Genomic DNA, 144179 nt, shown 5'->3' with positions numbered 1-144179 from the left:
AAGGTCAGGAAACATTGAAGGATCTGCAGAGGAACCACTGGGCAGATGCTGCAGTTCTGACCATGCCATGTGACTGATGAATGCTTTTGTTCTTGGGATTCCCTGGACTGGAAAGTCAGGGACAGTCTTATGGGGAGTTGTTTGTTGGAGCATGAAGAGGCCAAGTTGAAGCGAGAGACGTTTCTTGAGTCTTATGTTTCTGTGGACTAGTTTATTCTTAAGTATTCATGGCTCTCTGATGGTTAATTTTAGGTGTCAACTTGACTGTATTAAGGTATTCCTAGAAACCTGGCAGTGTATTATTTTGCATCAGGGGATTTGGGGGGTGGCTGCTAGCGTGTGAGTCTGAGTAGAGTAGGTGGGCAGGACCCACTACCCTCAAATATTGGTGGGCAACATCCAATCAGCTTAGGTCCTGGAGACAAACCCCAGAGCTGGAACATGCTCATCCCCTCCCTTGAACATCAGAACTCCAGGAATGACACTGGCAGCTCCATGCCTGAGTACTGAAGCTTTTGACCTTGAACTGAGAGTAATACCATTGGCTTTCCTGATTGAGGTCTTCAAATTTAGACTGAGCCATGCTACTGGAATCTCAGGATCTCCAGCCTAAACACAGCCAGTCATGGGACTTCTGAGCCACCATAATCATGTGAGCCACTTTCCTAATAAATCCCCTTTCATATTCTATATGCATCCTATTAGTTCTGCCTCCATAAAGAAATTTAATACAATCTCCTAGTGCTGTTCTTACAAGAGAAATGGAGGCAGTTCGGCAACTGACCACTTGTCTATTAGATTCTGGAAAAGGTACCAGAGATTCCAAGGCTAGTGTTCTTAACCTAGCTTTGTCATTTGCAAGCCTGGATAAGGCCCAAGATCTCTCTGTGTTTGTTTCCTTATCAATAAAGCAAGCAACTGAGACTGACCAATCTTTACAGTTTCTTCAAGATTCCAAATTCCATGAAAGAGAACTGAAATTTTAAATGATTTATACAAAATACAGTTAAAATTCTAAGATAAAATGCAATGGGAATGATGTACTATTTTGATTCTAAAAATCATTTTTGTGGGGCTGGCACTGTGGTGTAACAGGTTAAGCCACAGCCTGCGGTGCTGGTATCCCACATGGGTGCTGGTTCTAGTCCCAGCTACTCCACTTCTGATTCAGCTCCCTGCCCTGCGGATGTGCCTGGGAAAGCAGCAGAAAATGGCCCACCCATGTCGCTGGGACCCAGAGTCATTTTGGCCATTTGGGGAGTGAACCAGCAGATAGAAGATCTATCTCTCCTTCCCTTGTTGCCTGCCTTTCAAGTTAAAAAAAAATTTTTTTTAAATCACTTATAAATTCAAGGAATGAACTTGACTTTATTGTAATTTACGTAGAAATACTTGAGGACTTTAGTGAACAAACTGTAAATGTTAATGTAGTCCAGTTGAAGTATACATGGGATTTCAAACTGCATACTCATAATTTAGAATGATGGTTTAAGAAAAACACAAGAAAAATTTTTTAAATTGAATAAATAAAACAAAGCAAGGATATATTATTTTATATAATTTTGAACCCAAACCAGTCATTTCATGAGTCTCTCCTAATAAAAGACAAAGAGAAAATGTTATTTTTTAACATTTTCTTTTCTGTTTTATTTATTTGAAAGGCAGAGAGACAGAGATCTCCCATCCACGGATTTATTCCCCACATGCCCACAACATCTGGGTTGAAGCCAAGAACCAGGAAAATCATCCAGGTTTCTCACATGGGTAGTAGGGACCCAATTACTTGAGCCATTACCTGGCACCTCCCAGAGTGTACGTTAGCAGGAAGCTGAACGGGAAGCAGAGATGATCAAACCCAGGCACTGGGACATGGAACATGAGTGTTCCAGGCAACAGCTTAACTGCTGTGCCAAATGCCCACCCTCAGATTTGTGTTTTAGAACGATTGCCATGGTAGCTGAACAGATTTGATCAGATAAAGTCACTAAAGAAAGAACAGGAGGCTATTGCCAGGGCCTGAGAGGCTGAGGTCAGGGGCCAGGACTCAGGCATGTTGAGGGACTCAGAGATGTGAAGGAGAGCAGCCTGACTGAGAGATGTTTTGTAAGCCAGGGATGGAGAAAAGGAAGAACTGAGTGCCAGACTTCTGACTGAAAGATGTAAGAGTTGGCAGAGATGAAGGGAATGATTGATAGTAGAAAAAGAAGACAAAAGTGGGCCGGCGCTGTGGTGTAGCAGTTAAAGCCACCACCTAATGGTTCTGGCATCTTATATGGGTGCCGATTCAAGTCCCAGATGTTCAACTTCTGATCCAGCTCCCTGCTGTGCCCCAGGAGGGCACTGGAGGATGGCCCAAGTCCTTGGGCCCCTGCACCTGCGTGGGAGACCCAGAAGAAGCTCCCGGCTCCTGGCTTTGGATCTGCACAGCTCCGGCTGTTGCAGCCAATTGAGGAGTAACCAACAGATAAATGGAAGACGTCTCTCTCTCTCTGTCCCTTCTTCTCTCTGTGTAACTCCAACTTTCAAATAAATAAATAAATCTTTAAATTAATGTACTTTTGATCCAGCTTCCAACTAATGTACCTGGGGGGCAGCAGATGATAAAGCAAGTGCTTGAGTTCCTGCTACCCACGTGCAAGACCTGGATGGAGTTCCTGGCTCTTAGCTTTGGCTTGGCTTAGCCCTGGTGTTGTGGGCATTTGGAGAATGACCACAGGATAGAATATCTCCCTCTTTCCTTCTCCATCTTCTTCTCCCTCTCCCTCTCCCTCATTCTGCTTTTCTAATAAGCAAGCAAACAACCACAAAAAGACATAGACAAAATGTAAGTTCATATTACTATGAGAAAGATGTCAATACTACATGATTCCAACCATAGAATAGAAAATGCAAAACTATAGAGCCAAAAAAAATAATAATAATAATAGTGGCTGCCTAGAGTTAGGAGGGAGGGAGGACAGGATGAATAGATGGAGAAGAACATCTTAAGGACAGTGAAATTACTCTTTTTAAAATTACTTATTCATTTGAGAAAGAGAAGGAGACAGAGCTCCCATACCTTGGTTCACTGCCCAAATGCCTACAACAGCTGGATCTGGACCAGGTCAAAGCTGATAGGAGGAACTTAAACCAGGTTTGCCATGTAGGTGGGTGGGAACCCAAATAATGGAGCCATCACCTGCTTCCTTCCAGTATGGCATATGAATAGACAGATCGGTGTAACAGATTCAATGGTCCAAAATAGACACAAGTACTCACAAAAATTTTACTATGTGAAAACCTTAGATCTCAAATCACTGCAGAACCTACAGACTTTTTTTTTTTTAAAGTTTATTTTTATTTGAAAGGCAGAGGGACAGAGAGAGAAAGAGAGAGAGAGAGAGAGAGAACGCGAGAGATAAAAAGAGTGTTTCCATTTGCTGTTTCACTCCCCAGATGCCTACAATGGCTGGATCTGGGTCAAGCTGAAGCCATGAGTCCAGAACTTCATTCAGGTCTCCCATGTGAGTGACAGGCACCCAAGTACTTGAGCCATCATTTGATGCCTTCCAGGGTGCACATTAGGGTATGATAGGACAGGCAAATTTTTATTTATTTTTTTTTAATTTCAGAAGAAGTGACAAATTATTTATTTTTAAAGATTTATTTATTTATTTGAGAGGCAGAGTTACAGAGAGACAGACAGAGAGAGAGAGAGAGAGAGAGAGAGAGAATCTTCCATGTGCTGGTTCATTCCCCAAATGGCTGCAACGGCTGAAGCTGGGTCAATCCAACGCCAGGAGCCAGGAGCATCTTTAGGGTCTCTGACATGGGTGCAGGGACCCAAGCACTTAGGCCGTCTTCTACTGTTTTCTCAGGCCATTAGCATGGAGCTGGATTGGAAGTAGAACAGCTCAGCCAACACCCATATGGAATGGTGGCACCACAGGCAGAGGCTTAACCTACTATTCTACAGCGCCAGCCCACAAGGCAAATTTTTCTTACCCAGTGAAATGTCAGTGGAAGCTGGTACATTCTACCACAAATGAGAGTGGGGCTGCTTTATTGCAATTACATTCTGTTGCATTCCACACTACCCACACTGTCAAGACTTAGTTCTGTCTGAGTTGGCTATATTCTCCATGCAGGATTCTGTTTCACAAGTTCTTCACTGGTTGATTCTTTCTCAAGGTTCATGTCCCAGCATGAATATCATAATCACAGCCGCCTCCTTTGGCCACTGTGTCTGAATAAGGTACCACCCGACAGCTAACTCTCCATTATTTTATTTATTGGAATAAAAATGAATAGGTATGCTTCCAGGCTCTGGATAAGGGAACCTCTGGATAAGTTTCCTTTGTGGCACCTGGCTCTTGTGATTATGTCTGTATTTGTCTGATCTGTTTCCCTGTCTAGTCTCCATGCCATGAAGGAGAGCCTGTATTCTGGGTTACAACTGGATCACCTGAGCCCCACATTGTGCTGGCACACATTAGTTGCTCAGTCAAGAAACACCGTAAACCTACTCAATGCTCACCACCACTCTTTTTGCCTCAGCAGCTTCTTCATTCAAATTTTAGTTGGTTGAGAAAGAGCTGTGAGAACTAAATCCCATGAGCTTTGGCTTAGATGGTTTTAAAATTGGGGGCCACATTTTTTTTTCTTTTGCCCCTCAGGAAGTTTTAGTGAATTGACCTATTTTGGAAATCGGGGCTTCTGAGGCAAGAGTGGTGTGCTATTGATTTTTTTTTTTTTAAAGGCAGTATCTATGGGAGTTTCTCTTAACATTTAAATTCCAGTAGTTTCATTAGGATATGTCTCTGGGCTGGCTGATCTGTATTACCTTTACCAAAAAAGTCATTAGAGGCCAGTGTTGGGGTGCAGGGATTTAAGCTGCTGCCTGTGATGCCAGAATCTCATATCAGAGCACCAGTTCAAGTCCCAACTGCTCTGCTTCTGATCCAGTTCCCTGCTAATGCAGCTGGGAAGGCAGCAGATGGTGATCTACATACTTAGAGCCCTCACACCCATGTAGTAGAGCCAGACGGTGTTTCTGGCTGGTGGCTTTAGCTTGTCCCAGACCTGGCTATTGTAGCAATTTGGGGAGTGAACCAGTGATTAAAAGATCTCTCTCTGTCTCTGCCTCTAAGACTGTCATGGGCCGGCGCTGTGGCATAGCAGGTAAGGCCACTGCCTGCAGTGCTGGCATCCCATATGGGCACCTGTTTGAGTCCTGGTTGCTCTAGTTCTGACCTAGCTCTCTGCTGTGGCCTGGGAAAGCAGTAGAAGATGGCTCAAGTCCTTGGGCCCCTGCACTCACATGGGAGACCCGGAAGAAGCTCCTGGCTCCTGGCTTCAGATTGGCCCAGCTCCACCTGTTGCAGCCATTTGGGGAGTGGACCATGGGATGGAAGATCTCTCTCTCTCTTGGCCTCTGCCTCTGCTTCTCTGTAACTCTGCCTTTCAAATAAATAAACAAATCTTAAAAAAAAAAGAAAAACTCTGTCATTCTGCCTTTCAAATAAATCTTTTAAAAAATTCATTAAAGTATATCTTAATCTTTTCCCCTGATTTTTTAATTAAAAATTACATACTTGGAGAAAAATTTAAAGGATTGTACAAGAAACATGTGTACAGTGTTATCAGCTATTAGCATTTTGGCACATTTCCTTTTCCACTCTTTATACACATATATGTATACAATATGTGTACCTGTGTCTGCAGTATTCTATCAGTTAAGAATTTCCAGGGGCCGGCACCATGGCGTAGTGGGTAAAGCTGCCGCCTGCAGTGCTGGCATCCCATACAGGTGCTGGTTCCAGTCCTGGCTGTTCCTCTTCAGATCCAGCTCTCTGCTATGGCCTGGGAAAGCAGTAGAAGTTGGCCCAAATCCTTGGGCTCCTGCACCTGCATGGGAGACCCGGAAGAAGTTCCTGGCTCCTGGCTTCAGATAGACCCAGCTCCAGCTGTTGTGGTCAACTAGGGAGTGAACCAGTGGATGAAAGACCTCTCACTCTCTCTCTCTCTTTGCCTCTGCCTCTTTGAAACTCTGCCTTTCAAATAAATAAATAAAATTTTTTAAAGATTTTATTTATTTGACAGGTAGAGTTACAGTGAGAGAGAGAGAGAAAGGTCTTCCTTCCATTGGTTCGTTCCCCAGATGACTGCATGGCTGGAGCTGCACCAATCCGAAGCCAGGAGCCAGGTGCTTCTCCTGGTCTCCCATGTGGGTACAGGGCCCAAGGACTTGGGCCATCCTCCACTGCACTCCCTGGCCACAGCAGAGAGCTGGCCTGGAAGAGGGGCAACCAGGACTAGAACCGGCACCCATATGGGATGCCAGCGCCGAAGGTTGAGGATTAACCAAGTGTGACACAAAACCGGCCCCTAAATAAACAAATCTTAAAAAAAAAAAAAAAAATGGCCGGCGCCATGGCTCAATGGGCTAATCCTCCGCCTGCGGTGCTGGCATACCGGGCTCTAGTCCTGGTTGGGGTGCCGGATTCTGTCCCAGTTCCAGGCCAGCTCTCTGCTGTGACCTGGGAGTGCAGTGGAGGATGGCCCAAGTGCTTGGGCCCTGCACCCCATGGGAGACCAGGAGAAGCACCTGGCTCCTGTCTTCGGATCAGCGCGGTGCGCCGCGGCGGCCTTTGGAGGGTGAACCAAAAAAAAAAAAGAATCTCCAGAGATGGTGCAGTTGGTTAAGCAGTCACTTGTGACACCTGCATCTTGTATTAGAAGGCCAGTTGAAGTCCCAGCTGCTTTGCTTCCAATCCAGCTTCCTGCTAATGTGGCTAAGAAGGAAGTAGATGATAGCCCAAGTGCTTGGGCCCCTGCCACCCAGGGGAGGGGCCTGTATGGAGTTCCAGACTCCTGACTTTGCCCTGGACCAGACCCAGCTGTTGTGGCCATTTGGGGTGTGAACCAGTGGATGGAAGTGCTCTCTCTTCCTCTCTCTCTTCCGAGAGGAAGTATCTATAACCATACTACCATCTATTTGTGTCTCTATGTAGATAAAGTTATCTCAATCTATATCTATAGCTATATCTATAGATTTTTAAAAATATATTTATTTATTTATTTATTTATTTGAAAGGCAGAGTTACACAGAGAGAGAAGGAGAGGTCTTCCATCCACTGGTTCACTCCCTAGTTGACCACAACAGCTGGAGCTAGGCCTATCTGAAGCCAGGAGCCAGGAGCTTCCTTCGGGTCTCCCATGTGGGTGCAGGGGCCCAAGGACCTTGGCCATCTTCTACTGCTTTCCCAGGCTATATCAGAGAGCTGGATTGGAAGTGGAGCAGCTGGGACTCAAACCAGCACCCATATGGGATGCCGGCACTACAGGCGGTGGCTTTACCCACTACGCCACAGCGCTGGCCCCAATATATCTATAGATTTTTAAGTAAATTGCTTGTGTAATGTGGGAGCCAGCAGGATGGCAATTCAAGAAGCAACTGATGCTGCAATCTTGAGACAGGGTTTCTTCTTCCACAAAATCTGTTTTTGGGGGCAAGTATTGTGGTGCAGCAGGATAAGCTGCCACTTGATATGCCCACAAACCACAGTGAAGCCATTTTGAATCTTGGCCCCTTCTGCTTCCAATCCAGCTTCCTGCTTATGAGCCTAGGAAGGCAGTGGCTTATGGACAAAGTACTTGGGAACCTGTCAGCCAAATGGGAGACCAGGTTGGAGTTCCTAACTCCTGGATTTGGCCTGGTCCAATCCTGGCTGTTGGGGGCATTTGGGGAGTGACTGGGTGGATGTTTTCTTCGTCTCTCCCCATCTCTATCACACTGCCTTTAAAATAAATAATCTTTAAAAAAAGAAAGAAAACTTGTTTTTGCACTTTTTTAAAAAAAATTATTTGAAAGACAGAGTTTAGGGGTTAGGGAAAAACAGAGAGAAAAGGATCTTTTATCCACTGATTCACTCCCCAGATAGCTACAACAACCAAGGTTGAACCAGGCTTAGCCTACTATGCCATAGCTCCGGCCTCCACAAGAGAGATTTCTAGAGTGATGGTCATGTTCTATTTGTTGATCTTGGTAGTGGTTACACAATTATGACAGCTTCTAAAAATTTACTGAGCTGTGTACTTATGATTTAGTACTTTCCTATATGTATGTTATACTTCAATGAAAAAAAAAGTCCCACATTTTAAAAAGAAGACAATGAGACAAGAGTTTACTCTTTTCTGGGAATTGTCCTGACAACTAGAATTGGAATGAAGCCAAGGTCAGTTTTTTAAACAGGCTAACAAGGTTTAACACAGCAGAATGGTTTTTACAATGCTCCACACAGTCTAGGCAACAGGTATGAGAATTCAGACACTGATGACAGCTGGTGTGGAAATCAAGGGGCCGGATCCAGAAATATTATGGATGTGGCAGAATCAATAGGATTTGGTAACTGAAGGGACACAGGGGTGGGAGGAACCCAGGAGTTAAAGACGATTTCAAGCATACAAAACGAAGACAGTGAAAACACCAATTTTGTTGATTTTGATTTTTTAAAATAATATCACCTAACATTCAACCAACTTCTGGCTGCTTTTATTAGTAAACAAGAAAACTTTTAGTGGAAGGATATGGAGTATGGGTGGGTTCTGGAAAGGCTCACAGGATGGACATAAGCCTGGGGGAAGCTGCTGACAAACAGATGTGAGACAACACAGAGCAGCAGAAGTCACCGAAAGCACTGACCCCTGCTACCACCCTGTATGCAGTGTGACTTTGCTCATGTCTTTCTGCTATTGGCACAGACTCTTAATTCCAGACCTAACTGGCAGGCTCCGGTGAGAAGCTTTCACTTTGGGTACCAAAGGGCAGGGAGACCTCACCTCCTTGCTTTGGCTTTTGTCATAGGAATCAGAGTCCCACCTCCACCAAGAATCACAAATTGGAAGAGTCTCCCAAACCAAGAAGAGTATTCAGCTTCTTGATAGCAAAGAATATCCTACCTAATATCTGGTACAGTTCACTGCTTGTAGACTTGCACTTCTGAAAAATGAAAAAGACTCTTGTCTAAAATAATGCAATAATTCTTGTTGTAATAAAAAAAAATACTGGGGGGCTGGCACTGTGGCATAACAGGTAAAGCTGCCGCCTGCAGTGCCAGCATCCCATATGGGCGCTGGTTCGAATCTTGGCTGCTCCACTTCCGATCCAGCTCTCTGCTATGACCTGGGAAAGCAGCAGAAAATGGCTCAAGTCCTTGGGCCCCTGCACCCACATGGGAGACCCGGAAGAAGCTCCTGCCTCCTGGCGTTGGATTGGTGCAGTTCCAGCTGTTGCAGCTATCTGGGGAGTAAACCAGTGGATGTAAGACCTCTCTCTCTCTCTGCCTCTCCTTCTCTCTCTGTGTAACTCTGACTTTCAAATAAATTAATTAATTTTAAAAAATGCTCTGGAGTCGGCACTGTGGCGTAGTAGGTTAAACCTCTGCTTGTGGCACCAGCATCTCAAATGGGTACTGGTTCGTGTCCTGGCTGCTCCGCTTCTGATCCGGCTCCCTGCTAATAGCCTGGGAAAGCAATAGAGGATGGCCCAAGTGCTTGGGCCCCTGTGCTCATGTGGGAGGCCCGGATGAAGCTCCTGGCTCCTGGCTTTGGATCAGCCCAGCTCCAGCCATTGCGGTTATCTGGGGAGTGAACCATCAGATGGAAGACTTCTCTGTCTCCCCACCCCCACCCCATTACTCTGCCTCTCAAATAATATGTATATATTATGAATTATATATGTAATATATATATATAAACAAAAATAAATGCTTCCCAGGTGCATTAGCAGGGAGCTGGATTGGAAGTGGAGAAGCCAGGATTCGAACCGATGCCCACATGGGATGCCGGTGCAGCAGGCCAGGCTTTAACCTGCTACATCACAGCACTGGCCCCAAGAAATGCTTTTTTTTTTTTTTTTTTTTTTTTTTTGACAGGCAGAGTGGATAGTGAGAGAGAGAGACAGAGAGAAAGGTTTTCCTTTTTGCCATTGGTTCACCCTCCAATGGCCGCTGTGGTCGGCGCATCGTGCTGATCTGAAGCCAGGAGCCAGGTGCTTCTCCTGGTCTCCCATGCGGGTGCAGGGCCCAAGCACTTGGGCCATCCTCCACTGCCTTCCCGGGCCATAGCAGAGAGCTGGCCTGGAAGAGGGGCAACCGAGATAGAATCCGGCGCCCCAACCGGGACTAGAACCCGGTGTGCCGGTGCCGCAAGGCAGAGGATTAGCCTGTTAAGCCACGGCACTGGCCCAAGAAATGCTTTTTTTAAAAAAAAAAAAAGCACTGCTTTTCCTAAAGAGGAGCAACCCAATGTGTTGTCAACCATCATATTCAAAAACTAAGTGTGGTTCAGCAATTATATTGCTGCTTGGGACACCCACATCCCATATTACAGAGCCTGAGACTGAGCCTTCCCTCCCCTTCCAATCCAGCTTCCTGCTAATGTGCACCCTGGAAGCAGCAGAGGATGGTTCAAGTACTTGGGGCCTTGTCACCCACGTGGGAGACCCAGACTGAGTTCTGAACTCCCAGATTTAACCTGGTCCAGCATTGGCTTTTGGGGGCATTTGGGGAATGTATCAGTGGATGGGAGATTTGTGTCTTTGTCTCCATCTCTCTGCCTTTCAAATAAAGTAAAAAAAAAAAAAAATTCAAAAATTGTTTTTAAGGGGCCGGCGCCGTGGCTCACTTGGTTAATCCTCCACCTTGCAGTGCCAGCATCCCATATGGGCGCCGGGTTCTAGTCCTGGTTGTTCCTCTTCCAGTCCAGCTCTCTGCTGTGGCCCGGGAGGGCAGTGGAGGATGGACCAAGTGCTTGGGCCCTGCACCCGCATGGGAGACCAGGAAGAAGCACCTGGCTCCTGGCTTTGGATCGGTGCAGCGCCAGCCGTAGCAGCCATTTGGGGGTGAACCAACGGAAGGAAGACCTTTCTCTCTGTCTCTCTCTCTCTCATTATCTGTATCTCTACCTGTCAAATAAATTTAAAAAAATTCCGAAAACAAGTAAGGGATCTTTACAACGATCTCTGTTTCTTGTCTAGTTCTCTTGTGACCCCTTCAAGAGCTCATTATAAAGTCAAACCTCCATAAAGTCTAGATAAAGATGGTGGGAGAAAAGGGGATGAGGACCAAAGAGAAAGTTCTAGCATGTGTAAATTTCCACAGGGCACTGTAGGGAAGAGCATAGAAGGAGAGGCTGTGTTTTGTCATTTCTACAGCTGATCAGAAGGCTGAAGAAGGGTCCGATCTCCCCTGCCACCACCGTATCTCCTTTGTCTCCAGCCAGTTGGCTTCTGGCTGGAGTTCTTTATCTAGAGTGAGGACCTAAACTTTGGATTCCCAGTGATGCTGCCTTAGTGGGGCTGCAGTACTCCTCCATTAAATTCGATGCTGGATGAAGGGAGTCTCTGGGTTTCCATTTACATGCCTAGTCAGAACTGATGGCAGGTGGAAGTGAAGATTAACTTTTCCTACAGGGAAATTCCAGGTAAAGGAGTTCTTCTTCACTCCAAGAATATGGGAGCAAATTGAACTGTTGAGGAGAGTCATCAAGTGGTTGAGAAAATTCATTTTAATTTTTTTGGTTCCCACTCTTGTCTCAATCAATGTCCTCAATTTTACATGGCAAGTTCTGTTGACAAAACTGATACTTTAGTTCAGCAACTCCTTGGGTCAGTCTTCAGCTTCGGTTTTACTGTCAGAAAGCTGTCTGTGGCTCAAGAGCAGAGCCCTAGCAATTCCTGATGACTGGCTGCAATGATTCAGGGATTTGAGGTTGTCCCCTTTCTTTAATCTGTATAAACTCCACTGTTAATTCTTCATGTCCAGCATCTTAATGTGTTGCTTTTGAATTTTTATTTATTTATTTGAGAGAGAGAGAGGGAGGGAGAAAGGAGAGAGAGAGAGAGAGAGAGAGAGAGAGAGAGAGAGAGAGAGAGAGAAAGGAGAGAGAGAGAAAGGAGAGAGAGAGAGAGAAAGGAGAGAGGGAGAAAGGAGAGAGAGAGACCTATTTGCAGCTTCACACTCTAAATATGCGCAGTGGCTGGGCTGAAGTCAGGAGTTGGGAACACAATCTGGGTCTCCCAAGTGAGTGCAGGAACCCAATACTTGGCCCATCATAACCTCCTTTCAGGGTCTGCATTGGCAGGAAACTGGAGTCAAGAGCTGGAGCCAGGTATGGAACACTGGCACTATGGTATGGGTGTGCAGGCATCTTAACCATGAGGCCAAATGCCCACTCCCCCTCCCCCCTCCTGCTTTTTTAAAAAATTATTTTATTTATTTGAAAGACAGAATGACAGAAAGGGAAAGACAGTGAGAAATTGATCTTCCTTCTCGAGGTTCACTCCCCAAATGGCCCCAATGGCAGGGACTGGGCTAGGCTGAAGCCAGAAGCCAGGAAATGCATCTGGGTCTTGCATGTGGGTGGCAGGGTCTCAAGTACTGGCGCCATCTTCTGATGCTTCCTCAGATGCATTAGCAGGAAGCTGAATTGGAAGGGGAGCAGCTGAGACTCAAACCTCTGCTCTGATACAGGATATCAGCATTGCAGATGGTTGCCAAGCCTCCTATGCTGCAACACTGGTCCCTGTGCCTGTTTTATTGAAAGCACCCAAAGGCCTGCTCTCAGAAACAGATTCAATAATTATTCAATGCTCCTGAGCACTAGGATTTCAGGTTCCCATTAAAAAAAAAATTATTTATTTATTTGAGAAGCAGAGTCACAGAAAGGGAGAGGGAGAGACAGAAAGATCTTCCATCCACTGGTTCACTCCCCAAATGGCCGCAATGGGAGCTTCTTCTGGGACTCCCATGGGGGTTTAGGGGTGCAAGCACTTGGGCCATCTTCCACTGCCTTCCCAGGCTATAAGTGAGAGCTGGACTGGAAAAGGAGCAGCCGGGACACGAACTGGCACCCATGTGTGATGCTGGCACTGCAGACGGAGGTTTAGCTTACTATGCCACAGCGCTGGCCTCTCAAGTTCCCATTTATGAATAATTTGGGGATGCTGTTTCTTTGTCCGTGCTGGAGAAGGTAATCAAAATCAGATTCCCCAGCTTGTGTGAGGGTTTGTTGCCTACAATTTACCCTCACCATCAATTTCTTTTTCTTTTTCTAAGGATAATTTTATTTATTTGAAAGGCAGAGTTATAGAGAGAGAGAGGGGGAGATAGATGGACAGGGTTTTTTCATCTGCTTGTTCACTGCCCAAATGGCTGCAAGAGTCAGGGCTGGGCCAGACTGAAGCCAAGAGCCAGGAGCTTCCTCGGGGTCTCCCATGTGGATGCAGGGGCTTAAGGACTTGGGCCATCCTCCACTGCTTTCCCAGGGCATTAGCAGAGAGCTGGAAGAGAAGTGAGCAGCCAGGACTTGAACCGGTGCCCACATGGGATGCTGGTATTGTAGAAGGCAGCTTAACCTGTTATGCCACAATGCTGGAGCCACCATCAGTTTCTTTAAGAGTGATGGTTCTCAGTTGAAAGCAACTGAAATCATCTGGAACTTCCTAGGTGGTGAGGATAAGAAAATAATTGGGAGGATGTAGAGGGCTCCCTGGTTGTATTCCTTTGCCCCAGTAGTCGTTGGGAGGCAGGTATCAAGCCTCATTTTTAGCTTCTGTAGTAGGATGTTGGGACTCTACCTTCACCTATATTTAGATAATGGAGTTATTTCCTAAATTAAAGATGGAGATTTCTATGCTGGGCAGCTCAAACAAAAATATCTCACAAATGTTACCACATTTTCTCCCGCTTCTAGATTTCATAATTTTTTAGTTCACACTTTGGGGAGTTTTCTGAGACATCACATTGCAGATATTTTGTTCCTTTCCAGTATTATAACACATTTATCAAGTATTATCTATTTCAAAGGTAGAGCAACAGAAGGGGGTTGGGTGGAATCTTCCATCTGCTGATTCACTCCCCAAATGACCACAACTGCCATTTGGGCTAGGCTAGGCTGAAGTCGGGAGCCAAGAACCCCATCCTGGTCTTCTACATGGGTGGCAGGCGTCCAAGCACTTGGGCCATCCTCCACTGCCTTCCCAGACACATTAGCAGGAATCTGGGTCAGAAGCAGTGCAGCTGGGACTTGAGCCAGCACTGCAGTAAGAGATGCTAGTGTTACAATGGCCAGAGCTGGGCTGATCTGAAGCCAGGAGCCAGGAGCTTCTTCCAGGTCTCCTACGTGGGTGTAGAGGCCCAAGCAGAGGGTCATCCTCAGCTGCTTTCCTAGGTGCACTAGCAGGGAGCTGGATCAGAAGTGCAGCACCCAGGACTAGAACCAGGGCTCATATGGGATACTGGCACTGTAGGTAGAAGCTACTATGCTACAGCATGGGCCCCTATCAAATAATTTTTAAACATGTACTGATGATCCTAGTTTTATCCCTTTATAAATTTGTTTCAATAGGTTTTCGCAACTGAAACCATCCTCACTCTTTTAGAATAAACATCACTTAATTATGGTGTAGTATTCCTTGACTAGTTTGGATTTGATTTGCAAGTATTTTATTTAGGGTTGTTGCTTCTGTCCATGGATAGGCCTATAGGAGCTCTCTCTTTTTAGAGAGTGATTTGTTCCTTCAGAGTTGATATCAAGATTATATTAGCTTTAACCTGGACTTGGAATTTGTCATCTTTTACTATATGCTAGAACAGTTTGGGGTAGGGATCATGTTTTTCCAAGACTGAAAAAAAAAAAAAAAAGAAAAGAAAAGAAACATTCCAAGAATGTGGTCTCACATTTCCTTGGAATTAATCTCTCAACTACTTTACTTCCTTCCCTGGTTATTGGTCTTGCACGTTTGCTTTTGGGTTTTTTACAATTAGCATTTACCTTGAAAAAAATCACCCACTTAATTAAAACTTAGCATTTTTTGATATAGCATAAACAATGTTAAATTTTCTGTAGCATTTTACATTCCCATCAGCAAGGTATGACATTCTAGACTGCATTTGTTATTGCAGCTTTCCTAATAAGTACGAAGTGGTGCATGATTGAGGTCAATTGTCTATCTTCTCTGGAGAAGTTCATTCAAAGACTACTACATTTTCACAGAACATCAAGAATCTAGATCAGCAAACAGCCTGGAACTCAGCTTCCCTGCCTTCCAGTTCAGCATCCTGGGACTGATACCCCCAGTTGGGACAAGACAAATATTTTATTTCTGTGTTTATACATGGGTAATTAAGACATAAAAGACACAGCAAAGTGTAAGATCCCACCTTCACACACTGATAAGCTTGATTCAATTAAACATTTATTCAATGTTTGCTATATGCAAGGTGCTGTGTTGGGGACTGAAGGAAAGGAGAGAAAAATCACTCCAAAACCAAAGGATCCCTGCAATCCCATTCCTGCTTACAATCTAGTCTTTTTTTTTTTTTTTTGACAGGCAGAGTGGATAGTGAGAGAGAGAGAGACAGACAGAAAGGTCTTCCTTTTTGCCGTTGGTTCACCCTCCAATGGCCGCTGTGGCCGGCGCATCGTGCTGATCCGAAGCCAGGAGCCAGGTGCTTCTCCTGGTCTCCCATGCGGGTGCAGGGCCCAAGCACTTGGGCCATCCTCCACTGCCTTCCCGGGCATAGCAGAGAGCTGGCCTGGAAGAGGGGCAACCGGGATAGAATCCGGCGCCCCAACCGGGACTAGAACCTGGTGTGCCGGCGCCGCAAGGCGAGGATTAGCCTGTTGAGCCACGGCGCAGGCCTACAATCTAGTCTTTACAAGGTATCCAGGGGCTAGCTTTGTGGCACAGTGGGTTAAGCTGCTGCCTACAATGCCAGCACCCCATACTAGTGCCAGTTCAAGTCCTTGCTGCTTCACTTTTTTTTTTTTTTTTTTTTTTAACATTTATTTATTTACTTGAAAGGCAGAGTTACAGAGAGGCAGAGGCAGAGAGAAAGAGAGAGAGAGAGGTCTTCCATCTGCTGGTTCACTCCCCAGATGGCCCCAATGGTCAGAGCTGCGCCGATCTGAAGCCAGGAGCCAGGAGATTCTTCTGGGTCTCCCATGCAGGTGCAGGGGCCCAAAGACTTGGGCCATCTTACAGTGCTTTTCCAGGCCACAGCAGAGAGCTGAATTGGAAGTGGAGCAGCCAGGACTCAAACCTGTGTATGAGATGCTGGCACTGCAGGCGGCGGCTTTACCGGCTACACCACAGTGCTGGTCCCTGCTCCACTTCTGACCCAGCTCCCTGCTAGTGCACCTAAAAAAGCAGCGGAAAATGACCTAAGAGCTTGGGCTCCTCCCACCCATGTGGGAGACCATGATGGAGCGCCTGGCTCCTGGCTCAGACCTGGCAGTTATGGCTATTTGGGGGGTGAACCAGTGGATGGAAGATTTCCGATTCTCCCTTTCTCTCTGCAACTCTGCCTTTCAAATAAATAAATCTTAAAGAAAAGTTGTATTTGAAGATAAAACACATAATTTTAATTGTAGTTTCATAAACTTCTGGCCTTTTGTGACTCCTGGATGGCCATTCCACTAATGCGTGTAACTTCCTGGACCCAACTCTTCAGGGATAAGTAAGGTTCTCACTGGAGAGAACCTTCAGTAATGAAGGATCAAAATTGCCTTTCAATGTTATGTAGCAAAAACCAAAACCAACCAAACAAAAAATGCTAGGAGCAATGTATCAACCTGGTATCAGACATAAGACAGCAGTTTTACAAAACTCCTTTGAATTCCAAATGCACGCTGCTGCTGTTTCCTTTGAATAGGAAATGTATGGTGACTGCCTTAACAAAGGAAATGGAGTTAAGGTTTACCCTCTGAAATTAGGGTTTTCACAAAAATACCAGAAAGGAATATTTGAAGTCATGTTAAAAACAAAGCAATTTTTTTTTTTTAATATAAATTTGAGAGGTAGTGAGAGACACAGCAAGCAAACCCTCATCCACTGGCCCACTCTTCAAATACCTGCAATGATGGGTCTGGGTTAGACCAAAGCCTTGAGCCATGAACTTAATCCAGGTCTCCACTTAGTTGGCAGGAACCCAGCTGCTTGAGCAATCATTGCTACCTATCAGAGTTTGTGTTAGCAGGAAGCTGGAACTGGGAACCACAGCCAGGACTTGCACTCAGACTCTTGATATGGAATGAAGGTGTTTTAACCACTAGGCCCAACACCTGCCCTTGGCTAAGGACTTCCCAAGGTTAAGCTTGCAGCATTTTTTTTTTTTTTTTTTTAAATTTATCCATTTACCTGAAAGGTAGAGTTACAGAGACAGAGAGGGAGACAGGGACAATCCTCCAGCCAATGGTTCACTCCCCAAATGGTCACAATGGCCAGGCCAAAGCCCGGAGCTTCTTCCAGGTCTCCCATGTGGGTGCAGGGGCCCAAGCACTTAGGCTATCTTTCACTGCTTTTTCCAGGCAATTAGCACGGAGCTGGATTTGAAGTTGAGCAGCTGGGACTTGAACCCACATGAATGCCGGCTTTGCAGTCAGAGGCTTTACCTGCTACATCACAACGCCAGCCCCTTAAGCTTGCAGCTTTTAATTTGGTTCTGGGCTATTTGAGTCAGGTTACTGGCTACATGAGAAGGCTACTCTAATTCCTTGTTACTCACATGTATCATCTTCCTGCCAGGCACCTTGCTTCAGTAGGTTTTCATGCTGTAAGAACATTTAAAGAAAACCATCTAACACCACTGAGGCTGTTCTAAAGAACATTCTAAGTTCCCAAAGCAGATGGAGAAATGTTCTAAGCAATGAAGTCTACTAAGTAAGTCATTTGAAATCTTATACAGGTCTTCTTATGCACTATTGGCACATTAGTGCATTAACTACCTAAATGCCACAATCAATATGATATAATGCTTATTTCAATCAATATGACCTTTTCTCTGTGTTGTTCCCTACAATCTAAGCACCATGTTTGCTCTAATTATCTTGAACTACAATCTGGATCTAGAATCTCACTGCAAGTTAGCTCGTGACCTTGGACTATCATTTAAGTTTTGCCTTGCATCCTTGTTTAAGGTCAGAAGACAAAAGGGAACAGATTTGAACGGTAGCTGTTAAGAAACCAAAGAAACTTGTATATTCAAAAATTGGTGAATAATAGTAGAAAGACAAAACTTGCCTTTGATGGTCTGAAGAAAATCCATTTTCAATTCCAAATTATAGGTGAGCCTGATGCAGATTTTTGCAGTGTATTGTAGAGCACAGAAATGAAAGTATACTGACTCAAAAACACAGGGGCTGGTGCTGTGGCATAGTGGTTAAAGCTGCCGCCTGGCCTGAAGCACTGGCATCCCATGTGGGCGCTGGTTCAAGTCCTGGATGCTCCACTTCTGATCCAGCTCTCTGCTAATGCGACTGGGATAGCAGCAGCAGATGGCCCAAGTCCTTGGGCCCCTGCACGCATGTGAGAGACCTGGAAGCAGCTCCTGGCTCCTGGATTCAGACTGGTGCAGTACCAGCTGTTTGGGCCAACTGGGGAGTGAAACAGTGGATGGAAAACCTCTCTCTGCCTCTCCTTTTCTCTCATAAATCTTCCAAATAAAATAAATAAATCTTAAAAAAAAAAAAAAGGGTAAAATACAGTTGGTTGAGTCTGCATCAAAATTTAATATGGGGGCCAGCGCTGGGGTGTAATATGCTAAGTCTCCGCCTGCAGTGCCAGCATCCCATATAGGCATTGGTTCATGTCCTGACAGCTCCTCTTCCAATCCAACTCTCTGCTTATGGCCTGGGAAAGCAGTGGGAGACGGCCCAAGTGCTTGGGCCCCTACACCCACATAGAAGACCTGGAAGAAGTTCCCTGCTCTTGGCTTCAGATCAGCCCAGCTCTGGCCACTGCAGCCATTTGGGGAGTGAACCAGTGGATGGAAAACCTGTCTCCCCCTCTTCAAATAAGTAAATATTAAAAAAAAAATTAATATGCCTACAGTTACGGTCTTTCTGAGGTATGTAAAAAAAAAATTCTAACTGGATCTGGGCCAGTTGGTACAGGAGGCAAGATTAATCACAAGCTTTACTTTATGACATAAAGTTGGGTTCTAATGCAAAAGATTCAGACAATTCTAATTTAAAGTGACCAAATTTGACCTTTTCTAGTCCTAATCCATCATGCTTTTCTAAATGACACAATAGAGCCTATCACAAATTAAAAGTCTCAGCATATAAAATCTCTCTAGGCCAAATATATTTATATTAAAAGCAATTGCAGGGCCGGCACTCCGGCTTCTAGACCCGGTTGGGGTGCTGGTTCTGTCCCAGTTGCTCCTCTTCCAGTCCAGCTCTCTGCTGTGGCCTGGGAAGGCAGTGGAGGATGGCCCAAGTGCTTGGGCCCTGCACCTGCATGGGAGACCAGGAGGAAACACCTAGCTCCTGGTTTCAGATCGGTGCAGCATGTAGGCCATAGTGGCCATTTGGGGAGTGAACCAACAGAAGGAAGACCTTTCTCTCTGTCTCTCTCTCTCACTAACTCTGCCTGTCAAAAAAAAAAAAAAAAAAAAAAAAGCAACTGCAAACTAATTCTGATGTATCCATGTCCTATGTAACAGCATATAAAAATATAAAACTGACGTTAACAATTTGATGATTATGAACATGAGGTCTATCAAAACTTTGTGGGCGGCTGGCAATGTGCCACAGTAGGTTGTTAAGCCACTGCTTGGGGATGCTTGCATCCCATATTGGAGTGCCTGCTCAAGTCCTGGCTACTCCACTTCAGATACAGCTCACAAGCTAATGTGCCGGGAAACAGTAGATGATAGGTCAAATGCTTGAGTCCCTGCCACCCACATGAGACCCAGACAGAGTTCCTGGCTCCTGGCTTCACACTGGCCCAGTTCTGGCTGTTGCAGCCTTTGGAGAGTAAACCAGTTGATGGAAGACCTTTCTGTATCTCTGTCACTCTCCCTTCCAAATAAATAACTTAAAAAAAAAAAAAAAAAACCAAACTTTTCTTGGGGGTAGGAAAGAAAGCCAAACTAACTGAATATTCCACAGGGCATTCAGCTGCAGGGACATGAAGTAGTTAACAAAATCATACACATACCTAACTTAGAAAAACAAGTGCATGAAAGAAGAATGAACTTCAAGTTGATCTGACATTAAATATACTGTGTGTAAAATCATAGACAATAAATTTCCCTTTATATTAGCAACTACTTATAACCAGAACTAAACCTGGCTTTCTCCATACAGCAGACAATGAAAAAAAAAGATTCACAACTAACCTATTATATACAGTTTTGGATGCGTAATTTTATTATTCTTGCTAGTTCATAATTCTTTTAATCTGATCATCTATAATGTTACAATCTTTGGTTTAAGCAACATCACAAATGCAATCTTATTAAAACACCTGGTAGGATGCCCCCCACATATCATATGAAGAGTACCTGGATTTGATACCAGGCACTGCTCCTGACCCGAGACTCCTGCTAGTGAGGCAGCAATGACGACTGAGGTAATTGGATTCTGCCCACCCAATGTGGAGAACTGGATTGAGTTCCTGGCACCTGGTGTCAGCCTTGCCCTGTTGCAGGCATTTGGAGACTGAATCAGTGGATGGTGTACACTTTCTACTTTGCAAAAAGAAAAGAAAAAAAAAAAAAAAAAGGAACATAACCCTATGGATGTGAACCTCCTAACTCTATAGATGTGAAATGGATTTCTAGCGACTTGTTCAAGGTCACATGGCTAGCTGCCACAGGATTCTAGACTAACTTTCAAGCTAGTGCTCTAATATTCCAAAAATATTTCTAGGTTAAGTTTAAAATCAACAAACCACTAGGTATATTTAAGAATTTAACCTGAGCCCCTGCACCCATGTGAGAGACCTGGAAGAAGCTCCTGGCTCCTGATTGGCCCAGCTCTGGCCGTTGCAGTCAAATTGGGGAGTGAACCAGCAGATGGAAGACCTCTCTCTCTCTGCCTCTCCTCTCTCTGTGTAACTCTGACTTTCAAATAAATAAATCTTTATAAAAAAAAAAAAAGAGTTTAACTTGAAATGAATAAAGTCTTAGTGCAAATATGATTGGCTTGGAATCAAAAAAGATTTATATGTTGCAAATAAAATAATATACATAAAATGAGTGGCATCTTTTATACAGACCTTAAATGTTTTATCAGACTTAGATACAGCCAGTGAGAGGCTCAATTTAGCACTACTAAATCTGGAAACATTTAAGCTTTGTTAATATGTATGAATTAGATGAAATGTCCTCTACTTAAAAAGGAATTACTGGGGCCAGCGCTGTGGTGTAGTGGGTAACGCTGCATCTTCAGTGCCGGCATCCCACATGGGCACTGGTTCGAGACCAATCCAGCTCTCTGCTATAGCCTGGGAAAGCAACAGATGGCCCAAATTTTTGGGCCACTGCACCCATGTTGGATACCTGGAAGAAGCTCCTGGCTTCTGGCTTAGGATTGGTACAGCTCCAGCCATTGCGGCCATTTGGGGAGTGAACCAGTGGATGAAAGACCTCCTTCTTTCTGCCTCTGCCTCTCCCGCTCTCTGCAACTCTGCCTTTCAAATAATATAAAAAAAGAATTACTGAAGTTGAAGACTTAAATCTTATCAACAATTCTCTATTATTTCTCAAAATATTTGCATTTTTTCCAAAGAATTGACTAGCTTAGCAAAATGACTCATTCTAAGATGACATACCTAAGCATAGCAAGACATCGCAATGTATTTCTATGCTGGCATGAGCTGAATTTACTGCATATAATAAATTCAATTTCTCAGTACCAACAATATCTTCAAAAGTAGGGAGACTGTTAGCAACTGAGAAAAACTTCACGAAAAATAAGCAATCTAGAAAGCATAATCTAGACAGTACAAATACAAAATATTAAATGCATAAAAGATTTTATGGTAATATTTTCCATGCAGAAAGAAAAAATATCAGAGAGAGTTATACTTAACTTAAAAGTAAGCTAACTACAAAGTGTGAGAACACTGTTAAGGTTTCAATGACACATAAAAGAATTTTCTCAAAATCAGTAAAATAAAAATCCCTGCTATTCAATCACATGGCATGATTTTCTGAAGCAGGGTTTTGTGAATCTCCAGGAAAAGAGAAAATTAAGGCTAAAAAGATCAAACACCAAGTGTTCCATCCATACCTTTCAGTCAATAGTCTTTATTAACATGCAAGTACCATTTGCCGCAAGATATACAGGTTTACCTAGTCTGTTTCAGATTTTATTGTCTTAAACTTATGGTTACTTCTGGATCACACACATAAGTAACCAAAGCTAAGGTTTATTTCCAGCTATCACCTTCATTTTTGAAATCATTATGGTTTATAATTGGCGTTATTTGCCACCAAATAGCAGAATATAATTATTTAACTTGATACATAATCTTTCTATGCTAAAACATGTACCAGTATGCTCTACAATATGCAATTGATATTTAACTGCTTTCAATAAGCCAGATAGTGTGTTTATGTTTTCTAAGAGGAAAAATTACTTTTGTTTGTTGTTTTTGCAGTTTCCAGAAAACAGTCCATATTAAGCTAGTCTGGAAGAAATAAGCTCAAGACTTAAATTTATAGATCCTATAAAGGCAGCTGTGTTCTACTACTAAAATACAGACAATATTAAACCCAACTTCAGTGCTTATGTATCGATGCCTAAGCAAAGATGCTATGTCATGGTTTTTCACATGTTTTTTATCTGCTTAATATAAAAGCTGAATGATCTCCCTATGAGTTTGCTTTCAGTAGGAAACTCACTGATTATGGATATTATATTTATTGGGACATAATTTATAAATTAATAAGAAGATAAATCATGTACTATACCTAAGGATATTATATGATGTATACTACATCTCTCCATGTGTCTTTCATATTTTATAGCATTCGATTGGATGGAGGAAGACTGGAGTAGTTCAGAAGAGTCTTAACTTTTTAAGATTTGGATAAAGTTCATAATGAGTCTTTTAAAACACATTTAAACAATCAAAAGTGTAATCACAAGGGATTACGAAAGAAGAATAAAAATAACTGCAAAGGAAGATTTATAATCAATGAAAGTACAGTACTTTAGATTTCCCAAAATGCGCAATGCACAAGAACTCTAAGTCATGTAGTTTACTTGTTAACCATCTAGCTACAGTTGCATAGTTACTATTCCTAGTAACCTCCCCAAATTGCTTTTAAATAAAGTTCTCAAATTGTAGCAATAAACAAAGAGACAAAAGTACACTTAAACAATACTGCAGTTTATCAAAAGACACATAAGAAATTTCAACTCTTATATGAGTTATAAAAATCAATGTTTCGGCTAAGTTTATGTTACATTTTTATAATGCGTTATTTGCATAACCCTAGTAATGCTACTGGAGGCTGTAAGATCAGAATAGGTTTTTAAAAAAACACTAAAAACATAAAAATACTTAGCCCCATTATTTTACCTGCATGTTCATTTATGCCTAAAGTTCAGCATTAACTATATGATCATTGCTCTAATTTTAAAAGTCACATCCAAAGGATAAGGTAAAACCATCTATGAATTGGCATATCTGTTTATTTCTTTTTGTGAAAATGTCCTTAATTTGTTGATGTAGCAAACAAATTTCAATTCTGATTGCTATGCAAAAGAACAGAAGATAATCTGCTTTGCAATGAACTTCATAGTTCAATTGCATACAGGCAACATGCTATATATGAAAAAATTACTAACTGAACTACAGGTATTAAATACTGAAAAAGTTAACAGTTTATTATAATTTATTTTATTTAACAATCTAGGAAGTTCGCAGCCATCAGCAGTTCCAGTGCGATTTCAGGTGCAATTGGGAATTCGGGAATCTCGGTGGAGCTGTTAGTGTAGCGAACCTTGTAGGTAAAATACATGCATACTTTTGATAGCACATGTGAAGGGATCTCTCTAAAATTGACCTCATTGGTTTCGTTTTCAGCAAACTGACCTGGAAAACAAAAAGTTTGTGTATGTTATGAGCTGAAGTATGTCTTCCCACCAAATTCACATGTTGAAAGCTTTACTCCTAGTATCTTAGATTCTAACTTTATTTGGAGATAAGGTCTTTAATGAAGTATAGGCTAAAATGAAATCAATAGGTTGGCAACTCAATGTGATGAGTGTTCTTATAAGAAGAGACTGGGACCCAGACAAGCAGAGTGAAGATCATCTGAAGACAAGGGGAAAAGATGGTCATCTACAAGGCAAGAAGGTCTTAAGAAGAAAAAAGCCCTGCAAACACCTTAATCTTCAACTTCTACGCTTCACAACTGTGAGAAAATAAACTCCTGTTTAAGCCATTCAGCCTATGGTACTTTGTTATGGCAGCACTATCAAACTAATAAATGTTAAAAAAAAAAAAAAAAGTGGGAGGGCCGGGGGTGTGGCATTGCAGGTTAAGACTCTGCCTGTGGTGCCAGAATCCCATATGGGCACAGGTTCGAGTTCAGGCTGTTTCACTTCTGATTCTCCCTGCTAACGGCCTGGGAAAGCCATGGAAGACAGCCCAAGTGCTTGGGCCTTTGCATCCATGTGGGAGACCTAGAAGTGCCTGGCTCCTGTCTGGATGGGCTCAGCTCCGGCTGTTGTAGCCATTTGGGGAATGAACTAGCAGATGGAAGAACTCTCTCCCTCTATCTCTGATTCTTCCTCTCAAATAAACAAATAAATCTTCAAAAAAAAAAAAAAAAAGTAGCTTTAGTTTTAAAAAAATAAACCCTCTATTTAGCATCAAACACTATCTAAATCAGATTTCTTTTTCAAAAATTTCAATTCATTTATTTTATTTGAAAGGCAGACATACACAGAGGGAGAGATCTTCCCTCTGCTGGTTCACTCCCTCAATGCCTATAACAGCTGGGACTAGGCCAGGCCAAATCCAGATGCCCAGAACTCAATCTAGGTCTACCTTATGGGTGGCAGGAACCCAAGCTGAGTCATCACTTGCTGCCAGGATACACTTAGCAGGAAGCTGGAGCTGGGAGCAGAGACAGGACTTAAACTCAAATACTCCAATATGGCAAACAATTATACAAAGTGGCATCTTAACTGCTGTGAAAATGCCCACCCCATTTAACTCTGATTTTTTAGCATAAACAACATAAAAAAAAAAAAAAACAAAAAAAACAGAAGTAGCATTTCAGATTGATTCATCATGACTGAATTTTGAAATTACAATTCTCAGGACCAGTGCTGTGGAGCAGCTGGTTAAAGCCCTGGTCTGCAGTGCCAGCATCCCATGTGGACTCTGGTTCTAGTCCCGGCTGCTCCATTTCTGATCAAATTCACTACTAATGCACCTGGGAAAGCAGCAAAGGATGGCCCAAGTCCTTGGGCCCCTGCACCCACATGGGAGACTCAGAAGAAACTCCTAGCTCCTGGCTTCGGATCAGCTCAGCTGCAGGTCATTTGGGGAGTGAATAAGTGGACAGAAGATCTTTCTCTGTCTCTACCTTTCTATGTAACTCTTTCAAATAAATAAAATAAATCTTAAAAAAAAATTCCAATTCTCTCCCTGTGTAGCTTTCCCTTAATATCTGGGTGGCATGATTGTGGAAGGGTATACAGGTAGAAAAGGTAAATAATTTTTAAATAAGATTTAGTTCAGGGAACCAAGTCTTTATGGACCAAAGGAGTTCTGTACAATTTTGAATTGCCACGTAAAAGCAGAGTTGGGGTGTGGGAGTGTTTGGCGTAGTGGTTAAGATGTTAATTAAGATGTCTGTCCTCCACTGGAGTGCCTGAGTTCAATTCCTGGATCTGATTCCTAAATCCAGCTTTTTGCTAATGCAAATCTTGGGAAGCAGCAGTGATGGCCCACGTGATTGGGCCTGCCACTTACATGGGGGACCTCAATGGTGTTCCTAACTCCTGGCTTTGGCCCTGGCCACTGCAGGCCTTTGAGGAATGAACCTGTGGATAGTTTTTTTTTTAAAGACTTATTTATTTATTTATTTATTTATTTGAAATGCAGGGTTATAGAGAGGCAGAAGCAGAGGCAGAGAGAGAGAGTGCACGAGATCTTCCATCTGCTGGTTCACTCCCCAGAGGACCACAGCAGCTGGAGCTGTGCCAATCCAAAGCCAGGAGCCTGGAGCTTCTTTCGGGTCTCCCACATGACTGCAGGAGCCCAAGAATTGGGCCATCTCCCACTGCCTTCCCAGGCCATAGCAGAGAGCAGAGAGCAGCCGGGAGTCAAACTGGCACTCATATGGGATGCTGACACTGCAGGTGGTCGCTTTACCTGCTATGCCTCTGTGCTGGCCCCTGGATATTCTTTTTGAAAAGACATTTCCCTTTGCTTGGTAACGCTACGTAAACAATTTTCTCCAATCATTCCTCAAAATGCCTATAGTTCAGAAAGGTTGTATTATTTACCCTTTCCTCATAGAGACAAAATGCTTTTTTCCCTTTAAAGATTTATTTATTTGAAAGGCAGAGTTATAGGGAGGGAGAGGAGAGACAGAGATCTTCTATCCACTGGTTCACTTGCCAAACCACTGCATTGGCTGGGGCTGGGCCAGACTGAAGCCAGGAGCCAGGAGCTTCTTTTAGGTCTCTCACATGGGTAGAAGAGGCTCAAGAACATGTGCCATCTTCTGATGCTTTCCCAGGTGCATCAGTAGGGAGCTGGATTGGAAGTGGAATAGCCAATCTTGAACTGGCACCCACATGGGATGCTGGCACTGCAGGTGGCAGCTTAACCTCCTACACCACAGCGCCAACCCCCAAAATACATTTTTAGCAGTTGGGAACTAGCACAAAGACATTACACACCTAAACAGACTAAGAAAGTAGTATTTTGGAGGTTTTCTTTTTTTTTGACAGGCAGAGTGGACAGTGAGAGAGAGAGACAGAGAGGAAGGTCTTCCTTTGCTGTTGGTTCACCCTCCAATGGCCGCCACGGCCAGTGCGCTGCGGCTGGCGCGCCGCGCTGATCCGAAGCCAGGAGCCAGTGCTTCTCCTGGTCTCCCATGCAGGTGCAGGGCCCAAGGACTTGGGCCATCCTCCACTGCCTTCCCGGGTCATAGCAGAGAGCTGGCCTGGAAGAGGGGCAACCGGGATAGAATCCGGCGCCCCAACCGGGACTAGAACCCGGTGTGCCGGCGCCACAAGGCGGAGGATTAGCCTGTTGAGCCATGGCGCCGGCCATTTTAGAGGTTTTCTAATAACTATCCATTAGGTGAGGGTGAGGCAGGGATAAAGAAGGAGAATAGAATTCAGCAAACAATTCACAAAGAGGTAAATTTTGGTTTGCCAATAACTAAAATTCACATTCTTGAATATACTTGAATGTATGAAATATTACTAAGAGGTACTTATTAAGCCTTTCATAACAAACATGAGTAGTTTTTGTGGAGATGAAATTATTATAACATAAAATTAACCACTTTAAAGTGTACCATTCAGTAGCACTTAATATATTCACAAAATTGTACAACCACCCCTATACCTACTCATAAAACATTTTCATCACCCTGAAATAAAATTCTGTACCCATGAAGCAATTATTTCCCATTTTTCCTACTCTACCCCCCAGGCCTCTGGAAAACACCAATCTGCTTTGACATCCACTAGGATAGCTATAAGCAAACAAGACAGATAATAGCAAACACTGGCCAGAAGGTGTAATAAAAACTAGAACTCTAGTACTGTTCACAGGAATGTAAAATGATTTAGCTGCTGTGGAAGCAGCTGTTGGGTCCTCTCAAAGGTTAAACACTGAATTACTATAGAATGATATTCTACTCGTAAGTATATACCCAAGAGAACTAAAAACATACACTGATGTCTGCTAGGTGCTGGGGGTTGAGAATGAGTAGTGACAGCTTAATGGGCACAGGGTTTCTTGCTGAGGTGATAAAAATGTTTTGCAACTAATAGAGGTGAGGACTGTATACTTTAGTAGTTAATTCTATATTATGTGAAATCTACTTTATAAAAAAAAAAGTTAAGAATAGATTTTGGCAGGTGGTAACTTCATATCAAGTTAAGAATACCAATCAGTCTGAAGTTAAGAAGTTAACCATGGGAAATGATGGAGGCAAACAAGCCTTGCTATTACAAAATAAACAATTCAGTCTTATCAAAACTTAGAGGGTAGGGTGGCATTCTGGCATAGTAGATCAAGATGCTGCTAGGGATATCACATCCCATATCAGAGTGCCAGTTTAAGTCCTGGCTATTCTGCTTCCCATCCAGCTTCCTGCTAACATACCTAGGAAGACAGTGGATAGCTCAAGTACTAGAGTTCCTGCTACCCATTAGGAGTACCAGATAGAGTTCCTAGCTCCTGCCTTCAGCCTGGCCCAGCCCTGGCTGTTGCAGCCATTTGGGGAATGAACCAGCAGACAGATGATCTCTCTCTCTCTCTTTTTTTTTTTTTTTGACAGGCAGAGTGGATAGTGAGAGAGAGAGAGACAGAGAGGAAGGTCTTCCTTTGCTGTTGGTTCACCCTCCAATGGCCGCTGCGGCTGGTGTCGTGCTGATCCGAAGCCAGGAGCCAGGCGCTTCTCCTGGTCTCCCATGCAGGTGCAGGGCCCAAGGACTTGGGCCATCCTCCACTGCCTTCCCGGGCCATAGCAGAGAGCTGGCCTGGAAGAGGGGCAACCGGGATAAAATCCGGCGCCCCAACCGGGACTAGAACCCGGTGTGCTGGCGCCGCAAGGTGGAGGATTAGCCTGTTAAGCCATGGCGCTCTTTCAAATTAGTGAATAAATGGCAAAACAACAAACTTATTTATAGGGTAAATAACTGAAAACAAAATGGCAGGAACCAATTTTTTCCAATGTAAGATACCCATACTCATGCAATATTAAAAGAGTTACTCTCTTTAAATGTAATGTGTCATTTAATTCAACTTAAAAACACATTGATCAAACATTAAAAGATATGTGGGGAAAAAAAAAACACCTACACTCACCTGGGCCACTCAACATGGCTTTAATTGTTCCTGATGTTAGTGCATGTTCTCTTTTTACAATAAATTCATGACCATCAGAAGATATCAACTTGACATACATGGCATCAGGGCCTTCACAGCCACCATACGTTTTCTCCTCTCCATCTAAAAGTAAGTAGTGAAATGAGCTGAATCTTACTATGTATTAAACAGGTTCACCAAGGGTATTGTTTGAGAACCTCAAAGACCAGAAACAATCCTGGAGGGTAACAGTCACCAAATCTTTAAAGTCTTAAAATCATTTCATTATTATTCGCTAAACATTTTCCAAAGTCAGTATAATCTCTGGAAACAAAAATGCTACTTTAGATGAAAATTGACCTTTATTTTACAATAAGATATTAACAACTTTTTGTGATCAAAATGGCGTCACATTTAAATATGAAGACTGGGAGCTGGCACTGTGGCGTAGCAGGTTAAGCCTTTGCCTGGTCTGGGCCAGCCTGGCCATTATGGCCATTTGGGAAGTGAACCAGTAAGTGGCTGAAAGACCTTTCTCTCTCTCTCTCTTTTTAAAGACTTTACAAGAGGTAGAGTTATAGTCAGAGAGAGGGAGAGACAGGGAAAAAGGTCTTCCATCTACTGGTTTACTTCCCAAATGGCTGAAGTGGCCAGAGCTGGGCCGATCCAAAACCAGGAGCCAGGAGCTTTTTCTGGGTCTCCCATATGGGGGCAGGGGCCCAAGCACTTGGGCCATCTTCTAGTGCTTTCCCAGGCCATAGCAGAGAGCTGGATCAGAAGAGAAGCAGCCAGGACTAGAACCAGTGCCTAAATGGAATGCTGGCACTGCAGGCAGAGGCTTAGCCTACTGGGCCACAGCACTGGTCCCAGACCTTTCTCTCTGTCTCTCCCTCTCTCTCTCTGTAACTCTACCTCTCAAATAAAATCTTAACAATAAACCAACCAACCAACCAACCAACCAAAAAACTGAATCAAAATGTTTAAGTTGTATAATCATATCTGAAATACTTTTAGAAACACAATGCATTTATGAATGGATGTTTATATGCCAGCTTAGTTCAACTTCTTTTGACAAGCTCTGAATTCTGCAATTTAAGGCTTTTTTTACTTATCATTTTACTCTTAACCCAAATGACTATTTATTGCCCAAATGAAATTAGTGGATGACTGAAGTAATAAATACAGACAAAACATGCATGGGTGTTTAAAAATTCAAAGCAGGAGTGAGGAGACAAGACTCTACGGATGCTCCTCCTACTACCCAAGGCCACAGTGCTGCCTTTAGCCACAGAAGTCAGTGCCACACAAATTGTTTTTTGTGGGGGGAAGGGGAAGGGTTATATTTTTGTGTTATCTCCTTGTGATTTTTTTTCTCACATACATACTTCGATGTTTTTGTTACCATAACAGAATTTTAACTTTTATGGTCATTAACATAGGAAAGAAATTATCTTAAGAATTATTCTTGGGGCCGTCTCCATGGCGCAGTAGGTTAATCCTCTGCCTGCGGTGCCAGCATCCCATATGGGCGCCGGTTCTAGTTCCAGCTGCCCCTCTTCCAATCCAGCTCTCTGCTATGGCCTGGGAAAGCAGTAGAAGATATCCCAAGTCCTTGGGCCCCTGCACCCTCATGAGAGACCAGGAAGAAGCACCTGGGTTCAGATTGGCACAGCTCCAGCTGTTGCGGCCATCTGGGGAGTGAACCAATGGAAGAAGACCTTTCTCTCTGTCTCTCCCTCTCACTGTCTGTAACTCTGTCAAATAAATAAATAAATCTTAAAAAAAAAAAAAAAAGAATTATTCTTTGGGGCCGGCACTGTGGCATAGCGGGTTAAGACGCCTCCTGCAGTGCCAGCATCCCATGTGAGCGCTGGTTCAAGACCTGGCTGCTCCACTTCCCATCTAGCTACTATGGCCTGGGAAAGCATAGAGGATGGCCCAAGTCCTTGGGCCCCTGCACCCATGTGGGAGACCTGGAAGAAGCTCCTGGCTCCAGATCAGTGCAGCTCTGGCCATTGTGGCCAACTAGGAAGTGAACCAGCGGATAGAAGACCTCTCTCTCTCTCTCTGGTTAACTCTGACTTTCAAATAAAATAAATAAATCTTTTTTTTTTTTTAAAGAATTATTCTAAAACTTAAGGAACTTTCTCTTCTCTGCAAAGGAGAAGAGAAAGATTAAGCTTCAGTGCTGTTAAGCCAAAAACATCTATTTACTCATTTGTTAATAACTGATTCAGAAATTCCTAAAAGATTAACAAACATCAGAACCATCCATGGCTACCAAAAATATTTAATCTCAATCATATCATGAAGAAAAAAACAAGCTATATTTAAACTGAAGGTTAGAGATAATTTTTAAAATAACTGGCCTGGTCTCTTATAGAAAAAAAAAGTCATATGGCAAGTGTCTGTTGCTACTTGGGATTCCCTCATCCTGTATCAGTGTGCCTGTTCCAGGTCTGGCTGCACTGTGCTTCTGATCCCGCTTCCTGCTAAATAATGTGCCTGTGAGGCTGCAGATGCTGGCTGAAGTACCTGTGCTCCTGCCATCCATGTGGAAAACCTGGCTAGAGTTCTGGGCACCTGGCTCTGGCATGGCCTACTCCTGGTTGTTATGAGCATTTTGGGAAATCAGCCAGCAGAGGGAAAATCTCTCTTGCCCTTTTCCTCTGCCATTCTACCTTTCAAATAAAATGCACAAATGTTAAAGCAGAAATCATGAAAGAACTTCCTTCCTACTTCCAAATAAGCAGGTAACTGCTTAAAGGAGACTAAAGAGCTAAGTTTACATAATAAATACTCCTTGGTTGGATTCAGGGTCAAAACAAATGAAATCTATTAAAACTGGGAAATTCTGAACATGAACTATATTAGGAGATGCACGTATGCTGAAATATTTAAGTGTAAAGTGTGTCATTTGTGTGATTAAATCTTCAGCGATGCAAGAACTGTGTGTGCGCATGCACATAAATTACACATGGAAAGACAATGTGGCAGAATGTTAACAATCAGGTAAAAGTTATGACAGTATGTTTTTCTGGAAGTTTTCATAATAAAAAGTTGGGGACTCATGAAGATGTCAAATAGACTAAGCAATTCAAACATATGGATTTGTAGCAATTTTTATTTTTTGCAAACTAAACCATTTATATTTGTTTGCTGGGAATATTTCAAATACCTTAAGGTATAATTATTAGAATTACGACCTAGATTTGGCACAATATTTTTATTAAATTCTTTTTCAGAAACATATAGTAAACATAACCTGTGGACATAAACTAATTTTGGTCTACTCTGACCATACTTACTTGCATTTACTGCCTTTGAAGGCTGATCTTTAATTGAGAAGAAAAACCAAATTGTACTCATCAAAACACAAAATTACCTTTATATAACTTACCCATTATGTTCTTATGAAATTCTACTTTGCTTCCACAGAAACTTTAGTAGTTTCCTGAAAATATAATAGTACCATTATAAGATTAATGTTGCAACAGGCAAGTTTTCACCCATTGTTATTTAATATGGGGGGTGGTCTCAAAGAGTTTGTGGAGGGACAGGCGTTGTGACACAGGGATAAGGCGCTGCTTGGGATAACGACATCACATATCAGAGTGCCTGGGATCAAGTCTTCCCCTATTTTACAATCCAGTTTCTTGCCAACACACCTTGCTTTGGCCTAGCCTGGCCCAGCCCAGGATGTTGCAGCCATCTGTAGAGTGAACCAGCAGATGGAAGATCTCTACCTCTCTCAGTCACTCTGCCTTTCAAATAAATAAATACATCTTTAAAAATGAAGTATAAGATTTACCGTGGTGTAAAAAACTTCTGAAATCCTTAATTTTTGTAAAAATCTGCATTTCTCATGAATTTTTTATTTTTCTAAATTTATTTGAAAGGCAGAATGACATAGACAGATAGCTAGATCTGCTAGTTCACACCCAAAACATCCACAACAACCAGGACTGGGCCAGGTCAAAACCAGGTACACTGAAGCCCACCCTGGTCTCCCATGTAAGTACCTGGGCCATTTGCTGCTTCCTTGCCAGGTACATTAGCAGAAAACTGGATCAGAAGCAGAGCAGCTGGGACTTGAACCATTGTTCCAATGAGATGCTAGTGTTGCAAGCAGCAGTTAAACCCACTGTGTCACAACTCCAGTGCCCGTCATGAACTTTTTTTTTTTTTTTTAAGAATTATTTTATTTATTTGAAAGAGTTACAGAGAGAGGTAGAGCCAGAGAGAGAGGTCTTCCATTCTGCTGGTTCACTCCCCAAATGACTGCAATGGCCAGATCTGAGCTGATCTGAAGTTAGGAGCCAGGAGCTTCTTCCAAGTCTCCCATGCGGGTGCAGGGGCCCAAACACTTGGGCCATCTTCTACTGCTTTCCCAGGCCATAGTAGAGAGCTGGATCGGAAGAAGAGCAGCTGGGACTTGAATCGGCACCCAAATGGGATGCCAGCACTGCAGGCTAGGGTTTTAACCCACTGTGCCACAGCACCGGGACTCCCTCACGAACTTTTTCAAGACCCCTCATATGTCCTTGGTATTAAAGGACTTGTGGGGGCAGGCATTTAGCTTAGCAGTTAAGATGCCTGCATCCCATATTATTTAGCATGCCTATTTTGAATTATGACTCCACTCTTGGTTCCAGCTTCCTGCTAATGCACACCCTCACCAGAGGCAGCAAGTGATGGCTCAAGTGCTTGGGTCCCTGTCACCCATGTGGGAGACCAGACCTGGGTTCCTGGCTACCAGTTTCAGCATGGCAGGGCCCTTCTGTTGTAGGCATTTAGGAAGAACCAAGGGATGCAAGTTTTCTGTCTCTGCCTCACCAAAAAAAGTTCAAGGACTCCTCCTCCTTGTTATGTAAGAGCTTACTGTTTTAACAAACAAAAACACCAACTTCTACAAACTAAGTAAAGTGTACCACAATGCTGTGTTAGCTTGATCAGTTGGAATTTCTGGAGAAAGGCTATTTAAATCAGAAACATAACATATAACTATTTAAAACTGATTGGGGTTTTGAGGAAAAGGACAACAGTAACAGATCCTGGACAGGCATTTAGCGTGCTAGCTAAGATGCCCATGCCCCAATTGAAGTGCCTGAGTTTGATGCCTGGCTTCTATTTCTGACTCCAGCTTCCTGCTGGTGAGGACTCTGGGAGGTAGTTCAAGGAGTTGTGTTCCTGCCACCTATGTATGTGGAAGACCTGGACTGAATTGCCGGCTTCAGGTGCCTGGGAATCAGTGAATGGGAGCTCATTCTGTCTCTTTCTCCATCTCCACGCCCTGGCAATATCATAGGCAAAAAAGTGCAATACATTAAAATGCATGCGCGTGCACACACACACACACACAATCATAATGATCAAGAAAAAACTGCTACACTGAGATGTTATCAGGCACTGATCTTTTATTCTTTTTCTGGGTAATTCTATTGAAATTCCAAAGAAAACTATGGGTGTTGCTGTATATAAAGAATTTGGCCTTTTTCATGGTTTCTGGGAAGTGGTCTCTGAATTCTTGGAACTTCTCCATTGAAAATTGTATCTTTTTGTTACTTATGGTTGATTCAAAGTGGGCCTCCATAATAAGAGAACTTAGGATGGAAGACTTTGGGTGCCCTTTTATCAACATGACCTCCAGAGCTAGATAGAGGGGGCTGGAAGTTTGAGTCCAACTTTGTTAGTCATGATTCCATTTATGCTTACCTAATGGAAACCTAGTAAAAATCTTGGACACTGATGCTCAGGTGAACTTTCAGGATTGACAATATTCTATTTACTTTGCTACAGATCAACGTGTTGGATAGTGGATGTATCCTGACTCAACACGGTGATGACACAGGAAGTGCAGTATCCTGTATTTATTTACTAGATAGACACTAAGCAAATATTTGCTTGAATAAGGATAATAAGGTAAAGCAGCAAAGGACATGGAAGTAAAGCTTCCATGAGAATGCAAAAAGATAAGGTTTGCTCTGTACTTAGAAAAGTACACACAACTTTATAATTTTACGCTTTCATTCCTTCTACATACAGGCTACCAGAGTTCTAAAATATAACAATGAAAAGGTTAAAAATGTATATTTTGAGAAATCCTAAATTTACAAAATAAAACATGAATCCTTTTAGTAATTTGCTTTTAGTAATTTGTATTTTCACAACATACTATAGAATTTCTTCAAAGGATCTCATTCATACCAACACTCTTTTATGTCATTAACAGGAAAACAGCATATCCTAATTATTGTGTTCTCTAAAAAAACCTCTTCACTAATAGGTGTTGTGATACACTGGGTTAAGCTGCTGGTTGGGATGCCCACATCCCCTAGCTGAGTGTCAGCTTCAAACCAGGCTACTTTAGGCCGGCGCCGTGGCTCAACAGGCTAATCCTCCGCCTTACGGCGCCGGCACGCCGGGTTCTAGTCCCGGTTGGGGCGCCGGATTCTGTCCCGGTTGCCCCTCATCCAGGCCAGCTCTCTGCTATGACCCGGGAAGGCAGTGGAGGATGGCCCAAGTCCTTGGGCCCTGCACCTGCATGGGAGACCAGGAGAAGCACCTGGCTCCTGCCTTCAGATCAGTGCGGTGCGCCAGCCACAGCGGCCATTGGAGGGTGAACCAACGGCAAAAAGGAAGACCTTTCTCTCTGTCTCTCTCTCACTATCTACTCTGCCTGTCAAAAATAAGAAACAAACCAGGCTACTCTGCTTCTAATCCAGCTTCCTGCTAATGCACCTAGGAGGCAGCAGATGATGGCCCAAGTGCTTGGGTTCCTGCCACCCATGTGGGAAACCCAGATGAAGTTCCTGTCTCCTAATTTACCCTGCACTATTGCAGGTATTTGGGGAGTGAACCAGAGGATGGAAGATCTCTCTCTGCCTCTCCCTCTTATTTACTCTGCCATTCAAATAAATAAATACACCTAAAATTTTAAAGACAACCTATCTAATCTCTCAGCATAAAAAAAAAAAAAACAAATACAACATCAATGTATAAAGAGGCTGAATGGGGACCAGCATTATGGCATGGCAGGTTAAATTGCTGCCTGTGACTCTAGCATCCCAGAAAAGCCTTGAGTACCTAGCTACTATGCTCCTGATCCAGCTTCCTGCTAATGTGCCTGGGAAAGCAGTGGAATATGGCTCAAGCCTGTGCTGTGGCAATGTGTGTAAAGCCACTGCTTGCATCACTGGCATCCCATATGGGTGCCAGTTCAAGTCCTAGCTGTTCTACTTCTGATCCAGCTTCCTGCTAATATGCCTGGGAAAGCAACAAAGGATGGTCCAAGTCCTTGGGCCCTTGCATCCACATGGGAGACCCAGAAGAAGCTCTTGGCTTCGGATGGGCTCAGCTCTGGCTGTTGAGTCCATTTGGGGAGTGAACCAGTGGATGGAAGCTTTCTTTCTCTCTCTCTGCAATTATGTCTTTCAAATAAATAAATAAATCTTTAAAAAAAAAAAAAAGTATTTATTTAGGCCCCTTCTACTCATGCAGGAGACTGGGATGGAGTTCCTGGCTCCTGGTTTCCACCTGGCACAACCAGTTGTGGCCGTTTGGGGAGTGAACCAGCGGATGTAACATCGTTCTTATTTCCCCCCTCTCTTTCTGTAGCTCTGTCTTTATTTATTTATTTATTTATTTTTTGACAGGCAGAGTTAGATAGTGAGAGAGACAGAGAGAAAAGTCTTCCTTCTGTTGGTTCACCCCCCAAATGGCCGCTACGTCTGGCGCTGTGCCGATCCTAAGCCAGGTGCTTCCTCCTGGTCTCCCATGTGGGTGCAGGGCCCAAGCACTTGGGCCATCCTCCACTGCACTCCCGGGCCACAGCAGAGAGCTGGACTGGAAGAGGAGCAACCGGGACAGAATCCAGCACCCCAACCGGGACTAGAACCCGGGGTGCCGGCGCCGCAGGCGGAGGATTAGCCTAGTGAGCCGCGGCGCCAGCCCTGTAGCTCTCTTAGAGAAAAAAAAAAAAAAAAGGTTGAACCATGAAGAGAGATATTTAAAGTACCACTTTTAATGTGAGATAAAGGAAAGAAAAAGGGCAGCAGTGGCAGCGTGATATTATGGCTAACCATCTGAGGGCCAAACAAGTGGTAAACACTGCACTAAATGTCTTCCATATATTATCGTATTTAAAAATAGCTATTTTGGGGCCGGCATTGTGGTGTAGTTGGGTAAAGTCACTCCCAATGATGTTGGATCTCATATGGGTGCCAGTTTGTGTCCTGGCTGCTCCACTTCTGATCCAGCTCCAGGCTAACAGTTTAGGAAAAGCAACAGAAGATGGCCCAAGTCCTTGGGCTCCTGTTATCTGTGTGGGAGACCTGGAAGAAGCTCCTGGCTCCTGGTTTCAGCCTGGCCCAGCCCTGGCTGTTGTGGCCACCTGGGGAGTGAACCAGAAGATGAAAGATCTGGAATTCTGACTTTTTAAAATAAATAAATACTTAAAAATAAATAAAAATAGCCACGCTGCAGAAGAATTATTATTCCTACTTTAAAGATCAGTAAACATTGAAAGAGGCTAGCCAGCATGGTGGCACAGGCATCCCATATGGATGCCGGTTCTAGTCTCGGGTGCTCCACGTCCAATCCAGCTCTCCGCTATGGCCTGGGAAAGCAGAAGATGGCTCAAGTCCTTGGGCCCCTGCACCCATGTGGGAGAGTAGGAAGAAGCACCTGGCTCCTTGCTTTGGATCGGCTCAGATCCGGCTGTTGCAGCCATTTGGGGAGTGAACCAACGGAAGAAGACCTTTCTCTCTTACTGTATGTAACTCTGCCTCTCAAATAAATTAAACTTATTTCCCACTATTCCTGAAAGACACTGATAGATATCCTTAGAGAGTTCTCTAAAATTTAAAAATTGTACAATGTCATTTTACAGGGAGGGAGTTTGGCACAGCAGTTAAGAAACCGACACACCTGCATTCCATATTACAGTCCCTGGGTTTGCGTCTCGGCTCTGCTTCCAATCCAGGTTCCTGCTAATATGCACCCTGGAAGGCAGCAGGTGATGGCTCAAATATCTGGGTACCTGCCACTCCAGCGGGAGATCTGGACTACACTCTGGGCTGCTGGCCTAACCCAAGTAGTGTAGGCATTTGGGGGGGGGGTAGACCAGCAGATGGAAGATTGCTCTTTCTTCCAAATAACAATTTAAAAATAGTACTATATAATCTTTAATAATGATAGGTAATTAAAGATTTATCAAAGCCATTATTATTTCCTGTTAATACAGCTTTATAATCATTCTGTTAAAAAATGGGAAAAATGTTAGAAAAGCTTAAAGTACAAGAATTTCAAATGTCAACTTTTCTATCTGGAAAATCTCCAGAGTAAAACATCTAGGATGTTTACTTAGCCAGCAGTAGCTAAGCAACCATGCAAACTTACAGCTTCTCTACAAACTTAATCAACTCCACCATTTATACAACAGGGGCTGCGAAAGGGAGAGACCCACCACCAGGAACAAAGAGCAATCAACATCAAGAGTTAAAATTTCAGGGTCAGCATTGTGGTATAATGCGCAAAGCTGCCGCTTGCAACACCAGCATCCTGTATAGGCACAAGTTTCGTGTCCTAGCTGCTCCACTTCTGATTCAGCTCCCTGCTAATGGCCTGGGAAAATCAGTGGAAGATGGTCCGAGTTACTTGGGCCTCTTCCACCCAGGTGGGAGACCCAGATAAAGCTTCTGGCTCCTGACTTTGGCCTGGCCCAGTGCTTGCTGTTGTAGCCATCTGGAGAGTGAACCAGCAGATGGAAGATTTTTTTCTCTCTCTCCCTCTCTGTAACTCTTTTAAATAAATAACTAATTTTTTAAAGTTAAAAAAATGTCCTCTTTTTAGGAAGATGTGAAAAACATATGAAACCTAACCCATAAATCATCTAATAAGGTTAGGAGAGAAAAAAATCTCAGTTTGAATATATGAACATCTATTACATGACCAAGGTTGAGTTCAGGAAACATGAACTGGGCAGGTGAAAGCCAGTGGCCAGGCAGCAGTGAGTTCAGAGAGTCCTAGGCAGAAGAAACAGCATCAACAATGATCTGAGAACTCACTGTGTGCCATTAAGAGTATTACAGATCTGGGGGCAGGTGTTTGGCATAGTGTAAGATGCCACTTGGGACACTAGCATTCCCTAACAGAATACTTGGGTTTGAATCCCGACTCTGCTCCTCATTCTAGCTTTCTGCTAACACACACTCTGGGAAACAGAAGGTGATGGATCAAATGCTTGGCTATCTACCACCCATGCAGGAGACCAGGATTGAGTCTTGGGCTCTTGATTTTGGAGTGGCCCAGCTTCAGCTGCTGTAGGCATTTGGGGACTGAATCAGTAGGTAGGAGATCTAAGTTTCCTTGTCTTTCATATAAATTTAGAAAAAAAAAATAAGCATCATATATATATATATACACATTGCTACTTCCTTTTTTAAAAAGTAAAAACAAAAAAAGGGGGAAGAAACAAAATGTAAATGAGCCTAGGGGCCTGCTGTGAAATTCTTTTTTTAAAAAATCATTTAAAAATTTTTAATTATTTGAAAGATGGAGGGGCTGGGGTTGGGGTGAGGAGCAGGGGTGAGAGAGAGGCAAGAGAAAAGAATTCTTCCCATCTGAAGATTCACTTTTCAAATGTCTGCAGCAGCCTGGGGGTAGGTTAGGTAGGGGTCAAAGTCAGGCTCAGGGAACTCATCAGGTCTCAAACATGGGTGGCAGGGAACCAATAACTTGAGCCATCCCCTGCTGCCTCCCAGGGTATGCACTGTCAGGAAGTCAGAATCAGGAATAGAGCTGGAACTCAAATCCAGGCAATGTGTTGTGGGATATGGTGTACTAAGCGGCATCCTAATTGCTGTGACAAATGCCTGGCCTGCAATCAGTTTTTTGAATAACCCATATCTGATTTCAAATGTTGCCTTTATCTTATTCTCTCTCACACACACACTTTTTAAAATTTTTATATATTTGACATCTGCCATTCTATGAGTCTGCTGTGTATCCCGCTTCCCATGTTGGATCATTCTCTCCCTTTTTGATTCTATCAGTTAGTATTAGCAGACACTAGTTTGTGTGATCCCTTTGACTCTTAGACCTATCAGAGCCATCAATTGTGAACTGAAATTGATCACTTGGACTAGTGAGATGGCATTGGTACATGCCACCTTGATGGGATTGTATTGGAATCCCTTGGCACATTTCTATCTCCACCATTTGAGGCAAGTCCGATTGAGCATGTCCCAAATTGTACATCTCCTCTCTCTCTTTTTCCACTCTTAAATTTAACAGGGATCACTTTCAGTTAAAATTTAAACATCTAAGAATAATTGTGTGTTAATTACAGAGTTCAACCACTAGAACTAGAACAACAACAACAACAAATACTAAAAAGGATAAAGTATTACATCTAGAGGATACACAGCAGACTCATAGAATGGCAGATGTCCTAAACAACACTCTGGCCTCAGAATCAGCCCTTAAGGCATTCGGATCTGGCTGAAGAGCCCATGAGAGTATTGTAGGCATGGAAAGCCAAGATACCATGGAAAAGAAAAAAAGAAGAAGACCTAAGTGAAAGATCGCTGTGAGTGAGATCCCAGTGGAAAGAACGGGGCCATCAAAGAAGGAGGTACCTTTCTCTAAAGGGAGGAGAGAACTTTCACTTTGACAATGACCCTATCGGAATAAGACCAAAGTCAGCGAACTCTAAAGGCTTCCATAGCCCTGGCAACTCATGACTAGAGCCTAGGGAGATTACTGACGCCATGAACAGGAGTGTCAAATTGTTAAGTCAGCAGCAGGAGTCACTGTGTACTTACATCCCATGTGGGATATGTCCTTAATGTGTTGTCTAATGTGCAGTGATGCTATAACTAGTACTGAAACACTATTTTTACACTTTGTGTCTCTGTGTGGGTACAAACTGATGAGATCTTTACTAATTATATACTGAATCGATCTTCTGTATATAAAGAGAATTGGAAATGAAAAAAAAAAAACCTGGTGTTAAATTGGAAAAGGCATAGAAAATTAATTAATTTTTTAAAATAATATTATGTAGGATCTCTGACTTTAATGTGCTGTACACTGTTATTTAATGCTATAACTAGTACTCCAACTGTATTTGTTTCATTTCGTGTTGCTATATGGGGGCAAACTGTTGAAATCTTTACCTAATATATACTAAACTGATCTTCTGTATATAAAGAGAACTGGAAATGAATCTTGATGAGAATGGAAGGGGAGAGTGAGCGGGAAAGGGGAGGGTTGCGGGTGGGAGGGAAGTTATGGGAGGGGGGAAGCCATTGTAACCCATAAGCTGTACTTTGGAAATTTGTATTCATTAAATAAAAGTTTAATAAATGAAAAAAAATTTTTTATATATTTGTTTTTTTTTATTTTATTTTATTTTATTTTTTTTTTTATTTTTTGACAGGCAGAGTGGATAGTGAGAGAGAGAGACAGAGAGAAAGGTCTTCCTTTTTGCCGTTGGCTCACCCTCCAATGGCCGCTGCGGTAGGCGCGCTGCGGCCGGCGCACCGCGCTGTTCTGATGGCAGGAGCCAGGTGCTTATCCTGGTCTCCCATGGGGTGCAGGACCCAAGCACTTGGGCCATCCTCCACTGCACTCCCTGGCCACAGCAGAGAGCTGGCCTGGAAGAGGGGCAACCGGGACAGGATCGGTGCCCCGACCGGGACCAGAACCCGGTGTGCCGGCGCCTCAAGGCGGAGGATTAGCCTGTTAAGCCACGGCGCCGGCCTTTTTTATATATTTGAAAGGCAAAGTTAGAGAGAGACAGGGAGAAAGAGAGAGAGGCAGAGAGAGAGATATCTTCCATCACCCCTGTTTCACTATCTAAATGACCACAATGGCCGGGGCTTTGCCAGGTTGAAGCCAGAAGCCTAGAGATTCCTCCAAGTCTCCCACATGGATGCAGGGACCCAAGCACTTGGGCCATCCTCCACTGCCTTTCCAGGCGCATTATCAGGGAGCTAGATTGGCAGTGGAACAGCTAGGTCTTGAACCCACATCCATGTGATACTGGCATTGCAGTAGTGGCTTAACCCACTACACCACAACGCTGGTGTCATCTCATACTACATGTATTTCTAGACCATATTCTGCTTCATTGATTGGTTTATAGCTGATCAATATCTCCACTGCTTAAATTATAACAGTATGAGAAATATGAGTGATTAGCTAAGTCCCCTATTTTGTTCTTACACATTTCGTATTAGGTCTATTTTTAGTTACTTTATAGTTTCCATTATGAATGGGATCTATTTTCCTATTGGTTTTCTTGAAGACTCATTTATTTGAAAGGCAGATCGACAAAGAGGGAGAGGAAAAAGAGAAAAGGGGGAGGGTTGGGAGGGGAGAGAGAGAGAGAGAGATAGCTTTCATCTACCAGTTCAATCCTTAAATGGTGCAATGGTTAGGTCTGGCTTAAGCTGAAGTGAAGAGACAGGAACTCCATCCTGAGTCCTGCATTTAGATTCAATCAACTGTGGATCAAAAACATTAAAAAAGAGAAAATTGTGTCTGAACTGACCATATATACATCTTTTTCCTTGTCATTATTCTCTAAATAATATAATGTAACAACCATTTACATAGCACTTACATGGTGTGGGTACTGTAAGTACTCTAGAGAATCTGAAGTATACAATAAGGCATTTTATGAGGGTTTTCAAAAATTCATGGAAAATGCACATTAAAAATATTCATGTATTTCAATAAAATTCTTCACTATAATAATATATTTTACTTCATTGTTCCATGAAGGTTTTGAAGTACTTGCTCGTACCTGTGGATTTTGGTATCCACAGGGATGAGGGATGGTCCCAGAACCAATGTGCTGCAGGAACTGAGAGAGACCTTCAACCAGCAAAATGCAAATTCAAACTTTAAAAAGTTAATCAATTAGAGAATGAGCTAAATAAAAACATCAGACTTATGAAATATGAGGTAGTGAAAAAGAATAACTCTGTAAATGTAATAAAGCATGGAAAGATCACCAAAATAAACTTTTTTTTTTTTTTTTTTTTTTTTTTTTAAGGGCCAGTGCTGCGGTGGAATAGGTAAAGCTGGCATTCCATATATGCACTGGTTTGAGTCCTGGCTGCCTCACTTCTGATCCAGCTCCCTGCAAATGTGTCTGGGAAAGCAGCAAAAGATAGCCCAAGTACTTAGGCTCTGGCACCCATGTGGGAGACCCAGAGGAAACTCCTGGCTTCAGATCCACCCAGCTCTGGCCACTGGGGCCATTTGGGGAGTGAACTAGCAGATGGAAGATGTCTGTCTGTCTCTCCCTTTTTCAGTCTGTAACTCTGCCTTTCAAATAAATAAATAAGTCTTAAAAAAATAAAATGAAAGCACGTTATATTGGGACCAGCATTGTGGTACAGCAGGTCAATCTGCCACCCGAAGTGCCAGCACCCTCTTTGAGTGCTGATTTGAGTCCCATATCTCCATTTCTGATCCAGCTCCCTGCTAATACACCTGGGAAAGCAGCTAAGATGGCTGCAAGTGCTTGGGCCCTTGCATCCACATGAGAGACTTGAATGGAGTTCTGGGCTTCTGGTTTTGGCCTGGTGCAGCACCAGCAGTTGCAGCCATTTGGAGAGTGAATCAGGAGATGGAAGATTGATCCCCCTCCCAGTCCATAACTCTCCTTTTTCAAATAAATAAATAAAAGCTTTAAAGAAAAATTAAAGTAGGTTATAATGAGCCACAGTTTGATACTAGTTACACAAAATAGGGCATCTTACCTATTAATTTTATATTTTCTGAAGATAAATAAGCCAAAAATAATCTAATATCCAGGCCTATTTGGAGAGGAAAGTAGACTAGAGGCTTTGGCTTTGTAACACAAATTAACAGAATTAGGACACATTTCCATTTTTTGCTAAGACATCCAAATATCACCAGAATGTGTTAACACCACGGTTGAATTTATATCTTTCAGGAAGAGCTGAAATTGTCATGTCAGCCTATTCAACTCACAGCAGTCCTCTTGTATTTGACTCTTGCCTCAACATTCTTACTATCTTTAGCTAGTGGTCCTTCTTCCTTTTTAATCTCCACTGTGCAATTTAGTTTTCTTCACTATACATCGGAATGATTCACAGCTGCCTTATGTTGGGTAGACGCCCTAACCAGCTGTAAGTTTTCACAAGGTATGGAAGGGTTTTCTCTCTTTATGACCCACACAGCCAGCACAATGACAGTTACAGGGTAATGTTAACAAAGCAAAGCTTCTTACAATAATTTATCAAAATTACACATATCTAGTTAGCACATGCTGAGATTATGTTAGCCAGTGGCACAAGTCTGATTCAAATTTTATCTTACTGGAATTTATTAATTTAGTATTTTTAGACAATCATAATAGAAACTGTTCCTCTAGAATACATTGACTCAAATTTATTGAAATATTTTGCCTTATATTTAGAGAGAGGGAATGAAGAACACAGTCAAGGTGTTTTGTCTTTCACAATAAACTTAGCCAGTATAAATTCGAACTTTAAACTGATTTTTAATTTTAAAAGACTTTCGGGGAATAGTCATGCTTTATGATACTAGGACAGTTAAAACACCAGTCTCACAGTTATGCATCTACTATCATAAACTGTTAATAATGCATGCAAGTATATAAAATATGTATTCCTGTGTAAGATTACTGGAACTAATTTAGATATCTGAAAATGTTAATTACTTGAGAATGTCCTCAAATCTCCTAAGATTAAAACCTGCTTCCAAATCTCTCTGAATTTCAGAACAAGTTTTGTCTTCAGCAGCAGTGAGTGGGTCAAAGTGGGTTCTTTGCTTTTACTGAGATTCTATTTGGTTATTTAAAATAAAAGCACTGGTTTCAATTTTCTTCTTTAAAATTTTGATGTTCAACAACCTGAAAGGCAGAGCAACAGCAATGTATCTTTTATCTATTGGTTTATACACTCCCCAAATGTTCGCCAACAGCCAGGACTGGGCCAGAAGCTCATAACTCCTCAGGGCCCAAGTACTTGAGCCATCATCTTGCTGTCTCCCAGGATGCATCAGCAGGAAGCTGGGTATGAAGTAGAGTAGCAGGGACTCAAACAGGCGCTCTTGAATGGGATGTGGACATCACAAGTGGCAGCTTAATCTGCTAGTCCACAACACCCCCCTCCCCACCCCTGATCTCAATTTTCAGTCTTTCTGATGATTAACAATTAGCAACAGCTTGACTTGTCCCTAATGGTCAAACGTTTACTACTGAAATAACTCCTCTAAAAATACTGTTTCATCAGCAGAGCTTGATTTCTAGTAACAGACCCTCACAAATGCCAGTTCTGCGATCTGCTTGTGATAAGGGAGTTTAAAGAATTTTGATTAGGGGCTGGTGCTGTGGCACAGCAGGTTAACGCCCTGGCTCAACGTGCCGGCATCCCATATGGGCGGCTGTTTGAGTCCTGGCTGCTCTTCTTCCGATCCAGCTCTCTGCTATGGCCTGAAAAAACAGTGGAGGATAGCCCAAGTCCTTGGGCCCCTGTACCCGCGTGGGAGACCCAGAAGAAGCTCCTGGCTCCTGATTGGCGCAGCTCCAGCCATTGCAGCCAATTGGGGAGTGAACCATCAGATAGAAGACTCTCTCTCTCTCTGTGTAACTCTGACTTTAAAATAAAATAAATAAATAAAAATTTTTTTGAGTGAAGAAATGAGATTTAAGAACTACAAATAGGTGCCGATACTGTGGCAGAGCGGGTTAAAGCCCCAGCCCACAGCGCTGGCATCCCATATGGGTGCCGGTGTGAGTCCTGGCTGCTCCTCTTCCAATCCTGCTCTCTACAATGGCCTGGGAAAGCAGTGGAAGATGGCCTAAGTCCTTGGGCCCCTGCACCTGTGTGCGAGGCCCGCAGGAAGCTCCTGGCTCCTGATCAGCTCAGATCTGGCCATTGCAGTCATTTGGGGAGTGAACCAACAGAATGGAGATTTCTCTCTCACTCTACCTCTCTCTGTAACTCTTTCAAATAAATAAAATAATTCTAAAAAAAAAAAAAAAAAAAAAAACCAAAAAGCCTACAAATAACCAATGAGAAATAGGGTGGTGTGGATCACAACAATCACAGTTAAGATTAAATAGTCTGCATATACTGAGAATGATATTAAATAGTCTGCATATACTGAGAACTGCTATTTATGTTTTGGTGGTAACAATTGTTTCATATCAACTTATACATGCAAAATACAGTTAACCAGCCGGCACCGTGGCTCACTTGGCTAATCCTCCGCCTGTGATGCCGGCACCCCGGGTTCTAGTCCCGGTTGCTCCTCTTCCAGTCCAGCTCTCTGCTGTGGCCCAGGAGGGCAGTGGAGGATGGCCCAAGTGCTTGGGCTCCTGCATTTGCACGGGAGACTGGGAGGAAGCACCCGGCTCCTGGCTTCGGATCGGCGCATCGGTGGCTGTGGCGGCCATTAGGGAAGTGAACCAACGGAAGACCTTTCTCTCTGTCTCTCTCTGTCTATAACTCTACCTGTTAAATAAAAATAATAATAATAAAAAGAAAATACAGATAACTATAGTTTTCCTAATTCCTAATATTGGAAGAGTAGTTAGCAATCAAAGTATATGGCTAGAAAGTAAAATCTCTCCAACAATTAAAGCTGCAACAAGCGGATATCCATCCAGAAAGCAGAAACTTCAATATCAAAACACACCATGGCACAGCAATTAAGACACCGCTTGGGACACCAGCATCCCACATCTGAGTGCCTAGTGCTATCCTTGGCTGCTCCACTTCCGATCCAGCTTCCTGCTAATGCAAAGTCTGCAAGGAAGGGGTGATGGTTCAAATACCCCTTGAATTCTGAGCTCCAGCCTTTGGCCCGGCCCATCCCTGGCTGTTAGGAACATTTGGGGAGTAAACCAGCAGATGAAAGATCTTTATCTTTCAAACAAAATTAAAACAAATAAACAAAGATTAAATAAAACAAAACACCATGCAGCAGGGCAGGGATTTAACCTAATGGTTAAAGATACCAGTTAGGTGGGGCTGGTGCTGTGGCATGCAAGGTTAAAACCCCAGCCTGCAGTGCTGGCATCCCATATGCGTGCTGGTTCGAGTCCCAGATGCTCTACTTCCAAACCAGCTCCCTGCTAATGCACCTGGGAAAGCAGAGGAGGATGGCCCAAATCTTTGGGCACCTCCACCCATGCAGAAGACCCTTCTGGCTTCAGATCAGCTCAGTGGCCATTTGGGGAGTGAACCAACAGATGGAAGACTTTCTCCATTTGTCTCTAACTCTGCCTTTCAAATGAGTAAATAAAAATCTTTAAAAAAAAAAAAAAAAGATGCCAATTAGGGGGCTGGCATTGTGTCAAAGCAGCCAAAGACACTACCTGCAATAGTGGCATCCCATATGGGTGCCAGTTCATGTTTCAGTTGCCTCACACTTTCAATCCAGCTCCCTGCTAATGGCCTGGGAAAAGCAGCAGCAGATGGTTCAAGTGATTCGATTGAGTTCTGAGCTTTTCCATGTAGGAGATATGGAAAAAACTCCTGGCTCCTGGTTTGGCCTGGCCCAGCCCTGACTGTTGTGGGCATTCGGGGAGTGAACCAGCAGATGGAAGATCCACCCCTCCCCCATACTTTCTCTCTGTTTTTGAAAGGCAGCCAAACAAAAAAACAAAGAAAATGAAAGTCAAGCCACAAATTGGAAAAACAGTCACAAAAACAGGGGTCTTCAAAAGGTTGATGAAAAAATGCTGTTATGAAAAAGTTATGCATGGACTTCAAAATTCTTTGCACTGAAATAAACTTATTTTTAAAAACGTGTTTATTTGAGAGGCAGAGAGACAAAGACACAGCACAAATGCCCCCTACCCACTGGCTCCTCCCTTAATGTTTGCATAAGCAAGGACTGGACTGGGCTGGAGTCAGAGCCAGAGCCAGAGCCAGGACCTCAACCCATGTGAGTGGCAGGAACCCAACCACTCGACCCATTACTACTGCCTCCCAGGGTTTACATTAGCAAGAAGCTGGAGTTAGGAGCAGAGCTGGGTATTGAACCCACACACTCTGGCTCTGATGAATGTCTGGTGTCTCAAACACTAGGCCAAATGCCCACCTCTGAACTTACTTTTTAATGCCATTTTCCACAATTTTTCTAAAGTATCCTCATACATATCTGGTAAAGTAAATAAAACAAACAAACAAACAAACAAACCCACCCACAACTGATACTGGGCAAAAGAGGGATTGGTGTTTGGTATAGCAGTCCAAACTCTGGGATACTGACATCCATTCTGTATTGGAGTGCCTGCTTCAACTCCCAGCTCTGTTTCCAATTCAGTTTCCTGCTAATAAATACCCTGGGAAGGCAGCAGATGATGGCTTAAGTACTGCCACCCATGTGAGAGACCTGGATGGAATTCCTGTTTCCCAGTTTAGGCCTTGCCCAGCTGTGGCTATTATGGGCATTTAGGGATTGAACCACCAATAGATGGAAGATCTCTGTCTCTCTGCCTTTCAATTAAAATGAAAATAAAAATAAAATAAAGCTGGGTAAAGCATTGACTATACACAATAAGTGTACAATGTTATCAGTGAAATGCAAAAACCACAATGAAATACTACTGCACATTAACAGTATGTCTAAAATTAAAAAGACTATCATCATGAAATATTGCAGAGGATGTAGAGCAAATGAACTCCCACACATTGCTGATGGGAATGTAAATGGAACAGTCATTTTTGAAAATTATATGGCGGTTTCTCAAAACTTCTAGCTTTATGACCTGGTGGTGCCATTCCTAGGTACTTGTCCAAGAAATAGGAAATAATTTGTCCACAAAAATGCTCATAAAAGCTTTATTCACTAGTCAAAAGAAAAAGAACCTACATGTCCATCACAGGAGAATGATAATCGTGATATGTTCATACAGAGTATTAGTCACAGTAAAAAGGGATGATCTGCCACACACAATGTAAATGAATATAAAACACCTACTGTATTATTCCATTTATGTGAAATTACCGAATAGGCAAAACAACCTATGGTGGCAGGGCAGTCATTGCTTCTGAAGGAGAGGTCATAAGGAAGGAGCACGAGCAACTTTTTGGAATGATAAAAATGTTCACAGTCTTCCTACGCATTGGTCAAAACTAAATGGTACAATGAGTGTTTTACTATATGTAGGTTATACTTCACTTTTTAAAAATAAGGCCAATGTAGGAACTTTTTTTTTTTTGACAGAAAATGTAGGAACTTTTTAAAAAGTTCTTACTGACGGCTTTTTGAAGTTTAGATAATCTGACTTCAAAAATATCAAATCAGTGTAGTTTTGCAATTAACCTTTGAAAAGATTTAGTGATATTAAAATTAACCCCAATCCTCTGGATATGCAGATACTAACAGGGAACAAATAGGTTGGTTGTCCCAAAGAGAGCAAACATGAGGCTAGAGATCTGCAATGCAACAGCAAACTGAAGTGAAGAGGCACAAAAAGCATGTTGCTTTTGATCTGGATCTCCATGGACAGATGTGTTTTTATCAAGCTATACTGGAAAGACAAGGTGATTCAGGCAATGTAAACATTATGAGCCAAGTGAGACAGTTTGGGGACACACAAAGTAACTCACTGTTGCAGAAAACTCATTTACAAATTCACGTACTCAACAAATATTTACTAAGGGCTAGTATGCCAGGGTGCTGTCCTAGGCACTGGAGACATGGAGATGAAAGCTCAAGATTCATGGGACAAAAAACCAATAACAAAGTAATACGTGAGATGGAAGAAGTGCTACAGGGAAAAACAAAGGAGGGTAAGGTAAAGGTAATGGAGTAGGGAAGCATGATGAGGTTACTGTTTCATACAGAACAGTGAAGACAGGCCTCACTGAGACTTGACAGAGACCTGAAGAACGTCAGGGTGAGTCATGGTTATGTGGGCGAGAGCCTTTCAAGGAGGGAGAACAAGGAGACCAGTTTGGTCAGAAGAGTAAGTCAGACAGGAAAGGGAGAGAGGCAGAAGAAATTGGGCAGTTGGGGCATATCAAATAGGAGTATGATGGATATAGCACACAGGTTGGGACATGAATCAAGACATGGTCTTGGCTGCCTCATGTAATAACACCAGGGCAGGCATGTAATCCTCTGCTATTCCATCCTGTTTCATCTGTCCTACTGAACCATTTTCCTGCTGTTTTCTATCATTCCCAAATACTTTATTTCAGTCTTACTCAGAATGTCGTACTTAAAAGTAGTCTTATTTTTGTTGCTTAATTTGAAAGGCAGAGACAGAGATTTTTCATCTGCTGGCTAGTTCACTCCCAAATGCCTGCAACAGGCAGGACTGGGTGGAAGAGCCTCCAGGTCTCCCACGTGGGTGGCAGGGACTCAGTACTTGAGCCATCACCAGTTGGTCCCAGGATACAACACTAGCAGGAAGCTGGGATGAAAGCAGAATAGCAGGGACTCAAAGGAGGGAACCAGGCTCTCCCCATGGAGGATGTGCAAGACCCAAGCAGCAGCCTAACCTGCTATGCTGAAGGCAGACCCCTCATGCTTATAAGTAGTATACTTTAGAACCCTTCATTCCCCTTGGCTAATTTCTAGCTCGAGGAAATTTGTCCCTTTGGATGAAATTATCTAACCTCTTTGTGCCGAAGATTCCTCAACTATAAAATGGGAAGAATATAGGATTCACCTTACAGAGTTGTTTTGAAGAACAAGCTTATATATAAAGCACTGGTGCCTGGCACACAACAAACACATCAAAACACTAGCTATTATGTTTCTATGTCTGACAGAGGTTCATTCCCACAGGTATTATGGGCCTACCATGTGCCAAGCACTGTTCTAAATGCTTGACATAAATAACCCACCACCAACCTGGAACTTACCTTTTTAGTGGGGAGCAAAAAATTTTTTCTGTAAAGGGCCATGTAGTGAATATTTTATGCTTAAGTAGGCTATATGGTCTCTGTCACAACTATTTCAATTCTGTGAATGGAGAGCAAGAGCAGCTACTGACAAGATGTAAACAAATTAGTGTGGCTATGTTCTAAGAAAACTTACTTATGGGCATAGAAGTTTGAATTTCATAACTGGTAAAACATATTCTTCCTTTGAATTTTTGTTCAACCATTAAAAAATGTCAAAACTATTCCTGGCTGTGGCCGGAACAAAAACAGGTGGTGGGCTGACTTTGCTGGCCTGTGGTTGCTACTTGCTAACTCCATTCTAGCAGGTTCTCAATCTGCAGTCCCTCACAGAGATTCATAATTAAGAAGCAGTAAAATCCCAAACTCTTCAATATGCATGTATATTTTTGTGCACACGTACAGTTCAGAGTAAGGGGAATGAGAAGGTTCATAGCTTTCATCAAACTTCATAAGGGGTCTCTAACCATGAAGAAATTAAGAAATAGCTGGCCGGTGCCGCGGCTCACTAGGCTAATCCTCTGCCTGCAGCGCTGGCACACCGGGTTCTAGTCCTGGTTGGGGCGCAGGATTCTGCCCGGTTGCCCCTCTTCCAGGCCAGCTCTCTGCTGTGGCCCGGGAGTGCAGTGGAGCATGGCCCAAGTGCTTGGGCCCTACACCCCATGGGAGACCAGGAGAAGCACCTGGTTCCTGCCTTCGGATCAGCACGGTGCACCGGCCGTGGCGGCCATTGGAGAGTGAACCAACGGCAAAGGAAGACTTCTCTCTCTCTCTCACTGCCCACTCTGCTTGTCAAAAAATAAATAAAATAAAATAAAATAAGAAATAGCTCTGTTAAATTAATCTCAACAGCTACCTCATGTGTACTGAAACATCTTCACATCTGAATTTCTGCTCTGTTAGACATTTCTATCTTGAGACTCAGATGGATTAAATGTTAGGACTTGATTCCCACCTTCCAAATGAGGGAACTGGAATCAATTATGTCTAAAAGTCTCTCCAGCTCTATTTATCTGAAATTCATACTCCCCTACATCAGCTGCCTGGAACTCAACTTGACATCTTTACTAAGCAGTTACTCACATAAAACACAGAATTTCAGGGCTTCAGGGTACTGTAGGTTCCCATGAATTACTCTATCTCACCCTGAAAAACTGCTTGATCCCCCTATCATACAACATCTCCAAATTGCTTTCTTTCAGTTTAGAAAGTATAAGCAGATATTCCCAAAATATAATGTGCATCTAATCATAGATTCTGTATATCATAAAATAATAAAAAATAACCCTTGAATGGGTGGCCTAAAAGTAAATTCTAATCACTTCAACTGCCTGTCTTTGTACCTTCAGACTAAAAATACTTATACCTATATAGCATATACTGTCTATAATTTCAAAAGTTTAATAAAAACCATCCTTCCTATCCAAGATCAGCCTTTCCACCTAACCACTGAGTCTCATTCCCTCTTACCTAAGGTCTTTCTCTTGCCATGACATCCAGCCCCACACTGTAACATCCCCACCTCTTCCCTCCAACTACCACCCATGTTTCCTTAACCCACTCAGCTCAGACATTTGGTCTATTGGTCTGCTCAAGAGGCTCTTACTAAACTTCAACTACTTGGTCCCCTGGTCAATTTTTAAACTTCATTTAATTCTTAGCAGTATTTTACATATCTTACTACTCCCTCCTCCTTGAAACATTTTCTTCCTTAGTATTTCAAATGTCACTCTCCTGGCTTTTCTGCTTTTATCACAGTTGGCTCCTCTTCTGACTGAGTGACTGAGTGCTTCTAGTCATCTGCCCTCTTTTCCATTAACATTTTCTACTGATGTCTTCCAGGCAACAGGGTTAAGTACCATCTATAAGGGGCTTGCGCTGTGGTAGCGGGTTAAGCCACTGGCTGCAGTGTTCGCATCCCATATGGGTGCCAGTTTGTGTCCTGGCTACTCCGGTTCCAATCCAACTCCCTGCTAACATGCGTGGGAAAGCAGCAGAAGATGGCCCAAGTGCTTGGGTCCTTCTACCCACATGGGAGACCCCAGAAGAAGCTCCTGGCTTCAGCCTGTTCCAACTCCGGCCATTGCCGCCATTGTGGAGAATGAACCAGCAGATGGGAAGATCTCTCTCTGTCTCTCCCTCTCTCTCTAACTCTGCCTTCCTTTCAAGTAAATAAATAAATAAATCTGTTAAAACAATATGAAAAATATATCATCTATAAAATGATTCTCAGATTATCTCCCTACTCTGATTTCCAGACTGCCAGACATAGATACACTATTTGCCTAATGCAAATGCTCTCAGCTATCTTAGTAGTTATCAAACTTAGTGGGTCCCACACAGAACTTCTGATTTCTCTCTCAGAAACTGATGCTTGGAGCTGGCATTGTGGCAAAGCAGGTAAAGCCCCTGCCTGAGAGGCTGGTATCCCATATGAGCTGCTCCACTTCCAATCAGCTCTCCACTAATGTGCCTTGGAAAACAGTGGGAAGTGGCCCAAGTGCTTGGGGCCCTGCACCTACGTGGGAGACCCGGAAATAGCTCTTGGCTTCAGCCTGGCCCAGCCCTCACTATTGCAGCCATTTGGGGAATGAACCAGCAAATAAATCTTTAAAAAAAAAAAAAAAAAAAAAAAGAAACTGATACTCCTTCCCCAGTCTTTCCAATTTCAGTAAATTTCAGTACATGATATTTCTTTTCATGCAAGACAGTTGATTATTCAAAAAAATTTTCTTTTTTTGGTACCAGGGTGAAAGCAAGGCCCATCTGATGCCAGGTCCAAATTACATTCCAAATCAGACTGGTTCTAACTTCCAACGCTCCACCTCTAGTTTAGGCTACCACATCTATAGCCTCCTTACAAGTTGGTTTCCCAGCTTTCCTCCTAGCTGCTCTTTCCCACCCAGCAACCAACCATCTAACGCATAAATCAGATGTCACTCCCTAGAATAAGGACTACAAATGCTTCATCTTATCTACTTCCTGTACCACTTAGATCTTACCTCCCAGCACTCTTCTTTCACTGTGCTCCAGCCAGAATGGCCTTAAGATTCCTTGAGTAGGTCGAGTTCATGCCTAGTTCAAGGTTTCTCATCTGCTGTTTAAGCTAAAGTAATTCTTTTACATCATTCTTACCATTTAGCTCGCCAGGCAAAACATCAACCCCTCAGAGAGGTCATCCCTGATTATCCTATCAAAATTAGACACCCCCATCCCAGTTACTCCAACCCCCGAAGTTGCTATATTTTCTTCACACTTATCGCTGCATAAAACTGCATTTTCTTACTCAGATATCTTCTCTTTCCTTAAGTTCCACGGTGGGAGGGCTACAATAGTGCCTGGCACATAACAAATATTTATGGGGGGAGGGAGGGTTAAGCACTTGGCCTGGCAGTTAAAATGCCAGTTTAGGACACTCATATCCCTATCAGTGACTGAGTCGGATACTCCTCTGGGCATCCTGCTTCCCGCTAACACACTAGGAAGGCAGCAGTGAAGGCTCAAGTAACTGGGTTCCTGACATCCATGTGGGAGACCTGGGCTGAGTTCCTGGCTCCCACCTTCAGCTTGGCTCAGCCTCATCATTGTGGGCATCCGAAGGGGTAAACCGGCAGCCAGGAGCTCTGTCCTAATACTTAGTATATTCACTATCAGTTTTCTATTCACCAAGTCTTGATATTTCAGGCATCCCTGAATAAACTTATTTTACAATGGAAAAGCAGCTTAGCTGAAATACCTTAATGCATATGCATGTAAATTAAAGACTTTACTGATTATTTTCCGGTACTAAAAAAGCCAACTAGTAAAAAACAAAACAAAACAAAAAGCCACAAACAAAAAATCCAAGATATGCATTTTTGAAGACTTAATTCCTACTTCAAAACTACTGCCTACCTATATTACAACATTATTATCGTGTAACTGTCTCCAGCTTAAATATGTATGTACATGTATATGTGTTTTTTAATAGGAGTTATCATATAAACCTTATATTTAAAGAAAAAGAAGGTAATCATTTAAAAATTAAGAATCCCAAATCATTAGCAATAAACACAAACACCCCTGATGGCAGGAACCAGGGCTGTTTCCTTGCCATTTTATCTGCCGGATGAATAAACTCAAATGGGAGCCGCGATGTTACAACAATACGAACGGTATTATCGTATATATGAGGTCAGATTTATCATTCTAGGCCACTTCACAGAAAATGGAAAAAAAAAAAAAAAGCCTATCTGGGGATCAGAAAGCAGACCTGGTAGTTTGAAAGGGAGATTTTTTAAAGACTAACCGATTTTAGCTGGCTTCTACAATGAAAATAATACACAGCAGAAATGCTAGCACCAAATGAGACACAAACTGCACAGCTAAGGCTACTAAAGAGATTCCAGGACTCTGAGAAATCAACGGGGTATCTGACACAATCAGACATCATCTCCTTTCAGACAAGATTGGGAGACTGATGCACAAAAGCCCCAGGACACCAATTCGAGCAGAGATTGCCCAACAAGTTGCCCAGAAGGTAAACTTCTCCGGGTTCTGGGGGCTGAAAAGCGTGAATCTGAACTCACGTGAGAAAAGCAAAAAGGAAAAACGACAGGGTTGCCATGCTCCGAACGCCACCCTCCCCGCGCTCAGCCCAGAGAACACCCAGTCTCACCGGCTGCCGCCCATCCTTCCACCTCTTTCCAAACCCACCCGGGGACGCCAGGACAGGTCCCATCGCCCTCGTCTCCCCTCCCCCAAACAGGAGTTGGAGAGGCCCGGAGAGGTCGAGAGCTTCCGTCCCTTCCCCGCCCAGATGGGAGAGGGTGGGGAGTGGGATTTCGAGCGCGCCCAGTCCCAGCCTCGCTCGTCAGCCCGCGTGCCCGGAGCTCCGCTCCTACTCCAGCCCGAGACTCACTCAACAACCCCGCAGCCACCGCAGCCGCCGCAGCCAGGTCCCCGCGAACCGCCACAGCCCCTACTCAGGGCCGCCCCCCCACCCCCAGCGGCCTACCCCCGTGGGTTCCGGGGCAGTCTAAAGGATTACTTCCGTCAGGTCACAGCCGCTCTCCGCGACGCGCGGGAGATTAGTACCTGGTGGGTCTGTCGCCCACTTCCGTCCGGAGGAAGTGCGTAGCACTCCCTTTTTTCCTTCTTCCCCAATAACAGTCGCTCGCGTAAGAGCCGTCACTGGCGAATCTCAACCAATCCGATGCTAGGGCTTCTGGATTCCCAGCATGCAGTGCCGACCTGCTCCAATTTCTGCTGGGACGGAATCCTCCAAGAGGCGCTCTGGAGGCCGAGGTAGCACTGCATCCTGGGATTTGTAGTTTCTCTGGGGTTGTGGAGGGGACGTTTGTCGCCCCGAGGCAGCACTGCATCCTGGGGCTTGTAGTTTCTCGAGCTGTGTGTTAGAATTTTGAGGATGGTAAGAGGTTGTCCCTTCCTCGTGTTTGGGGGTCCAGCCAGAGGTGGAAGACTGCAAAGGAAATATTATAATGTGAGAGTGCGGCTTCTCTGCTAACAAAGCCGTGCTCTTTAAGAGGCGCCATTAGCCCTTTGTGAAAAGTGGCGAGGCATGCTGAAGAGCATCTCCGCTGCGCGCGCGGTCCGCTGGCCTCATTTCCTCCCTTCCCGGTAGCGTTCACTGTTTACTGAAAGCTGGCCACGCCCCCGCCGCCCCCCGGCTGGCTCCGCGCTGCGGGTTCTGCGCGCTCGCGGAAAGTCCGGGCGCCTGCCACCATTACTCTGCCGGGGCCATCCTGGGGGTTCGGGGCCTGCCTCCACCCTTCCCTACCGCCGCCCCCGCCTCCCTCTCTCGGGCCTTGCTTTCCTGTGGTTAGGTAGGCAGGCACCTTTCCAGGAAGGCTGATGCGGCTAAATAAAGTTCGCCCTCCACTGTTTTCGGGGAGAGTGGCATGAAGAGACTGCTAGGGCCAAGACACCCTTGCAGGTTGCGCAATCCACACCGTTGTGCAATGATGTCCACAAAAGGAAAATAGTTACAGACGACCCGAGGTCTGTAGAACTAATTAATGACTTTTGTCTGATAGGCTTTTTCTTAGTTGATGTGGTAGACAAAGCCTTTGCAAAAATCTTTTTTTTTTTTTTTTTCCTTTCTGTATGGTAGTTTAAATAGAGTTTGGTAGGGGAGGAGAGGCGTTGGGGTGCAGAAGACGAGGTTGTGGGACCATTTTCAATTTTCCCATTGTTATGGGTGAATGCTAGGGTTCTTGTCTTTGCACAAGAAGGAATTCAGGCGTGAGACAGAGTAGTGGAAAGTAAAATAGCAAGGTTTATTAGGCAGGGACACCTCACCAGACAGAATCTAAGAGAGAGTGCCCAGTCGCTCAGACTGGGAGAGAGCAGGGTTACATGGTTGAGTGCAGAGAGTACACCTGGCCAGGCCAGGTGGGCGGCTCAGTAGAGAGGCAGAGGGCTGAGCGTGCTGTCTGGTTGAGGCACGCGGAGGGCGGGGGCAGTGTTTAAGGGGATGGGTCTTTGTCTTCTCACATCTCCTCCTGAAACAAAAGACTTTCCCCCTGAAGTTATCAGACAGGGGGAAGCCTGGCTGGCGTCTCCCCGGTTAGGGGAAGGATGGGCAGGACCCTCTGGAGGATCAGGATCTGGAGCAGGATATTTGAAAGGGGCGGGGACCCCCACCTGGCAGGTTATCGGGTAGAAGGGGCAGGGCAGGATGCCAATACTGGGCTGCCCCAGAAACAAAGGGTATCGGGATGCCTTTGAGATGCATATGCTGGACCTAAATGTCTCCTTAGGCCTTTGTCACACACACATAAGCTCATATCTGACTTCCTACCTAACACCATCAGTTATATCTTTAAATGGAACCTTTTAGAAGGTATGCATGGGGAATGGAGGGTTATGTTTTTAAAACAACAACAGGATCATTCTTAAATCCCAGTGAAGTAGTTTATGGTCAACAGATGTCTTAAAATTATTGAATTGGAAAATCCATTTATCCATAAATAACAATCTCATGTAATCTTGTAGCACAGTTTTCAGAGTATTATACCATTTAACTATTTAGAAACTTGGAGAAGTAAACCAAACAAATGAGATTTCATCTGCTTATAGTATCTGTACGAAGAGATTTAGCTTGACAGAAGATGAAAAATCCCAGTTATCTCAAAACACTGAAGGAAAACATCCTTTATCTATAGGTCTATATATAGATCAGTAAAATAATGGATGATGGCTGTTGTTTGTAGTACAAATGGCTCTAAACTGAAGAGCTTAAAAATGTAAATCAAACATAAATTTAAGAACCAAGAAGTTGTTCACAGCAATCACAGGTTGGATAGACTTAATTTTGCAGTGTGTTGGTTGTTTTTAGGAAGTCGCATGCCGTATGTGTGGGATTCCCCCAAGTGATTTACAACATACATTTTATGACTGGAAACTTTTTGTGCAACACTGCAATAAACATTTTGATTAAAAAAAAAAAAAAAAAGCCAGTGCCAGCATTTAGCCTAGAGGTTAAGATGCCCACTGTGTCTCTCTGCTGCTCAAATAACACAATAAAATTAAATTATTCATAAAAAAAAAGTGTCTGGAGACTCCCTTCCCCCTAAAAGTGGGCAGTACCAGGAGCTGCCAAAGTGAGCGTGTTACACTATGAATTTGTTCCTCTTCTGTACAGATAACAAACCAAGTCATAGTTCTGAAATAGTGGCGGACGGAAGCGTCTCTAGTTAGATGTTCGCTCTTACAGACTCAGCTGAATATGCATTCTAAAGCCATTTTAAGGACACGTTTTCCTTGGGACTTCTGTAGTATTTTGTAAATTGGTATAGCTCAACTATACTACAATGTCTATTCGACCACATTTGTAGGGGTTTCCTCCATATATGAGGACGTTAGGGTCTTCCGTGCCAGGAACTAGAACCATTTCCTCAAAGGAAACAAGTTTCCAGGGGCTAGAAAATGACGTCCTCGATAACGCAGGATTTAATCCTGGCTTCTAGACTTGGTCCTTTCGCACTCTTACTTAGAGGACCAGGCTCCAGCAGCCGGGAGCCGCGCACAGGCCGGGCGTTTGCGCATCTCCCGGCCGCCGGGAACGAGCGTGGCGGGCCAGGTTGCAGGCCGGACGCACAGCCTGCGCACGCGCAAGCAGCCAATCAGGCCGGGCGGGCGCCTCGGGGGCGGGGCGTGCGCCGGGTGAGGCGTGAGTCCTTGCAGGCGGGAGGCTGTGCGCCGCTGGTTCGCGCGTGCAGCATGCTGCTTTTGGCTTTAGGCTCCTCGGGGGCCGCCGGACTGCGGCTCGGCGGGAGACGGACGGCCTTGTGGAGGGCCGCCGCGCTCCGAGGCCCCAAAGCGGCCGTCTGCCGGGCGGCCTCCACCGGCCGGCCCTCGGGGCTGGTTCGCGGCGGGAGCGTGGGGCTGCGGGGAGCCGCCTCCTTTCTCCGGAATCGCGAGCTGGCGCAGGTCGGCCGTCGCAGGGCTCGCAGGCCGGGGTTGCCGGGGAAGGGACGGGCGGAGGTCGGGCTTGCGGGGCTCCCCTCGCCCTCTCCGTGGCTCGAGTGCGTGGGGAGCCGTCCTCTGGGGGGTTTGCAGAAGCAGCAGGCCGAGGCCTTGGGGACCGCGGGGGGCCTGCCGTGGGAGTGTGGTTACTTTTCTGGGCGTTTTCAAGCACTTCACAGGTTGGCTCCAAGTCCAGCAGGTTTGTAATGACGACTTGGTTTAGTTCCTTTTGTACTCTTGGGCAGAAGCTCGGAAGGGCTCATTTGCAAAGAAATTGCGTGCGGTAAATGCAAATCACCGAAACAACTCAGATAACCTGGTTTGGAGTTCGCCTACCTGTTAGGGGACTCTATTCGTAGGCATTCCTTTGGTCCCTGGGAAAAAGAGTGGTGTGGACGTTAATCCTTTCCTTTGAATCTGAACAAATTGCCTCTCGGGTCTGTCTTGTAAAATGTCAGGATTGGCAGATCTGGGAGAAATGTCTGAAGTGGAAATTGGAACGTCATTAAATACCCACGTGGAGGAACTAAGCGTGTCTTTTACATTGTGGAGTGTGTGTGCTGTGAAATTCATTTTCAGGTGTTCAGGGACCTTGTGTGTTTCTGGAAATTTGATTTAGGATTTCAGGTAAAAATGTTTTGTTTGGGGGGAAACAAGGTATTTTCAAGGCCTTTAGGGAAAGTGTGGCTTTGTTTTTTAATAACAGCTACATTATACATATTTAAAACGGAGATCTTCCATCCACTGGTCCACTCCCCAAAGCTCAATCCAAGTCTCCGCCTGCGGGTGGCAAGGACCCAACCACTTGAACCTCACTTGCTGCCTCCCAGGGTGTGCACTCCCAGGAAGTCAGCACCAGAAGTAGAGCCAGGACTCGAACTCAGACACTTCAGTGTAGGATGTGAGCATCTCACGCAGGTGTCTTAATTGTAGTGCTAAATGCCTACCCCAAAATTTATTTTTTGAAAAGCTAATATTGAAATCAAATGAAAATTATATTCTCATTAAGAGTGGGATAGGAAAAAACTGTTCCACTAAACTCAGTTTTTACTTGTTCAACGTCACAGTAGACTTAAAAACCTGAATTGTGTTGCAAACCTGGCAAATCATAAGATGATTTATGTTTATGACTGGAATTAATGAAAGCCATTTTGGTAGCCACTTTGATGTCTTTGGCTCTGTCATTTGTTTAGCAGAATTCTTCACGTAACAAATTCTCATCATTTAAAAAAATAAAATATTAATATTTCACAGTTCTAAAATACAGTTCACTAGGTGCTCATTTGAAATTGGTCTGTGTTTCAATAGATACCTGTTTGTTGGGAAGGATGTGTTCGATGCTTACGTACACAGATTGACAACTCAGAAGATGGAAGACTGATTTATACTGGGAATCTGGCCCGGGCAGTATTTGGTGGGTAATTGAAAGTCAGAATATTGCCTTATTTTGCTTTTCATTGTAGGAAAGAGTATTGGCCTATGTTACCTATTGTATTAGCATCTCTTAATTGCAAGGCATAAGGAAAATAAGATTGTACAAATGTATATTTTATTCTTGAGGTCTGTTGAGATATAGAAATTGAGAACTTTGCATTTTTAAGAGATGTTAAAAATATTTGAAGGTTGTGTTATGACTGTGATTTTTAAAAAAGATTTATTTTAAAGGAAAAGTTACAGAGAGGCAGAGGTGTTGTGGGGGGGGGGGAGGGGTTCTTCCATCTGCTGATTCACTCCCCAAATGGCTGCAACGGCCAGAGCTGGACTGATCCAGAGGCAGGAGCCAGGAGCGTCTTCTGGGTCTCCTACTTCAGTGCAGGGGCTCAAGGCCTTGGGCCATCTTTCCTGCTTTCCCAGGTCATAGCAGAGAGCTGGATTGGAAGTGGAACAGCCAGTTCTCAAGTATGTGCCCATATGGGATGCGGCACTGCATTTAACTTTGGGGTTTAAATGCCTACATGAGATCCTGTTCAGTCCTTGACAGAAATTTTTAAATTTTTTTTTTTTTTTTTTGACAGGCAGAGTGGATAGTGAGAGAGAGAGACAGAGAGGAAGGTCTTCCTATTTGCCGTTGGTTCACTCTCTAATGGCCGCCACGGCCGGCACATCGTGCTAATCAGGAGCCAGGTGCTTCTCCTGGTCTCCCATGCAGGTGCAGGGCCCAAGGACTTGGGCCATCCTCCACTGCCTTCTGGGGCCATAGCAGAGAGCTGGCCTGGAAGAGGGGCAACCGGGATAGAATCCAGCGCCCCAACCGGGACTAGAACCTGGTGTGCCGGCGCCGCAAGGCGGAGGATTAGCCTGTTAAGCCACAGCGCTGGCCAGAAATTTTTAATTTTTTGCTTGATCTGTTAAGATTTTTATTTATATATTTGAGAGATAGAGTTACAGTCAAAGAGAGGGAAAGAGCTTTACCCTCCGTGCCACAGCGCCAGCCCCAATGACTTTGTGATATTATCTCTGGACATTCATACTTACGTTCTTTGGTCACCTCTCTTGGGGTATTTAATAACAAAGTAAAACAGAAAATGTATATTTGTATTTGAATGTGCAGAGGAGAAAACAGAGTGATATCTCTTAAGAATGTTTATCTTTGGGGAGTAGGATAGAGAAATGTATTATTCTGATCTTGATTTACTAAAATACTATCAAGGAGCAATTTAGAAGGAAATAAACTTTGCTTCAGTTTCTGATTTGGAGAGTTTGACTCCAACATTGGGTGGCCCTAAGGGTTTAGGTATCTGGTGAGGCTGGAAGACGGTGGAGGGATGATTACATGGCAAGTGAGGAAGCAGAGCGAGACGCAAGAAACACACTGGGCTTACATAGCCAGCCCTCTAACCCACTGCTGAGAACTCAAGACAAGCCCTCGTGGCTTGAAGACCTCTTGCCAAGGCTACCTCTCAGATGCCATAATTAGATCAACTGTTAACATAAGACTTTGGGGTTTAAACGCCTACATGAGATCCTGTTCAGTCTGTGACAGAAATTTTTAATTTTTTGCTTCATCTGTTTTTTTTTTTTTTTTTTTAAGATTTTTACTTATATATTTGAGAGAGAACAGTTACAGTCAGAGAGAGGGAAAGATGGAATGAAAGGTCTTCCATCTGCTGGTTCATTCCTCAAATGGCCACAATGGCCAGTGCTGGGCCGACACGGAGCAAGGAGCTACTTCTGGGTCTCCTACATGGGTGCAGGGGCCTAAGCACTTGGGCCATCTTCCACTGCTTTTCCAAGCCATAAGCAGGGAGCTGGATCGAAAGAGAAGCAGCTGGGACACAAACTGGCATGTATATGTGATGCTGGGCTGTAGGTTGGTGGCTTAGCCTATTACGCCATAGTGCTGGCCCCTATTTTTTTTTTTAAGATTTATTTATTTGGGGCCAGTGCTCTGGCACAGCAGGTTAGCACCCTGGCCTGAAGCGCCAGCATCCCATATGGGTGCCGGTTCTAGTCCTGGCTGTTCCTCTTCCGATCCAGCTCTCTGCTGTGGCCTGGGGTAGCAGTGGAAGATGGTCCAGGTCCTTGGGACCCTGCACCTGTGTAGGAGGCCGGGAGGAGGCCTCCCGGTTTTGGATCGGTGTAGCTCTGGCCATTGTGGCCATCTGGGGAGTGAGCCAGCAGATGGAAATCCTCTCTCTCTACCTCTCTTTAGCTCTGTCTTTCAAATGAATAAAATAAATCTTTAAAAAAAACAGAAATCACAAATATATTTTTAAAAAGATTTATTTATTTATTTGAAAGGCAGAGTTATACAGAGAGAGGAAGAGACAGAGAGAGAGAGAGAGAGAGAGAGAGATATCAACCTTCCATCTGCTGGTTCGCTCCTCAAATGGCTGCAACAGCCAGGGCTGGGCCAGCTGAAGCCAGGAGTCAGCAGCTTCTTTCAGATCTCCCACATGGGTGGAGAGGCCCATCTTCCACTGCTTTCCCAGGTCCATTAACAGGGACTGGATCAGAAGTGCAGCAGCCAGGTCTTGGACCAACACCCATGTAGGATGCAGGTGTTGTAGGTGGCAGCTTTATCTGCTGTGCCACAATGCTGGCCCCTGCTTCATCTTTTTCTAAATTTGACAGTTAAATTGAACACATAACGGTTCTTTTATAGTTAGAAAATATATAGATTATCTGTTTGCTCGGATCATCTTAGCATTTACAGCTGGTGTTTATTTAGTGCCTTTCCCAGATGGTAGAGTTATCAGGAAAAAGAAAAGACAGCATATTACAAAGCTGCGAGCTTCCAACAGTTTCCTTGGATCACAATTTAGTAGAGAGAAAGAAGAACTTGGTGTAGTATGTGATAGTTTACATTCCCGAAGGTTGTATTTTATTTTAATTATCTCCAAGTATAAGTTAAAATATCTGGAGGATTACTTTATAGCTGTGTATGACCACAAGTTTTCAACACTGATATTTGCATTTGTGTTTTTGTGGTTAAGTTGCCAAGTGATCATCTGAAATATACTCTGGAAATTCAAGGTCCCAAGTGTGTGGAATTACAGAGTGTTTAAAGTACAGTTATAGCTATTTTGAGCTTTTTAGGAATAAAGACTGATTATAGTCCATTGAGTGGGGTTCAGAAATTATTGGAAGAATTAATTTCAGATGTCCAGGAATTTCTTTGGAAATCATTGCACAGATAGGCCTTTGAGTCTGATGTCCTGTCTCAGGTCTGGGGTTCCTGGATTAATGCCATTAAGATGCATTTTAATAGTGATCTCCATGGTACCTTCTGTATGGCTACAGACACCATTTTTTCAAATAAAAGAAAGATTTACCAGTTTGTGTCTTGCACCCATTTGACTCCTTTCTGGAAAGGAAAGGAGAGGGGCTAATTTTGGTATGGGTAGAGTGTAATATGTATGACAAGGCATAGTTGTCCATAGTATTCTAAGTTCTAGAATTGTAACTTGCAGAGGAATTTAATATTTGAGTTCTTTAAATGTTATGATTAATAGAAAATCTATTAGGAATTAGTATTGATTTCTGTGTAGAAACTGAGAAGACGTTAGGATAGAGGTTGCTTAAAGATTCTTTGTACTACCAAGTGGTTTTTAATCTAATGACACTTGAAGGTCCTTTTAGTTGACAGTTCTTGTAAATTCAGCAACAAATAATTACCAGTGTTGTCCTAGCATTACTTGTGCATTGTGTCAGGGGTGTTGTTTAAAGATAATGCAGTCTGGTAGGAAAGAAAAAGTGAATACATAGTAATAATTGTGGTAAGTAATTATAGTATTAGAGAATAAATTTGAGATAAAGCAGATACGTCATTTTCCTTTTTTCCCCCCAGAAACCTTTTATTTAAGGCATACAAATTATATGTATTTCCTAAATACAACTTTATGAACTTAGTGATTCTTCTTACCATACTCAAATCTCCCACCTTTCTTCCTCCTCTTCTATTCCCATTCTTATTTTTTACTAAGATCTATTTTCAATTAATTTTATACACATAAGATTAACTCTATACTAAGTAATGAGTCTATGTCTCCCTTTAGATCCATTAACATTTCTTTAATTTTTTATTTATTTTTTAAAGACATTTTTTATTTGAAAGGCAGAGTTACAGATAGGCAGAGAGAGAGAGAGAGAGAGAGAATGAATGAATGAATGAATGAGAGTCTTCCATCCGTTGGGATACTCCCCAAGTGGCCGCAATAGCTGGAGCTGGGCTGATCTGAAGCCAGGAGCTTATTTGAGGTCTTCCATGTGGGTGCAGGTGTCCAAAGACTTGGGCTATCCTCTACTGTATTCCAGGGCATGACAGAGAACTGGATTGGAAGTAGAGCAGCCAGGATTCAAACCAGCCCCCATATGGGATGCCAGTATAGCAAGTGGCGGCTTTACCCACTACACCGCAGTGCCGGCCCCAGCATTTCTTTTAAATATCCAGATGCCCTGTAATAGGTACATATATGTTTATTGTAGTCACATCTTCCTGTTGAATTGATCCCTTAATCATTACATGGTGCCCTTCTTTGTCTGTTTTAACAGTTTTTGTGTTAAAGTATTTTGTCTGATATTAGGATGACTACACCAGCTCCTTTTAGTTTTCTGTTAGCGTGGGATATCTTTCCATCTTTTCACTTTCAGTCTATGTGTATCTTTGTTGGTGAGGTGTGTTTCTTGTAGGCAGCAAATAGATAGGTTTTGTTTTTTAATCCATTCAGGCAGTCTGTATCTTTTAACTGGAGAGTTGAGGCCAATTACATTCAAGATGACTATTGATAAGTAATGACTAGGCCCTGCAATTTTTCCATAAATTTTCCTATTATTTACTTTGGATTTCCTTTGTACTTTTACTGGGAGATTTTTCTGCCTTCACCTTCTTTCATAGTGATGACCATGTTTCTCTGTTTCTGTGTGTAGCACATCCTTAAGCATCTTTTTGTAAGGCTGGATAGGCAGTGACAAATTCTTTCAATTTCTGTTATGGAAGGTCTTTATTTCACCTTCATTCATAAATGAGAGTTTTGCAAGGTATTATATTCTGGGTTGACAGTTTTTTTCTCTTTAAGACTAGGAATACTCTTTATGTTTTACTGTGGAGAGTTTGACTACCATGTGTTGTGGTGAGATACTTTTCTGTTTATCTATTAGGAGTTCTATGTGTTTCCTGTACTTGGATGTCCCTTTCTTTCTTCATATTAGGGAAGTCTTCTGTGATTATTTCACTAAACAGGCCTTCCAATCCATTCTTTCTGCTTCTCCAGGAACTTGTTGGGTCATTTGAGTTATCCCATAAATCTCCAACACTGTTTTGTAGTTTTCTAATTTCTTCTTTTTTTCGGTCTGACTGTAAAATTTCCAGAGATTTGTCTTCTAACTTGGATAGTCTTTCTTCTGCCTCACCACATCTGTTGTCAGGGTCTATTTCTGCATTTTTTTATTTGATCTATTGAATTCTTCATTTCCAATATTTCATTTTGATTTCTCTTTAAAATATCAATTTCTTGGGAAAATTTTCATTCATGACATATGTGGATTTCTTTAATTTGTGGATTTATTTCTGATTACTTCTAAGTAATTCTACGATCAATTTTGTGAATTTTGTTTCTGGCATTTCTTCAATTTCTTCATCTTCACATTCTTGTACTGAACTGTTGTTATGTTCCTTTAGGGGCATCATCATGTTGTCTTCCTTATGCTTGTTTCTTGAGTTGCTATGTAAGTTTTTAGGTATTTGTGGAGTTCCTTTTTTTTTCTTCATTGTGATGGCTTTTGTCTTTGGACTATGCCTCTCTGAGTAGAGGAGTGTCTGCTCTTTCAGTGAATACTCTGAGGTGTATGCTGGGTGTGGCCAGGGAGCTCTGTTCGGTGTTCCAGGGTGAGGGGTGTGTGCAAGGCAACACCCATGCTGGGCATGGTGAATCTCTCTCTCTTTTTTTAATCAGAGGGGAGGTTAAATCTGTTCTGTTGGTGCAGTCTCTCGCTCACCCCCTCTCCTCCAAGGAGCCCAGCCTGGGTGCTAGCTGCAATAGGTACAATATTCATCCGTGCTGCTACAAGAAGCACACAAAAGACCTGTGCAGTCTTTGGTATGAGTACAGATCTCACTGCAATGACCCTCACCAGGGAATCAGGAAGCCCGAGTGTGTGGAGCCACCCACAGTGACTGCCCAAAGACCAAGCCACACCTTGTGCCCTCTCATGCAGCCACAGTGTTTTCCTAGTCCTAGCACATACGGCTGCCACAGTCATGAGCATCCAGCCCCCTGTCACTTCTCTCAGCCAGACTCGGCATCTCCTCTTGACTGGTTGCTGGCATGCAGACACAAGCTGTTGCAGCTGTTATATTTGTCCAAAATGGTGCCCCCTCCCTCTCGGATAGTTACAGGATGCTAGTGTTGGGTGGTAGGGGAGAGAAATGTGCCCCCTTTTTTCCCTCTAGATTGGCAGGTACACTGTCCCCCACAGGATTCCAAGCTGGACTCATGCCAGGCTCTTCCCGCAGCTTTATCGCCAGTGTCTTGGGCTGCTGCAGTCTGGTCTTCACCTCACTCCAGAGCTGGTGCTGAGATTCTCGGCTGCTGGGGTCCTGAGTTGTGTGAATATCTACAACCTCCATGTAGATCCACAGTGTCTCTCTCTAATTTGCAGGGAGTTTCCTCTGTAGTTTTCTCCCTAAACTCTTCCCTGAGATTGCACTCTCTTCCCTTTTTTTAAACTATCTTCCCCTAGATGAGAGCAGTAAGCTCCCTCTGTATTCCTCCATCTTTGAATTCCTGAGATACATCATTTTTCAGATTGGAGACAAAGAGAGTGATAGAACAGAAATTGTCCCATTAGGGTGGCATCTCACCAAGGTCTTTTAAGATGAGTGGAATTGGGACTGGCGTTGTGGCATAGCAGGCAAAGCTGCTGCCTGCAACGCTAGCAGCCCATGTAGGTGCCAGTTTGTGGCAACTCCACCCTGGATGTTGCAGCCATTTGGGGAATGAACCAGCAGATGGAAGACCTCTCTCTCTGTTTCTCCTTTTCTCTCTAACACTGAATTTCAAGTAAATAGATAAATATTTAAATTTTTTTTTTTAAAAGATGAGTGGTGGAATTTAAATTTGAAGAGATATGAAAGGAAGTCATCCCAGGCCTGGAAGTAGTTTGACCAAAGGCATGAAGAATAGAGAAGCCAGCCAGTGTTGTGGTGCGGTGCCAGCATCCCGTTTGGGTGCCAGTTTGAGTCCCAGCTGCTCCACTTCTGATCCAGCTCTCTGCCGATGCACCTGGAAGGCAGCAGCAGATAGCCTGGGTGCTTGGGCCCCTGCAACCATATGGGAGACCTGGAAGAAGCTCCAGGCTCCTGGCTTCAGCCTGTCCCAGCCTTGGCTGTTGTGGCCATTTGAGGAGTGAACCAACGGATGGAAGACCTCTCTCTGTCTCCTCTGTCTCTTCTCTATAGCTCTTTCATATAAATAAATCTTGGAAAAAAGAAACCAGGATATGTTTAGAAGTTACTTTCTTCCAGGCAAAGTAAAGCATGTTTGTGTTAGTTTGCTTGGGCTTCTGTAATAAATTACCACAAATTTGGTGAGTTAAAACAATAGAAAATTAGTTCCCACAGTTCTGGAGACTAGATGTGTAAATTAAGGGTCACCAGGGCCAGACTGCTTGCAGGCTTATAGGAAGGATTCTGCCATACGTCTTCTAGCTCTTGTGGCTCCTGGCAGGCCTTGGAATTCTTTAGTTACAGCTATGTAACTCCAGTCTGCCTCAGTCTCTAAGTGACCACTTGCATGTTTCTGATTGTCCTTGTCTGTCCTTATAAGGTCACAGTCATTGAATTTAGGTCCTATACTAATCCAGTATGATCTCATCTTGATCTTTAATTAAATTTGCAAAGACCCTATTTCCAAATTTGGTCATATTCTGAGGTTGTTAGTGGACATGAATTTTTGGGGGAACACTGACCCTCTACAATGTGACAAAGGCAAAAAAAAAAAAAAGAGGTATTTATTTTGGAAGGACTGAGGAGACATTTTTATACGAGGCAGTTTGGTTCTCAATGTATCCCATGAGTGTCAATGTCATGGCAACTTTATGTGGGAAGAGGGGAGAAGGAAATATTTTAAAATTACCAACAGAAGATAATTAAGCCTTCAGCTAGCAGCAACGTGTTAGAGTGCTTTGTTATATCTTTAGTAACAATATGTTGTCAAACTTGATTTTCCCAGTTTTGTTTAAAAAACAGTGTCTTTATATCTTTAATTACATGTTTCTTATAAGTGAAGTTTAGCCCCATTTTATCTGTTTAAAAGCTATGTGTGTTTTTGCTGTTAAAGTTGTTGATTTTCTCATATTCTACAAATGTTTAATATAGTGGGAATATTAACCCTTTGTGATATAAGTTGAAAATATTTTTACAGCTCATTTGTGTATGTACATTTTAAAAAATATATCCCCAATATCAGTTTCTCCCCTATTACATCTGTATTTTGAGACATAGTTAGAAAAGTTTTCCCATCCCAGATTATAAAGGAATTCATGGATATTTTCTTTTTATACCTCTATATTTTTAACTTTTACATTAAAAATTTTTAATGAGGTCCTTTAAAAAATTTATTTATTTATTGGAGAGTCAGCAACAGAGACAGACAGACAGTGGCATACAGATAGACAATCCAGCTTCCTGTGGATGGCAGGAACCCAAACATTTAAATCATTACTCCTGCCTCCCAAGGCCTGCAATAGCAGGAATGTGGAATTTGAAGCCAAACCCAGGCACTCGAACGTGGGGTGAAGATATTTAAACTGTTAGGCCAGATGCCTGCTCCTAATTTTTACATCTAAATCTTTGAAGTGCTTAGAATTCTTTTAGTGTATGGGATGAGTGTTAAACTGAATTTTATCTTTTACTGCTTGGCTATCCTGTTGTCGCAACACCACTTGAAAAATGTCCATGTTTTTTCCAGTGCTTTTGGTTAGATCTTTGTCCTAAACCAAATTTCTGTGTGTAATTGTCTTTATATCTGGATTTTCCATTTTGTTTCGTTGATCTTCTGTTTATCTGTGCACCAGTACCCTACTGTTTATTTTTTAAACTTTTTTTTTTTTTTGACAGCCAGAGTTAGATATATATAGAGAGAGACAGAGAGAAAGGTCTTCCTTTTCCGTTGGTTCACTCCCCAAATGGCCGCTGCGGCTGGCATGCTGCACCGATCAGAAGCCAGGAGCCAGGTGCTTCTTCCTGGTCTCCCATGTGGGTGCAGGGCACAAGCACTTGGGCCATCCTCTACTGCCTTCCTGGGCCACAGCAGAGAGCTGGCCTGGAAGAGGAGCAACCGGGACAGAATCCGGCGCCCCGACCAGGACTAGAACTCCGGGTACCGGTGCTGCAGGCAGAGGATTAGCCTAGTGAGCCACGACGCTGGCCTAAACATTTATTTATTTTATTTGAATGAGTTACAGAGAGAAAGGGAGACACGGGGTGGGGAAAGGTCTTCCATCCATTGGTTCATTCCCAAATTGGCTCAATGGATGGAGCTGAGCTGATCCAAAGCCAGGAACCAGGAGTTTCTTCGGATCTCTCATGTGAGTATAGAGGCCCAAAGACTTGGGCCATTTTCTGCTGCTTTCCCAGGCCATAGCAGAGAGCTGGATTAGAAGTGGAACTTGGGCTGGTGCCATGGCTCAATAGGCTAATCCTCCGCCTGCAGCGCCGGCATCCGGGTTCTAGTCCTGGTTGGGGCACTGGATTCTGTCCCGGTTGCCCCTCTTTCAGTCCAGCTCTCTGCTGTGGCCCAGGAGTGCAGTGGAGGATGGCCCAAGTGCTTGGGCCCTGTACCCACATGGGAGACCAGGAGAAGTACCTGGCTTCTGGCTTCGGATCAGCGCAGTGCGCTGGCTGCAGCGGCCATTTGGGGGGTGAACCAACGGTAAAAGGAAGACCTTTCTTTCTGTCTCTCTCTGTCCACTCTGCCTGTCAAAAAAAAAAAAAAAAGAAGAAGTGGAACTTGAACTGGCGCCCATATGGGATGTCGGCACTGCAAGTGACAGTCTTTTACCCGTTACGCCATAGCTCTAGCCTCACCATACTATTATTTTTTATTTATTTATTTATTTATTTATTTTGACAGGCAGAGTTAGACAGTGAGAGAGAGAGAGAGAGAGAAAGGTCTTCCTTTTCCGTTGGTTCACCCCCCAATGGCTGCTATGGCTGGCAAGCTGCGCTGATCCAAAGCCAGGAGCCAGGTGCTTCCTCCTGGTCTCCCATGCGGGTGCAGGGCCCAAGGACCTGGGCCATCCTCTACTGCACTCCCGGGTCACAGCAGAGAGCTGGACTGGAAGAGGAGCAACCAGGACAGAATCTGGAGCCCCGACTGGGACTAGAACCCGGGGTGCTGGTGCCACAGGCGGAGGATTAGCCTGTTGAGCCGCGACGCCAGCCTCACCATACTATTTTAATTATAGAATCCATTATGGTTTAGTACTCATACATATTTAAAGAGTTACCTCTCCCTAATGATATTTTTTTCCTTTTGTTTTTCCAAATGAACTTTATAATCACCTTGTTTAGGATCTCACCTTGTCTATTTTCCAAATATATGTTATTTTTAATTAGACTCACATTATTAAAATTATAAATTACAACTAAGCACAATTTACATTTTAAGTTTTTATTATTGTGGTGAAATATCCATAACATAAAATTTACCATTTTAAGCATTTTTAAGTGCACAGTTCAGAAATCACTTATTTTTAATTTTCCTAATGTGATAGATAAAAGATACCTCAAAGTTTTAATATTTTTATAGAAAGCTTTAACTTAATAAATATAATTTTCATAAGAACAACTTTTGGATTCTAGCAGTCACAGTTTTAATTTGAATGCCTTTACTTACTAAAATGTTGAATACCTTTCCACTGTGTTTCTTAACTACTGGTATTATTTTTTTGTTGATTTGCTGTTATAATTCTGGGTGTCTAGCCTGATAGAATTCCCCATATTTGAACATTTAAGGCTGTATATATGGAAGTGCTTGTTCACAGAGAATTTTGACAATCTACTGTCAAAGCAACTTCTGTAGTTTTGATAAGTACTAAATCTTTTATTGGGGATCTGAGGTAGAGATTGTATAACTCTAAAGCAGATTTGCTTCTTGGAGAAGGTACATTGGTAATGGAGTCTGGAGCCAAATGTTTCTGGGTTTGACTCCCAGGCCTGCCACTTGGTAGCTAGAGGATATTGCACAAGTGCTTCATTTTTCTAATTTCTTAAGTAGTAGTTATGATTTTACCCCTGTTACACATCTCCCTCATAGGGCTTTTCTGTAGATTTGATGAATAAAATATGTAAAATGTTTAAAACAGCATGGCCTGTAATAAGCACTGTATTTGTTCTCTGATTTTTGTTGAAGAAAGATGGAAGAATTAGTAGGATAGATTGATTGTTCTATAAAATGTAAAAGCAGTAATCCTCCAATTTTTCTTCCATTTTAGGTGTGAAATGTTTCTCTTACTCTACAAGTGTGATCAGTCTTGCATTTCTACCATACATTTTTGCACAAAATAATATGTTTGGAAGTCTGCCTTTGCAAGTCTTATTTTATGGCATCATAGGAAGCTTTACATTGATCACCCCAGCTCTGCTTCACTTTCTTACGAAAGGCTACGTTATTCGGTTATATCACAAGGCTGCAACAGACACTTACAAAGCCATTACTTACAGTGTTGTGCTTTCAGAAACAAGCACAGTGTTTCACCAGAGTGACGTGAGGATTCCAGACAGCACACATGTGTTTACCACATTTTATGCTAAAACAAAATCACTGTTAGTTAATCCAATGCTCTTTCCAAACCCTGAAGACTATGACCATCTAATGGGTTATGACAAACCATTCACTTTTGATATGGAAGAAGACAGTGAAAAAAAACAGCTTAAGGATGAGAAATGAGAGCCTGTCGTTTTTATTTGTACTTAAATGTGATTTATGTTTCAGTATGTAATAATAAAAATTGCCTTTACTTTTGTTTTCTGTTAGTAATTGTTAAAAATAATTTGTATTATCAGTTGTGGATTAATTTTCAGAGAATTACGTTTCTTTATAATAAAATAAGCTATATTTGAGAAATCAAACATAGTTTTATATCATTTGTGTTTAAAGAAAAGTGTGACTATATCTGTACAGGTTGGTATGTGTGTGGTTAATTGAAGAGCTATATAATAAATGTGATTGCCTATAAACTGTGTCAGATGCCAAAGGCAAATGGGAAAGTTACTTTTTCCTTTGTGTTTAGATTTTTCTAATTGTGTGAATATTGTTTTCAGACATTAAAAAGCATGCTGAAAAATTAAAAAATCTTGGGAATTAGTGTTTATTCTCTTTTGGTTCACAATACCTGGTATTTGCATCTCTGGCATGGTTCCCACAATAAGAATGTCCATAGTTAGCTATAAGGGAAATGTCTTAGGTGGCCCCATTTGTTCCTCCAAGTTAACTCTCCTCCCTTGGTGCACACTGTCAGAGTAGGACAATCATTGGCACTGAACAGATGGACAATGCCTTTTCTGAAATGGTGATTAAATGCAAGCATTATCAAGAATAGGCATTTTGGGATTTTCATGTCTAATTGTAATATAGAAGTTGATTCTTGAAAAAGATTTCTAGTGAGAAGCAAGAGGCCTCAAATCCTGCTGTTTAGGAGGCTGGCATTGTGGCATGACAGGTAAAGCCACCCCTACCTGTGATGCTGGCCTTCCATATGGGCCCTGGAGTCCTGGCTGCTGCACTTAGATCCAGCTCCCTGCTAATGGTATGGGAAAGCATCGGAAGGTGGCCCAAGTGCTTGGTCCCCTGCCACCCACGTGGGAGACTTGGATGAAGCTCCTGGTTGTTGTGGCCATCTTAGGAGAGAACCAGTGAATGGAAGCTCTCTTTCCTTCTCTTTCTGTAACTCTGACTTTCAAACTAAATAAACATATCTTTAAAATAAATCATGCTAATTATATTAGTGGATGTTTATTCAGTGTCTCAAGGGTGCTTGGAACTGTGCTACTTACCCATTACCGAACAAAACATCCAGTCTGTCAATGGAGCTGGCTAACATTGCCTCTGGCAGCCATAGTTGTAAATTTAATTCAGTCTCTTTGGCTTGCAGATTTAAGGGAGTTTGTGGGAAGCACTAGGAGCTTAGAGGAAGATATTCAAGTCAGGCTGGTACTAACTTACTCATTAGAGATAGCTTGAAGCAGGAAAACCAGCCTGAGACTTACATCAGCCAACCCAGAACTTGCCAGCTTGTTTGAGTGGTCTGTGCCTGCCTGCTTTCTGTCCTTTGTTGCAGGAGATATTGATTATGCCTGTTACCCTAGCAGTGAGTGAGATAATCTTTCTATAAAAAGTTACCCCCATGATCAGGTGTTCTTTATGGATAGATTAGACGGTAGAAACAAGGGGGAAAAAAAAATCACTAATTCCTCCTAGAACTATAGCATTTTAAAAGTTATTTTCCAACATGGCTTCTCTTCATAATTTGTTCTGAGTACAATGTAACTCTAAATGTCCCATACCCATGTGATCATTTTGTTGCCTGTGTAGTGGAGTGAAAAGCTTTGTTTTATTACTGATCTCTGAATAATTCAAAAGACCACTTGGTTGGTTAGGGGGAAAAGTGACTTTTCAAGGGTACTCACCAAGGAGTGAGAGCAGGACATTTTACAAAGGGTCAACATGCATGGGATGTGGTGCTGCTTCTAAGCAGAAACAGCTCAGGCCAAGGTGAGGAGAAATAGATATCTTCTCTTGCCTCTTCACTTCCCACATCCCAGGGGAGGCAATGATTCCCCAGCTGTCCAGAGGAGGGGCAGTGAATCTTTTTTTTTTTTTTTTTTTTTTACAGGCAGAGTGGACAGTGAGAGAGAGACAGAGAGAAAGGTCTTCCTTTGCCGTTGGTTCACCCTCCAGTGGCTGCTGCGGCCGGCGCACTGCGCCGATCCGAAGCCAGAAGCCAGGTGCTTCTCCTGGTCTCCCATGCGGGTGCAGGGCCCAAGCACTTGGGCCATCCTCCACTGCACTCCTGGGCCACAGCAGAGAGCTGGCCTGGAAGAGGGGCAACCAGGACAGAATCCGGCGCCCCGACAGGGACTAGAACCCGGTGTGCCGGCGCCGGTAGGCGGAGGATTAGCCTATTGAGCCACGGCACTGGCCAGTGAATCGGTTTTGTTTGAATCTTGAAAGGGGATGATCTACACTGACATCTGGGTTACCCTTTGGCCATAAATGCATCCTTGCAGTCCTTTTCCTTAATGTAAATTTTACTGTAGGGAAAGACTTCTACTTTTGGAAGCAAAATGAATGACAATTTTAGCTTGGGCATTGAAGTTGTAGTCTGCTTTCAGAACGTCTTACACTTGGGTTTTCTTTTCATTGAAAATTTCATCCATACAAAAGTAGAATCATACAGTGAACCTGCAAGGTATCATCTAGATTCAGCAATAACCAAAATGCCATGAATATTGTTTCTTTTTAAAGATTGGTTTATTTATGGGCACATTATTGTAGCACAGGGGGTTAAGCTGCCACCTGCAACACTTATGTCCCATATAGGTCCCGGTTCATGTCCTGGCTGCTTTGCTTCTGACGCAGCTCCCTGCTGTAAGCAGGGTAAGCAGCGGAGGTGGCCCAAGTCCTTGGTCCCCTGCACCCACATGGGGGTCTGAGTTGAGTTCAAGGCTCCAGGTTTCAGCTTGACACAGCGTGGCTGTTGTGGCCATTTGGGGAGTGAACCAGGGATGGAAGATCTCTTCGCCACCCCCTGCCCAAGTTTGCCTTTCAGATAAATACATAAATCTGAGTTATGTGTTTATTAGAAAGGCAAAGTATGTGAGAGACAAATCTTCCATCCGCTGGTTCACAAAATGCTGCAATGGCTGGAGTCTGGAAGTCCACGTGGGTGGCAGGGGTCCAGTCTGGGCCGTCATCTGCTGTTTTCCCAGGTACGTTAGCAGGGAGCTAGAACAGAGCAGAATAGCTGGAACTTTTAACTGCTTAACTCACTGTGGCACAACATTGGCCCCTGTTGCTCCTTCCTCTGCCCTCCTCCCTTCTTCTTTCCATCTTCCTCCCTCTCCCCCTTCCGCCTGCTCTTAGTTTTCATCTACTTCAAGGCAAAGACAGACTTCTATCTGCTGGTTCACTCCCGAAATGCCTATAACAGCTAGGGCTGGGTCAGGCCAAAGCCAGGATCCCAGGACTCCCTTGAGGTCTTCCACATGGGTGGCAAGGGCCCCAAGCACTTGCGCTACCACCTTCTACCTTCCAGGATGCATTAGCAGAAAGCTGGATTTGAAGTGGAGCTGCTGGGACTCAGGACTTGAGCCAGTACTCCAATGTGGGATGTGGCTCTCAAACTGCGGCTTAACCTGTTGAGCCATGACCCCAAAGTGTTTCATCTAGTCCCTGACCACTTGCTCTCTACCTCATTTGGAAGAAAATTCCAGCCATAATATTTCTTAAATATTTAATTCTGTAACTACAAGACAAGGATATCTTAAAAAAAAAAATTGCAAAACCATGATCCTATCTACAAAAAATTATCCTATCTACAAAATGAAAACCCCACAGCCTTAATGTTATCAAATATATCCTCTTTAAATTTCATATTGTTTCATAACTTTTCTCACATTTTGTTTGGATTGAAATCCAAATAAAGTTCATATCTTACACCAAGTGTTGCAGTCTTTTAAGACTCTTCTACGAGTCCGTTCATTTTTTTCACTCTTGTTCCCCTTGCAAATTATCCGTTGACGAAATTGGGTTATTTGTTCTTTAGGTTTTTTTCTTGGTCCAGGTTTCTGATTATATCCCTGAGGTGTATTTTAACATCTTTCTCTGCCTTTTGCATTTCCCATAAATTGGTAGTTGGATCTTGGAGCTTCAACAGGGTGAGGTTTGACTATTTGGATGACTTTATATGTTGGCCCTAGGATCATGGCTCAAAACAACAGTAAACATTATATTGCATAGTGCCTGGAGGTCTGGGGCTGGGGATGTTTAGCTGAATGTTCTAGCTCAGGTTCTGTTATGCGGTTGCAGTTAAGACATCAGCTGGTGCTGCTATTATCTGAAATTGGGCTAGGGCAGAAGGAATTGCTTTCTTTTCTTTTTTTGCCAGACAGAGTTAGACAGTGAGGGAGAGAGACAGAGAGAGAGTTATAGACAGTGAGAGAGAGAGAGACAGAGAGAAAGGTCTTCTTTCCGTTGGTTCACTCCCCTAATGGCCTCTATGGCCAGTGCTGTGCTGATCCAAAGCCAGCAGCCGGGTACTTCCTCCTGGTCTCCCATGCGGGTGCAGGGACCCAAGCACTTGGGCCATCCTCCGCTACCCTCCCAGGCCACAGCAGAGAGCTGGACTGGAAGAGGAGCAACCAAGACTAGTACCTGGCGCCCCAACCAGGACTGGAACCCAGGGTGCCAGTGCTGCAGGTGGAAAAGTAGCCAAGTGAGCCACGGCACAGGCCTGAGAAGGAATTGCTTTCAAGGTGGCTCACACATAGGACTGGTACTAGCTTCTTGGCAGTTTCTTGCCATATGGGTTTTTCTTTAGGGCTTGTTGCTTCCCCCAGAATAAGGATCTAAGAGAGCAAGGTGGAAGATCTGATGTCTTGTATGTGGAAGTCACACCCTGGTATTGTACAATACCCTATTGGTTTCACTGTCAAATTTATTTGGTATTCGGGGGAGTTCACAAGGATGTGTACACTAGGTAGGTAAGGCTCATTGTGGAAACTGGCTACCACCATGTTCTTTCATTGAGAGGTGCGCATAATGTCTTTTTGTCTCCCTCTTTGTGATATTAGCAACCATTAGAGCTTGGTGGCTAAGTCCAACTAGTTCATTAATGTTGCAAAATGATTACATTCTACTATCCCCCTTTTCATTTATTAATTGAAATACTCTAAAAATAGAGATAAGGGTTCAAGAAGGCAAGATAAACTTGGCCCTTTCCCCCTATTTAGTAACTCAGTAGTTCAGTTTATATAGAGAATTCAGGATAAATGCTAGATTCTTTTCCTTTATTTACCTGTTTTAAAAATAGAATTGGCTTCCTAGCATAATCTGATGATCATTAGACTTAAAAAATTTATGACCCCGTGGATTTAAATATATTTGATATATTTCAGTTTATTGCAGTTAAAATCTTAGTAAATCTGCACATGTTACCTTATATGGAAAAAGGGGTTTTGCAGATGTATTGAAATTAAGAATTTTGAGTTGGATTATTGTGGATTATCCAGCTGAGTTCAATGTAATCACAGGGTCCTTTCCAGAGAGAGGCAGGAGATCAGGAGAGAAGGTGCTGGGAAGGTGGAAGTGGAATGTAAGGACTGCAGGTCTAGAAGCTGAAAATATCAGGGAAAGAATTCTCCCCCAGAGTCTCTAGAAGGAAGCAGCTCCTCCTCCTTTAGTCCAGTGAAACTGATTTCAGATCCCTGATTTTCAAATTTGTAAGAGAATACATTTGTGTTGTTTCAAGCCACTAAATTTGTGCTAGGTTGTTATTGCTGCAATCGGAAACTAGTAAACACCCTTCTTTGGTCAGTGGATCCCTCTCCAAATTGGTAATCTAATAGGATAAGGTGTTCTGGTCTCATCTGGTACATTATCTGCCCCAGATCAGTAATCAACAATGGAATCCTAGTTTCTTTTAGTGGAAATGCTATTTTGAGATCATTGGGGGTATTCTTGTTTGCTTTTTTTTTTTTTTTAATCCTTTAAAACTTAGTTTTAAATTGTAAAAAGACAACATAAAATTTACCATCTTAACCAATTTTAAACATACATTTCAGTAGTGTTAACTATATTCACATTGTGCAACAGATCTCTACAGCTTTTTCAGCTTGCAGAACTGGAACTCAAACACACTGAACAATACCCCCTTTTCCCTCCCCTGGATTTGTGCTTATTTTTTTTTTTTCTTTTAAATGGAGAAGCAATAGTTTTATGATAAAACCTTTTACCAACATGATTGTTTTCTATTAAACGTGCAGATTTTTAGGCCACAATTCCTTGCCATTTTGGGCAGCTATCTCTAAATTGTTTCCTATAAAGAATTTCAAGTAGTAAAGTATCTAAAGGAATAACTTTTCTTAAAATGGAGTGAGTTTTTATATTAAAAACAGCTTTAGCTGGTATCAACTATCTGGGGTGGGGGGAGTCTGTTCTAGTCCCAGCTGTCCCATGACTGCAACCTGTTGCTCAACGGAGATAGTTTGTGTGACATCTTTCAGTTCAGATGTAGGTCCAGCTCTCTGGGCCCTGAGAATCTTGTATAAAGAACTTGTGGAAGATAACAGCAATTTACTTGTAAAAGAAGTGTATATGTCAAAGCTTAAAGGAGTTCTGTGGACTGGTTTTGTTACTACTGACTGGGAAGTGTTTTGCTTTGTTTTAAAACTCTGTTATTTGCCTCAAAAGTTGGAAAAGAGTACATCTTCAATCATTTCCTCTCTCCACAGGAAGTGCTAATATTTCACACAGAGCCACATGTGAAAAAGAGGAAACATTTGGAAGGGATCTCAGAAATCATGTGACTGATGACTCAGGTGAAAAAGAGTCTGATGACTAGTTACTGATCCTCTGTGCATTTTTAAAGTTTTGGACATATTGAATCATGTTCGCATTTATGGTTTTTTCTACCCTGATTTCTTCCATATTTACTGAACCTGGGAAGCAACACTGGGTCTGCAAATCTGCTGATGCAACTGTTTCATACACCTACTGTGGTAAGTAAACCGGCGACAAGGAGTCATTGTAACATCCACCATGTTGAGGGTCAGTTTCGGAAGGAACCTGCCCGCTGCTGTGTGGAGCACAGGAAATGTCTGTGTTGGAGCTGCAGCCGCTGCTGCAGCCAGCTTAGTTGCGGGGGTGTGGGGAGGAGCGACAGTCACTGCCGTGTGTGCGTCCTCTCCGCCGCTCAGAGAACCCCGGTGCCTCTCAACTGTGTGTGCTTGCCCTAAAAGTGCTTCTCTTCTTTGTAGCCAGCCGTCTCCTCCTTGAGCTCAACTTCCGGCTCTTCCCAGTTTCAGTGTAACTGCTTCCGAGCAGTTGCCTCAGCACCAAGACTTACTGGTTCTTCCTCCTGAGAAGATAGAAAGGGCCTGGATGCCTCCTGGAGTTGATGTCTGCTCCAAGCTCTGATGTTTGAGGCCTGTGGGAATCATCTTCCTAATTGGATGCTCTGTTGGGCTGTGTGATCCTGAGCAAAGTGTACAGCCCTTCTGTTTTCCAGTTATTTCCGCTGAAAAGTGGAAGTGATTTGAGAGCCTGTTTTATAAGGGTTGTTGTGGGGTAGCTTTTGGCAGAGGGTCATGTTGAAACACTAATACTGACTACTTTTAAAAAAATTAACAGTGCCCTAATGCTAACAACCAGGCCCATCTGTGTGTCCCTCCCCCAGCTTCTTGTTAACAGATGTACAGGGTCTGGAGGCACAGCCTCATAGCCTGAAAATGTCCTGGTTTGGTGCTTCCCACTGTGTTGCTCACCATGGGTTGGCTGCCATGTTTAGCCCACTAGCAGGCTCAGGAAGGTTTAAAAGGTTACTCCCCAAAGTACAGTCTCAGGAAGGTTTACTTTACTTCCCAAAGTACAAGTTCTTTGAGATTCTTTTGGAAGGAAAAAGAATCTATAGCCTGGCTGGTGCTGCGGCTCAGCAGGCTAATCCTCCGCCTTGCGGCACTGGCACACTGAGTTCTAGTCCCGGTCGGGGCACCGATCCTGTCCCGGTTGCCCCTCTTCCAGGCCAGCTCTCTGCTATGGCCTGGGAAGGCAGTGGAGGATGGCCCAAGTGCTTGGGCCCCTGCACCCCATGGGAGACCAGGAGAAGCACCTGGCTCCTGGTTTCGGATCAGCGCAGTGCGCCGGCCGCGGTGGCCATTGGAGGGTGAACCAATGGCAAAAAGGAAGACCTTTCTCTCTGTCTCTCTCTCTCATTGTCCACTTTGCCTGTCAAAAAAAAAATTTTTTTTTTCAATTTTATTCCATTTTTGGAGTGTGTATTGACTGTCTTGGGAAACACACTGGCAAATGCTAACGTAAAGTTGATTCTGAGGTGGAAGAACAAGATATGTGTAGGGCAGACCTTTGGCACATCAGTTAAGCCATTGGGACACCCATATCCTGTAATGGAAGGTCTGGTTTGAGTCCCAGCTTTGTTTGTGATTCCAGCTTCCTGCATATGTGCACTTTGGGAGACAGCAGGTGATGGCTCAAGTAGGTGGGTCCCTGAGACCTGTATGAGAGTCCCAGGTTGAGTTCCTGGCTTCTGTCTTCGACCTAGAGTTGTTGGCAGGCATAAGAGTAGGTAGGAGATCTCTGACTCTGTCTTTCTCTGTCTCTTTGCCCTTCAAATAAATTTTTAAAAATGTATTTAAAATATGAGAAAAAAAGGAACAAGATTTGTGACCGGTCATGTACTTGTGGCCTTTCTTCTATTGTGGATTGTTCTGAATTCCATCTCTACTTGTCTCCAAACTCTCTCCCTGCTACGAGATCACTCTGCAGTCCCCTCTTCTGGGAAGATGCCTCAGTCCACTTAGCCCCCGCTCCCATCTCCTCCATTTGGCTTTTTTTTTCCACATTGCATTTCTGCCAGTTGTCACATGGTGTTTATTGATGTAACATTTCATACTGTTTAGCTTTTAATCTTTCAGAAACAATAAACTGATTTGTTTTTTGATTTGGTTTTCTGAAGGAAAATCTTACCTCTTGCTCTCTAATGTTTCAAAACCCTATGGTCTGTCCTGCTACCCCCCTTAACAAAAAGACTGTTGGGAGCCAGTGTAGCACATATCTAAGCAGGACTCTGCCATCCCCACTACCACATCGCTCTCTCCCCTAACGGAGAAAACCCAGTGAGCCAAACAAAAATGGGTCACCTGTGGGGAGCACCGATTGCCCCAGCTATTTTTGTGAGGGTGTTGGTGACAACCACAACCTGATTCAGTCCCGGCTGTAAGGATGGTGTTCATGAAAAAGAAGAGGTGACTTTTCTTTTGGCCAAGGTCTTGGGCACACATGTTTATAGTACCTTAGTCACTTCAGGCTGCCGTAACACAAATTTATTCTCTCATATTTGTAGGGGCTGGAAATCCAACGCCAAGCTGTCAGCACAATTGGTTTCTCCTGGGCCCTTATCCTTGGCTTGCTAGAGAGGTTATGGTGTGAATGTTCTTTCCCAGACACATGTTGAAATGTAATTGCTGTTGTGATAGTATGAGGAGAGGACCTTTAACTGGTGAGTGGGGCATGAGGGCTATGATCTCATTGCGAGAGTGGGTTCCTTATAAGAGGATGAGTTTGGTGCCCTGCCTGTCCCTCTTGCCCTTCTGCTCTTCCATCATGGGATGATACAGCAAGAAAACCCTGGCCAGATTTGGCACCTGGACATGGAACTTTCTAACCTGTAGGACTGTGAGAAATAAAGTTACCCAGTCTCTGATATTTGTTACAGGCTAAGACATTTGCACATGGCCTTTCCTCAGTGTGCACACAGCTCTGGTGTCTCTGTGTCCGGATTTCCTCCTCTTATACGGATTAGGATCCACCCTAACAGCTCCATTTAACTTAAACACAACTTAAATGGCTCTGTCTCCAAATATAGTTATACTCCAGGGTACTGGGGTCAGTAATAATCTGTGAGGGAGCAAGAGTAGAAGCAGGAGAGCTGTTGGGAGGCTATCTGATGAGAAGGGATCAGATTCTGGAAGGAGTCTGAGATGGAACCAGTAGGATTTGCTATCTGATAGGATGACCCTCACTTCCAAGCATGTGTCCCTCCACTCAATACACGTCAACCTCTTTACCAGCCCTTCTATTGTACTTCTACTATTCTCTAAAATATCCTCATCCTTCGTCTGTTTCATGCAAGTCTTTTGAGGTCCACCAAAGTCTTATCTGTCCTAAAGTGCCTGTTGAATTGAGTTAAATCCAGTTAGTAAGTCTTTACTGGGGCTGGTGTTGTGGCACAATGGGTTAAGCTGCTGCCTATGATGCCAACATCCCCTGTATGAGCACTGGTTCGTGTCCTAGCTGCTCCACTTCTGATCCAGCTCCCTGCTAATGGCCTGGGGAAAACAGTGAAAGATGGCCCAAGAGTTTGTGTTCCTGCCACCCATGTGGGAGACCCAGATGAAGCTCCTGACTCTGCTTCAGCCTGGCCCAGCCCCGGCCATTGTGGCCATCTTGGGAGTGAGCCTGCAGATGGAAGATCTCTTTTTCTCTCTATCTCTCCCTCTCTCTCTCTAACTCTTTTAAATAAATAAATAAATCTTTTAAGAAGGAAATATTTATTGATTGCTTTTATTTAAAAGGCAGAGAGAGGGAGAGAGAGAGAAAGTGAAAGTGTGCCCATCTACTCATTCACTCCCCAAATTGATTGTAACAGCTTAGTCTGGGCCAGACCAAAGCCAGGAGCCCAAAACTCCACCCAAGTCTCCCACATGTGTGGCAAGGACCCAGCTACTAGGGACATTACCTCCTGCTTCCAAGGGTTCACATTAGCAGAAAGCTGGAATCAGGAGTGGAACTGGAATTTGAAGCCAGGCACACCAATATAGAATGTACGCATCCAAAGTGGCATTGTAAGTGCTACACCAAGCCCTTTCCCATCATCCAATCTGTGTTTTGATTGAAGAGCTTAATCTATTTGCATTTAAAGTAATTATTATTTTTTAAAAAATATTTATTTATTTGAAAGAGTTACACACAGAGAGAAGGGGATACAGAGGAGGAGGAGGAGGAGGAAGAGAGAGAGAGAGAGAGAGAGAGGTGATCCATCTGCTGGTTCACTCCCCAACTGCCTGCAATGGCCGGAGCTGCACTCACCTGGAGCCAGGAGCCAGGAGCTTCTTACCATCTCTCATGTGGGCCTTTGGCCCAAGGACTTGGGCCATCTTCTACTACTTTCCCAGGTCACAGCAGAGAGCTGGATCAGAAGTGGAGCAGCCAGGACTCAAACCAGAGTCTATGTGGGATACCGACACTTCAGGCAGCAGCTTTAACCATTAAGCCACAGCGCTGACCCCAAAAAGTAATGAGTTATAGGGAAGAATTTATCATTGCTATTTTGTTAGTTGTTTTGTCTTGTAGTTCTTTTGTCTATTCTCTCTTGCTGATTTCATTGATGTTTTGTTATTTTTTTTATGTGTGTATGTTGCTATGCTTTGATTGCTTTCTCTTTTTATTTTGTGTAGTTTTTATAGGTTTATTTATTTTTAAAAATTACTTTGGTGCTTACAAAAATATAACGGTCTCTTTTAAGCTCATAACAACATAAGTTCAAATACATACAAAAACTCTATCCTTAAACACCCCACCCCCAACTTTATGTTATTGTCATAATTTACAACTATTTGACCTATGCATCTTCTAATACATTTTGGGTTATAGTTATTTTTATACTTTTTTTTTTTTTGACAGGCAGAGTTAGACAGTGAGAGAGAGACAGAGAGAAAGGTCTTCCTTTGCCGTTGGTTCACCCCCCAAATGGCTGCTACGGCTGGCGCACTGCACCAATCCGAAGCCAGGAGCCAGGTGCTTCCTCCTGGTCTCCCATGCGGGTGCAGGGCCCAAGCACTTGGGCCATCCTCCACTGCCTTCCTGGGCCACAGCAGAGAGCTGGACTGGAAAAGGAGCAACCAGGACAGAACCGGTGCCCCAACCGGAACTAGAACCCAGGGTACTGGTGCCGCAGGCGGAGGATTCGCCTACTGAGCCGTGGCGCCAGCCTATTTTTATACTTTCTTATGATATTATGATATTGCTGTTTAGAATTCTTTTGTTTCAACTTGAAGAACTACACATAGCATTTATTGTAAAGCAACTCTAGTAGTTATGAAGTCCTTCAGCTTTTGTTTGCCTGGGGAAGTATTTATCTCTCTTTTCTTAACAAATTATTTATTTATTTGAAAGTCAGAGTTATGGAGAGAGAGGGAGAGACAGATAGAGATCTTCCATTCACTGGCTCACTTCCCAGATGGCTGCAACAGTCAAGGCTGAGCCAAGCTGACGACAGGAGCTTTTTCCAGTCTCCTGCAATGGGTAATGGACCCACATGCGTTAGCAGGGAGCTAGATGGGAAGTGGAGCAAACCGGACACAAACCAGCAGCCATATAGAATGCTGGCATGGCAGGTGGAGGCTTCACCCACTATGCTACAACATTGGCCCCTCTGTTCTTTTGTCCTTTTCTGTCCTTTTTTTTTTTTTTTTTTAAAGATTTATTTATTTATTGGAAAGGCAAAGATACAGAGAGAGAAAGAAAGATCAATGAGTCAATCTTCCATCTACTCCCTAAATGGCTGTGATGGTCTGGGTAGGGCCAACTCAAAGCCAGAAGCCAAGAGATTCTTCCAGGTCTCCTTTTGAGAGTGCAGGGGCCCAAGCACTTGGACCATCTTCTGCTGCTTTCCTAGGTGCATTAGCAGAGAGGTGGATTAGAAGTGGAGAAGCTGGACTTGAACCAGCACCTATATGGAATGCTGGCACTGCAGCCAGTGGCTTTACCTGCTATGCCACAGTACTGGCTCCTGTCTTTTGTTTTTAAAAGAGAGTTTTGTCAGATATCCTTGGTTGGCAATTGTTTTCTTTTGGTACATTGAATACATCATCCCACTCTCCTGTGGCCTGTAGGTTTCTTTCTTTCTTTCTTTTCTTTGAATTTGGATTTCTTTCTTCTTTCTTTTTTTTTTTTTAAGATTTATTTATTTATTTGAAAGTCAGAGTTACACAGAGAGAGGAGAGGCAGAGAGAGAGAGAGAGAGAGAGGGCTTCCATCCGCTGGTTCACTCCCCAGATGGCTGCAATGAATGCAGCTATGCTGATCTGAAGACAGGTCTTCCAGGTCTCCCAAGCAGGTGCAGGGGCCCAAGGACTTGGGCCATCTTCTGCTGCTTTCTTAGGCACATCACCAGCAAACTGGATTGGAAGTGGAGCAGCTGGTACTGGAACCAGCACCCATATGGGATGCTGGCGCTGCAGGCTGGGGCTTTAACCCACTGTGCCACAGCGCTGACCCCTAATTTTTTGTAGTTTTTCCTCTTTCTCTTCTGTGTCTTACACTCTTGCAGTGTGTTTAAGGAGCTGCTTGATAATGTCCCATACTTGCCCTACGTTTTCTTCATTCTTTCTTGTTACTCTTCTGACTGAAGAGTTACAAGAGTTTCCAGTTACCTGTCTCTGAATTTACTGATTCTTTCTTTTATCTAGTGCGATGTTGAATTCCACTAGTGATTTTTAAATTCAATTACCATGTTTTTAGCACCATGATTTCAGTTTGACACTTTTAAATGTTTTCTCTCCCTTTGTTCAAATTCTTACTTTATCCATGCATTGTTCTTTTGACCTTAGTGACCCTCTTTTTTTTTTTTTTTTTTTTGACAGGCAGAGTGGATAGTGAGAGAGAGAGAGAGAGACAGAGAGAAAGGTCTTCCTTTTTGCCGTTGGTTCACCCTCCAATGGCTACTGCTGCCGGCGCATTGCGCTGATCCAAAGCCAGGAGCCAGGTGCTTCTCCTGGTCTCCCATGAAGGTGCAGGGCCCAAGGACTTGGGCCATCCTCCACTGCCTTCCCGGGCCATAGCAGAGAGCTGGCCTGGAGGAGGGGCAACCGGGATAGAATCCGGCACCCTGACCAGGACTAGAACCCAATGTGCTGGCACCGCAAGGCGGAGGATTAGCCTGTTAAGCCACAGCGCCGGCCTTTTTTTTTTTTTTTTTTGAGTGACCCTCTTTTTAAACAAGATTTATTTGGGCTGGTGTTGTGGTGTAGTCATTAAAACCCCCTCCTGCAAAGCCGGCATTGCATATGGACTCTGGTTTTTGTCCTGGCTGTTCCAATTCCGATCCAGCTCCCTGCTAATGGCCTGGGAAAATAGCAGAGGATGACCCATCCTGCAGATGGAAGCTCTCTCTTTCTGTGTCTCCCTCTCTCTAGCTCTTTCAGATATTTGACTGGTAGAGTGACACACACACACACACACACTCACACTCACACACACTCACTCACAGGTCTTGAATCTCCTGATTCACTCTGCAAATGGCCACAATGGCTGGGGCTGACCCAGTCAGGAGCCAGGAACTCCATCCAGGTTTCCCACTTAGGTGGCAGGGGCCCAGGTACATGGACCATCTTCTGCTGTCTTCCCAGGCACTTTAACAGGGAAATGGATTGGAAGCAGAGTAACCAGGACTTGAACCAGCACTCTGATAGGGATGCTGGTGTCACAAGCAGCGGCCTAACCCACCATGCCACAACACTGGCCCCATTGCACATCTTTATGAGAGTTATTTTAAATTTTCTGTCAGGTAAATCATAGAATTCCATTTTCTTAGGATCACTTATGGAGATTTATCTTTTTTCTTTGCTTGGAATATCTCTCCCTGATTTCTCATTTTCCTTGATTTTATGTGTTGATGTCTTTGCATTAAACAAAAGAGGCATCTCTCTGTTGTCATGGATTGGTCTCATGGAGGAAAAGTTCTCCACCAGTTAGCCTGGCCAGATATTTTGGGAGCCTCCAACAACTCTTTCCCTCCCAAGGAGAATCAGGCAGCTGTAATATTTGTCTACTCATTTTTTACTGAGTTGGAATGGGAGAGTAAGCCATGGTATCTACCAGTCCAAGCAGCTATCTCCTCCTCCAGGCAGTTAACTATACCTGACCCGTCGGAACACCAGGACTGCTGAGACAATCACTGGGGTGTTAGGGTTCCCCAGAGAAGTTGAGATGGTGGACAAATGGATCAGCTCTTTCCCTCCCTAGCATAAGCTGAAAACTGGTATTTTACCTCTACTCACTCTGTGCCAAGCAGAGGGGAATACCAATGATGTCTGCTGCGCCATCATTCTTCCCTGGGTGGCTGCACTGTGCCACACCTGTCAGAGCTGTGAGATTGGTAAACTAGAAGTCAGCCCTCTGGCAACTCTATTGGAAAAGCTGGGGTGCTGAACATGCAAACCAATTTATTCCCTCCCCTGGGGGAAGTTGGGAGGTAGGAGATAGCTATCTGAACATGTTGTACTGTCCTGGGGTAAAAGTCTATGGAGAGGGGCAGAGTTGTGGTAAAGCCACCACCTGGCAAGACTGGAATTCCATATGGGCACAGCTGCTTCACTTCCTATCCAGCTCTCTGCTAATGGCCTCGGAAAGCAGTGGAAGATGGCGCAAGGGCTTGGGCCCCTGTATCCACGTGGGAGACCTGGATGAAGTTCTTGGCTCCTGGCTTCAGCCTGGCCCAGCCTTGGCCGTTGTGGCCTTCTGGGGGAGATGAAAGATTCTGTCTCTCTCTGGGGAGTGAACCAATGGATGAAAGATTCCCTCTCTCTCTTTCTGTCCTCTCTCAGTAGCTCTGACTTTCAAATAAATAAATCTTAAAAAAAAAAAAGTCTCTGGAGAGAGGGTGTCCCAAATTTCCCTGCCAGCTTGGATGAGTAATTTAGTGTTCTGCTGGGGTTCAGAAGCCTTTCAATTCGTTTCTGATGTTTCACAAGGGGAATTTGTCTGTAAATTTTATCTTTGTGGGTACAAAGGGAGTCCAGAGCCTCCCATTGTTCCCTGTTGCAGATGTTACTCCCCTGGAGAGAGATTTTTAACCATACTCAAGTTTTCCCAATGGCTTAATTTTAGTGCAAAGGGCATCTTTTGGGGACTGATATTCAGAATACTATACTTATTGGAAATGATGTATACTAATTTATTGACATTATCTTTATTTCATTTAGATAACATGGAAATCCCTATTTCAATTAATATTGAGCCCTGTATAACACTGAAGGGAACCCAAGGTTTATTGCATATTTTCTACATTCCAAGTAAGTCCAAATTTTTGTTTTTGTAGATCAATTAAAGGTTCAGGAAATAGCAATGATGAATAATTGTTTCTAAGTATATGTACATTAGTTATCTATTACTGTGTAACATCATCATAATCTTAGTGGCTTAACATGTTATACATTTGTTGTCTCGTAGTCTTTGTGGGTCAGTAGTCTGGGCCTAGCTTACCTGTGCTGTTTTAGGACCTCCCAGAAGGCTATAATCATGATATTGGCCAGGATTGGGATCCATTCTGAAGGCTGAACTAGGGAAAGATCTACTTCTAAGCTCATGTAGTTGCTAGCAGTGTTCAGTTTCTGATTAGCACAGGAGTGTTGACCTGCTCCATTTCCGGCCTGGGCCGGTTCATCCATCCTTAGGCAACTTGGTGGTCACCAGCTCCCGAGAAGTCACCACATTGCCGAACTTAGTGCAGACACCCTATCGGTTTAGCACTTGACAGCGCAGAACTCCTGGGCTCGAGTGAGCCTCCAGCTTCAGCCTCCCGAGCAGCTGGGACTATCGGCACGGTGTGCTCCACCGTGCCCAGCAGCGTTGAGTTCCTGAATCCTTCCTGTTGGCAGTCCGTCAGTTCCCGTCGCGAGGGCTTTTTCAGCATAGCTTCTTGCTTCGTCAGAGCCAGTAAGGGAAACAGTGAGAAAATAAAATGAACGTTATAACCATTAAGTAGCCTCATCATGAAAGAGACCTTTGTTGTATTCTGTCGGTTGGAAGCAAGTCACTGGGCCAGCCTACACTCATGGAGAAGGGACTACACAAAGACATGGGGGTAGAGATGGATACAACTTGAGATTTCCAACAGCCTCACAGGTATATCCTTCACCAATGATTACCTTTTCTGCTGATAAGTAAAGTTGGGTTTCCAATATTCCTAGATCTGTGTGTGAGCAAGCCAGAATAATTTTTTTTCCCTTGAAGATGAGCTTCCTAGGGAAAAATATGATAAAATGAAGAGGGCAATGTGTGTGTGTGTGTGTGTGTATTTTTCTATGACTCTACTTTTTATTAGCTTAATGAAAAACTAAAGGGAGCAGTGGTGGGTAACACTGGCTACATCTGAGTCTGTGAAAACAGAATGGTCAGCCAGCGTTTGTTTGTTGTGTGCAAGTCATGGGATCCCAGGAAACTTCAGTTCTCATCATCATCATCATCATCATCATCATCATCTACATTCTAGCTTAGATTTGGTGCTTGCTTTCTACTTTACAAAAATACTTTTACGTAAATAAGTTTAAAGGGCATTTCCCCTTGATTTTAGTATCCAGATTACAAAAAAAAAAAAAAAAAAAAAAAGCTAGCCGAGAATTCAGGAAAGATAGGCAGTGAAATTGTGTTTTACTTTTACCGAATCTAATTATTCAACCTGTATTTTGACACTTTGCCTCTGCATTCACTTATTCATTTAGAAAATACTCAGTAAATAGGCAGTTTGTTTCAAGTGTTGTGCCAGGCACTGTGAATTCATTGGTGAGACATTCCCTTGATCTTTAAGAATCTATCACTACAAAAGGAGACAAATGTGCAGATAATACAGTATGATGAATGAAATGATAGCAGGAAGACTTGGTGATAATCCAGAGCAAAGAATGATTAACTCTGTTACGTCTTCTTGGCCACTGGTAAAAGAAATAACCTAAATTTTTGCCTAAGACTCTACAATTTCTTTTTTTTTTTCCCTAAGATTTTGATCTCTGGTCCTGATATCTTTTGCCTTGGATGTTTGGCATAAGTAAGGTTTGCATTTAAAAAAATATCGTTTTCAAGTGCCTATTGCTCTTAGAAACAGGAAAAAGTTTGTGTTTTTCCAGGCCCAAATAACAAAACAATATGTCATCTCTTAGGGTTGTCTGAAAAGTAGTCAGCAAGAAGGAATTAGATGTTAGAGATTTTTTTTTTAATTTATTTATTTGAAAGTCAGTTACACACACACACACTCACATACACACACACACGGAAAGAGAGAGAGAGAGAGGTCTTCCATCTGCTGGTTCACTTTCCAGATGATTGCAACGGCCAAAACTGAGCTGATCCAAAGCTAGGAGCCAGGAATTACTTCCAGGTCTCCCACCCAAGGACTCAGGCCATCTTCTACTGCTTTCCCAGGCCACAGCAGAGAGCTGGATGGGAAGTGGAGCAGCCAGGTCTCGAACCAGTGCCCATATGGGATGCTGGCACTTGAGGCCTGGGCATCAACCAGCTGCACCACAGCGCTGGCCCGTGTTAGAGATTTTTGAGGGGAGATGAACAATACAGGGAGAGGAGACCAGAGAAGCCATGGAGAGTGTTCAGATTGAGATGCAGGTCTGATAGCTTTGCAAACCAAGAGGGAAGGAAGGAGGATCAGGGAGGATAATCATCAGACCAAACGCACGCCTGAGATGCATGGTCCATGGAAAGCCGCGGAGCAAGGACTGCCTGTCCTGAGAGTCCTGTGACAGCCAGGGCCCTGTGGTAGTTGGTCATTTTAGGGGCAGCCTGCAGGGTATGCCAGACAGATCTGAAGGCATGGCAGCTGCAGGCTGTCTGCTAACTACCCCCCTGACAACACTTTCTTTCGCAGGGAGATTTGCCACAAATTCACAGCCACCATAAACACGTTAATCATTCAGTAAATATGACAGATATAGTGAGTCAGTACCAAGAGAATTATTTGGCCATTTTTTGTATAGTGCCTTGCAATTATGACCTGAGTTTCCCTAGAATATACCATAATGTCAATCAGTATAAAGTATGGGCCATATATACAGAAATGAACCCTAATTTTTTATGGCTTTATTTTTACTTAAATTCAATAAAAGCTGTAAGTATAACTGAACCAAAAATAGGTTAGGAATAGAAATTATTATTTTAAGACTTCATAGCCTTGTTAATAAATTGTTTGTGTATTATTAACTAATTAACCAAAAATAAATAAATAATAAATCTAGGTCAGAAGCCTCCCTGAAGGTTATTTCTCAAAGTTGATGAACTCAAAAACAGCTCTCTTTGAGACCATGTGACGGCCACCATGCTTCTCATTTCTTACACCTACACATTTCACATTGGTATTCCCAACTCGAGGAATGACAGAAGTGCTTCCTCATCATTACTTTTGCTCATATGTCTAACACACTCACTGTCATTTCCAAGGCCAAAGAGCTTCTCAAGATATGAACCATTGAGACGTCCATGCAAGACTTCCTTACGTGCAGTAATTAGAGACTGGAATCTTGCTTTGTTCATGCAGAGATGGAACAAGATCCTTTGTCTTGCATTGTTACCAGACACCACAGTGTCTGATACAGTCTTGTGTCCCTGTTTCTCCAGAAATTCTTTGTGAAAGCAGCTTTTCAGTTTCGGCACACAGCCTGGTGTTGGGGAAGTTCTTCAAAGTTCTTCAAAGAAGTCTATGAAGTAGGCTTGGAATTGCTATTTGAAACAGATTCAGTGGTGGTCTTCTGCACATCTTGGCATGAAAGTAGAGATATGGGAACAAATTAGGGAGGAAATTTGCTGGTATTTCAGACCCAGAGTAATGAGAGTCTGTGTTAAGGCAGTGGTGATGGAGATGAAAGGGAGGCTAGTGAGATACAGTGGTACTGGAAAACTAGTGCTGACTTGGTAATGAAGATAAGGAAATCACTTTTTTGTCTTTGGGAAGGTAACTGAGCAGTTTTTTTTTTTTTTAAGATTTATTTTATTTATTTGAAAGGCAGAGTTACAGAGAGAGGAAGAGACAGAGAGAAAGGTCTTCTATCCACTGGTTTACTCTCCAAGTAGCTGAAACGGCTGGAGCTGCGCCCATCTGAAGCCAGGAGGTTCTTCTGGGTCTCCCACGTGGGTGCAGGGGCCCAAAGACTTGGGTCATCTTCTACTGCTATCCCAGGCCATAACAAAGAACTGGATTGGAAGAGGAGCAGCCGAGACTAGAACCGGTGCCCATATGGGATGCCGGCGCTTCAGGCCAGGGCTTTAACCCATTGCACCACAGCGTGAGCCCTGCAGATTTTGAGCTGAGAAGTTGTATGCATATTTGGGACAAGTGTTTAGGATAAAGGTCAAGAGTAAAGGTGATTTGGGAATTATCACCTTATGGGATACTTAAAGCCAGAGACAGGAACCCAAAGAAAGAGGAGATGAAATAGACTGAGGTGGAGTCAGAGGATGGAAGACCAGAAGAGAGTGGTGGCACCAACTCCAAAGAGAATTCTGAGGCTGGAGCTGGCAGTTCTGTTAAACACAGCCAAGTTCAAGTTCAAGATGGAGACGCTGTGGTAAGCATTTGGTCTAGCAGTTAAGATGACACTTGAGACACTCACTTCCTGGTTCAAGTCCCAGCTTCCTGCCAGGGCACACCCTGAGAGGCAGCAGATGATGGCTCAGGTACTTGGGTCCCTGTCACCCACATGGGAGACCCAAATTGAGTTCCAGCCTCTTGACTTTGGCCTGGTCTAGCCCTGGTTGTTACAGTCATTTATGGAGTGAACCAGTGGATGGGAGATCTGTCTATGTCTCTACCTCTCTTTCAAATAAATGAAAGAGAATTTTTAATGATTGATTTATTATTTGGAAGGCAGGGAAGTGGATCAGAAGCAGAGAAGCCAGGACTCAAACCAGTGCTCTGATACGGGATGCTGGCATTGCAGGTGGCAGCTTAACTCACTACATCACAATGCCCACCCCTGAAAATGAAAAAAAAATTATCTTTCAATTATGACAACAAGTCATGGTGCACTATGAGAAGCAATGAATTGATTGGCCCTTGTCCTGACTGTTGAGGAACAGCTTTATATTTTATTCTTTTTAGTATTGTCTTTTTCTACTTAATACCATTGGTTGAACTCTTTACTTAACACAGAATTATTCTTAGGTGCTTAAATGCAATTGAAAATTGATCCCTGTTAAAAGTAAGAGTGGGAATAAAAGAGGGAGGAGATATACAGCTTGGCACATGGTCCCTCAGACTTACCTCTAAAGGTAAAGCTAAAAACCTGCCATGGGACTCAAAATTCCATTAAGTTGGCAGGTACCAATGCCATCTTTCCATCTTTTTTTTTGACAGGCAGAGTGGACAGTGAGAGATAGAGACAGAGAGAAAGGTCTTCCTTTACTGTTGGTTCACCCTCCAATGGCCGCCGCGGCTGGCACGCTGCGGCCAGCACACCGTGCTGATCCGAAGCCAGAAGCCAGGTGCTTCTCCTGGTCTCCCATGCGGGTGCAGGGCTCCAAGACTTGGGCCATCCCCCACTGCACTCCCGGGCCACAGCAGAGAGCTGGACTGGAAGAGGAGCAACCAGGACAGAACCGGTGCCCTGATCGGGACTAGAACCGAGGGTGCCGGCGCCACAGGCAGAGGATTAGCCTATTGAGCCATGGCGCTGGCCCCAATGCCATCTTACTAGTTAAAGTGATCAGTTTAAGTTCATAACTGATCATGAAGATAGGATTAAGTGTCAAAGGGATCACGTAAATAAAACCAAATATCTGCTAATAATAATGGGGAGAATTAAAAAGGAGAGAAGGATCCAATATGGGAAGCAGGCCACACAGCAGACTCATAGAATGACAAATGCCCTAAACAGCACTCAGGCCTCAGAATCAGACCTCAAGGCATTCGGATCTGTCTAAAAAGCCCATGAGAGCCTTACAGGAATGGAAATCCAAGACACTGTGAGAAAAAAAGTTACCTATATACAAGATCTCTGAGTGAGATCCTGGTGAAAGAAGGGGCCATCAAAGAAGGAGGTAACTCTCTGAAGGGAGGAAAGAACTTTCACTTTGATTATGGCCTTGTCTAAATAATGTCAGAGTCTGTGGACTCAAGAGGCTTCTATAGCCTTGGCAGCTCATGACAAGAGCCACGGGTGATCACTGACATCATAAATAAGAGTGTCAATTGTTAAATCAACAACGGGAGTCACTGTGCACTTGCTCCCCATGTAGGATCTCTGTCCTTAATGTGTTGTACTATGAGAATTAACAGTAAAACCAGGCCGGTGCCGCAGTTCAATAGGCTAATCCTCCACCTGCGGCACCGGCACACCAGATTTTAGTCCCGGTCGGGGTGCTGGATTCTGTCCCTGTTGCCCCTCTTCCAGGCCAGCTCTCTGCTATGGCCCGGTAGTACAGTGGAGGATGGCCCAAGTCCTTGGGTCCTGCACCCGCATGGGAGACCAGGAGAAGCACCTGGCTCTTGGCTTCAGATCAGCGTGGTGTGCTGGCCGCAGCACGCCAGCCGCGGCAGCCATTGGAGGGTGAACCAACGGCAAAAAGGAAGACCTTTCTCTCTGTCTCTATTTCTCTCACTGTCCACTCTGCCTGTCAAAAAACAAAACAAAACAGTAAAACTAGTCTTCAAACAGTACTTTATACTTTGTGTGTCTGTGGGTGTAAACTGTTGAAATCTTTACTTAGTATAGAGTTGATCTTCTGTATATAAAGACAATTAAAAATGAATCTTAATGAAGAATGGGATGGGAGAGGGAGTAGGAGGTGGGATGGCAGTGGGGGTGGGAGGGCAGGTATGGGGGGGAAGAACTGCTATATTCCTAAAGCTGTACTTATGAAATGTATATTTATTAAATAAAATATTTCTGTTAAAAAAAGAAAAAAGTCTCAGTGACCTTATTAACAAAATATTTTCAGTGAGGTAGTGATCACAATAATTTCTTTCATTATAAAATGATTGTGCATCTTTTCCATTTGGGCCAGCTAAGTAATCTGGAAGAGTTCAGAAAATGCAATGTCTTGAAGTTTCCTTGTTAATTGATAATAGATCATGAGAGAATTTTTTAAAAAGCCATACATTTCATTTTTCATCAAAAGATTCAATTTTATTCTCCAAGAAATCTTCTATCAAAGCTAAAAATGTTGACGTGGGTTGATTGTCCTCACTTCCTTTATCTTCTTTTGAATTTTCTAGCAGAACTGTGACTACAATTGGAAATTTTATGTTTTCATTTGATAATTTTCTCAAGTTACAAATTTTCTTCTATTTTAGGCATAGCATACATAGTTGTTACTGTGAAACATTTTCTTTGATTGCAATCTACTGGACTTCTTGGAATTTCAGTTTTCTCATCTGCAGAACCAGGATAACAATACCTGCCTTATGGGTAGTTGTAATGATGAAATGAAAGTATTCAGAAAAAGCACAGGGCATATTTTAAGTTTATAACAAATATTTTTCTGTATAAATGGGTGTCTTCTTTGGGGGCCAATGAAATTTTTTTCTATTTAAGGGAGAGACATGAATCAATTATATTTTAATCTCTACATATCTTTCAACTCCATGGATTTGCCAAAGCGCAAAGAAGTTATCTGCAAAGGATCTGATGATGTGTATTCTTTCTGCAGAGCTCTGAAGGGAGGTAAGCATTCAGTGCCTGCTACTTTTGGAATAGAAAACAATTCTTTATAAGCAAGCTGTACAAATTAGATACACCAAAAACCTGAAGTTTTTTTTTTCTGATAATAATTCTTCATTTCCATCTAAACGTTTGCTTTTAGCAATTTACTTATTTTTTTTTTTTAAGATTATTCATTTGAAATAGTTACACAGAGAAAGAAGGAGAGGCAGAAAGAGAGAGAAAGAGAGAGAGTCTTCCATCTGCTTGTTCACTTCCCAATTGAAGGCAATGGCTGGAGCTTCGCTGATCCGAAGCTAAGATCCTGGAGCTTCCTCCCGGTCTCCCAAGCAGGGGCAGGGGCCTGAGGACTTGGGCCATCTTCTACTGCTTTCCCAGGCCAGAGCCGAAAGCTGGATTGGAAGTGGAGCAGCCAGGACACAAACTGGCACCCATATGGGATGTTGGCACTGCAGGCGGTGGCTTTACCTACTATGCCACAGTGCTGGCCCCACTTTAGCAGTTTATGCAACAGTTTACAATTATGTTTCTAAATTGTTATTAGCATAACAGTCACATAAGCACATTTGAAGGGATATTAAAATTTTTGCCTTTTTCCAATGAGTATTTTACATATTTACCTGTAGTTATGGATCTCTTTCTCTAAACATTATTTTTTTATTTTTCATAGAAGTTCACTGGCATTTTCTATATGACCACACAATGTTTTTTTCTTTTTTTGTTATTTTTTTAAAGGCAGAGATACAGAGAAAGAGGGATAGAGAGATAGCTTCCACATGCTGGTTCATTCCCCATATGGCCCCAACGGGGCTCGGACTGGGCCCGGCCAAAGCCAGGAGCCAGGAGCCTCAAATGGGTCCCACACGTAGGTACAGGGTCCCAAGCACCTGGGCCACCCTCTGCTGCTTTTCCCAGGTGCATTAGCAGGGAGCTGGATCAGAAGTGGAGCAGCTGGGACTTGAATTGGCACCCATGTGGGATGCCAGCACTGCAGGTGGAGGCTTAACCTTCTGTGCCACAGCACCGGCCCCTACAATGTTTTCTTTAATGTCATCCCTTCATCGTTTTCTGCCCTGGATTTTTTACAGAATCCAAATTCAGAGTTTAGGAACTGAAAGGTAACTTAATGCAAACTCACAAATTTTTCCTTAATAATTTAAAAAAATTATTTGTTTACTTGAAAGACAGAGTTAGAGAGAGAGATAGAGAGAGATTTTTCCATCTGCTAGTTCACTCCCCAAATGGCTGCAATGGCTGGAGATGAGCTGATCTGAAACCAGGAGCCAGGATATTCTTCTGGATCTCCCACACGAGTGTAGGGGCCCAAGCACTTGGGCCATCTTCCACTGCTTTCTCAGACCATAACAGAGAGCTGGATTGGAAGAGGAGCAGCCTGGTCTCAAACTGGTGCCCATGGGGGTTGCTTGTGACTTAGGAACAGACTTAACCTGCTGTGCCACAATGTTGGCCCTATTTTTTCCCTTTTTAAAAATTTGTTTATTCATTTCTTTGAATTGCTTCTACCTATAGTTTAGTAATCAGGGTATAACTATAATACAGTGAAACATTTTCCCTAATGGGTATGCCCTAGTATACTTAATCATCTTCCTATTGGACATTTATTTTCCTTTTTTCTATGTATTTTTACTATTATAAATAATATGATACAAATATACTTATATATAGTTTTTCCAATATTTTAGTTTTAAATATTATTCTATCTGGGAGAAGAGTTAAGGATAACTCCTAGAAAGATTTATGGCATTAAATGGTTTGCATGTTTGTGGTTTTATTTACATAATGCCAAATTACTTTTCTTGGGATTGTACTAGTTTATTATTATTATTATTTTAAATGAGATGAAGTGATTTTTTTAAAAGATTTATTTATTTATTTGAAAGTCAGAGTTACACAGAGAGAGGAGAGGCAGAGAGAGAGGTCTTCCATCCAGTGGTTCACTCCTCAATTGGCCATAATAGCCAGAGCTGCGCCGATCCAAAGCCAGGAGCCAGGAGCTTCTTCTGAGTCTCCTGTGCGGGTGCAGGGGCCGAAGAACTTGGACCATCTTCTACTGTTTCCCAGGCCACAGCAGAGAGCTGAATTGGAAGTGGAGCGCCCATATGGGATGCCAGCGCTTCAGGCCAGGGTGTTAACCCACTGTGCCACAGCGCCAGCCCCTAGTTTATTATTTTTAAAATATTTATTTGTATATTTATTGGAAAGGCAGAGTGATAGGGTTGGTGCAGGAGACACAGAGAGAGACAAACTGAGAGAGAAATCTTCCATCTACTGGCTCACTCCTCAGATGGCTGCAACAACTGGGGCTGGGCCAGGCAGAAGCCTAGCATCACAATGCTGCTCTAATAGACATTTTTTAAACTTAAAAATTCACTATTTATGTTTTGTTTATTTTTATGACAGATGTTGTCCAACAATATGACCTTGAGAGTGTTAGCTAACCTCTTGCAGCATCATTTTCCTTATCTGTAAAATGGAGAGAGTGAAGCCCTCTTACATGGGTAGTGAATGTGTGTAAAAAAGCTAACTATAGTGCTCAGATTAGGAATGTGGCTGTTTCTGGTTATATTTTAGTTTTTAAATATTATTTATTTATTTGAAAGGCACAGTTACAAAGTGGGGTGAGGAGGGGAGGTCCATCTTTTATCCGCTGGTTATTCCCCAAATGGCCACAAAGACCAGAGCTGGGCTAATATGAAGCCAGGAGCCAGGAGCTTCTTCTGGGTCTCCCATGTGGGTTCAGGGACCCAAGCAGTTGTGCCGTCTTCTGCCACTTTCCCAGGTACATTAGCAAGGAGCTAGATTGGAAGTAGAGTAGCCAGATGCCCATATGGGATGCAAGTGCTACAAGTGGCAGCTTTATCTGATATAGCACAGTTTTGGCCCCTGCTATTCTGCCTAAGGAGGCTGACACCTGTTCAGTAATGCATCCTGGATCATTTGGAGAACTAAAAAGAGAGCAGCCCTTGCCTCTTAAACCACACACTTTTCACTGTGCCATGCTTTTTCTTTGGGAAAAATACTCTTGGAAGATTATCATTAAAAAAAGTACATTTATTTTGTACAATTGTTTTACAGTTATATCACATAATCTCAGTGGGATTATGATTACCTTTTTACTAAATTTTCAAAGTTTACTTTCTTGAGATCTAAGATTTTTGTCAGACCCAGCCTGGTCTCTGCCTGCTTCTTCTCTTGCCATCTTTTCCTTCTACAAATATGCAGGGATATTTTAAAAAGTCCATGGAGGAGCCGGCACTGTGGTATAGCAGGTAAAGCTGCCCCTATAGTGCCAGAATCCCATATGGGTGCCAGTTTGAGTCCTGGCTGCTCCACTTTCAGTCCAGCTCTCTGCTGTGGCCTAGGAAAGCAGTGGAAGATGACCCAAGTCCTTGTACCCCTGTGCCTATGGGGGAGACCTGGCTTGTGGCTTCGGATTGGTGCAGCTCTGCTTGTTGCAGCCATCTGGAGAGTGAACTAACGGATAGAAGACCTCTCTCTCTCTCTCTTTGCCTCTGTGTAACTTTGCCTTTCAAATAAATAATTAAATCTTTACAAAGAAAAAAAAAAGGCTGTGGAAGGGGCCAGCATTGTGGTGTATTGTGTTAAGCCACAACCTGTGATGGCAGCATCCCATATGGGCACCTGTTCATGTCCCAGCTGCTCCACTTCTGATCCATCTCCATGCTAATGGCCTGCGAAAGCAGCAGAAGATGCCATAAGTGGTTGGGTCCCTGCTACCCACCTGGGAGACCCAAAAGAAACTTTTGACTCCTGGCTGTGGCTTGGCCCAGCCCTGGCTGTTGTGGTCATTTGGAGGAGTGAACCAGCAGATGGAAGATGTTTCTCTGTCTCTCCCTCTCTCTCTGTAGCTCTTCTGTTTAAATAAATAAATAGATAGATAAATAAGTCTTTAAAAAAAGTTTGTGGAAAATGGAATTATAAGATTATGCATATTTTCCATGCACCGTTTGAAAACCCCTTGGATTTTGAACCTTATTGGAGCAAATCATGATTTGGATTCTCATGATCTGAAGTTGGGTGGTAGGACCTTCCTCAGAATATCTCCCTGTCCTGGGGAAGGTCACCTCTGGAACAAAATTTACAATGAACTATAAACAGTGCTGATACAAGTACATGCTATTAATTTTAATTGTACATTTATCAACTAACTGTGGCAAGAAAACTCAAATAAGTCTTCCTAGAGTATTTTATTAGAGCCTGAATCCAAGAACGTCGGAGAGTGAGGTGGAAGAACATTCCCTGGAGAGGATATGGCGCAGGCAAACGTCTAGCCACGAAAGGGTGTGGTGTAATTGGAGAGCGGTTTTTGTAGCTGGAGCTGAAGTGCTTGTGGGGAACTGCTGCATTTGAGCCTAGAAAAGGGGGCAGAAGGAGCAAGGAAGTCACACGTAAAATATTGGCCTGTACCCTACCATCAGTTGGGAGGGAAGACCCACCGAGATTTCCATTTCTGCAGAAAACTAGTGTCCACATGGAAGGGGTGGAGATTGGCCGAGGCAGAAAACTTGGGTGGAAGAAGAGCAGCCAGATGGCGTTTGTGAACCCATGAGGGCTGAGCAAAGATGGTGGTCCCGGGAGCAGACAGATGGAGACAGAAGAAAGTGCACTGGAAACAAGAGCTGGCGGGACATTTCCAACTGATCTGATGTGGCAGGCAGGCAAAGATGAGGTAAACTCAAGCACCACTTCAGGGCTGGGGATGTGTGGAGCTGCTACTGGCCCAGGCAGTGCATACAAAGGAAGGGACTGATTTTAAAGAGCAAGATAACAACTTCTGGTCTATGTGTGTTTTGAGCTCAAGGTAATTTTGGAACATTCAAATAAACACGTCCATCTGGCAACTGCGTATGTGGGCCTAGAGCGGAGGACATTCTGATTTAAGAAGCATGGCTGTATCAAGAGACCCTTGAAGCCTGAGAGTCAAATTTGCAAGTACCATACATATCTAGTTTAAAAATAACTTTTGTTGCTGGTACAAAAATCATACATCTTTAGGATGTGATATTTAGAAAATATGCATGAGCAAAAATAAAAGTTAGCCATAATGTTACCACTTTTTTTGTTACCCCTTTTTATAAACACACACATATCTGTTCCTTGCAAAAACACATTTATTTATTTATTTTTTAGAGAAAGGTTTATTGTCAGGTGGGGAAAGCCCGACAGGCCCCGGGGAGAGAGGGCGAGAGGGTAAGAGAGAGGAGGAGAGCATAAGAGAGATCAAAAGAGCACGTGTTTGGAAACAGCTCCTGTTAAACCTTTGCTGGGGCAGGGAAGTAGGAGCAGCGAATCGCATTAGAGTGGTGGTTGGGCCAGGGGCCTTAGGACCAAAGCCTACTGTACATTGTGGCAATGGGGCCAGTGCCTAAGACGGCATCCAAGGCATAGATCGCACCACAGATAAGACTGCACCATTTTACTAACATTCCCCCTTTTTGAAAAACAAATTTATTAATAAGGAGATATTTCAAAGCATGCTTTTTTATTTTTTAAAATTTGACAGGTAGAGTTATAGACAGTGAGAGAGAGAGAGAGACAGAGAGAAAGGTCCTCCTGTTGGTTCACTCCCCAAATGGCCGCCACAGCTGGAGCTATGCTGATCTGAAGCCAGGAGCCAGGTGCTTCTTCCTGGTCTCCCATGTGGGTGCAGGGGCCCAAGCACTTGGGCCATCCTCCACTGCCCTCCCAGGCCACAGCAGAGAGCTGGACTGGAAGAGGAGCAACTGGGACTAGAACCCGGCGCTAATATGGGATGCCGGTGCCACAGGCAGAGGACCAGCCAAGTGAGCCTCAGTGCCGGCCTCCAAAGCATGCTTTTAAAAAAAGTTTTTAATTTATTTGAAAGGTAGTGACAGAGGGAGAGAGAAAGTGAGAAACAGAAAGAGAGAGAGAGAGAGAATGAAAGAGAGAGAGAGATCATCCATCCACTGTTCACTCCCCAAATGTGTACAACAGCCAGGGATGGGTCAGGCTGAAGCCAGGAGCCCTGAACTCAATCTGGGTGTCCCATGTGAGTGATAAGAGCCAAGTACTTAAGCAATCACCTGCTGCCTCCCAGGGTGTGCATTAACAGGAAGCTGGAATCAGAAGCAGAGCAGAGACTCCAGGCACTCTGATATGGGATGCGGGCACCTCAGGAAGCGTATAAGTCCCTATGCTAAATACATTCCCCATCTTAAACTTAACAAGTCTGTTAGACCTGTTGCCAGGATCTTATGAGGGCTGTGATGTAACAAAATACCACAAACTGGGTGGCTTAGAACAGCAGAGGTTTATAGTCTCATAGCTCTGGAGGACAGAGTGTGAAATCAAGGTGGCAGCATGGCCATGCTCCCTGGTCATGTGACTGTTCACCCACACACACTCCACCACCCCCACATGCCCAGCCAGTGGAGCTGCCTGATCTTGGATTTGAATCTCCAAACTGTGAGCTACGTAAATCTTTTCTCTTTGTAAGGTCAGTTTTCTCAAATATTTTGTGTAGTAACTGTTTCATGCCTGGGGACCTTCTCTTCTTTCCAAACTTTCTGACTCTGGCTTGTACTGGTTTCTTCTGATCAGTTCAAGGCCCCTTCTGGGTAAAACCATCAGATACAAACTGTGATTTCAATGATTCTGCCTTGGAGTTAACTACTCTGCTATTTTTATTTAAAACTGGTAAAGTACACTAAAAAGATCTAAATGAAGTAAAGAAATACAGTAAACATAACAAGAAAAATGAAATAAGATCATATTTGTGGTTAATGCTATCAGGAAACCAGCAGACTAATTAAACAGACCTTATTATTACTGCATTAAGTTCATAAAATACATAATATTTATATTAAAGTAATAGCTATCACTATGATAATATTAATTATTATCAGTATAATATTAACAATGGTATCATGTTAACATTACCATAACAATTATTATTCACAATATGGGAAAGGAGAAGGAATAACATTAAGTATTATAATAAGTAGAATGTGGTGTTAATAACATTAATGCTGTATCGCAGGCAATGCTCAGAGTACTTAACATGTATTCATGTAGCCCTTATAATAATCCTGTGATGTGGGTGTTATTACCTATCATCATTTTATTGAAACAAAGAGAAACCAAGTGATTTGCCCAAGCTTGCAAATGAGTAACTAGTACTGCCTTCCTCCTTAGTGAATCTCTTCCATTGTAGATTACATTTGTTTTTTATTTTTATTTTTATTTTTTATTTTTTGACAGGCAGAGTGGACAGTGAGAGAGAGAGACAGAGAGAAAGGTCTTCCTTTGCCGTTGGTTCACCCTCCAATGGCCGCCATGGCCGGCGCGCTGCGGCCGGCGTACCGCGCTGATCCGATGGCAGGAGCCAGGTGCTTCTCCTGGTCTCCCATGGGGTGCAGGGCCCAAGCACTTGGGCCATCCTCCACTGCACTCCCTGGCCACAGCAGAGAGCTGGCCTGGAAGAGGGGCAACCGGGACAGAATCCTGCGCCCCAACCAGGACTAGAACCCGGTGTGCCGGCGCCGCAAGGCAGAGGATTAGCCTAGTGAGCCGCGGCGCCAGCCCCATTGTAGATTACATTTGTAACGGTTTCTTTACCATTACAAAATCTGTCCCCAGCAGATTTCAGCTCTTTGAAGGAAGGGATATGTTGTACTATCCATTATCTCTCTAGCCCATAGGTTTGTAGTAGACTTTTTCTTTTCTTTCTTTTTTTTTTCTTTTTAAGATTTATTTATTTATTTGAAAGAGCTACAGAGAGAGAGGAGGAGAGGTAGAGACAGAGAGAGAGGTCTTCCATCCGCTGGTTCACTCCCCATTTGGCCGCAATGGCCGGAGCTATGCCAATCTGAAGCCAGGAGCCAGGAGCTTCCTCCAGGTCTCCTCTGTGGGTGTGGGGGCCCAAGGACTTGGGCCATCTTCCACTGCTTTCCTAGGCCATAGCAGAGAGCTGGACAGAAGTGGAGCAGCTAGGTCTTGAACCAGCGCCCATATGGGATCCCGGCGCTTCAGGCCAGGGCGTTAATGCGCTGCACCACAGTGCCAACCCCTGTAGTAGACTTTCAGTGAATATCTGTTGGACTATCATATTTTAGAATTGGATTGGCCTTGAATCACACATCATAAGATCATGTAGATAAGACTGCACTAAGTTCAAGAAAGAATGTGTTAGCACTCTCAATAAGGACACATTCAGAAGTAAATAAAGAAATGTTTATTTGTGAGAATAGAAATTTAAATGTAGGAGCTGGCATTGTGGTACAGCAGGTTAAGCCACCACCTGTGATACTGGCATTCCATGTGGGAGTGCTGGTTTGAGTTCTGGCTGCTTTGCTTCCAATCCAGCTTCCTGCTCTTGTGCCTAAGAAAGTAGTAGAAGATGGCCCAAGTGCTTGGACCCTTTCCACCCACGTGGGCATCCTGGATGGAGCGCCATGTTCCTGGCTTTGTCTGGCCCAGCCTGGGCCATTTTTTTTTTTTTTAGATTTATTATTTATTTGAAAGTCATAGTTACACAGAGAGAAAAGGAGAGGCAGACAGAGAGAGAGAGAGATCTTCCATCTGCTAGCTCACTCTCCAGATGGCCACAACAGCCAGAGCTGTGCTGATCTGAAGCCAGGAGCTGGGAGCTTCTTCCAGGTCTCCCGTGCGGGTGCAGGGGCCCAAGGACATGGGCTATCTTCCACTGCTTTCTGCCTGGGCCATTTTGAACACTTGGGGAGTGAACCAACGGATAGAAGATATCTTTGTCTCTGACTCTGTCTCTCTCTCAACACTCTGCCTTTCAAATAAATAAAATAAATCTTAAATAGAAAACACATGCAAATATAATCTATTCATTTACTATTAAGGAATGTCTTCAGCCAGTTCAGAGAACAATAATTACTTTAGTTTTGTATTTGTCTCTTATTAAAAGCAAGCATTTTTGGTTACTATTGCTTTGTTTGATATTCAAAGCATTTCTATTTTTCTATTCCTAGCTGCCTAAGTTCACTACTTTGTTGTTTCTGACTAGCTACTCTTCTTCCTGCACCATAGATTATGCAGGGTCAGGCCAATGGCTGTGCATGTGAATAGTGGCTAAACTATTTTTTTTTTTTTTTGACAGGCAGAGTGGACAGTGAGAGAGAGACAGAGAGAAAGGTCTTCCTTTGCCGTTGGTTCACCCTCCAATGGCCGCCGCGTTAGGCGCGCTGAGGCCGGCGCACCGCGCTGATCCAAAGGCAGGAGCCAGGTGCTTCTCCTGGTCTCCCATGGGGTGCAGGGCCCAAGCACTTGGGCCATCCTCCACTCCACTCCCTGGCCACAGCAGAGAGCTGGCCTGGAAGAGGGGCAACCGGGACAGGATCAGTGCCCCGACCGGGACTAGAACCCGGTGTGCCGGTGCCGCAAGGCGGAGGATTAGCCTAGTGAGCCACGGCGCCGGCCAATAGTGGCTAAACTCTTAGTCAGGCTTCTCAGGGGGTGTGATTGGAAGGACTTTCAGTATTCTGGCTGCCTCTGAAATGTCTCTTCCACTTTTAGGAAGATTCTTCTCTATTATACCTAGCTAAATGTGTAGCAATATCTCTGAAAGCTACAGTTTAAAATGCACATGTCCTTGTTTAACTTGGAATGAAGCATATTAGCACTAGCCTTTTCATCTTTCTTTAATTTTTTTTTGATGGGCAGAGTTAGACAGTGAGAGAGAGAAAGAGAGAAAAGTCTTCCTTTTTCCGTTGGTTCACCCCCCAAATGGCCACTATGGTCAGTATGCTTTGGCTGACGTGCTGCGCCGATCCAAAGCCAGGAGCCAAGTGCTTCCTCCTGGTCTCCCATGTGGGTGCAGGGCCCAAGCACTTGGGCTGTCCTCCACTGCCTTCCTGGGCCACAGCAGAGAGCTGGACTGGAAGAGGAGCAACCAGGACAGGATCCGGCACCCCAACAGGGACTAGAACCTGGGGTGCCGGCGCCACAGGCAGAGGATTAGCTAAGTGAGCCTCGGCACCAGCCTCATGTTTTATTTGTTATTGAGATCAGTGGCCTTAAGAATTTTGCATCCTCTAAGGGATGAGATATGGACTGATATGGAAAGAGGCTTTGGGACACAGAGGAAGCCATAGAAGGATAGTCAGCAGGGTATATGGCTGATCATTTCTCTACAGTTTTGCTTGGGAGTACCTCTGTTAGTACTGAATGTCCCCCAATAAAGTTGCAATTCTATACTAGCCCCCAAAATCACTGAATGATAACCAATAACATTTTGTATTCGTTTACAGAGACTGTGAATACAACAGTACCATTTTCCTTCAAGGGCATACGGCTTTCTAAGGTATTATTCAAGACTTATTTTATACTTCCTTAACCTTTTGCAGTAACAGATGTGTTAAGAACGTGAAAAAAGCACGTCACATCTTCTAAAAATAGTGTTTCAGATTAAGACATTTGAGAATGTTTTTCACTTTTATTGATATTAGCTATTTTGGTATTTCTTCTTTCTATAGAATATGAAGAAAATGCACAAAAGATAGCTCATTTTCATTTTATTTTCTCCCTCTAACATACAGAGCTAAAAGTAATAACAATGCAAATTGTTAATCTGTTGAATGGTCTTCCCATGAAGGCAACAGGCAATCAGTGCCTGAGGTCAGTAACTCCCTATAGTTACTGTTCATTTAATATACAATATATTATAAAATTACATAGGAGAATAAAAATCACAAATATCACAGATTTGTTTTTGTTCAACATTTTTCTTGGGAATTTAGCCTGGACATTCCCACCTTTGTAAAAATAACTTCTGTTGTAATCCTAGGTATTTGTGTTTTGTACTTAGCAATGAAATTTTACATGTGTCACTTTTGGTGACTATTTTAAAATAAATTTTAGTAATGCATATTCTTTAGTTATGTTGTTACAAATGATTCTAGCATTTGGAAACCTCTTAAGCTAAGTTTTTAGAAATTATAAAAAAATCATCTTATAATTGGAAAATAAATGGACTGTATGTTCACTGAGGTCAAAGGCATGCAATATTTCATCTTATCGGATAATTAGAAAGTGCTGATGAGCTCATTTTAAATGAATTTCTGGTAGTAAGAACATTTCTCATAGAAGGCTTTGAAACAATACCACCTAACATTTTGTATTATTTCTATTTCTGTTTCCTCATTTCAGGGACAATACAGATGTGTTGTAGAAGCCATAGCTGGGAGTGCTGAAGAAATGATCTTTTGCTTGAATTTTACTATCATACACAACCCACGTGTCAATTAGAATAAATGGGTCCTATTTTTGTTTTTCAAAGGTGTTGTTGTTTTAACGGTATCTGGGGTTTGTTTTAATCAGGTGTGGTCAGATATGAAAACATGAGAATGACTGCATAGAGGAGGAAGTTTATACTCATCTATTCCTGGAAGCAGGAGGTGTGGTACATCACACAGAGCCACCCAGGCAAGCACCAGGGTCAGTCAGGTGGTGGAGGGAGGGGGGAAAATACAGTGAGATCTCTCATTTTGTTTTCCATGGGTATAGATAGGCCAGGCAGGGACAGCAGTTTAAGGTGGACTAGTTTGGCCGGCGCTGTGGCTCACTATCTAATCCTCCTCCTGTGGCGCCGGCACACCAGGTTCTAGTCCCGGTTGGGGCGCCGGATTCTGTCCTGGTTGCCCCTCTTCCAGGCCAGCTCTCTGCTGTGGCCAGGGAGTGCAGTGGAGGATGGCCCAAGTGCTTGGGCCCTGCACCCCATGGGAGACCAGGAGAAGCACCTGGCTCCTGCCATTGGATCAGCGCGGTGCGCCAGCCGCAGCGCACCAGCCGCGGCGGCCATTGGAAGGTGAACCAACAGCAAAGGAAGACCTCTGTTTCTGTCTCTCTCTCTCACTGTCCACTCTGCCTGTCAAAAAAAACAAAACAAAACAAAACAAAAAGATGGTCTAATTGGCTCTGGGGCAGAAGGGCTGTCCCCAGGTGGAGAGTGGTTCCGAGTGCAGAAGCCCCATAGAGGAGGAGGTTGGGGGTGTGGGCTCTGCATTGTTTGGTCTGACTATGAGAGGTGTGCTAGCAGGTGAGTACAACCATTGACTGTGTCTGACGATTAACTAGTGCTGGTAGGGGCTGTTCCTGCAGGGTCAGCAAGAGCCTGGATGCCAGAACATCAGAGTGCAGAACAGAAAAAGCATGGCTAATATAGTTCTTCACTTAGAACTTTTTTTTTTTTTTTTTTTTTTTTTGCACAAGTAGCTCTATCAGACCATTTTCATTGCTATAAGAAGAAAACTTGAGGTACCTTAATCCCTTTTGAGAGTAGTGGCCTCTAGGAACCTAGCTACCTTGCAAGAGGTCTCAGCTCTTAGAGGCTCCACCACCTCCTAACAACAGAGGACCAAGCTTCCAACATGTGTACTTTTGAGGAACACACTGAAGCCATAGCACACCCACACCCACACCCAAGCCATAGCAGCACTGACAGCCCTTGACTCCCTCCACGTCTCTGTTGCATGCAGCCACTCTGCGGTGGGTTACCAGAGGTGCTCTGCAGTCTCCAGACTACCTTCCTGCACCTGTTCCAGGGCCCCTCAGTCTCAGTAATAAAACATTTTCTTTTTTTAAAGATTTATTTATTTATTTGAAAGGCAGAGCTACAGAGAGGCAGAGGCAGAGAGAGAGTGAGAGAAAGCCCTGCCGTCTGCCCAAATGCTCACAACAGTTAGGGAAGGGCCAGGCTGAAGCCAGGAGCCTGGAAATCCATCTGTCTCCCACATGAGTGGCAGGGACCCAAGTTCTTGGTTATCATCTGCTGCTTTCCCAGACTTGTTAGCCAGGAGATGGACTGGAAACAAAGCAGTCAGGACTGGAACTGGCACTCCAATACGTTATGCCCAGGTATTGATCTTTCTCAGCTCAGGGTTAGTCCCTCAGAGAATTATCAGCAGACACGTGGAGTGTACCCCTTGCACTTGATATGGGCAGTGGCAGAGCCAAGTGGAATCGCAGAGGAGCCATTCCACGTGGAGTCTGGCCGCCGCCTTCCCGTGCCCTTGATTTCATCTATTGGTTCACTCCCCAAATACCTGAAATAATAAGGGCTGGGCCAGGCCATAGCCAGGAGCCAGGAACCAGACTCCTGGATTTCCCACATGGCTAGCAGGGACCCAAGTACTTGGACTTTCCGTTACTTTCCAATACCCAAGTACTGCTTTCCCAGGTACATTAGCAGGGGGCTGGATATGAAGTAGAGCAGTTAGGACTCAAAGTGGCTCTCTGATACGGGGTGCCAGATCCTAAGCAGTGGCTTAACCTGCTGTACCTCAACACTACCCCCTGTGTCCAGCTACTAAGAAAAGAAAAAGTTTGTGAGACTGAACTTTTCCTTGCACCAGAACTCTTACGATCTCATATTTCTCCTACCAATCCTGCTCCCCTCACCACCTCAAATAACCAGATTCCCTTTCAATGAAATTCTTAGTTGAGCTTTGAAGAAATTCTTGGGGATTTCCTTGTTGATCATGGGAGAGTAAATTCTCTCTGTGAGGTTTTGAAGCAATTAGCGGCCATCACGTTGAGCAAGTTTTCCAAAGTCATTTTAAAATTACACCCATGTTTTTCTCAGTTCTTGTCTCTTTAGTGAATACATAGAATTATTTTCAGAAACTTCTCTTTGACCTACAAACATAATTAAGCAATTTCCTGAAAATGGTAATTCTTTCATTTTTGTTAGTTTATGCCACATAAACATAATATAGAAAATTCTATGGTTTGTAGAAATAGCCTTTTTTTCTCATCATTGATTTCATTAGGAAATAAGAAAAGACCACAATTATAATGGTTCACTTGCATGGACCTGATGTTGAGAGATTTACAAGGATTGCTACTCTGCATAAAGAAGGCTGGGGTGGCCAGTTTTCAAAGGCACACAAAGGCCCAAAGTTACAAAAACCAAGGCACTGTAAACTGGGGAAAATATAATTAAAAGATTATATATATATATATAAACTTTATTTCTCAACATACATTTCATCAAGATACTTTTGTAAGTGATAATGCAAGTTATTTAGGCTATCCTGGGAATTTAGCCAAGTGAATGCAGTCATATTTACATTATTCACTAAAGAAAAGTAGGTGCCCTTCAATTTTTTTTTAACATTAGGAAACAAAAAATGTCCGAAGTTGCCAAAGCAGGAGGATGTCCAAGGATTCACCATCAAAACTCACAAAATTTCCATTGTTTGAGGAGGAAAATGAGCAAAAGTGTTATCATGGTGGAGAAGGGCTGCCTGGTGAAAGTTTCTTGGGCATTTTTCTGCAAAAACTTTAGGTAACTTTCTTTTCTCAAAACACTCTCCAGATAAGCAGATATCATTGTTCTTTGTTCTTCCAGAAAGCCAACAGGCAAAATGCCTTGAGCTTCTGAAAAAGCTGCTAGGATGCCCTTGCTCTTGTTGGTCTGCTTTCAATTTGGCTGGAATAATTCCTCCTCTTGGTAGCTGTTGCTTTGATTGTGCTTTGTCTTCAGGGTTGTGCTGGTAAGTCTATGCTTCATCTCGTTAGGATTCTTTGAAGAAATGCTTCAAAATTGTGATCCCCTCTTGTGTAAAATTTCCATTGATAGCTCTGCTGTTTTGTGCGGCTGAGCCAGACACAATAGCTTTGGCACTTGTCAAGCAGAAAGTTGGCTTCACTTCAGTTTTTCAGTCAGAATTATGTGAACTGAACCAGTTGAGATGTCTGTAGTGTTGGCTTCTTCTTCTTCTTTTTTTTAAATTTACATACAAAATCCAGGATACTCTTGGGACAACTGCCTTCCCCCCTACCCAAAACAAAACAATGCATAGGATCGCTGGGGAGCTTAACGAATGCCTTGCTTCATCTGGGATGCTGGGGTCAACCTTATCCAGAGGCTGCCAGTGACAGTTCATGAGCGAATTGTAGAGTTCTTCACTTTTTGCCATAAATTGTTTGTTTAATTCTTCAATATTCAAATGAAGATTGGGATCGTCTAGTGGGTCTTCATCTTGGTTTTTGGCCACAGCTGTGGCTTCCTTGGGCATAACCAAAGCTCTAGCTGCAGATTCTGGGGTCTCATGTGTACAAAGGACATTGCGTCCATTTTTGCCAACTGCACAGCCATAGCTGTAGCCAAGGAGAGCATAGCCACTTGCTGTCATTCATACCAGCTGCCATGGAGGTGCCCGTGGCCCGGCTGGAATTCCAGCTTTAGCCTTTGCTAGTAGCGGTAATGGTTGTTTTGTTGAGTTCAGCCCAAATCTGCAAAACTCTCCCATCTGGCCGTTTACCCATGAGCCTTCCTGGAGAGCAGAATCCACAGTTTTTAACCCTGCATCAAAACTTCAGCTGGTGGCTATTTCTTCTGTTAATCATTGGTCCTCTTCAACAAGGGCATGGACAAGATTGAATTTTTCCTCCTAAATTGATGTGGATGGTCTGCCACTGTGGGCTTCTAAAACACTGTCTCTTCCATTCTCAACACAAGTTACCAGTTTGTAAATGTACTATTTCTTTGGGGGGCATTGTAATAGTTTATGCAGGATTTGGCTCATGAAAATATTTAAAACCCAAAATCTATGGTAACAGTTACTGGATTAATATGAGTGGATTAAGAATGGAGACTTGATACAACAATAGTGTCTGGTAGGTGGGCCTACTGGGAGGTCTTTAGGTCATTGGAGACTGGCCCTTGGAAGGTGGTTCTTATGAGAGCGTTGATTGCATAAGGCAATTGTGCTTCCTCCCTCTTTCTGCTTCCTGGCTCACCAACTACATATGTCCATCCTTGTCATCCTGCAGCTTTCAGATGGCTAAATTGGTGGGGCCCACCTGATCTTGGAATATAGTGCTAAACACACACTGTTACCTCATTTAGTTTTCAAAAAACTTCCAAGAGGTTGATATTATTGTCTTTATTTTAGATGACAAAATTAACATGAGAAAAGTTGAGTAACTTGCCTAGAGTCACATTGTAAGAGGAAAATCTAGGATTTAATCTCTACTATATATCTGCAAGAGCTTGCCATGTTGTCTGTCATTTTGGTGGGTGAGTAAATGTTTTAAATTTTTCTGCACCAGCTATAAACAACAGACATACATTTTTATTTTCAGCTAAAATGATGTTAAAAAGATTATTTTACTATTAATAACTTAAATACATTGACTTATTTAAAACTGGAGAAACATTTAAGCAATCCCAAGTGAAAACTGAGAACAATATAAAATGATAGTCATTTTGGATAATTTCCAACATAAGTTATGGGGTCATTTGTTTATAAATGATATTGTTAAATCATTGTTATAAAAGCATTATATAAAAACATCATTAAGGCCGGCACCGTGGCTCAATAGGCTAATCCTCCGCCTTGCGGTGCCAGCACACCAGGTTCTAGTCCAGGTTGGGGTACCGGATTCTGTCTCGGTTGCCCCTCTTCCAGGCCAGCTCTCTGCTGTGGCCCGGGAGTGCAGTGGAGGATGGCCCAAGTGCTTGGGCCCTGCACCCCATAGGAGACCAGGAGAAGCACCTGGCTCCTGCCTTTGGATCAGCGCGGTGCGCCGGCTGCAGCGCGCCTACCGCGGTGGCCATTGGAGGGTGAACCAACAGCAAAGGAAGACCTTTCTCTCTGTCTCTCTCACTATCCACTCTGCCTGTCAAAAATAAAAAAAAAATTTAAAAAATCATTAAAATATGTTGTAGATATTGTATAGTAACATGGATCAATCTCCAAGGAATATTGCTGAGTTAAAGATTTAAGCTGCAAAATTCAACCTAAAATTCATGTGGCAATTCAAGGAATCCTGAATAGCCAAAACAATTTTGAAAAAGAACAAAATTGGAAAATGCACATTTCCTTATCTTTGCTTTTTGAAAGATTTATTTATTTATTTGAAAGACAGAGTTACGGAGCGAGAGATTGAGGGAGAGACAGAGAGAGAGAAAGAGAGAGAGAGAGAGAGAGAGAGATCTTCCATCTGTTGGTTTACTCCCCAAATAGCAGCAATGGCTGGGGCTGGGCCAGGTCAAAGCCAGGAAGCAGGAGCTTCATCCAGGTCTCCAAAATGGGTGCAGGGGCCCAAGCACTTGCTTTTCCAGGTGTACTAGCAGGGAGCTGGATCAGATGTGTAGCAGAAACTAGAACCAGTGCCCATATGGGATGCTGGTGCTGTGGTTGGTGACAACCCACTATGCCACAATACCAGCCCCACCTTTCCTGGTCTTAAAGGTATTACAGAGCTATAATCATCAAAACAGTGTGGTACTGTCACGAAAACAAACAAATAAAATGAAATAGATTGTCCAGAAAAAAACTGTTATATGTAGCGTCAAATAAACCCTCATGTATATGTCTTTAATAAGGGTGCCATAAACACTCAATGGGAGAAGAACAGTCTCTTCAGCAAATCATGTTGGGCAAACTGGACATCTACCAGAAAAGAATGAAACTTAGACTTTTACTTTATACCATATTAACAGAGGAACATTTTCATGACATTGGATTTGGCAGTGATTTCTTGGATATGACACCAAAGGCATAGGCAAAAAAAAAAAGCAGTAATAGACAAATGGTACTATATCAAGCCTAAAAATTTCTGTGCATCAGAAGACAAGTTTGAGAATCAAAGACCATCTATGGAATCGAAGGAAATTTTTAAAAATATTTTCATTTTATTTGAAATGCAGAGTGCAACAGATGGAAACATAGATAGTCCATTCACTTTTTCACTACCCAAATAACTTCAACAGCCAGGGTTGGGTCAAGCTGAAGCCAGGAGCCAGGAAATCCATCTGGATCTCCTGAGAGCTTGGCAGGGGCCCAGGTACTTGAGTCATCATCTGCTGCCTCCCAGGGTGTACATTAGCAGGAAGCGGGATTGGAAGAACAGTAGCTGGGACTTGAACCACACACTCTGCTATGGGAGGCAGGCATCTGCTGTACCAGATGGCTGCCCTTGAACACATATTTTCAAATTGTATTTCTGATAAGGAGTTAATATACAGAATACGTGAAGAATTCTTGTGGAAGAGACATTTAACATCTGATTTACAGATGATCAAAAGATGTGAATAGACATTTTCCAAAATTGATTTATACATGGCCAGAGAAGCATGTGCAAAGAAGTTCAATATCACTTCTAATCAGAGAAATGCAAGTTAAATCACAATGAAATATCATCACACATTCATTATGATAGCTAGAATGAAAACAACTGCAAATAACAAGTGTTAGCAAGGATATGGAGAAATCAGAGTCCTTGGGTAGTGTTAGTGAGAGTGCAAAACAGTATGAATACCTTGGAAAACAATATGGTGGACCCTCAATTAAAAAATAGAACTATCATATGATCCAGGAATCCCACTTCTCAGTATATACCAAAAAATTACAGTCAAGATCTCCAAGAGATATTTGTATATGCATGTTCATATTTCACAATTTTCATTATTTATGATAGTCAAGAGGTAGCAACAACCCAAAGCTGATTAATGGGCAAATGGGTAAATTGAATGGTGAGGGGGTGAGATTGGTGCAAGTGGCTGCTTGGGATGCCTGCAGCTCATGTCTAAATGCCTGGGTTTGAGTTCCACTGCTGATTCCAGCTTCCTGCTAATGTACACCCTGGAAGAGACAGCAGGTAGTGGCTCAAGTACTTGGGTACCTGCAACCCACATGGGAAACCCAGCTCTGGCTATTGTAGGCATTTGGAGAGTGAACTAGCAGATGGAAGATCTATCTCTCTGCCTTTCTCTCTTTGCCTTTCAGATAAAAATGACGATAAATAAGTAAAAACTTGGGGCCCGCGCTGTGGCATAGTGGGTAAAGCAGCTGTCTGCAGTGCCGGCATCCCATATGGGTGCCGGTTTAAGTCCCAGCTGCTCCACTTCTGATCCAAATCTCTGCTATGGTCTGGGAAAGCAGTGGAAGATGGCCCAAGTCTTTGAGCCCCTGCATCTGCGTGGGAAGACCCAGAGGAAGCTCTTGGCTCCTGGCTTCGGATCAGCACAGCTCCATCTGTTGTGGCCATCTGGGGAATGAACCAGTGGATGGAAGACCTCTCTCTCTCTCTCTGCCTCTCCTTCTCTCTCTGTGTAACTCTGACTTTCAAGTAAATAAATAAATCTTTTTTTAAAAAAAGTAAAAACTAAACAATCTAAAATGTGGTACCTAAGAACAATGAAATATTACTCAGCTTTAAAAGGGAAGGAAACCCTGTCACATGCTATAACATGGATGAAACTTGAGGACATTTTGCTACACAAAATGAGCCATTCACAGAAAGACAAATTGCTTCCTGGAAAGATGAACTCATTCACATGGTTTCCTGTAAATGTACCAGTTTCTTTACAACCACTTTTCATATTCTGTATCCTACACTGTCTTTAGCAAAATCAAGTTGGGATGATGAAAATGGATTCATTCTTGATTAGAGGAGGATATTTAGGCATGTACAGTTAAAAACTAACATTTTTGCCTTCTAAAGTTTAAAACAATGACCAATTGCCAGGGCAGACAGGAGACAAGTAATCAATGCTTAGTCAACGGGAGGGAAGCATGCCTTTGAGGGGAGGGCAAAACAAACACAGAGCTTGTCTGGGGACAATGAGAAGCTGCAGTAGCTCAGAGGTTTATACCACCTTGTCATTCTCTTCTTCAAAAATGCAAAGATGAGCAAATTATTTTTCACTGAGAAAATGATCCCATCTGAGCACTCATGAATTAACCACATTAACTTCCTTTCAATGCAAAGAAGAAAAATGGTTTCTGTCTTCAGTTTTAGCTGTCTTGTCAGTGAGTTGTCAAGTTGAAGGATTTCTATACATTCTACTAGTTCCCTCTTCTCTAGGAACACATTTACTTCAGCATGGAGAGTGAAGGTGTGAGTTCATCTCTCAGGGTTGACTTGTGTGATGTAACCTGTCTAAGCGGTAGCAGCATCTGCATCCCTCCCAGTCATGGCTTGGGCTTCAGAGCATGACGGGTAGTGCCAGGGCAGGTGACTGATGATCTTTCTTCCCTAGTAACTGGGACCAATGCTAGATGTTACTCTCTAGTCATTCAAAATGTCTGTCCTGAGGTCCATTTCATGCTGTGTTTGATGTGGGTACAAATACAAAAAAACAAAAACACAGGCAGGGAACAACAAATGATAAAAACACAAAGGCAACAATAAGCACTAAAGTCATTGGTGAGTTCTACTTATAGCAGACTGACTAGAAATCAAAACATAGACACCTGTATTTCAGTGTTCTAGGTACACTGCTTAAAAAAAATTCAAAAAGCACTATCCGCTGGCGCTGCAGCTCAATAGGCTAATCCTCCGCCTTGCGGCCCCGGCACACCAGGTTCTAGTCCCGGTCGGGGCGCCAGTTTCTGTCCCGGTTGCCCCTCTTCCAGGCCAGCTCTCTGCTGTGGCCAGGGAGTGCAGTGGAGGATGGCCCAAGTGCTTGGGCCCTGCACCCCATGTGAGACCAGGAGAAGCACCTGGCTCCTGCCATCAGATCAGCGTGGTGTGCCGGCCGCAGCTCGCGCCGGCCGCGGCAGCCATTGGAAGGTGAACCAACGGCAAAGGAAGACCTTTCTCTCTGTCTCTCTCTCTCACTGTCCACTCTGCCTGTTTTTTAAAAAAAAAAAAAAAAAAAAAAAAAAGCGCTAACCGGCTACAAATAAGTTAATGGGAATCTGTAAAAGCTTTGAGCTGAAAGGTATTATTACTGTGTCATTCAGAGACCTAGCAGAAAACAGATGACACGTTTAGATTCATATGATTTGAAGAGAATTTAATAAAGAGAATGTTTATGGAAGTGTGGACCAGAGATAGGAAAACCATGAGGAATAGTGCCAAAACCCAGGGCTAGTAGTGGGGCTCCATTATTGCTCTGGATTTAAAAGGTCAAGGATGGGGAGCCAGGAGACAGAAAGGACCTGCTGGACAGAAGTGGAGACTCCCTATAGGCTTTATGGAATTAGACCAGCTGGGGGTAACCCTACAGAGAGGAGTGGTACTCTGTTCCCTCCCTCAGATCTCTTACTGAGCTCTCCATTGGCTGAACCCAATTTTTTTGTGCTACTATAACATAATACCAAGGAATGATTAATTTATAAGGAAAATAATTTTTTTTCTTACTGTCCTAGAGCCTGGGAAAATAGTTTCATGGTGCTGGCACTTGTGAGGGCCTTTCTGCTGTGTCAAACCATGGTAGAAGGCAAGAGGGTGAGAGAGATTGAGAGCAAAATGAGAGACAAAGAGAGGGTTGAACTCACTTTTACAACAGCCTCTCTCTCTTTTTTTATAGAAAGCTTTTATTTAATAAATATAAATTTCATAAGTACAACTTTTGGATTATAGTGGTTTTTCCTCCCATACCCACCCTCCCACCCTCACTCCCATCCCACCTCCTACTCCCTCTCCCATCCCATTCTTCATTAAGATTCATTTTTAATTGTCTTTATATACGGAAGATCAACTCTATACTAAGTAAAGATTTCAACAGTTTGCTCCCACACAGACACACAAAGTATAAAGTACTGTTTGAAGACTAGTTTTACCATTCATTCTCAAAGTACAACACATTAAGGACAGAGGCCCTACATGGGGAGCAAGTGCACAGTGACTCCTGTTAGCAATCTCACTCTTAGGATAATGACATTAATCCATTCATGGGTGCAGAGTCTAATTGCCTCTTTTTAAAACAAAGACTTTTATTATTATTACTTAATTTTCATTTCATTTGAAATGCAGAGAAACAGATCTTTCATCCCTAAACGCACACAACAGCCAGGGCCAGGCCAATCCTGATGTCCCAAGTGGGTGGCAGGGAGCCAGGCTCTTGAGCCATCATCACCTGCTGCTTCTCAGGGTGCACATTAGTGGAAGCTGGATCAGACGTTGTGTAGCTGAGACTAATCACTCTGATATGTGATGTGGACACTCAACAGCAATTTAACTGTTGTGCCGCATACCTGACCCTCAAATTACCCTTGAAGATTCCACCTCTTGACACTCTTGCATTGGAGAATAAGTTGCCAGCATATAAACTTTAGAAGACATTCAAACCATAGCACCAATAGAACCAGAACCCACAGGAGCAAGCTGACCTAGTCCATGCGGGTCAGACCCCAGAGCCCAGAGAAGGGTGGAGCAGAGCAGAGAGTGGGTCTGGAGGGAGAATGGATGATGCCCAGAACAACTAAGTGACCGAGAACCTGGAAGTGAGCATTCATCAAGACATTGGTAACACTTTCCTAACCAATGTTTGACAAACTCCTAGAAGTAATCCTTGGATGGTTGCTGAAGATGGAGGACAAAACCTTGACAGCTCTTCCACAAAACTCTAGTGACTTATTAGGGACACATTTTCCAAGTTAGCAAGGCAATGTGATTTGAAGAAAGAATAAATTCTGCATATGACCAAAAAAAAAAAAAAAAAAAAAAAACAAAACCCCTCTCATTAATAATAAATAGTAAGGCATCTTGAAAATTTGCGTTTTTGGGTAGTTTAAGACCAACAACAAAGACCAGGAAAGCTTTACAAAGAAAGCCAGAGTATTCTAATAAAGCAGGCTCTGTTAAGTTGTGAATACCTGACCCAGAAAAGCATACATACCTGCCTATGGAGTTTACGGAGTAATCATAAACAACTCTTTAGGTCAAGAAATTAGACAGTGCCACTTCCCTCCTCCTGTGTGCCCTTCTTGCTGACAAAGCCAGCTCTTTCTCCATAAATACACATTCTTCTGGTTTCTCTCATAATGTTTCTGCTTTCCCACCAAGACTTTAAACAATATACCTCTTTTGGCCAAACCAAGAAGTTCTCTTTTTCATATTTTCACATACCTGAAGCTGGGATGTGCTTATAATGGGTGGCCTGTCACAATTTAGTTGGCAGTGTCTTTTCTCTCTTAGAAGAACATAACATAATGTTTTGTTTTTTAAATTTTTTTATTATTATTTTTTTTGACAGGCAGAGTGGACAGTGAGAGAGAGAGAGAAAGGTCTTCCTTTTCTGTTGGTTCACCCCGCAATGGCCGCTGTGGCCGGCGTGCTGCGACGCTGATCCAAAGCCAGAAGCCAGGTGCTTCTCCTGGTCTCCCAAGCAGGTGCAGGACCCAAAGACTTAGGCCATCCTCCACTGCACTCCCGGGCCACAGCAGAGAGCTGGCCTGGAAGAGGGGCAACAAGGACAGAATCCGGTGCCCCAACCGGGACTAGAACCCGGTGTGCTGGCGCCGCAGGCGGGGGATTAGCCTAGTGAGCTGCGGCGCCGGCAATGTTTTGTTTTTTTAAGAAAGCTTTTATTTAATACAAATTTCATACGTACAGCTTTAGGAATATAGCAGCTCTTCTCCCCATATCCCCCCTCCCACCCCCACTCTTGCCCCACCTCCTACTCCCTCTCCTGTCCCATTCTTCATTAAGATTCATTTTTAATTGTCTTTACATAAAGAAGACCAACTGTATACTAAGTAAAGATTTCAACAGTTTGCACCCACACAGACACACAAAGTATAAAGTACTCTTTGAAGACAAGTTTTAATAATGATTTATTTTGCAAGGAGTTGTTCTTTAGATTTGATGCATGCTCATTTGCTTGAACTACCTGAGGGGAGTTACACTGTATGTATCCTTTTGCCTCTGCCTTCTCCACTGCATTGCTATGGGCATAGGCAGCTTGCTCACATGATCCACCACAATGTTGCGGGGAGCAGCTTTCTGTATGTATTCTGGTGCTCTTGTGGACTGTAACATTAGACAAAGGCAAAACTTTCCTCCAGACTACTGAAGTATTATCCGAACACCAACCCTAACCCTAATCTCAACCAGAGAAATTTATCTGAAACAAATGTAGTCATCTTGTCACCATCCTATAAATAAAATAAAATAAAGAGCTACAGGGGCAAGCATTGTGGAGTAGTAGGTTAGGTGGCTGCTTGTGATGCTGGTATCCCATTTCAGAGGGCTGATTTGAGTCCTCGCTGCTCTGTTTTAGATCTAGCTTCCTGCTAATGCACCTGGGATAACAGCAGGCGATGGTCCAAGGACTTGTGTCCTTACCAACCATGTGGGAGACCCAGATGGAGTTCCAGACTCCTTGCTTCAACCTGGCCCAGCCCTGGCTATGCAGCCATTTAGAGAGTGAACCAGCACATGCAAGATCTCTATCTGTCTCTCCCTCTCTGTTACTCTGCCTTTCAAATAAATAAGTAAATCTTTAAAAAAGAGAAACATTTTTGATATGTCCTGAAGGTCTTGAAATCCAGGATCCATTCCCATTGTTATTCTCACTCCTTCTTATTGCATGCTGTCTAGTCTCCATGGCCTCTTTCAGTTCTTTAAACAAGCACACTACCCCTCAACCGCTCCCACCCACTCCACTCCAACATTTAGCCTTTTAAAATCTGCCATCCATCAATCTGAGCGCTAGCCTCAACTCCTCTTCCACACAGATGATGCTTCTTTATGGGACCTTCTTACGATTCTCTCCATTTCAGGACATGGATTAATTTGGGACATAGATCTGCTTCTGAAACAGAGCACCCCAGGACTTCAATAAGGTGGGAGTATATTTCTCACAATCTGCAGGAGCCTAAGTGGCCCAGGGCTGACTTGTCTGGTGGCTCCAATGTCGGCAACCCAGAATCCTATCATGTTGGCTGACATCTCTAGGTCATTGCCCTCATGGGTATGCTTTGAGAGGACAGAGTGCCTCATCCACATCTCATCCAGAGAAAGAACGAGAAAGGGAAGACACACCCATTCCTATAAAAGCAGGGCCAGGTATTATACTAATTACTTTCACTCACTTCTCACTGATTAGAAATTGGTCCCTTGGCTACACTTATCACAAGGGAAGCTAGGAAAGGTAGCTTTTATTTTGTCAGCCACGTGCCCAGCCATGAACCAGAGTCCACTATTGTAGATGGAGGGAGTGGATATGGGGACACCTAGTGGTCTCTGACAGAACACCCTATCCAAGTTAATCCTATTCTAGGGACTGTAACGTCTACAAGAGCAGGGGCCATATCTGTTTCTACTCACCATTGTATTCTCCCATCAACTCCAGTGCCTGGCACACAGTAAGACTTCAATAAATATTTTTTTCTAAAGTAGTTAGAAGTGTTTTTTTTTGATTAAAGATTTAATTGTTTGAAAGAGTTACAGAGAGAGAGAGAGAGAGAGACAGACAGACAGACAGACACACAAATACCTTCCAACTACTGGTTCACTCTCTAAATGTCCACAATGGCCGGGGCTGGGCCAGGCTGAAATCAGGAGCCTGGAGCTTCCTCTGGGTCTCCCACATGGGTGCAGGGACCCAAACACTTGGGCTGACCTTTGCTGCTTTTCCAGGCGCATCAGCAGGGAGCTGGATCAGAAGTGTAGCAGCTGGGATTTGAACCGGTGCCCATATGGGACACTGGTGTTGCAGGCGGCAGCTTTATCCACTATGCCACAGTGCCAGCCCTGATAAATGTTGACTGCATGAATAAATAGATCAAGTTTCTTACTATCAATTGTGATTCTCTGTCTCAAGATTGACATTCCAGCCAAACCAAACCATTTGTGGTGGTCTTATAAGGTATTCATTATCAATTTTATAAAATCTGGCAAGAAAAAATATATACCTCACTGTTCTTTAAATTTCTTTGATGGTAAATTCAGGTTATACACATTTTTATGTATCTCCATGAGTACTTCTTGTTTGAAATTTGATATGACGAATTTTAACAGCATCATCTACAGTTCACGAAGGTTGTAACGCTGTATATTTCGTTTTTTTTTAAAGATTTATTTTATTTATTTGAAAGTTAGAGTACACAGAGAGAGGAGAGGCAGAGAGCGAGAGAGAGGTCTTCCATCCGATGGGTCACTCCCCAATTGGCCGAAATGGCCAGAGCTGCGGCAATCCGAAGCTAGGAGCTTCTTCCAGGTCTCCCACATGGGTGCAGGGTCCCAAGGACTTGAGCCATCCTCTGCTGCTTCCCCAGGCCATAACAGAGAGCTGGATTGGAAGTGGAGCAGCCGGGACTAGAATCGGCGGCCATACGGGATGCTGGCACTTCAGGCCAAGGTGTTAACCCGCTGTGCCACAGTGCTAGTCCCGAACACCATAGATTTCGAAGAGTAAAAGTCATGTTAGGTCACACACTCAGGGGTTTGCTTGGTAGGGAGTGGAATACCAAGCAATGCTTGAGTTGGCAGACTCGCATACTTCTCTACATGAATGTTGCTTCTCAAGCCTAGCATTCCATAAGAGTTGGGGAGCAAAGAGTGAAAGGTTATATTCTTTGAAAAATTTATTTGTTTTAAAGAGAGAGAGAGAGAGAATGAGAGAGAGAGAGGGGAGAGAGAAACAGTGCTATTATCCACTGTTTTGTCCCCCAAATGTCTGCAATGATCAGGGCTGGGCCAGCCTGGAGCCAGAAGCAAGGAGTCAGGAATTCAATCCAGGTCTCCCACATGGGTGGCCCAGACACAATTAGTTGAGCCAACACCTATTGCCTCCACGGGTGCACATTAGCAGGAAGCTGGAATTGGGAGTGGATCCAGGACTCAAACCCAGACACTCTGGTAAGAGATATGGGCATCTGAACCAGCATCTTGTCCACCAGGCCAAATTGCCTCCCTAAAGTTATATTTTCTGTTTAGAATCTGGAGCAATAGTACTTTAAGTTGTTAATTAAGAGAATATCCGAGAATTGTAGTAATTGGTATAGATAATATTGTTCTAACAAATGAATAAATCTAGTAAAGGTTTGGTATTGACCATCACCCAACCCATAACCAGCTATCCACCTATTACATTACCCACCACCCCATACAGATGTTTTGGTTATCATAGCATATGGTGGTAATAAGAATATAAATAATATAAAATAATATGTTCAATATGGAAACTCAATGAAGCTAAATTAAAAAATGGAGGAAGTATGTGAGAGTGATGGGATTTAGATTTTATTTTATTTTTTATTTTGAGGCTTAAAAATTTCCCCACAAGAGGAATTTTATTGATGAGTCTCATTTATTCCCTCCCCCAAGTCCAAATGAAGTGAACAGTAACCTTTAAATTTTATTGTCTTCATTACAAAACAGAAGATGAAGATTAGAACTGGGTCACTTGTTCCTTTCTCTTCTTACCTCCTCCCAAGTCAGAATGCTTACATCTCCTGATAGCCAAAATTTTCTTGGATCTGCAATTGGGTTCATATACTTAATCCTCAACACAATCTTCGTAGTTTTAGCCTTTCCCTGGAAAATTGGCTTAGTCTATCCACCATAGCCACTCTGCTCCCTATCATAACATCACTTTCCTGGGGCATACAGGGAGTCTTCCCTCTTCTTATACTTTGTCACTTTGTGGGACTGTTTCTTACCACACTTGTTACAGAAGAATGTCTGGAAGGTTTTAGGAATGTTCACGTTTGTGGAGTGATACCTGCATGGAAAGAAAGTGATTCAGATTTCATTATTTACATTTTTCTTTAATGTTGTAGTCATTGTTGATAATTATGGTAAATTATAACCCCATTGTGGTCACTAAAACATAACCATTACCAATCTTATTAGCACTTTTCTTTTAAAAAATATCTAAGCTCAAGATTCTATTGACAATAAAAAAAGAAAAGACAGCTGTTCTAAATATAGGTGAAAAATGTGGCCAATGTGCGGAAGACATCTTTTCCTGTATGAGATTCAATTATAATTCTGGGAGCCAACAGAGGAAGCAATAATTCAAGGCAAGGGAAGTGAAGAGCTTCTGTTTTGTTAGTGTTCATGAGCAGGTCTGATGTGAACATGACTGCTCATAAGAAGAATGTGCTCTCAGACAAAAAGTACATTCACAGCTTTGGTGTGCAGGTAACTGAAGATCACAGTTGGGAACTCATGGCTTTGCTCTTAGTGAAACTTAGGCATGCGAGAAAAGACAGAGAATAGCTTCTTAATAGATTACACAGTGACTTGGGGTCCTGCCATCTACATAGGACAACTGGATTGAGTTCCTGGCTCCTGTCTTCAGCCTGGTAAGCTCCCAACTGTTGGGAGCATTAGGAGTGAATCAGTGGATGGAAGTTCTCCCTCTGTCACTCTGACTTTAAAATAAAATGAAAATAAATAAATAAAAGGAAAAATAAATAAGAATACAAATTTTAAAAAATTGCTAAGTTAAAAAAAGGAAAAGCATTTGATTACAGTTCCTCCAATATACACATATTTTGTATTAATTGTGTAGAATAGCAAGTGTCTCTTTGATTATGCCAAAATCCTTAGCAGAGACCATAGACAGAATGTGCCACTAAGATTCAAATGGTGAAGTCCTATCCCCAGTAAGATGGTATTTAGAGGTAGGACATTTGGAAGATAATTAGATCATGAGGGTGGCGTCTTAATGGCGTTAGTATCTTATAAAAGAGACTGTGGAGAGCTCCGCCCCTTTCTACCATGTGAAGTTACGGTGGGAATTCAGCTCTTTGAATGAGGTAGTGGGCCCTTCCCCGACACAGAATCTGTTGGCACCTGATCTTGGACTTCCTAGTTCCACAACTTGGCGAGGGGCCAGCGCGTGGGGTAGTGGGTAAAGCCACCGCCTGCAGTGCCGGTATCCCATATGGGTGCCAGTTTGAGCTTTGGCTGCTCCTCATCCGATCTAGCTCTCTGCTATGGCCTGGGAAAATAGTAGAGGTTGGCCCAAGTGCTTGGGCCCCTGCACCTTCGTGTAAGACCCAGAAGAAGCTCCTGGCTCCTGGCTTCGGATAGGCCCAGCTCTGGCTGCTGCAGCCATTTGAGGAGTGAAACAGCGTATAGAAGACCTCTCTCTCTATGCCTTTGCCTCTCTGTAACTCTGCCTTTCAAACAAATAAATAAATCTTTAACAAAAATAACTTGGAGAAGTAAGTGCTGGAGGGTCACATGCTAACTCTGTGGGATTCTGTTACAGGATTCCAAACAGACTAAGATGGCATGGCTCTATTTTACTTCTCAATTCAAGTTGGCAAGTTCAACTACATATGAGAAATTTCTTTCCATAGATGTATAGTGTAGCTAAATGTGCAAAATGGAAAGAGACTTGGCAACATGGGTGGGGAGAGAAGAGGTTACTTTAGAGAAGGAGAGGAGGTTTTGGTGGATGGGTAAATTTGGCCAGTAGAAGGGTACCAGTGAGCTTATGCTGTAAGTGTGTGAATGTGTGTGTGTGTGTATTTAGATCCCTGGGGTGGGTGGTGGCAGTAGCTAAGGGAGGCTATGAAAAGCAAGTGGGCTGTGGTACAACTGCCTGCAGTGCAGTTTTTGTGAGAGTGCTAGGGGCAGCCCTGTATGAGAATGTGTGCCCGGAAGACTGGAATGCCTACCTTCTCCCGGTTTAGCTCAGTTTGCCCTGTAGGTTTCTAACCATTCTTCTGCTAGTCTGAAGTAGGCCTATTTCTCTTGTAATGCAAGAGAGAAGAGGAGAAAAAGGCAAAGGAAGACGATTCTGAATTGGGAGCTCACAAGTTACAGGCAACGACACCTGGAAACCAGGTACTCATTTGGGGAGAGGGAAATAGTAGCAAGCTTAACTACAGAAGAAGGGAGTTGTGGCCAGGTGGTGGAGCATGGCCAGAGAATTTGGGGCTTGGAAGGAAGATGGCAGGTGCTCTAAATGCTACTGGGAATGCATCTAGAAACAGAGGTATTTGGGAATGCTAGGAGCTTTTTTTTTTTTTTTTTTTTAAGGGTTTGATACTGACAGGACATCAAGTGAATAAACACAAGAGGTTGCAAAAGGAAAGGTTGAAAATTCAGATCACTGAAGGTCACCATTGTAACGTCATGGCAAAGAACCTGGCTATGTTGTGTCTCTGTCTGAATCCCTTGTGGAAAGCTGAACTTAAGGACTGTGGACTGGTTTGTCTGACAGAGGAGATTTCAAGTCAGTGGCATTCAGGCTGCAGCATGGATAAATTGGCTGATGTGTAAGTTTTACAGTGCAAATCAGGAGAAAAATGGAACAGAGCAGAAAGATTTGGAAAATTCAGCAGGAAGACAAAAATGTATTGGGTGTGTGTTGGGTGGGGTGGAGAGTGTTGTGGTATTGCCACCACTTGTGTATTTTATTATTTTTTTGGACAGGCAGAGTGGACAGTGAGAGAGAGAGAGACAGAGAAAGGTCTTCCTTTTCCGTTGGTTCACCCCCCAGTGGCCACTGTGGCTGGCGCACCATGCTGATCTGAAGTCAGGAGCCAGGTATTCCTCCTGGTCTCCCATGTGAGTGCAGGGCCCAAGGACCTGGGCCATCCTCCACTGCACTCCCGGGCCACAGCAGAGAGCTGGCCTGGAAGAGGGGCAACCGGGACAGAATCCGGCGCCCCGACCGGGACTAGAACCCGGTGTGCTGGTGCCGCAGGTGGAGGATTAGCCTACACCACTTGTGTATTAGAATATATTAGTGTATTAGTCTGGGATCGCGTCTTGCCTCTGAGTCTGATCAAGCTTCCTACTAACGCACACCCTGGGAGGCAGCAGATGATGGCTCAACTACTTTAGTCCCTGCCACCCACATGGGAGACCTGGGTAGAGTTCTAGGTTCTTGGCTGCAGCCTTTTCCAGCCTCAGCTGTTACAGACATTTGGAGAGTGAACCAACAGATGAAAACTAACTCTCCCTCCCTCTCTCTCCCTCTGCCTCTCCCTCCCCCTCTCCTTCCTCCTCTCCCTCCTCTCCCTCCCCCTCTCCCTCCTGCCCCCTTCTGTCACTCTGCCTTTGAAATTAGTAACAATAAATACATTTTTAAAAAATGAGTTCAGATAGCAGAAGATGGTCCAGGTCCTTGGGCCCCTGCACCCACGTGGGAGACCCGGAAGAAGCTCCTGGCTCCTGGCTTGGGATCGGCACAGCTCTGGCCTTTGTGGAAGTGAACCAGCAGATGGAAGATCTCTCTCTGTGACTCTACCTCTCTCTGTAACTCTGCCTTTCAAATAAATAAATATTTTTTTTGACAAGCAGAGTTAGTGAGAGGGACAGAGAGAAAGGTCTTCCTTCCACTGGTTCACCCCCCCCAATGGCTGCCAAGGCTGGCGCTGCACCGATCTGAAGCCAGGAGCCAGGTGCCTCCTCCTGGTCTCCCATGCGGGTACAGGGGCCCAAGCACTTGGGCCATCCTCCACTGCACTCCCGGGCCACAGCAGAGAGCTGGACTGAAAGAGGAGCAACTGGGACAGAACCGGCGCCCTGACCAGGACTAGAACCTGGGGTGCCGGCGCCGCAGGCGAAGGATTAGCCTAGTGAGCCACAGCGCTGGCCAATAAAATAAATCTTTAAAAAAATAAAAAATGAGCTCAGGACAGAAAGAGATTACTGCATGCATCCAAAAGAAAGCCTTGTGCTAGTAGTTACAACAATGGGAGAAAGGCTAAAGGCAACTGAGAGATCTTCGAGGCTCTTCCTGCCATCGTAGGCCCAGCCGGCAAAGCATTCGGGGGCTGCAGCTGGGGTTGAAGTGAGGCCAGGTGTAGCTGGTGCTGGTAGCAGATCTTGGCAATTGTCCACACGCTGTTGGTTTCACAGGTGTAAGCGTAATTAGGTCATGATGGCTTCTGCCGGGAGGCCAGGCAGCGCCGTGCTATAAGATTGGAGCCTCTGCATGGAGCTCCTGAGAGGGTGAGGCCTGGTGGAGACCCCAGAGAGGCAGAGCTACCAGCAAAGTGGGGCACATGCCAGGCAGCCCTTGGGTAACCGCAGGCATTTCTGTACTGCGTCGGAGAGCAGCCTCGTGGGCAGGGACCAGCAGAGTCACTGAGGTAAGGACTCCTCCACCTAGATTTCAAAGGATTATTTCAGGAAAACTGGGGGCCTCAGCAGGGACCTGTCATAGGCAGGGGCAGAGCTACCGTAGAAAGCTCCCTCTAGGGCAATGCCGAGTGTAACTATGGGGTTAGAACTTGCTGCAGGGTCCCCCCAAGGACAACGCACAGATGAAACCCCAGCCTGTGAGAACCGAAGCATGGGCTATGACCAGCAAAGCCACAAGGGCGAGGCTGCCCAAGCCGCTGGGAGCTCATCCCTTGTTATAGGACACCCAGGATGCCAGACACGGAGCTGTAGGATGTAACGTTGGCGCTGATGATTCTCGGTCTTGCTTTGGCTGCCTGATTTCTCCTTGCTGTTTCCCCGTCCCTTCCTTTTGCAATGCAAATATACACCTTGTGCCTGTCCCACCACACAGCTGGAGGAGCTTGCCTTGAGTCTCGCCTTGAGTCTCAGGTGAGAAGTTTAAGTTGGGATTTTGGGGAACCCTGGAACGTTAAGACGGTAGGGGATGGAATGATTGCATTTCACATTGTGAGATGGACATGAACTTTTAGGGGCCAAGGGTGAAATATTGTGGTTTAGATTTTAGTTTGGGCATCCTCCAAAGGTGTTTAAAGCCTTGGTCATTGAAGTCTTTTGTTAATGGTGAATGGTTAATGGAGTAGTGTTACTAGTTAATTGGATTGTTTCTATGCTTAGTATTATGGTGTCTAAAGGTGGATATTCTGAGAGGTGATTAGACTGTGTTTGGGTACAAGACCCATGATTAAGTCACGGTGTCTTCGTAAGGACAGACGGTGAGCCTGCTCTGTGTCTCTGCTTCCTCCATTTGCTCCTCCCTCTGCACGTGCTCTGCCTCTCTGCTGAGCTGGTGAGGCCTGCCTGTGAGCCTCAAACCATGGCCACAGTAAAACCTTTTCCTTCATCTCTAACTTGTCAGAGATTTGCTTACAGCCAGAAAAAGCTGAATCAAACAAGATGTAAGGGGGGCAGTTGGGGTGGTCTTGTGTAAGATAACAGGGAAGGATGTGATTGTGATAAATAGAAGGGCACCTGCAAAACTTAAATTTACCAAGTGGGACTATTGGCCAAATGTGTTCAGATCTTCTGATTTCTAAAGAGTTAAACTTGCGTGTTTTTTTTTTTTTAAGTTGGGTTTTCATGTGAAAAAATCATAAGATCTTGGCATTTAAAAAGTTAAAAGCACCATGTGGGACACTGTTGTATCTGCCAAACAACCCTTGCACATACCACAGCCCCTGAAACTCAACAGGGCTAAAATGGAGCTCCGTCTGCATTCTCTGTTGCAGCAAATGCTGCCACTGATGGCCAGCAGGTGGGCCTGAGTCTTGACTCCTTCGCCTCCATCACTCCTCTGGATTGAAATCACTTAGCTCTTTGATTACCCCCATCTCAACCTCCCTATTCTCAGCGTCTTTCAGGTATTCACAATTTCTTTCCTGGATTAACCCATCTCTCCTTCGTTAGTCTCGCCCACTTTAAATCCTCTAGTGACTGCTCTAAAATAAAAATTGAAGCAAATCGTTGTCCTGACCCCAGATTCCATCTCCTTCAAGTACCTATGGGATCAAGTCTGTTTCGGCATGTTACATGCCTAACTCCACATTCAGACTTCTGCCTATGTCTCCAGCCTCATTCCTTGTATTTTCCTCTTGGTCTGTGTCCAGATACTGATGTGGCCACAGTTCCTTCAAGGTTCATGCTGGCTCATTCCTCCCCACCTTTAGACTCATGGCTCCTCGTTCCCAGAGTAAGTGCCCCTTCCTTTCTGTGTTGGGATGTTTTCAGTTGGAGTGACATAATCCCCAACAACAAAAACTGCTTGAACTAGTTAAAGAGGTTATTGCTTATGTAAACAGCCAGGCAGGCTTTAGGGCCTGGTTCAGACCTGCAGTTGCAACCTCATAGCTTATTTCCTTTATGTTTTATTTTTTGTTAAAGTCATCCCTGGGAAGAGGTGTTAGTATAAGTTAGACCTTGATGTAAGCATGGGGAATGGAAGGACTGGAAAGAGAAACAAGGACGGTGGATATCTGAGGGACAGAGAGGGGTTCCACCTGGAGAAACAGCATTCACTTGCTGGAGTCCAAGCCACCGTAATTTCCTTCTAGGTAGTCGGCACTTCCTAAGCCAGCTCTGAGAACAACTAGTCCTGTCTGAAGAAGATACTTCCCAGGCTGATGGCTGAACAAACATGCCTGGCAGACTTCTATGACTCTAATATAACTCCAAGGAACAGTAGGGTAGTCTTCCTGGGGATCCATTGTAAGAGTGCAAAAAATTACTAAGTATCACAGCACAGACTATGCTGCACACATTTCTGTTGTCTTCTACAGTAGTCCATTGAAATGAATTTCCTCCTAGGGGCAAAGTACAGAGAGGCATTTGCTTATGTTAAAGAAGGTTTTGTATTAATCCTAATGATGGACTTGTATATCAACTTCAGGAACACGAAGCCATCTACCTAGCATAATTAACAATATAGAAAGTGTCATCAGTTCAGATAGGAGAACACATGAAGAGAACACATGAAGAGAAAATGATTCTGGAAACATAAGTGGCAACTGCACAGAACAGCTGACTCAAGAACATTATAGAGGGTGTTAGTTTCTATATGGAAAGGAGAGAACACTAGAGACAATGTGAAATGGAAAAAGCACAAGTAGTTCCTTTTCAATTAAAAATGAGTTTCCAGTTTACCTTTGAGACACTTTTATGTTGAGCCGATTCAGGGGAAACTTTTGGGTTTTAACTTCGTTTATTTCTACCTTTAACCTAAACTTCCTGCCACTCATGAATTTTAGCTTCCAAAGATACCACCCACTGAGAAACTTTCTGTAGAATATTTTAAGCTTAATGAAGCACATGTTAGTGTTCTCCAGAGAAACAGAACCAATAGGCTCCCTTATACCCATCCATCATCTATCAAGATATTGATTATGAAGTATTGGCTCATGCAGTTAAGGAGGCTGAGCAGTCCCATATTCTGCTGTGTGAATGTTGAAGATCCAGGAAAAGCCAGTGGTGTAGTGTTTTTTTTTTTTTTTTTTTAAAGATCTATTTATTTGACTGAGTTACACACAGAGAGAAGAGGCAGAGAGGGCCTCTGCTGTGCCGATCCAAAGCCAGGAGCTTCTTCCTAGTCTCCCATGTGGGTGCAGGGGCCCAAGGACTTGGACCATCTTCCACTGCTTTCCCAGGCCATAGCAAAGAGCTGGATCAGAAGTGGAGCAGCCGGAACTTGAATTGGCACCCATATGGGATGCTGGCACTGCAGGCAGCGGCTTTACCCACTACACCACAGCACTGGCTCCAAGTGGTGTAGTTTAAGACCCGGGGACCAGGAGTGCAAAAGGCAGGAGATTGATGCCTCAACTCAAGTAGTCAGGCGGTTAAAAGATGAACCTTACCTTCTTCCAGTTTTTTATTCTATTCAGGTCCTCACTTCTTTACCCAGTTCACCAATTCGAATACTAACTTCCTGGGGAAACACTGTCACAGACACACCCAGAAACGTTTAATCAGATCTGCGGCTCAGGAAAGTTGATAGATAAAATTAACCATTATGAAAGATGGAAAAGAACTGAAAGAGTGTAATGATCTCATGTCTTTGTGGAAAGGAATGCCTGATAGAAAGATACCCCTTCTCCATAGATTAAGTTAGTTCCATACTGTTCCAATCAATCCCAACATGACTGTGTGGAACCAAACTGAATCTAAAGGTCTTAGACTTGAGCCAAAACTATTCTGAAAAAGAGGTGAGGATTTCTGTACCAGGTATGAGAACTTACTGAAAGCTGTGTAAATAAAATCATGCCGCTGACACAGGATAAACAACTAGCTCCAGGAACAAACCACAATTTATAGGAACTTGGCCTTGGCCTATCTGCCACCATATACCAGTGGGGAAAAAGATGAACCAGTCAATAAGTAGCACTGGCAAAATTGACCTTCCTTATAGAAAAAAATGAAATGATATCTAATTCATATTACATATCAGATGGATTAAATTTCTAAATATGAAAAGAAAACACAACTGTTACAAGAGAATCTATTTTTTTTTTTTTTACTTTACAGGCAGAGTTAGACAGTGAGAGGGACAGAGAGAAAGGTCGTCTTTCCATTGGTTCACCCCCTAAATGGCCGCTATGGCCGGTGTGCTGCACGGATCCGAAGCCAGGAGCCAGGTGCTTCCACCTGCGGCGTCGACATCCCGTATGGGCACTGGGTTCTAGTCCCGGTTGCTCCTCTTCCTGGCCAGCTCTCTGCTGTGGTGTGGGAAGGCAGTGGAGGATGGCAGAGAGCTGGCCTGGAAGATGGGCAACCAGGATAGAATCCGGCGCCCCAACCGGGACTAGAACCCAGTGTGCCGGCGCCGCGAGGCAGAGGATTAGCCTGTTGAGCCGTGGCGCCGGCCGGTAAACTTTATTACTTTGAAAAATTCAAGCATTCATTGCTGATACACCATTAACAAAGATAAAAATTAAGAGTCTGGGTGGAGGTATTTTCAGGTACTATAACAACTTTATGCATCAAAAATGCTATGGGGGCCGGCTCTGTGGCACAGTGGGTTAAAGCCCCAGCCTGCAGTGTTGGCATTCCCATATGGGCAACCAGTTCGAGTCCAGGCTGCTCTACTTCCAATCCAGCTGTTTGTAATGGCCTGGGAAAACAGTAAACAGTAGAAGATGGCCCAAGTCTTTGGCCCCTGCACCCACATGGAAGACACAGAAGAAGCTCATGGTTTCAGCTCAGCTCTGGCCATTGCGGTCATTTGGGAAGTGAACCAGCAGATGGAAGATTTCTTTCTCTGGCTCTACTTCTCTGTGTTAACTCAGTCTTTTAAATAAATAAAATTCCTTTTTTTTTTTTTTGCCAGGCAGAGTTAGACAGTGAGAGAGAGAGAGAAAGGTCTTCCTTCCGTTGGTTCACTCCCCTAATGGCTGCTATGGCCAGCGCTGCGCCAATCTGAAGCCAGGAGCAAGGTACTTCCTCCAGGTCTCCCATGTGGGTGCAGGGACCCAAGCACTTGGGCCATCCTCTGCTGCCCTCCCGGGCCACAGCAGAGAGCTGGACTGGAAGAGGAGCAACCGGGACTAGAACCCTGGCTGCCGGTGCCACAGGCGGAGGATTAGCCTAGTGAGCCACGGCGCCGGCCAAAATATTTTTTTTTTTAAATACTATCAGAAAAGTGAAAAGACAACCTACAGAATGGAAGAAACAATCTGTAAATCCCCTGTGTATGGAGGCTAGTGTTTGTCTTAGTAATTAAGCTGCTGGTTAGGACGCTCACATCAGACTGTCTGGATTAACACCTGTGTCTGGCTCTCGATTCCAGATTCCTGCTAATGTGGCTCCTGGGAGGCAACAGTGATGGTTCAAGTAGTTGGGTTCCTTCCACCCACATAGCAGATCTGGCCCAGCCCCAGATGTTGTTAGCATTTGGGGAATGTCTTAGTAGATGGGAATGGGTGCCCTCTCTTTCTCTGTCTCCCTGTGTCTCACTTTTCTCAAAAATATCCTGTATATATGACAAATGTTTAATATCCAGAATATATTAAAAAAAACTCTTATAATGCAACAACAAAAAAGGCAACCCAACTAAAAAGTGGACAACTTGAAATAGCTATTTCTCTAAAGTTGCACAAAGGGCCAATAAGTGTTTGGCAGTCTGCTCAGTATCACTAATCATTGTGAAACAAATCAAAACCACACAGCAAGAAACTACAGAACACCTATTCGTGGTGCTATAACTGTATTTTCATTTTAAAGAATGTTTTTTTTTTCTTTTATTTGAAAGAGGATAAGAATGAATATCAGGATCTTCCATTGACTGTTTAACTCTGCAAATGCCCACAAACAGCCAGGCCAAAGCCAGGAGCCCAGAACTTAACCTAGGTCCTTTGCGTGGGTGGTAGGGACCCAAGTACTCAGGCCATCACTGCTCTGGATCCCTGGATGCACATCAGCAAGAAACTGGAATCGGAAGTGGCACTGGGACTTGAATGGAGGCATTCTGATAAGGAATGCAGGTGTCTCGAACAACTCAAGTAGTAGCTTAACCATGGTGCCAAGTGCCACCCCAACAATAACAAAGTGTTGGTGAGTATGTGGAGATATTGGAACCCTTTCATATTGTTAGTGGGAATATAAAAATGACGTGGCATCTGTGGAAAATGGTTTTACCCTTCCTCACAAATATAGAATTAACATATTTGGCAATGGTGCGCCTATATCCATATTGAAAAGAATTGAAGAAACAACTCGGACACTTGCATGCCAGTGTTCATTGTGGCATTGTTCCTACTTGACCAAAGATGGAAATAACCTAAGTGTTCATCAACAGATATATGGATAAAAAAATCTGGATATACATACAATGAAATATGATAAAATCATGAAAAAGAACCTCAAATATTTTGCTGGTACAATAGGACAGATACAAAAGCACAAACAGGTATGATTCCATTGTGTGAGAAATCTAGAAAAGACATTCATAAAGACAGGAAGGTCAGAAATTAGCTAGAGACTGCGGAAAGGGAGGGATGGGGACTTATAATTGAATGGTTATGGAGTTTCTGTTTAGGGTGATGAAAAGTTTTGAAATGGTGGTAGGGACTGAACAACCTTGTGAATGTTATGAATGCCATTGAACTGTATGCTTAAAATGGGATATTGTATCATTGTAGGAACATCGACAGATTCAAGCAGGGAAGTGACATGAGCAGACATTTTTTTAGGAGATCACCTTCAGGCAGGATGATCTGAAAGCAAGAAACTGAAGGCAGGAAGACCAGCAGCGATGGGCCAGGCAAGAAAGAGTGCAGGCTTAACCAAAACACGGCAGTGGGACTGGAGAAGGGCACCCAGATCTAGGTGTTGCCCAGGAGCAAAATGTTCAGACCTTGACAACTACTTGGAAATGTTGGTAGGGAGGGTGATAGACATGTTGGGGTGGATTTGAGGCCAATATCTTGGCATTTGGGTCAGCACAGTGTCATAAATAGTGAGACACAGAGAAGGATGAGTTTCAGTAAATGAGAAGACATTCAGTTTTGAGCGTTCTGAGATGGTGTTTTCCTGGAGCCCAGGAGAAAGGTAGGGGCATGGCTGTCCATGGTGGCTGCAGCTGTGGTGCACCCGAGATTTCTTTGGGGGAGAGAACACTGAGGCAGAGTGTGCAAAGAAGCAGGAGGAGACGTGGAGAAGACAAATATCACAAGAGCTGCATGAGTAGAAGGGTGACAAAAGGAGCATTGAGGAGTTAGGCAGATTAATCTACCCACAGTGCTCTAGCACTGCTGGCATCCCATACGGGCACCAATTTGAGGCCCAGCTGCTCTACTTCTATTCCAGCTCCTTGGTAATGGCCTGGGAGGGCAATGGAAGATGGCCCAAGATGGTTAATGCCACTCTTAGGATCATTGGTTACTATCCTCACCCTGTCTTTCATGACCTTGTCTAAATATGATCAGAGTTGGCGAACTCAGAAGGCTTCCATAGCCTTGGCAACTCATGACAAGAGCCTAGGGTGGTTACTGGCACCATAAACTAGAGTGTCAATTTGTTAAGTCAACAATAGGAGTCACTATGCACTTGCTCCTCATGTGGGATCTCTGTCCTTAAGGTGCTATACATTGTGATTTAATGCTATAACTAGTATTCAAACAGAATGTTTCACTTTGTGTTTCTATGTGGGTACAAACTGTTGAAATTTTTACTTTATATACAGAAGATCAATTTAGTAGATATTAAGAATTTTTTAAATTTTTTATTTAGTAAAAATAAATTTCCAACGTACAGTTTATGGATTACAGTGGCTTCCCCCCACCACAATTTCCTTCCCCCTCACACCCCTCCCATCTCCCGCTCTCTCCCATTCCATTCATATCAAGATCCATTTTCAATTATCTTTATATACAGAAGATTGATTTAGTATATATTAAGTAAAGATTTCATCAATTTGGACCCATACAGAAACACAAAGTGTAGAATACTGTTTCAGTACTAGTTATAGCATTACTTCACATTGGACCCTAATTTAAGGACAAATCCCACATGAGAAGTAAGCACACAGTGACTCCTGTTGTTGACTTAACAATTTGACACTCTTGTTTATGGCGTCAGTAATCTCCCTAGGCTCTAGTCATGAGTTTCCAAGGCTATGGAGGCCTTTTGAGTTTGCCGACTCCGATCTTATTCTGATAGGGTCATAGTCAAAGTGGAAGTTCTCTCCTCCCTTCAGATAAAGTACCTTCTTCTTATAAAGAGAATTGAAAATGAATCTTGGCCGGCACCGTGGCTCAATATGCTAATCCTCCGCCTTGTGACGCCAGCACACCAGGTTCTAGTCCCAGTCAGGGTGCTGGATTCTGTCCCGGTTGCCCCTCTTCCAGGCCAGCTCTCTGTTGTGGCCAGGGAGTGCAGTGGAGGATGGCCCAAGTGCTTGGGCCCTGCACCCCATGGGAGACCAGGAGAAGCACCTGGCTCCTGCCATCGGATCAGCGCGGTGCGCCGGCCGTAGCGGCCATTGGAGGGTGAACCAATGGCAAAGGAAGACCTTTCTGTCTCTCTCTCATGGTCCACTCTGCCTGTCAAAAAAAAAAATGCTAATTTTTAAATTATGTTTAAGTCTCACTTCAAATAAATGTGTTTTTTAAAAGTTTTTTAAAAAATTTACTTGAAAGGCAGAATTAGAATCTTCCATCTGCTCGTTCAGTTCCCAAATGGCCAGCTGGGAGCTTCATTCTAGTCTCCCACATTAGTCTGCTCTTCTCCAGGTGCACTGGCAGGGAGCTGGATAGGAAGTGGAGCAGCTGGGATTCATGGGTGCCTGTATGGCACGTTGCTTAACCCTTTATGCCACAACGCTAGCCCCCAAATAAGTGTCTTATGTTTAATACTCCATAACCAGATTCTCAGTATCCATGAAGTCAGGACCTATAAATTACTTCTTTTTGCAGCTTAGATGTTGCGTTTAATGTGTTCAACAACCACTTCTTGCCCTGTACAGCACACACCACGTTAGCCATAAAGTGAAAGCATTCAGCCAGTGTTAGCTACAACTTCAGGTTTTTATTAAAATTTTTTTTGGTCAATCATTACTCATTGTGTTTCTGTTGCCTTACGATTTAGTTTTTTTTTTTTTAATCACAGTCTATTTTAGGTAAAATTGTACTGCTTCACAGTCAGTATAAGAACCTTAGTGCAGGATAATTACATTCCAATCCTCTCAAAGCCTTGATGATATTGTCATACATTTCACTTTACATATGTTAACACAATACCTTATTCATTGCCTTAAATAATGTTATCAAACATTTAAAATAAAAAAATCCTGTGTGTTTGCTCATGTATTTGCTATTTTTCGTGTTCTTCATTTCTTTGAGTGTTAGATTTCAATCTAACATCATTTTTTTCTGACTAAAGATAACACTTAACATTTCCTGCAGTGTGAGTCAGCTTGTGATGAACTCTTTAAGCTTTTCTATATCTTAAAAAATTTTTATTTCATTTTTGTTTAGGAAAAAAAGAACCTTGATGTGAATGGAGGGGGAGAGGGAGCAGGAGAGGGTAGGGTTGTGGGTGGGAGGGAAGTTATAGGAGGGGGAAGCCATTGTAATCCATAAGCTGTACATTGGGAATTTATATGCATTAAATGAAAGTTAAAAAAAAGACAGAAGAGCAAAGATTAAAGTGGCAGTTAATAGCGCAACATATTCAAAGTACTGGGAGGAAAAACTCAATTTAGAATTTTAGGGGCCAGTGTTATGGTGTAGCTGGTGAAGCCACCGCCTGCAGTGTTGACATCCCAAATGAGCGCAGGTTCGAGTCCCAGCTGCTCCACTTCCAATCCAGCTCTCTGCTATGGCTTGGGAAAGCAGAAGATGGCCCAAGTCCTTGGGCCCCTGCACCTGTGTGGGAGACCCGGAAGAAGCTCCTGACTTCGGATTAGCCCAGCTCTGACCCTTGCAGCCATAAAGGAAGTGAACCAGTGAATAGAAGACCTTTCTCTCTCCCCACCCCTTCTCTGTGTAACTCTGACTTTCAAATAAATCTTAAAAAAAAAGAGGAACTAAACACACAAATCCAATTTAATAAAAAATTAAAGGAATTTTACATCCTGCAGGGGTCCCAAGTGGTATCTAAAGCACCGTGCCAAATGCTTGCCCCCTCCTTGACCCAGCACCATTTGAATATCCAGTGTCCTACTCACCTAATGCTTTTAACTTCATTAATCAACAATCAATTCATCCATTTGTTAAAAAAATCAGGACTCTCAATTAGGGGGTATGAAATGATTTTTAATTCTGTTATTCCTTCTATGTTTCTCAGCTGGCATTGTTCTCTAAAGCAGGGCCAACTGGCTCTCCTAACGTGCATTTCAGTCTAGAAAACCAAGATAGATGCTTAACTCTTCCTGAACTTTACCAATTTTCAGAATAAGAATTTGGGTTATGAACTGCTTTAGATAGTGACAGATGAGTCTCCCTTTACTTCTGGTTTTATCTTTTTTCAAATTACAGACTTTTGGGTTTTTATATATTATGTCATTCAACTATAATCATTCTTTTTGATGCTTATATTATTACTTTTGGGTCAGTAAGAGCCCCTTCAGCTGAATCCTGTATCCTTTTGTTATGACTGTATTAGTCTTTGAAAATTTCCTCGACTTTGAGCATTACAAAAGTGTTCCAGCCTCACCTTGTGTCCTTACTATTCTGCCTCTGGAATTAGTTCTTTCTCCAACAAGTCCTGATTTCTTTTCATAGGGAGTGGCCCTAAAGATACAAATAAGGGTAGAAGCAGTTCTTATTTCCTTGTCATTTTCGGACATATTCTTAAATTTAAAACTATTCCATATGGCATGTTTTTGGTTTTGTTTTTGGTAGGAATGTCCTCTTGGGTACCTAGTGTACTATATTGCTAGAATGAAAATTTCCAGACTGAATAGTGTCGAGCGTTTTACATGCAAGTACATTGTAAGTGATAAGTGTGGTAGGACTCTTACTATCATCTGCATTTTGAAGATGACGAAGATGAGGCTGAGAGAGTAATTTGCCCCACATGTCACAGCTGGCAAGTGATAGTAGGTGCTGGAGCCAGGCAGATGGGCTCTGGAGTATGGGCTCCTTGTCACTCCACCATGACGTGGTAGCCATTACTCGAGGGAGACTCAGCAGGGAGTAATTTACATGGTATCAATTTTCTTGTGAAGACTGTTTTCAAGACGCAAGGCTTATGAAACATGCAGAAACGGGGTTAGAAGCAGTAGAGTTAGAAAATAGGCCCGTGTGGTCTTTTTAGTCTTTTACGTCGCTCACAGAGCCAGCCCTTTTGTAGATGGCACTCCAGCCATCCTCCTCTGGCCACCCTCAGAACTGAGAGGCCTGACTCCATCCAGACTCTTTTGTAATAGTAAGAGCATTGATGTACACGCATCCCTCAGTATTCACCAGGGATTTGTTTCAGGAACCTTGCAGGCACCAAAATCCTCAGCTGCTCAAGTTCCTTATTTTTTAGAAAGATTTTTACTTATTTATTTGACAGGTAGAGTTACAGTGAGAGAGACAGACAGAAAGGTCTTCCTTCCGTTGGTTCACTCCCCAAATGGCCACCATGGCTGGAGCTACGCCAATCCGAAGCCAGGAGCCAGGTGCTTCCTCCTCGTCTCCCATGTGGGTGCAGGGCCCAAGCACTTGGGCCATCCTCTACTGCCTTCCCAGGCCACAGCAGAGAGCTGGACTGGAAGAGGAGCAACTGGGACTAGAACCCGGCGCCCGTATGGAATGCTGGTGCTGCAGGCGGAGGATTAACCTAGTGTGCCACCGCGCCGGCCCCCTCAAGTTCTTTATATGCAAATACTATGTCCTTTTATATAATTTATTTTTAGGAGAAAAATCTGCATCCTCTTTTTTTAATTGTGGGTACATCTTTAGGAATACACTGATTCTTTCCACTACACCCGCCCTCCCACCCCCACTCGCTCCCCCCCCCATTCCCAGTACCATTCTCCATTAAGATTCATTTTCAATTAACTTTATACACAGAAGACCCCCTCTATACTAAGTAAAGATTTCAACTATTTGCACACAAACACACACTAAATATAAAAAACTGAAGTTTTACAGTTAAATCTCATAGTACGACTCATTTAGGACAGAGGTCCTGTATGGAGAGTAAGCACACAGTGACTCCTGTTAATTTAATAATCAACACTATGTATGTATGACGTCACTGATCACTCGAGGCTCTTGCCATGAGTTGCCTGGGCTATGGAAGCCTTTTCAGACCACAGTCTCTGTCAGTATTTAGGCAGAGCCAAAGGCAAAGTGGCATGTAATTCTTATCTATCCTCTTGAATTCTTCACATCTCTTAATTACAGAGTACAAGGTAAATGCTACATAAGATTTGTACTGCTTTTCATCGTTCTTTTGTAAATATTTTCTATCCATGGTTGGTTGAATCTACGGGTGCAGAATCCACAGATAGGGAGCAATGACTGCACGTGCAAAATCACACCTAACATGAATATTAGCTATTGAGCATAATCACATGACGGATACCATGAGCCCACTATCCGACTGAATACCTAGAGTGTTACCAAAATCTGTGACTGTGTGCCTTTCTCCTATCCCAGTTTCCTGCCTCTATCTAGATGTTCACCACTATTACTTTTTAAGCAAAATTGTGGTTTTAGCGCTAACATATGACTAATTGTTTACCTTTTTGAGCGCTACAGAAATGAGATGGAGTCTTCTGTTTCTTGCCTTTTCCTCCTCAAATTGTGTTTCTAGTATTTTCCTCATTGTGTGTAACAGTGGTTTATTTTCTCTGCAATATCGTGCTTCATTGTGTGGATATACCACAATTTACTTACCCGTTTCCTTGTCGGTCACCATTTGGGTTGGAGTGTGTGTGTGTGTGTGAAGATTTTATTTGAGAGGTAGAGTTACAGTGAGAGGGAGAACCAGAAAGGTCTTCCAGCCACTGGTTCACTCCCCAAATGGCTGCAACAGCTGGAGCTGAGCCGATCTAAAGCCAGGAGCCAGGATCATCTTCCGGGTCTTCCAAGTCGGGGCGGGGGCCCACGCGTTTGGGCATCTTCTTTCCCAGGCCATGGTGGAGAACTGGATTGGAATAGGAAAAGCTGGGACCCAAACTGGCGCCCACATTGGGTACAGGCACTGCAGGCAGAGGATTAACCTACAGCACTGGGCCCTGGTGGTTTCGGTTTTTTTTTTTTTTTTTTTTTTTTTGGCTATTTCAGGCATTGCTGATGGCCATGTTTATGTCTCTTGTACACAAATGCCAAGTGCAAACTTACTTTTTGTGATTTATGTTAGAAATAAGATGAATGGGCTAGAGGATGTGGATATTCAATTTGCAAGACAATGACTGCCAATTTTCCAAAGTGACAGCGCTAGTTTACATGCACCAACATCATCTCTAACGGGAGCTCTTGTTAAGCTTCTGAATTTTATCAATTTTGAGTCCTAATGAAGTTGGCTTTTCTTTTCTTTTTTTTTTTGTACTTTTATGGGCCATGTCTGCTTCCTCTTCTGTGAAAGGCTGCTCCTTGCAGTTTATTAGTTCCTTTCCCACTCCTAGAGGATGCTTAATAACCCACTGATGGTCAAAGCATAATTCAATCAATCTTATGGGCATTTAGCTTTTCCCAATATTTTTTTCTTCTAAGTAAAACTTCCATGATCTTTAGTGTACATTCAATGCTATATCTTTTCAATAAATCTTACAAGTGGAATAGGCTGAGATGGCAGATATGCTTAATTTGGAAAAAGCTTTGGCAAACACTGAGAAATTACCTTCTGAAATGGTGCCAATCTCTGTGGAGGGATTTTTCTTTTTAAATCTGTGTGTGTGTCGGGGCGGGGTGGTGGAAATCTAAGCAGCTTTATACCTGTGAACAATTTAAAAACCTTTCCAGCCTTTGACAACATTGCTGCAAAGAGCGGAGAGCTCAGAAATAGGGAGTGGTCCTGGGAAAAGCTGTGAGGGGATGAAGTTCTGCCTTGCACAGCTCTGCAGAAAAGGTGCAGAGTATTCCTGAGTTTGGAGGAGGGCGAGTGGCGAAATCAGTCGGGGCTCAACCAATGGCTTGAACCACCGGCAGTTATCTGAGCATGTACAGGGATTTGGCCGTAAGCGGTGTGGAAGCGGGGTACGTGGTCTCTGCAAGGCAGTTCTCTCAGTCTGCACCTTGAGCTCAAGGACAGCAGGTGGGCAGTTCCAAATGGCAAACAGCTGGCAAGTGGGGGAGAGTGCCCCGTGTGCATGACCCTCAACCCTCTGGAAGAGACTGAAACCTGTGCTGGCTCTTGTTGCCTCTGACTTCCATGGTGTGGGTTTTAGAAGGTTGTAGAAGCCTGGCCCCTTCCTCGGGGACCTGGACTCACATGTGAGAGAGAAGGCGAGGCTTCACAGCTGCAGCCTCCGGCAGCTAATAGGTGTGTTCTTGTGGATTATCTCCTGTCGTCCTCTGTGCTGTGAAGTTGGGTGTGTAATCATTTCTAATTGGCAGGTGAGTAAGAAGAGATTCCAGAGGGAAAGCGGCTTGCGCAGGTCATTTAGGCAGGGAAGGATGGAACTGGGACTGCTACTGGTTTTATTTATATGATCAAGTGGTTTTGAATTCAGATTGACACACAGCCTGTGGTTGCTCTGTTTAGCCTTTGATTGAGAGGTGAAAAAATAGATGAATTTGTTATTCAATTATGACAATAGTTTTATTTTGTTTATTTTGGCGACATCAGTCATTTAATGGAAATGTAACATGATTTAGCTGTTTTAGAAAAAAAATAAAATGTTAAGATGTATTTATTTTTAGATTTAATTGATTCTTTAGGTTTAACTTATCAGAAATTCTCATTAGTGAAAATCAGAATCTTTGAAATGAGATTGTTTCTGCTTTGGAGAAATTAATGTGGGAATGCTGAAGAGTATTTTGAAAGGTATGGTCAGTTCTATTTTCTTTAAGTAAATGGGATGAGAAGAAGGGGTAGAGAATGGGGGCAAATTGGAAGCACACTTTGGATGCAAGATGATGAGTAAGAAGCAACACTTGGGGGAAAAATGTGCTGTAAGCAAAAGGAAAAGACCCATTGTGACACAGGCCAGGCATCAGGGCCAACCCAGAGGGGCTCTCTGAGGCACATTTTATCCATCTGAGTTGTCCTGTGTCAGGCCAAACAGTGGGACCTTCTCAGTCCCTCGGTCCGGGTTGCTACAGGAAGGGTTCGAAGCAGCTCTCTGCCGCTCATGCAGATCCTGCAGGAGCTGAGATCCACAAGTCATCTGCTGACCTCACATCCCAGCTGGGCCACAGGGTCTCCTTGAAAGGGGGATCGGGGTGGTGCTCCTCCATGACTACCACAGGAGCTATTATAGGTTAAGGAAGACTAAAGGAACTTCAGATAGCTGGAGAAGATTCCTGATTCCAACAAACAAAATAAGATAGTTTGAGACAACTGGAGGACTATGAATATAGATTGGGTACCAAAATTATCAGTTTTGGGTTTTAAGACATACCATTTCCCTACACTGACACAGTATTTTGGATATCAGATATGTGATTTTTTTTTTCTTATACCAAGGAATTTTCCAACTATTTGCACATCAGCTGAGCATACTACAATTCAACTCAATTTGGCAATATTGACTTGGAGTTAGCATCAGATCCGATATGTACAAGGCCCAGTATCATATAACGGATTCCCTTTCAGATGGCATTCTCATGTTCCAGCCTTTTGTACTTCTGACTGGATAGCTATCCATCAGGGGTTCCCACAGCCCCCTCTCTGGCTTTGGGAATTTGCTAGAATGTCTCCCAGATCCCAGGCAAACACTTGACGTGTGTTTACTGGTTAATTATAAGGGACACAACTCAGGAGCAACCAGGTGGAAGAGATGCATGGGGCAATGTATGAAGTAGGGGAGTGGTTAAGGGAGCTTCCATGCTCCTCTTGGTGCACTGCCTTCCCAGCTCTTTCATGTGCTGCTCATCAGCTCAGAAGTCATAAAAATCTCGTTCAAAAGTTTGTTCTTTCTTCTTTAGATATATTGAGTTTTTTTTTTTTAAAAAGATTTATTTATTCATTTGAAAGGCAGAGTTCTAGAGAGGCAGAGAAAGAGGTCTTCCCTATCTAGTGGTTAGCTCCCCAAATGGTTACAATAGATGGAGCTGGGCAGATCCAAAGCCAGGAGCTTGGAGCTTCTTCTGGGTCTCCTAGTGGGTTCAGGGGCCCAAGGACTGGAGTCATCTGCTGCTGCTGTCCTTGGGTTGGAAGTGGAGCAGCTGGGACTTGAACCAGCTCTCATATGGGGTGCTGGCACTGCAGGCAGCAGCTTTATGCACTACACCACAGTGCCAGCCCCAATACACTGATTCTTTTTAAAAAATTAATTATTTTGAAAGGC

At 43.4% G+C, this 144179-nt stretch overlaps 3 protein-coding genes across 9 annotated transcripts; 2 read left to right on the top strand and 1 right to left on the bottom strand.

The window, feature by feature from the left end:
- Positions 1–23149: 23149 nt before the first annotated feature.
- ELOC (elongin C) lies at positions 23150–55917 on the bottom strand. 4 transcript variants are annotated; one of them, XM_062188345.1, is made up of 4 exons: positions 55861–55917; positions 32253–32306; positions 28853–28996; positions 23150–23878 (listed from the first exon to the last, which is right to left on the bottom strand). In XM_062188345.1, exons 2-4 carry the CDS (start codon positions 32254–32256, stop codon positions 23688–23690), a joined length of 339 nt encoding a protein of 112 aa, XP_062044329.1. In that variant the 5' UTR covers positions 32257–32306; positions 55861–55917; the 3' UTR covers positions 23150–23687. The 4 variants fall into 4 exon arrangements, with proteins under 4 accessions (XP_062044329.1, XP_062044327.1, XP_062044328.1 ...); XM_062188343.1 differs by having other exon boundaries at positions 55781–55870; XM_062188344.1 differs by lacking the exon at positions 55861–55917 and adding an exon at positions 55685–55774.
- Positions 55918–55975: 58 nt separating this feature from the next.
- LY96 (lymphocyte antigen 96) lies at positions 55976–107213 on the top strand. Of its 4 annotated transcripts, none has more exons than XM_062188339.1 (6): positions 55976–56070; positions 79208–79294; positions 88475–88564; positions 95807–95935; positions 106213–106265; positions 107111–107213. In XM_062188339.1, the coding sequence occupies exons 1-6, from the start codon at positions 56004–56006 to the stop codon at positions 107207–107209; spliced, it is 525 nt and encodes a 174-aa protein (XP_062044323.1). In that variant the 5' UTR covers positions 55976–56003; the 3' UTR covers positions 107210–107213. The 4 variants fall into 4 exon arrangements, with proteins under 4 accessions (XP_062044323.1, XP_062044324.1, XP_062044326.1 ...); XM_062188341.1 differs by lacking the exons at positions 55976–56070; positions 79208–79294 and adding exons at positions 79404–79474; positions 81835–81990; XM_062188340.1 differs by lacking the exon at positions 55976–56070 and having other exon boundaries at positions 79213–79474.
- TMEM70 (transmembrane protein 70) lies at positions 58951–73070 on the top strand. Its single transcript, XM_062188338.1, has 3 exons — positions 58951–59217; positions 60562–60667; positions 72190–73070. The coding sequence occupies exons 1-3, from the start codon at positions 59008–59010 to the stop codon at positions 72642–72644; spliced, it is 771 nt and encodes a 256-aa protein (XP_062044322.1). The 5' UTR covers positions 58951–59007; the 3' UTR covers positions 72645–73070.
- Positions 107214–144179: the final 36966 nt, after the last annotated feature.

This window comes from Lepus europaeus, chromosome 4 (genome assembly GCF_033115175.1).
Source record: "Lepus europaeus isolate LE1 chromosome 4, mLepTim1.pri, whole genome shotgun sequence".
NCBI lineage: Eukaryota > Metazoa > Chordata > Mammalia > Lagomorpha > Leporidae > Lepus > Lepus europaeus.
This window is presented reverse-complemented; position numbering and strand designations above follow the sequence as displayed.

What these genes read in the sequence shown, in the direction of transcription:
- ELOC (XM_062188345.1), bottom strand. An exon ending in AGCCATGTTGAGTGGCCCAG is followed by an intron (nt 23,879 to 28,852) that starts GTGAGTGTAGGT and finishes TTTGTTTTCCAG; the next exon opens with GTCAGTTTGCTGAAAACGAA.
- LY96 (XM_062188339.1), top strand. Translation starts at nt 56,004, where the DNA reads ATGCAGTGCCGACCTGCTCCAATTTCTGCTGGGACGGAATCCTCCAAG. An exon ending in CTGCAGAGCTCTGAAGGGAG is followed by an intron (nt 95,936 to 106,212) that starts GTAAGCATTCAG and finishes ATTCGTTTACAG; the next exon opens with AGACTGTGAATACAACAGTA. An exon ending in AGGGCATACGGCTTTCTAAG is followed by an intron (nt 106,266 to 107,110) that starts GTATTATTCAAG and finishes TCCTCATTTCAG; the next exon opens with GGACAATACAGATGTGTTGT.
- TMEM70 (XM_062188338.1), top strand. Translation starts at nt 59,008, where the DNA reads ATGCTGCTTTTGGCTTTAGGCTCCTCGGGGGCCGCCGGACTGCGGCTC. An exon ending in GGAATCGCGAGCTGGCGCAG is followed by an intron (nt 59,218 to 60,561) that starts GTCGGCCGTCGC and finishes GTGTTTCAATAG; the next exon opens with ATACCTGTTTGTTGGGAAGG. An exon ending in TCTGGCCCGGGCAGTATTTG is followed by an intron (nt 60,668 to 72,189) that starts GTGGGTAATTGA and finishes CTTCCATTTTAG; the next exon opens with GTGTGAAATGTTTCTCTTAC.